Here is a 144,179-nt window from a genome sequence, read left to right on the forward strand (position 1 = left end):
GGAGGATTCTAAGAAATTAAATTTTATTTTGTTTAAGAAATGACAATTCCTGAAGGAAATCAAGACTATCTAAACATTTGAGTTACTGTGAAGAGTTCTATAACAATGATTTTGTTTCCGTTTTGAAGCAGAGTCTAAGTTGCCCAGGCTGGTCTGGAACTCCAGGGCTTACGTGATCCTTCTGCCTCAGTCTTTCTGGTATTCTGACTATTAGGCATAAGCTGCTGCCATGACCAGTTCATGGTATTTGAATAAGATGCTCTTTAACATTTTATTCTATTTAAATAGTAATATTATTAATATTATTATTATCATTACTTTTATTAAATAGTAACTTAAAAATACAGAAATTAACATTTAGTATAGTGAAATTTCAGTTAGTAAATAACATGAAGTTTTCTTGAAGGAAATATGGGAAAACCTACAGTGAGTACTGAGAATAATTGGAGAAATGTAGGGAATATTTGTTATTCCCCAAGGTAATTGGTGTGTATTGGGAGTTGGGGTAAGAGGTGGGGGAGAGAAGAATGCTAGCAAAGGAGTCCCCACCGAGCCATATTTCCAAATGTGGGTGACTTTTCGCATTTTGTTGGTTCCCTGATAAGAGTATGTTAAAGGAAATTGCCCACTGTGACTTTTGCAATTAAAATTGAGATCACCCTGCGAATCTGGAGGCTGAAGCAGGAGGACTGCAAGATTGAAGTCAAAGGAGGCAACTGAGCAAGAGCTAAGTGGTAGTGCTTGCCTAGCATGTGTGAGGTACTGGGTTCGATTCTGAGCACCGCATATAAATAATAAATAAATAAATGTCCTCTGACAACTAAAAAATTATTAAAAAAAAAAAAAAAAAGGCTAGTGGTGTAGTTCAGTGGTAGAGTGCCCCTGGATTCAGTAACCAGTAGTTGTGTGTAACATGTTGTATATAACATTCATAAATAGTATAATTAAAAATACGATTGAGACTGTGAGACATATGGAAAACACTCCAATGTTTCTATCCTCTCTAACCAAAGGTGAATAAAGACTCATTTGTTCCTTCTAAGACTTCGCTCAACCGTGTTCTTTTCTACCCAGGACACTGTGAATATTTACCACAGGTGCACACTAATTATCAACTGAAATGAGAATCACTTGGAATGATTGATTCCAGGTTTGCAAGCAAAAGCCTCTGATGAGTTGTACTTGCTTTTTAAGTATTGTTTTTACTAAACAGTGGTCTTGGTTCAGTGGTGTAAATTTTTGTTTTAGAGGACGGAAAGGGTCTGTAAATAAAAGATGGTATAGGAGGCAAGCGCTAACATATTTTTCCCTTGGCCTGCATAGGTAGAGGGTAGCCCGGCTGGGGCTGGGATCAGAGGAGACACTGGAGGTAGTCCTGCAGCCCAGGGCCATCCTACGGCAGATGGCATCGAGGGCCGGGAGGTGTCACCCCGCCCAGGGAAGGAGCCAGGACGCCAAGCCCCGCAGCAGGAGCTGCAGGCCAGGTCCCGGTGGGCGGAGGGAGCCCGGCGCGCGGCGTCGCGAAGGAGGCGACGGTGGCGGCGCCCACTCCCCCTTGATCCCGCTCCGGGCCGCTCGTCTCCCGCTGCTGGGCGCCGGCGCGCTCGGCTCTTTCCGCCGCTGCCGCTGCCGCGCGCTGCCCCGTGCGCTCCAGCACCTTCGGCAATTTCCGTCGGGCTCTGGCCGCCATTTTCTCGCCGCTTGTGTGGCTCGCTGGCTGCGTGGCTCGGTTCTTGTGAGCGAAGCTTTGTCCGGTTCGGCAATGGACGGGTATGTATTGGGGTCGGTGAAAAGATGTGTGCGAGAGAGGAGTTGGACCGTCCTTCGGCGGGGTCCGGGGTCGGGGAGAAACCCTCGGGCGGCCCCTCCCAGGGCTGGGCTACCGTTACCCAACCCCCGCCCCATCGCACACACCCCTCCCCTTGCTTCCCCCGGCTGGCTCTGGTCGAGAAAATGGGCAGAAAGCGGGCTCCGAGGCAGGGGAGGCATTGGGGCGACGGCGGGGGGGCGGCCCCGGGGAGGGGGGCGGGCACCGGCGTGGCGGCGGGGGATGGGGAGGGAACCCCGGGACGTCGCACCCGCCCCTGCCCCCTCCAGGAGCCATTTCGATCTGTACCCCGGGACCCGAGCCCCGGGGTAGGGGCGCCAGCGGGAGCCAGCGGCGTGGGCAGAGACTGGCCCGAGGCGCGGGGTTGTTGGGGGTTGGAGAGGCACTTGCGGTGGACCTGGCCATCCCTGGCCTCCCGGGCCTCGCCCGCCCTGGCCGGGAGAGATGCCGGTGGCGGGAGCTCCGGGGAAAGCCGAGTCGGAGCCGCTGGGGAAGGGGGGAGGGCGTGCGGCGGAGGGGGAGGGCAGATGTCATACTCCTTTGTTTTCATCCGAGTCTGGTAGCGGGGGCGGGAGGCATTAAAGAAAATGCCTTTTTGTGGGGCCTAAGAACATTCAAGGCTTGGCAAAAGGGCCTAGAAATTAAATCATCCCGAAATCCCGAAGTGTTTGAGGTCGACTCAGTCACATGGGCAGAGGCCAACAGTCATGGCAGAAACAAGAGCAGGTAGTCAACACAGGGCCACCTTTTTAGCTGTTTTGACTAGTTTCTGGAAAAACAAACTACCAAAAGCCAGAACCGTGCTGCATCTTGGAGAACCTAGGAGTGACGATAGAATGCTGAGAGGTGAGAAACAGGCGGGCTTTGGGAAATGATATGGACCACTCTCTCTCTGGTACTAAAGCTCCACATCTGAAATGACTCAGTTTAATTCATTGTTAAAAAGGGGGCACAGTTTAGGGCGAAAATATAGCAGTACACAGACCATTTGGGGCTGTGAAAAACCAGGGTCAATTAGCAGGTACATTTATTAAAATCAGCGACAGTGTCTGAAGAGTCAAAAGTAAAATCTTAATTTATTTTGCTTAAGTGTCTAGAGTTTCAAGTTCTTAAAAATACTAAATGAAAATCATGAGAGTGAACAGATCCTAGAACTTAAATCGTCCAAGAAGTTATTTTAAGGATTATTTTCCAGATGGAACAGATTCAGAGAAGTACAGTATCTCCCCTTCTCCCCCCCCCATGGGAAATTGATGGCAAAACTTGTGCTGGAGTGTATGTTTACAGTTCCTAGATTCTATCTAGTTTACTAAAAAGTTTTAAGTGATAAATTATTAATAATCATAGGACTGGCATTATAGTGTTCTTTGGATTTTTATCTTTTTGCTATTAAAAGTGTTGTTAAAAATACCCTTCGTTTGCTGAAGTATGTCTTATATTTGAAAATTATTTCTAGAGAACCAGGTTAACAATAGCATAAAGAAGTTTCACTGACCATCAGTCTGTTTGTTTTCCATCTATATTGAAAGTGTCTTCAGGAATTACAAATGAACTACTCTGAAAAGTTTGATCATTAGAAGAATAACAAGAGGTTGAAATTGTTATTTTATTTTTTTTTTTTTTTACAGAATTGTCACTGAGGTTGCTGTTGGTGTGAAGGTAGGAGAAGATTGTTTGAAAGTTACGTGAAAAACAGGATTGTTGGATCTACTGTCATTGCAGTTAATGAAGAATTTCAGTTAGCTTTGGAAACTAAGATACAGCTAACAAAACCCAAGCATAAAATAATTTGTAAAGTCTGATTATATGAACAATTGACCACCATAAAGTTGGTTAATCTTAATAAACAACAGCCATATGCATTTCCTGAACTGGCAGCTTGTAAAAATAACGTTTTGAAAAGTAACTGTGGTGTTCAAGGAATTAATGCTTTACATACAATTTGTGAATGCACAATTATATCACAGATCTCTGAAGGAAAACGGGTTTTAAATGGACAACAAGCGATTTTTGACTTAAATCATGTAATTTTGTTTTTCCAAGTAATTTTTACTCTTTTGCCTTACAAAAATATTTTTTTATCAGTAGTAAGGCACACTATAAATGAGTTGTCCTGACCCTTAAAAGGAAAGTTTTTTAGGCAGTTAGCTTTAAATTTTAGTCACATTTAAATTTGTCTTTTAAAGGAAATTGGCCTTCCCCATCTTTTGACTAAAAAAGTTACTCATCCTTTATACTTCAGTACTACTGGTGAGGTCATTTGCTTCTTTCAGTAATTAGACTTTCAGATGCCTTGGGCTTTTTTTGTTTGTTTTTTTTTGTTTCTAAACCTGTAAGGGCATGATCCTTGGCTTTTTATTTTTTTTCCTTTGGTCTTGGGGGTTGAACCCAGGGCCTTGCACATGCTAGTGCTCTTACCACTGAGCTGCACCCCTAGCCTGATCCTTGTCTTTTAACTTTTTATTTTCCCAAGCTTGGCACAACAATGAGATTCCCCCTACCCCTTCAACCACTCCGCTCCCCAGTGTGAGTAGTCTTGGGAAAGCTGTATGTTTAGTCCTTTGAAGCTGTTGATTGTTTTTTGGAATTCTTAGAATTGCATCCATGAAAGTGTGATAATTTTTTAGAATATTTTTGGGAGATGGTCTTGTTTTATAGTACACTATTTATTTGTCCATGCTTTAATATTCATATTATGTAGATTGAGGGAGAAATAATTAACATGCATATTTAATTTTGATAATTTTTTTTCCAAATTGAAATCGTTATGGGATTTAAAATAGGGAATAACTCAAGAGTTCAAAATGTAGTTCTCGGAGTTAATATTCAAATAAATTTCTAATGTAAATTTTGTAAAATAAATGATTCAAGTTTCTTTTGTAAAATAATAAATTGATACAAGTGTGAGTTTTCCATTATTAGTGGAAGAGAAGGAAATTATAGACAAGATATAGAATGAAAAGGCAGAAAAGAGTGAGGCAATTTAGAATAGGATGTCCTTATAATTTTTTGATTATCTCACTTTTTTATATTAGTGACTTGAGGAAACATTGCAAAATGATGTAAAAATAATTAACAATTTAAAAAACATTTTTATATAAAAGTTTGACTAGCTGAAGTTAGTTTTCTAGGATAATGATTTAAGATATTTTACTTTGTCAGACTATGTGCAAGTATTTGTTTTCTTTTTAAAAAAGTTTTTTTAATAAACAAAGTAACAAGTGCATATTTTAAAAAAATCCATAGGGAAACATTTTTCCCTGATTGAGTTCTTTCTTTAGTTAGATAATTATTTTAAAAATTTTTCTGAAATTATCAATTTATATATTACCATGCATGTAGCTATCTTTGTGTACACAAGTGGATTAAAAGTGTGTATTTTTGTACTATATCTTGCTTAAAAAATAACTATTGAGATATAATTTGACATAAACTACCCCATATGTATAGTGTACAGTGCTTTGACATGTATATGTCAAATCAGCACCACAGTCAAGATAATAATCTATTGCTTTGAGAAATACCATCTTGCCCCTTTGTAATTCTCTCTTCCTTTCTTCCCCCAAGTAGCCACTGTTTTGCTGTCAATATAGTTTGAAATTTTTAGACTTAAATAAATGGAATCTTGCAATATGTATTTTTTATGTATGTGGCTATTCCACACAGCATAAATTATTTGGGATTTACTTGTGTATCAATAGTCCATTTTTTTCTGTTGCTTTGTAGCATACTGTATGGCTATATGGCAGTTTATTTAGTTAACCTTTTTTTTTTTTGGGTGGTATTTGGGATTGACCCCAGTGATGCTTTTCCACTAAGTGGCATCCACTACATCTCTAGCCCTTTTGATGATCAGGGTCTTGCTTAGTTGTCTAAGCTGGCCTCAAACTAGGGATCCTCCTGTCTCAGCCTGCTGAGTGACTAGGATTACAGGCATGTGCCTCTGCTATTTATTTAATTTTGAGTGGACATTTGTGGTGTTTAAAGTTCGGGGCTATTATAAATAAAGTTGTAAGCATTCCTGCATGTCTTTGTGATTATATGCTTTTTTCCCCTTGGGGGCCCATGATCAGAATAGCAGGATCATGTGATAGACATATCTTTAACTTTTAAGAAAATGCATACTGTTTTCCACAGTGGTAGTACCATTTTATAGTCTGTCAGTAGGGTATACGATTTCCAGTTTCTCCTCGTCTTTTACAATGCCTGTTAATATCTGTTTTTTGGTAAGAGAGAGTCTAGTGTCTATGAAGTGATAGTTACAGTTTGTATCCCATAGTATTATGTGAACATCTTTTTGTCAGCTGTTATTATCTTTTGTGAAATGTTCATTTAAATCTTTTGCCCAGTTTTTGGAAATTGGATTATTTATTTTTTGAGTTTTGAGAGGTCTTCTTTCTAGATGTAAGTCCTTTATCAGATAATATGGTTTACAAATATTTTCTGCTACTTTTCATTCTCTAAATGATGTATTTTGAAGAGCAGCAGTTACTAATTGATTAACTCCATTCAGCTTATTCTTTTATGGATGGTGTTTTTTTGGTGTCACAAATCTATCTTTCTTTTTTTTGGTATTGTGAATTGAATCCAGAGGCATTTGAACAACTGAGCCACATCCCCGGTTCTTTGTTTTTTGTGACAGTCTTGCTAAGTTGCTTAGTCTTGCTAAGTTACTTAGGGCCTTACTAAGTTGCTGAGGCTGGCTTACTTAAGTGGTGTTTTTTTTTTTTTTTTTTTAATTCTTTATTTACTAATGGATGTTTTATATTTTGGTTTAAAACTGTTAATTTGAGTTAATTTTTTGAATATGGTACAAAGTATGGGTCAAGTTTTTGGATTTAGATGTGTACATCCACATTTTCCGTTGCAATTTGTTGAAAAGACTTCTCCATTGAATTGGCTTTGTAGCTTTGTCAAAAATCAATTATCTATGTATGTGTGATTCTATTTCTGTACCCTGCTCTTTTCCATTGACCCATTTTTGTCTATCCAGATGCCAGAAACATTGCCTTAAAATCACTAGTCTTGAAATCAGGTAGTCTTGGTCCTCCAACTTTGTTCTCTTTGAAAGTTGTTTTGGCTCTTCTGAGTCATAGAAAACATGCTGGGACATTACTGAATTTGAGTTGAAATGTAGAGCAGTTCAGAGAAAATTCACATCTTAAGGTTGAGTCTTTGTACCCTTGAATAAATAAATTTATCTCTTTGTTCACATAAGGTTTTATAATTCAGCATTGTTTTTAGTTTTCAGTTTACAGATTTTCTACATCTTTTGTTCATTCATCCCTAAGTAGTCCATATCTTTTGATGTTATTATAAATGATATTTTTAAAAAACACAACTTACAGGTGTTTGGTGCTGGTGTTTAGATCTACAAATGATTTTTGCACATTGCTCTTGTATTCTACACCCTTGCTAAACTAATTTCATTGATCTGATAGTTTTTTTTTTTTTTTTTTTTTTTTTTTTTTTTGTACATTTTGTTATATATTCCACAGACTGTTTACATTCCAGTGGTTGGTAGACAATTTTCTTCCTTTCCTATCTGGGTTCCCCCCCCCTCCCCCCCCACCCTTTTACCTATGACATCTAGTACAGTTTTTAAAAAAAGCAATGAGAGTGGGCATCGTCATCTTATTCCTCATATTAGAGTGAATGTTCCACATGGTATTCTTTTTTTCTTATTTTCCTTATCCATGAATGTAAAATGTACCAGAGTTAAGGAAGGAATAATAACATGGAAGTGAAGTTATGTGGGCTTCTTTGTGGGGAGATTTTTAAATTACATATTCAATTTATTTACAGGACTTTTCAGGTTACCTATTTTTTTCTTGGGGGAGCTTTGGTAAATTGTCTATACAATTAGTTCATTTCTTCTAAGTTGCATAGAATTGCATAGATTGTTCATAATTTTGCATAGAATTGTATGTTTTATGATTTGAGTATCTTTAGACTGTAGTGATATCAACATTCTCATTTCTGTTACTGATTATTTAATAGACTTATTTTCTTCTCTTATCAGTCATCATAGAAGTTTATTTATTTTATTAATCTCCAAAAGATCAGCTGTTGGTTTCATTTTTTTTTGTTTCGTGTTTTATTGATTTCTGTTTTTTCTGTTTTGTGTTTAGTTTTTGCTGCTTTTTCTGCTTAATATTAACTTTGAAGCTGATGTTATTGACATGGCATCTTTTCTAATGTAGGGGTTTAGTGCTGTATACTTTTTTTTAGGTAGTGCTTTCAAGGCATTCCTCAAAATTTGATATGTATATATTTTTTTCATTCAGTTCAATTTTCTAAGAATTTTTAAATTTCTTTGGTTTATGGCTACTCAGTGTAATCAAATGCTGACTTTTTAGAGGAAGATTTTAAGTACAGTAAAATTGTAGCAGTTCTTTTAGTAAGTTGATTAATCAAAATGTAATTGGATGACTAATGAAGTATACCTGTTTCTTAAAATAAGTTAGGTTTTTTCCAGGTTGGGTTTTACTAGTACTCTGAAAACACTGATTTTAAATCGCTAAACTCACAGTTTAAGCTGTATTATGGCTATTGAATTAACCATCATTGGTTTGCTTAGATACTTGCAATTAAATAATACTAAATATAATTTTTTGATAATAGTTGAATATAATTTTTTTATAATAGGTATGGTTTTTTCAAAATTGTTTTTTTTTAAAATTTTGATTTTTCTTAAAATGCTTCTCTTTAATGCATAATTCTTGCTAATTATTTTTATTAGAATTTCAGTATATGAACATTAATAATGTGTCTACTAAATGACAGCACTGCGTTAGTAACTAGTTATTTAAAAACATTGGAGAGGGCTGGGGATATAGCTCAGTTGGTAGAGTACTTGCCTTGCAAAGTACAAGGCCCTGGGTTCAATCCCCAGCACCGCCAAAAAAAAAAAAAAAAAAAAAAAAATTGGAGACAGAATATACTTTCCTTGAGGTCAGAGACCTTAAGTTTATTCCTCATTTATTTTGCTAGTTAAATAGTCTCTAGAAGAGTCTAGACTTCAATATGAATATAAATCTGTGAGCCATTTATCAATAGAAAGGTAAATACTAATTGTAGCACTACATTTCTTTCATTGGAGATCCAAAAGAGACTCTTTTTTAGGAGGACCTCATCTAGTTGGAGAGATAAATACCCAGTGTTTTAAGTAAGTGCCATACAGCCACAGTAAGAGATTACTTTTGGTTGTCAGTATCAGAGGTTTCATTTATTGTTATGATCTGTACCTTGTAGATAGGATGAAATAGGGGAGGGAGTAGAGCTCAAAACATGTTGCGTCTGTGTGCTGTCAAAATTCAGTCATTGAACGGTGAGTTGAATAATTTGCCTTTGTTTTCTTTTGGGGGGGGCGAATATTAACACAATAAAAATATGGACAAAAGAATACTGATCAACAGACTTTTTTTTTTTTTTTTTGCACAAAATCACACCTAGCTTAAATAACGTAAAGCAAAAAATACAAGATATATTGTTAGGAATAAACATCACACACTGAACATCAGACATCAAGTTTTCTAGTTGCAAAACACACCACCACTTATAAAATATTATTATCAGTAAAACGAAGAGTGTAATCAGGTATTTAGATCCAACTGAATTTCCTGGGAAAATTGAGACCATATTAAATTACATCATCACAAAACTATCTGTGGGTAAATCCGTAAAACGAAAAACCAGTTCTTCGTAACAAAAAGAGGGAGAAGTGGCGAAAGAATTCATAACATTAAAAGATATTGAAGAGACGAACGACCTATCCAGCATATTACTCTTATTAGATTCTGATCCTCTACCCCACTAAAACACTCTAGAAAGATACTATGATTTTTATAAGGAAGTGAGAAATTTTCATGCAAATTTAACATTTGATAATACCAAATATTAAGTTTTGGGAGGTCTTAATGGTATTATAGAGAGAATGCTTATCTTTCAAGAATATCCACTGAAATATGAAACAATATGGATATCTGGAATTTGTCACAGTACTCGGAAAAGAAAATTTGTGGGTGACTCTTAGGACTAATGATAGATACATAATGGTTCCATACCATTGTGCCTAAAATTCACTACAATTATCATAAAAAAAGACTGAAAGAGTGGCTGCTCAAAAAATATCTTGTGATAACTAGTGATATTTACTACTTTAACATAAAAATATTACTTAACCACCTTATTTCCTAATGTAGCATGTCTAAAACCAAGTTAAAAATGCCATTACAGTTTAGCCACACAAATAGACCAACAGTTTTGTCTACTTTAAATTGATCTTGAACTCTTTTATATTCTCGTTAAAAATGCATTGAAAGTTAAGGATGATCTTTTTATATCTTTGGCAGTACATTTTGATATTGAGAATTTTTATTTTTCTGAAGTTCATTATAAAAGCTTTAATATATACAAAATTAGAGGGACTGTTATAATACACATCTTTTTTCTTTCTGTTGGAGAATATTAAAGCAAATCTCAGATCATTTTGTATCATCCCCAGATACTTCAGTACATATCTTTCAGATGTAATTTCTTAAAGGTGACATTGATGCCAGTACTATTCCTGGTAAAATTTAACATAATTTCTTAATATCATCTATTGTCCAACAGTATTCAAAATACTTTTTTCCCACCCTTTTCCTATCAGGAACCAAGGAAAATCAGTATGTTAATTTGGTTAATGTTAAAATCTCTTAATCAGTAAATGACCTTACCTTACTCCTCTTCTCTGGCTTTTTCTTTGTTAGAGAAATTGGATCATCTGGACAATTTCATTTTTTTGAATTCTGATTTCATGTCATATGTTCTTCATATTCTCTGTATTTCCTGTAAATTTATAGTTAGATGAGGCTTGGTCAGATACATTTTTAATTTTTAGCAAGAATATTTCGTAAATGTGCATTATGTAATTCCTGTTGTATTACTGCAGGAGGAACAGAACAGAATGTCTAGTTATCTCTTTGTGATGTTGACATTTATCAGTAGGTTGAGGTTTTGTCAGCTTGAGGCACCCACTGTAGAGTGCTTCCATCATCCTTTTATTTTTTTAAGACAGGGTCTTATGAAGTTGCTTAGGGCCTAAGTTGCTGAGACTGGCCTCAAATTGGAATCCTGCCTTTGCCTCCCAAGCCAGTGGGATTGTAGGCATGTGCCACTGCACCCAGCAATTAATGATCAAATTCTTTTCTCTCCAAATAATAGTTAGAATTCCTCCATTAAAAGCTTTGTCCATGAACTATTGGTCACATTGAAGTGCCTTTTTTATAAGACAAGCAGGATAGATTTTGACTTAAAAAATATTTTTCCTGAAGAGTTGGTACCCCTTTAACGTGTATTTTCCACTCTATTTCAGTGAGTGATCATTCCTTCTAAAATGCTTAAATTATTTCATTTTGGGCCAGGTGGAGCTTATAATACCACTTACTTTGGTACTTGCTTGAAGTAGCATTTTTTGCTTCTGACATTTAATCAGTCATTTCTTTAAAACATCCTGGTTCCTTTGAGTGAAACATGGTCCTTAGAAACCACAATAATGTGGCTGCCAGGGTGCTAATTGCTTTTAGATTGTTACTGCTTCCAGACCCTTTCAGTGAATAGAGAGCATTTTCCCCCCTTTTTAAGCAGCATCAGTATTGCATTAACATTATTGAATATAGTTTTTTGTAATCATTTTTGTCTTTTGAGTATATTCCAGAGAATTTATAGTACAATCATAGAATGTTAAAGTTTATTGAAATAATTCTCTTTGTGGTTCTACCACCATGTGGGTGGTTAGGTTTGTTTCACTTTGGTTTTAATTTTTAGGGATTTTTTTTCCCCCTTTGAACTGAATTTCCAAAATCAAAACTAAAATTACCTATGTTCAGAAAAGTCTAACCAAGCTAGTCTAGTCTAGTCTAGTCTAGTCTACTTTGCTTTTCTTCTCTACTTGTAGATATTTGCTTTAATTAGCCTTTCGTTTATCACTCTTTTGATCAATATAAGCAAATGGAAACTTGTTCCTACCTTCTTCATGTAATAGATAAATGGTAGCATAGTATATACAATAATTTATATTTTGACTTTTTAACTTAAATACATCCTGGAGATCACTCTATGCTATATATTGAAAATTATTCTCTTTTCTTTATACTGCTTCATAGCTTTGTATACTAATAGGCTTTTGGGTGTTTTCCTTCAGTCTTTTAGTATTACAGATTATATTATAGTGAATAGCTTTGTGTATATATACTCATCTAGTATATTTAAAAAAAAAAAAAAAGATCAGTATTTCTTCAGACTAACTCCTAGATGTGAAATTGCTAGGTCAGTATGTAAATACAAATGTAATGTTGCTAGGTATTGCTGAATTCCTTTCAGTATAGAGTTTTGAATTTTATTATTTGGAAAGTATGGGTGGCTATGTCCCATAGCCTGCCCAACAGAATATATTGTTAAAAGTCGGCTAGTTTTTCTGTGAGATGTGAGATGGCACCTAAATGTAGTATTAATTTGGATTTGTCTTACTGTGAGCAAGATGTAACAGATTTTCAATTTAAGCATAATTTCTACTTCCTTTACTGAGAACTGGGCTTATTTCTGTTACCACTTTTCTATATGATAACTGGTCTTGTCATTTCTGTTTTAGATTTTATAAGTCTGCGTTTGAAGTTTAGATTCCTTTTTAATCCAGTTATGTAAAAGTTACTTCAAAATTTCATTAGATTAAACTTGCTGTTTTTGACTAAATATTATGGAATTTACTGAGATATTCATTATATATGATCTGCTTTTGTGATTTTCTTGGACATTTAAATAGAATGAATTACTGCAATATGTGATTTTAAAGGCTGGTATAGCAATATTAGTAGAGTGTTTGGTGTGGTGCACTTAACCTGTAGTCCTAGCAGCTCTGGAGGCTGAGGCAGGAGGATCCCAAGTTCAAAGCCAGCTTCAGTAATTTAGCAAGACCCTCCAGCACTTTAATGTGACCCTGTCTCAAAATAAGCAGGGGAAGACTGGGGGTTTGGCTCCATGGTTAAGCACCCCTGGATTCATCCCTGGTACCCGACCCCCAAAAATATATGTGTATGTGTGTGTGTTAGTAGAGTGTTGTATAGCTGTTGAAAGAGTAAAATTATTTTCATGTGCTGATTCTTTGCTCCGAATTGAGAGAACAATGCTAGTCAGCTTGTCTGATGTGATCCTTTTTTGTGTTTGTCTGAATATTTAAAATGTAAACTTTTGGAGAAACAATTATGTAAAATTTAAGTGTAGTTGATTTTGAAGTGGAGGAAAACTTTCTATTTTTTTAAATTTGAATTTCCTAATATTTGAAAATTTTAAAAATTTAATGTCTTCAGGGGTTACCTGACCAGAAAGATTGTGGTCTGTATTTTCTTCCTGTGTATGTATGTCTATTTTTTAAAATGTAGTACATGTATTTTTAAAAGTTTTATTTGTTAAGTAGAAGAGATGGCCAAAATATGAGACAAAATTCTTTAAAGTTTTGTAGGTCTCATATCTTGGTCAGTGAAGATTGGAAAGAAAAACTACACTTAGGGGTGGCTTTACGTGTGGAGAGGACATGTAGTCTTCCCGGGTTCAGTAAATGTTAAGTCCTTTTTATATATTTAGGGTCTTAAGTTACCCTTTTTCTCATTGTTTTTTTGTGTACTTCATTTATAAAATAATTTGTATGCTATATTAATCTTCCATTCTCATTGTAGTTTGATTAAATTCTTTCACTATATCTGATAGTGGGGTCTTCATAGTTACTAAATTTTGATAAATGTGAGTAACATAATACATGGTTTACTTGAGTGTCTTATTTAAACTTTTTGATTGTTATTCTTTCTTGCTTAGATTTCTTATTGTTTATGTTTTTCATTGAAGTGTCCCAGTTCGGGTGATAAAATATCTTGTCACCCTGTCCTAATTTGTTATTTTCTCCCTAGAATCTTTTATTATCAAGATTTATTTGTGAGACTATTGTTAACACCATGAATATGCCACTAAAAAAAAAAACAAAAAAACAAAAAACCAACTCGAATGTTACCAGTATTGTTGTATATACCCATATGCTCCTTTTTATTCCTCTCCTTACCCTGCCACAGGTATGTACTGCTGTGATTTTTTTTTTTTTTTAACTCTTTCCATTATGGCATGTGTACGTGCACGAGACAGACACACACACAAATATACTTCAGCTTTCTGAATCCATGGGTTCTGCATCCATTCAACCTCAGATTGAAAATATTTGTGAAAAATTGCTTCTGTACTATATGCAGACTTCCTTATTATTTCCTAAACAATGCAGTATAACATCTATTTACATATTTACATTGTATTAGGTATTGTAAGTAATTTAGAGATGGTTTAAAATATGTTGAATATTCCTAGTTTATTTGCAAATATGCCATTTTATACAAGAGACTTGATCATTGCCGTTTTTGATATCCCTTAGGATTCTAAAACCTGTCCCCCCTCATACTGAGGGATTATTGTTTTAGTTTTTTTTTTTTTTTTTAATTTTATGAAAATAAGTACCTATGTAATGTTTTCTATGACTTTTGTCTTAATTCAATAAGGATTTTAATAGCTATATTTTTTTTGCATGTATTTGTATAATACCCATTGCTGGGAGGAACTCTTGGTAAAAATAATTTATCTCTTTTTCTGGATATTTCAGTTGGATGTTTGGGTTAAGGTTTTTTAAGAACAATGTTGCCGTGAAACTTTTTGTATTTTCTAGTTCATTTATATCAGAGTTTTTGACAGTATATATCTAAGGATACATGCTGCTGGGGGTAGAGTACTTGAAACTTTGATATTACTAGATTACTTTCCAGTACATTGTTCCCACTATGCCTCACCAGTAGTGCATAAGTGTTCTTATTGTTTCAAATTGTCAACAGCTCTTGGTTAAGTATTTAATTTCTTGATTTTTGCCACTGTGGTGTTTTACATCTTTGGTCTTTTTATTTTTCTCATTATTAAAGAGGTGTACATGTTTTTCTTTTTTCATTTTGTGGTCATTAGTTTTTCTCATGAAATTCTATGAGATGCTTTTGTATCTGTTGTTTAATAAAATTTGTATTTAATCTTGTATATTTTTAAAAATACATTATGGCTACTGATTATTGGTTTTGTGTATGTTGGTAATATTTTTTCCCAGTTTGTAGCTGACCTTGTCATTTCCTTATACTATATTTTGATGACTAGAGAAGTTACTAATTTTATTAGTATGGTCACAAGTTTCCTTAGCATCCTAAACACAATTATATGATCCTAATTCTTAGACATTTAAAATTTTTTCCTTGTTCCTCTGGATGTCATCTGTGTTGATCAGTTGGAAACTTAAAGCAATATTTGTTGGAAAAAACAAATCGCTTTTCCTCTTTCTCCCCCCCCCCCCCACACACACAACTTTCAACCAGACTTCTGTGACCTCTCTGTCCCCAAATTAAGGAGATTTCTTCCCACCAACAAGCAAGCAGTTAATTCTGTAGCAGCAGACACAACTGGGTGTCCTCTAATTTGATTCTGACACATTTACCTGGAGATAGCTTCATATCCATTAGTTCTAAGGTCAGTCCTCAAGACTTCTCCCAACTTCAACTCCCAGTCACAAGTTGTTTTACAGTGTTTCTGAAGAATAGCTATAAATTGGGGTTCCCACAACCCCTTCCTGAGGTTCAGTTAATTTTATAGCAAGAACTCAGAGAAACACTTTTACTGGTTTATTATAAAGGATTTTTACAAAGGATAGGATGAAGAGATGTGTAAGGCCAATTATGAGAGAAGGGGTGTAGAGAGATTCTGTGCCCTCTCGGGTGTGCCACCCTCCAGGAACCTCCACATATTTAGCTATTTGGAAACTCTATGGACCCTACCTTTGGAGTTTTATGGAGACTTCATAACATAAGCACACAAGTTATATCTTTGACCACTAGTGATCAGTTTAACTAATACCACCTCTTCCCTCCCTGGAGATTATAGGGTGAGACAGAAAGCCCAGCCCTCTAATCCTTCCTTAGTTGTCTTCAGTTATTAACCACCACCACCCCACAAGTTACCAGAGGCTGCCAGCAATTGGTGAATTCATTCACATAAAGATACTACCATTTTGGGGATTCTAAGTATTTTAGGAGTTTGTATGCCAGGAAATGGTGATGAAGCCCAAGTATATATTTCACAATATCACACAATCCTTAATTGCAATTTTTAGGTTTTCTGTTGTTTTTACCATATGGTTTCTTTTCTTTTGTGTATCAAAAATTGAACCAGGGTTGCTTTTTTATTTTTTATTTTGAGACATGGTCTTATTAAGTTGCTTAAGGCCTTGTTAAGTTGCTGAGGCTGGCTTTGAACTTTCGATGCCCCTACCTCATCCTCCCTGGCCACTGGGATTACAGGCATACACCACCACACCTGGCTACCATACAGTTTCTTAATAGAGATTTTTGTGGCTACTTTATGGAGGAATTTATCAGTATTTCCTTTTATGTTTACTTCCTTTCCATCTTAAAGTCTTTACAATACAAAGAGCTTCAAAAGATATATACTAAATTTTTTTTTGAAGATTTTTTTTTTTTTACTTTTTTTTTTTCTTTTTCTGGGTACCAGGGATCGAATTCACAGGCACTTGGCCACTGAGCCATATCCTCAGCCTTATTTTGTATTTTATTTAGAGATGGGTCTCACTGAATTGCTTAGCGCCTTGATTTTGCTGAGACTGGCTTTGAACTCTCAAACCTCCTGCCTCAGCCTCCTGAACCACTGGGATTATAGGTGTTCACCACCGTGCCCGGCTTCTTTTTACATTTGTTACTCCAAAATTATCTTTCCTTTGCATATTGAGTAGGATCCATCCCTCAACCCCCCACCCCACCATAGTTAGGCAATTAACTTAAAATCCAGAGTGCCACCCCTATCCACCCCAGACAACCCCATACATGTTATATATATGTGTGTGTGTTATTTGTGTGTGTGTGTAAGTATATGTATATCTTAGGATAAAGGCTAAGCTACAGAATAGCAGAACATAGCTAAATAGTGGCATAAATAGACAAGTATTTTATTTCTTTCAGGAGAAAAGACCTGGTGTAAGACGAGATAGCAGTCTACTCCATAATGTTAATTCACCAGACCAAGTTTCTTTCATCTTGTTATTTCACTAATCTTGAAGCTTTTGTTTTTGACTGCTTGGTCTGATGATATATTAATTGTGCTGGTTTTTCCCCCCTTTAGTTATTCTCCCTGGAGGTTCCTCTTTGTTATTTTTAATCAGCTTTTGGTTTCATTGATCCTCTTTAGTGTATGATTGTTTTGTGTATTTTTAATAGTTTATGAATTAGTTCTTTCCCAGCCTCTGATAGGTAGCACACTCCTTCTTACCTATTCATTTCCTTGCCCTGTTTGAGACCACAAACACTTACATGGGCATGTACCTTCCTTCTCTGAGAATGTAGTTTGCCTTAGGAACTTGATATTCCTGTCCTTTATCCACATCTTTTTGACATGATTCCCTAGGCAGTCATCTCCAGAAGAGAAAGCTTTTGACCAGATCTCTGTTCTGAATCTTGGCATGACCTGGGGACTCTTACAAGCTTCAGCCTACAGTTCTTAATTTGCCTTCTTGCAGCCTGATAGCTCTTCTACTTGGGAGTGATAGATGAGAGTTGGATTGAGCTATTAAGATGAACAGAAATATCCAGTAACCATGAGAAGAAAAAACAAAATTTTGTCACTGAAATTAATGCCAAATAGTCTCTGATCTTTACCTAGTTTTGTAGTTTTTAAACCTTACTGATTGACCACATAGATTTGATCTTCTGTGTACATTGTCCTAATTGTTTCTGTGGGATGCTATTTTTTTTTCTTTTTTTAAATGGTCATTGATATTACACAGGAGGATTAAATTTATTTGCCAAGACATCTGTGCCAGTCTTAACTTTTATTTTTTAGTTGAATATAAATCAACTGACTTCTTTCTTAGATGAATTAAAATTTTTCAAGAGTACATATTTTTAGTAGAGATTTTGATTCCAAGTTCATTACTAATTTCATTTGTTCTACCAGTCATTTTGGCTATATTCCAAGGTAAACAACTAGACTGAGAAATTTGATGTAAAATTTTCCTTTGGTGTGGTAATGTTAACATTGATTAGTACTGCACAGTACTTTTGGGCATAATGGTAAACCTTTTTACTCAATGGAAAGGCAAATATAAGTACCTTTTTTTATGAAAATATAATTTATAAAAATACTCATTTTTGTAAATTCTCAAAATTGTAAATAATTTGATAGCCTTCTGATTCAGTTATGATACCTATTAAATGTACTGTCTTAACAGCAGGTATGAAATCTTTTAAGGAAGAAAAATGACCACACTATTTTTAAAAAGTGAAGAAGTTCTTGCCATGCTTAAAGATTCATTACAGAAAGGAGGCAAAGAGCATTCTGCATACCTTAAGTTAGAATTAGAAGCTTTCTTTACTCCAGTAGACTTAAGATTTCCTGAACCCATCATCTACAGAATTACTTGTGATTCACTAGGTTGGAAAGTTTTCATTCACAACAGTAAAGAACAATATACTGAAAATTTAAATTTGAATAAGAACTCAAATATGATTTTGAAACAGGGAGAGGGTGTTTTTTGAAAACTAAGGTGATGAAGATATTGAAGACCGTTTAAGGGGTCATGACTTTTGTTTAGGTGAAGAAAGTATTAAGGTTCTCTGTAGAATTTTTTCTTTTTTTTCCTCTTTTTTTTAAAGTATATCTGATCTCACTGGGCACTATGTCAGCATTCCAGTAAGCCCAGTGAGGCCCTAAGCAACTTAGCAAGACCTTGTCTCAAAATTAAAAATAATTTTAAAAAAGGCCTGAGGATTGTGGCTCAGTAGTTAAGCACCCCATGCTCAAGCCCTTGTACCAAAAAAACAAAAACGAAAACAAAAATTTGATCTGAAGTTTTGTTGATTAACGGAAGGATTGATTTTGCTCTGTGTAAGATACTTTCTATGCTTTGCTTATGGTTAACTTGTTTTCATTTATTTGATCCAAGAAAGAAGGCCTCCCCAAAATACATTTATTCTCCTTTATCCATGATTTCACTTTGTGTGGTTTCATTTACCTTCTGTTAACCTCAGTTTGAAAATATTAAATGAATATTTCAGAAATAATTCATCAGTTTTAAATTATGTGCTATTCTGAGCAGTGTTATAAAATCTCATGCTGCTTCATCCTGCCTGGGAACATGAATCATCCTTTTGTCTAGCCTATCCACATTGTATATACTGCTTGCCCATTAGCCCCTTAGTAACCATCTCAAATGACAGATATCAGATGGTCTGTTGTGGTATTACAGTGCTTGGTGGGTTCATGTAACTCTTATTTTACTAAATAATGGTTCCATAGTGCAAGGGTAGTGATGCAAAGGAAGCTTTAGAGCATAAAGCGTATAAGGGCAGACTAACTAGTATCATGTGGCAGTGCTATAGAGCAAATAGGAAAAATGGTAATACATGCAGGGTTCAGTACTGCCTGAGGTTTCAGAAATCCACTGGAGGTCTTGGAACACTCCCCTTTCCCCAAATAAGAGGTATTATAATATGTAGCAGGTTTTAATAATAATATTCCTTTACTATTTAATTGTGGTATTCACCTTTCTGTTACTATGTAACAAATGCCTGAGGTAAATCAACTTAAAAATAAAAGATTTATTTTGGCTCACAGTTTGGAAGTTTCAGTACATGACCATTTGGTCCCCTTGGTTTGGGTCTGTGGTGGTACAGTATATAATAGCAGCAGAACACAGTGGTAGAGGTCCATTCATCTTATGACTGGAAATTGAAAGAGAGGAAGAAAAGAATCTGGGGCCCTGGTATACCCAAAGGAATGCTCAAAATGACCAGAATATCTCTCATTAGGCCCCACCTCCTAAAGATTCAACCACCTCCGAATAGTGCCATAGACTGGGGACCAAGCCTTTACTACAATGGCCTTTTGGGGGATAGTTATTCAAACCATAGCATTAGTTAACAGATATGTGTGGACCTTGTACTTGATCGATACTTGTGAATGTTTTAGTGAACACTCCTGATGGGGGTCAGGCACTCTGCCTGGTAATCACTTATTTGTGTATTATCACATTTAATTCTAAGGGCTCTGATGTAGACGTTGTAAATGAAGAATTTAAGGCTTAGAATGGTTAAATAGAGTTACATAGTTAATAAATGGAACTGAACTCCAGAATTCAGTTCTTAACAATATGTTAAATACTTGTCATGAAAACATAAATATAGGCAACATTTTAAAATTTTTTGGTAATGAACCAGGCTGCATAAAGAGGTATGTTTCATGAAAATATAAAGAAATATAAGCAACATTTTAAAATTTTTATGGTACTATAACCATATTTGATTATAATATATATTTATGCATGTAAAATATGTATTTAATATCAAAAACACCTGGAGATTTTGTGTATTTGGGTTGCTGGTTCCCACCCTCAGAGTTTATTTAGTAGGTCTGGGTTAGACTTGGCATATATACATTGCCAGGAAGCTTCTGAGTCTACTGCTGGTCTTAGGGACTGTACTTTGAAAATTCCTATCATATCCATTTCTGCTTATCTGCTCATCATATCCTATAAACACTAACTATGCCATGACAGATCTTCCATACTTTTATTGAAATTAAAGTTGGTGTAAATATGGTATTAATGTGGCTTGAAACTATATTTTTCTCCTTGTTTTTTTTTTTTTTTTTTTTTTTTTTAATGAGCAATTTGTGGCTAAGTAGAAGGCTTTGAAAACACTTAAGGGACATAACCTAAGTATCTTTTTTAAAAAAAAATTTAAAAATTTTAAAATTTAAATATTCATGTTCTGATATAGCATATGAGTTTAAATACAAATTTGTATAAATTTCAGGGCTAGTTTGATTTTTTTGAACTTTTTAAAATGTTTTGATAAACTGTCTTTTAAACTTTTTTTCATTATGATGGTTGCATTTAACTTCTTTGTGCTGATTATTTAATCAGCCAGAATTAGTTTAATTTTTATTAATACCCTTGTATGTAATACATACATACAAAAACAGTTGAGTTAGCTACTTTATATTCTATTCATGGATGTTTTTATAAATGCAAGGATTTTTCAAAGTAGTTGAAACATCACTGGCAGGTTTGAACCACTGTGCAGTTTCCGAACATAAAAATCTATAACCTTTTCCTTAAAGTATTTAAGGACATGATTCAGTTTCTTTTTAATTTTCACAGAAAGAAATTTCTCATTCCATAGATTTTGCTTTTGTTTTCAGTGTCATTTCAGTCATTGTTGCTTATACCTAAGTATTTTTGGTGTTGATGATGTTCAAAAGAATAGATTCATGAATAGAGGGATGAAGTTAAGTTTTAATTTTCTTAAAGGATTAAAATTTTCTAACGATTGCCAATAATGTACTATTTAACATTTTAAAAATGAATATTTGAAGAATTACAGATAAGTGATATTTTCAGATTCATATTTTAATATTTATAGATGTCTTATGTTAATTTGTTTTTGTTTTTATAGAGAGGATCTGACGAACTACTCTCAGGCAGTGTTCTCAGTAGTCCAAACTCTAATATGAGTGGCATGGTTGTTACAGGTAAGTGTTACTTTCTTAATAGCCTATCATTTGATGTTTTATGGAGTAGAATGTTAAAATTAAAATTTATTCTGTACTTAGTCTTTATTTTGAAATGCTGTGTTAAAACATTTTAAAGGAAATTTTACTTGAGTATGTTCTTTTAATTTTTAAAAACTCTGTTGAAATGTTTTAGAGAAAAGTGTATTAGAGTACTTATGTTCCAAGTCAGAAATTCTGAAGTTGGTGACTTGATAGGCAAGTAACTTTTAAGTGATTGCTTTTTTAAAAATTATGTCTCCCTTTTTTTCCTGTAGTCCTAGAAATTGAACATGAGTCCTTGCACACGCTAGGCAAGCATTCTATCACATAGCCATACCTAAAGTCCTTAACAGATTTATTTATTGTTTTTGACTGCATCATGATTTAATTTTTTTAATTAAAAATTTTTAAATTTACATAGTTATTTAAATATGTACAGTGTGTTAGTTAAATCAGGGTAATTAACATATCTATCACTCTGTTGTATCATTCATCATATTATTGTGTTGAGATCACCTTAAAATTATCAATTATTTATTTATTTACTTATTGAGCTGAAGTCTTGTTATGTTGCCCATGTCAGCCTAGAACACAATAGGCTTAAGTGAGCCTCCCTCCTGCCTTAGCCTCTCAGCTTCCTCAATAACTGGGAGTAAAGACATTTGTCACTGCTCCTGGCTCTTGATTGCTTTTTTTCTTTTTTAATCACAAAACTATTACCTTTCCTCCTTTTCTCTTCCATGTTATAATCTTATGTGCCCCTTTTACATTCTTCTTGCATTTTTATTTTTTGTGTTTGTGTGTCATCTGTTATGAAGTGTTTTTTTCTTCATTCCACAAAGCCTAAAGTCTGAAATGTAAATAAAGACCAAACAATTCATTGTTTTCTTTTTGTGACATTGTACTGTTTTCTTTGCTGTACCAATACTTAATTCTTTGAATTGATTTCCCTTTGGTTGTCTAGTTGGAAATTTAAGATGATTTATTTAATATTTAGAGTTTTTCCTAAATTCTATGTCTGAAATAATATTGTTGATTGTTTTAATGTCTGTCTTGTAAACAAATGTAAATAAATTTCTAGACCTTAGTTTTATGATTGAAAGACCAAATTTTTAATCTGTTTATTGAATTGAATTTACCTTGTATCCCTACATCTCACATTGTATATCTAAAACCAAAGTTCATTTTTTTCTGTATTCCTTCCTAAATGACTTGAAGAATTAATTATATTAGGTAGTAAAATAATCATAAAATATGAAAAATGGTGGAATGAGACAGACATCATTATCCTATGTACATGTATGATTACACGAATGGTATGAATCTACATTGTGCACAACCACAGAAGCGAAAAGATGTACCCCGTTTGTGTACAACGAATCAAAATGCAGTCTATAAAAATAAAAAAAATGCTGTGAAGAAAATTTTAAAAAAAATCATGAAAGACTAGAGGACATTTTAATTTCCTTCAGGTAGCCTGTCTATACATAATACTTTGACATATACATGCCCATTCCTGACAGTTCAGGTAACTAAAAATTATAATGAAATATTGAATCAAATATAGATATGGTGGTATGACACTGAATTTGTCAATACATATTATTACTAATTTTTCTGTGCAGTGATTACAAAGCAGAAACCACAAGGCCATGATTTAGTTAACCAAAGTGTCATGTGCAAATAATTGAAGAAATAGACTCAACTATCTGCAACTCTGCTTTGTCATTTTTTTTTTCACACAATATGTAATACCATTTGAATGTTTTAAAAGTTAATATTCAGGACTCTGAGAGGGTAAGTGATAGCAGCCTTGGCCTCTTTTTTTTCCAGTGGACCCTTCAAACCAAAAACTGTATAACAGAAGAAAACATTTCGGACACCTAGTGTCTGAAATTGATCAGTAAAAGCACAAGATTACTGTCTTGAGTGAAGGGATACTCATGAGGAGAATCTTAAGATCTTTCTCACTTTCTACTTTGGAATGAATACTGCTTTAGCATAGGGAAGTGGAGCCTCAGTAAAGCATAGAGATCTCACTGAAGAGATTGAGATTGAAATTCAAAGGGGATCAAACATCTGAGATTTGTGGGAAAGGGTCCAGAAGAAAAGAAATTGTCAAGAGTTTTTAAGCATTGGGCAGTGGGCAGAATTTGGTGTAGTTCACTTATAATTTTGGACAGTGGCTAGGTTGCATGTGTATGGGTTGAAACTTCACTAAGTCTATCAGAAATTGCCTGCTGTAGGGCTTAGAGCTAAATGGTGATTCTGTAGGTTTGAACAGTGTTCTGAAACATTGGAGTTTTAGAATGCAACACCTTGCAGAGTAACTTAAGCACCCAGTTTAGAATTCAGCAAACCCATGACATTAAAGAATCATATTCTAGGAAGTGCCATTCATCTAAGAAACTTGAAAGTCTAACCTGACAGGATGTGAAGGATTCATCAGTAATTTAGTTGCCTGCCAAAATAAAACAGCACTGTTCATGGAAGACAATGTGATTCAGTCTTACAACTATCATCTGTAATATTAGTAGCATACCATCAAAAAATACAAGTGGTAGCCAGATGCTATGGCACACACCTGTAATCCCAGCAGCTTGGGAGGTTGAGGCAGGAGGATTGCGAGTTCAAAGCCAAAAACAGCAAAAGCCAGGCGCTAAGCAACTCAGTGAGACCCTGTCTAAATAAAACACTAAAAATATGGCTAGGGATGTGGCTTAGTGGTTGAATGCCCCTGAGTTCAATCCCTGGTACCTCCCCCCCCAAAAAAGATACAAGTTGTGAAAAAGCAGAAAAGTAAAACCCATAAACCAGAGAAGAAACATGTAGTAGGAGCAGATTTTTATAATGACCTAGATATTAGAATTAGCAATCAAGGTCTATATTTTCAAACTATAAAGGAAAACTTTGACATAATGAGTGAACAGAGGAATTTGTTGAGAAGTGTGAAGAAAGCATATAGAAAAAGTCTAATGGAAAACTAGAAAATTTGAAAAGAAAAATTTACTGGTTGGGATTAATGGAATGGGGACAAAAGAAGAAAGGTTGGTGAACTTGAATTCAGATGGATATAATTTATTCAGTATTTTTCCAAAGAGGGAAAAATATACCTGTGGACAACCAACCATTCTTAACATATATATGTAATTGGAGTTCCAGAGATGATAGACAAAATAGGGCCAAAAATGTGTATTTTGCATGTATGTGCGTATATGTGTGTTCAGAAAACAGGGCAAAGAAGTGTATTTTATAAAAAGTATATTTTATATGTGTGTGCACAGAAGTAGGATACTTCTAAAATTGTAGAAGAAATATCAACAGTATAGTTCTAAGAAACTCCGTAAACCTCACATGTAGATGAATAGAAGCATACTTAGCTACATAATAGTCAAAATATTGAAAACTAATGATAAAGAGCAAATCCTAAAAACAGCTAGGAAAAAGACATCTAACTGGAAATCAATACCTGTACTAAAAGAAAAGCTGACATCTTCAGACTAAGAAGAATGGCATTGCAGAGCTGCAGGAAGGTAGTGAGGAGTGTTGGTAATGGTAAAAATGTTAGTTAAAAAAAGAAGACGAAACAAAACTCTGTCTCAATTTATTTGTGTTTATGTATATTATATAAGTGAAAACTTTGTAGTTTGGAGCCTATTACGTATAACAAATGTGCATTTGACAACATCCAAAAATAAAGATAAAGGGAATTTTAGTGGTAAACCTTATGTTTTATGAATACAGTATTGACCCTCATAGGAAGATTCCGATGACTTAAGGTTGCATATTAAAATTTCCATGTATTGTCTCTTAAAAATAATAAAAAGTATAGATACTGAAAAGCCAGTAGTGAAAAAATTGGAACATTGACTGCCTGACTTTCAAGAATTACTGTTAAAATTACAGTAATCAAAACATTGTGTTGGTGCAAAGGAAGATGAATAAGGCAATGGAACAAAATCGAGAGAGTGCAGAAGTAAATCATGCAATTATGGACAAATGATTTTTTTATAAAGATGCAAAATCAATTCTGTAGAGAAAATTTAGACTATTTGAATGCTGAAAAAGTTGGGTATAGTCATATGCCTCCCCCCAAAAAAACCAGGATCTGTATCTTCTAGTTCATATAAAAGTTAATTTCAGATGGCCCATGACCTAAAAGTAATACCTAAAATCATAAAACTTATAGATGAGAACATATTGAAGGTGTGACTTTGTGTAAGGAAGAAATTTCTTAGACATGACTCTAAAAGTACTATTTTTTTAATCTATTTAAAAAAAACACACAGTGGTACTTGACATTTTTGTTTTTCAAAAGATACTTAAGAAAAATGAAAAGATAAGTCATCAGGTGGCAGTACCTTTATACATAGCATGTAGTTGATAAAGGACTTACATCCAGAATTTATACTTAAATTCAGAATAAGAAAACCCAGTAACATGACTAACAACCTAATTTAACCAATTGGCCAAAATATTTGCACAGATGGTTTCAGCAAGAAGAGATTTTGAGACATAGCACATGAAAATGATACATGATGTCTTGTTACTCTTTAGGTAAATGTAGATTAAAGCTACAACTAGGTAACATTGCATATCTATCAGAATGACTAAAATTTAAAAAGGACTGACCATATCAAGTGTTGGAAAGAAGGCAGAGGCACTGTGACACTCATAATGTTGATGGAGGAGTTTAAAATTGTAGAACTACTTTGAATAACAATTTGTCCATTTCTTAAAAAGTTAAATAATATGCTTTCTCTGTGATACTCCTGTTTGCTAGGCATTTACCTAAGAAAAATGATAAAGATATGTTAATTTAAAAACTTGTACATGAATGTTCATAGCAGCTTTATTTGTAATAACCCAAAACTGAAACAATCCAAGTGTCCATCACCAGAGAATGGATAGACAGGTTCCAAATTACATTATGAAAAATATGGGATAAAATCATCTTGTGTGATTATATTAATTTGAAACTGGGAAATTTGAACTAAAGCAAATTGGTGTTTGTGAGGAGTATTGAGAATGGGAAAGGGTAGTGGGGAGTAGGGTGGCAAGGGGGCACAAGGAAACTTAGGAATGATGAATATATACACAGTCATATCTTGGTGTCTGTGGGGAGATTAGTTATAGGTCCTCCCTCAACCCACCAGAATTGCTTATATCCTTTTACGTTTAATGTCACAGTATTTGTATATAATCTACACACATCCAGCAGTGTACATTGTCTTGTCTAGATTATTGATAATATCTAACTCATTGCCTATACATTACTGCTTTTGTGTAGATTTGGTGTAATTGTCGGTGCCTAGCAAATACAAGTTTTGCATTTTAGAATTTTCTCAAAATTTTTCACTTTAAATCATAGTTGATTTAATCATCTGATGTGGAATTTTTGATCCAGAGAGCCAACTGTATTCCGTTGTAATGTTATGAATCCATACATGTGTCAAAATTTGTCAAATTCTACACTTTAAATATATACACACATATTAGAATGGCCAACGTTCTGAATATTGACACCACTGGATGCTGGCAATGATTTGGACCAACAGGAATTCTTATTGCTGGTAGAAATGCCAAGTGGAAAATTTAGGAAAAACTATTTGGTGTTCTCTTACAAAACTAAACATACCTTTACCATATAATGTAGAAATTATGCAGTAAATGGATAAAGTATGGTACATTCAGACAGTGGAATCGTATTCAGTGTTAAAAGGAAATAGGCTATCAAGCCATGAAAAGACATGAAGAAAATACACCCATATCTGTGTTTGTCCTTGTTCAATAAGTTTTTGTTAGATTCTATTTTGGAAAATCAAGACACGTTGATTTAAAAACTTTTGTACAGATAATTAGAAAAAAAAAAAAAACAGAGAAACCTTAAGTGCATATTACCTAGCGAAAAGCCAAAATGAAAAGTCTACGTACCATATAATTCTAACTCTTTGACATTCTGGAAAAGGCAGAATTATGGAGACAGTTTAAAAAAGGTAAGTAGTTGTTAAGGTTTGGGGCTTAGGGGGACAGGTGAAGCACAGAACATTTTTAGGACAGTGAAAATGTGATACTTTGATGATGGCATATCATGCATTTGTCCAAAATCAAGAATGTATGGTACTAAGAATGTACTCTAAACTGCACTGTGGGCTTTGTGTAATTATGATGTGTCAATGTGGGTTCATCAGTGGTCAGGAATGCACCACTCTTGTAAAGAATGTATGGTTGTAAAAGGTGTTGCTCTCTTGATTTTGCTGTGAATCGTAAAATTGCTTTAAAAACTAAAGCCTTAAAGTTTACTTTTATGGGTTGCATTACTTCTTTTGAATTCTACTAGTCTAAGCAGTCTAATTAAAAAGCAGAGTTTGTCAGACTGGATTAAGAAACATACCTATTCTGTCTCTACTAGAGACAGGTTGAAATGCAAGGATAGAGGTTTAAAACTAAAATGATGAAAGTTACATTCCTTGCAAATAGCACAGAAAAGTTGTGCTTTTATTAATATGAGACAGTGAAATTCAGGACATGGAGTATTACTAAATATAAATTGCATGTTTCAAACTGCTCAAAGTATCAGTTTATCAAAAATCCAAACATTTCCTAATTTCTATGCTAATAATAATAGAACTGCAGAAACTAGAAAGAAGCTAAGAAATCAGCATTCCTAGTTGCTTATTTTTGAACATTCTTTATAGTGATTGATAACAATTAGATACCTTTGCCCAAATAAAAAAGAGTAGAGAATTTGAACAATGCTTGGTCTCCTTGGATTAACTCACATTTATAAAACTATACACAGTGACTGCAAAATAACTTTTCAGGTATATTCACCATGATAGAACATATATTGGACCATAAGGTAACTCAGTAAATTTCAAATAATTGAAAAGCTTATATAGTTTCTGATTATAATGGCATTAAAAGTACCATATATTTAGAAATTACACAATTCCAAACAATTCATGGATGAAAGAAGATATAAAAACGTTTATTTCTGACTGGATGAAAATGAAAATACATCAGAATTTTTTGGTTGTAACCTAAGAATAGTGTGTAGGTGGGAAATATGTTTTCAAATACCTTTTCTAGAAAAAGTACAGATGAAGTCAAGTTTTGAAGTGTTTTATATTTTTGTGCAACTGAAACCATGTTGGTGAATGAGACTAAAATAATAGATATACAGATTAAATGAGAAGGTGATTTTTGAGGCTTAGGTGCTGAAGTATTTATAATAAGCAGGTAAAGATAGGAAGATTTTAGGACTAATAGTTTGGGAAACTGCAACAATCTTTAGGGTTTTCAGCAAAATGTTCTAAGCAGATATGAAATGAGTTAGGAAAAGTAAGAGAATGAGAAGTGGAAATTGTTAGAGGTGCTATGAGAACAGATTCAGGAAGGAAGAGAAGGTTAATTAACAGTACCTTGGTCACCCATGGGTGTAGTGATTTAACAAAGTACTTAGGGTCTTGGCAGTACCTATTGATGTTGAAACTGAAGGTAAAAGCCAGTGGAAAACAAAGGCCAGTTAGGAAATAAGTGATGGATGGATCAAAGGTGAAGATGTTCATTTTAGGATTTGAAGTAGATAAACACCCTCCCTGAGCATGCATCTTTAAAAGAACTGGGTGATATGTGGAAAATGTTATACTTGAAGATTATTACTTTGTATGTGTAACTTATATGCATAAGTAAAAACATTACTATATTCCTTGTTAATTGAGCATGAAGTCCAATAATCATTTGAATTAGTAACAAGTTTTACATTCCCAAAAAAATATTCTGGGTTCACCAGGAGAATGGAAGAGAAAGGATTGTGCTCAGAAGTCTAAATTATTCTGTTTTTCTTAGGAATCATAGATCTGAAATCCAGAAAGACCTAAATCTTTTTTCTCTTACAGGGTAGTAGATAGCGTAGATTTTTTTCATAAGCTCAGGGTCATTTATTTTCTTTTGCTTTTTTCTTAAGAATTCTCATTTTCCAGTTTCACATTGTTATGGTATCAATTATTTAAAACAAAGACTTTCATAGTACTAGCATATGAATACTTGGTAGCTATCCTCTTGAAACTGTAAACTGAGAGAATATCAGATAGTGTGAAGAATGTTAATGACTACCTGGTAGCTGGCTTGGTCTTTGGGAGAAAAGGAAAGATCTCTTTAGGTTATCATATGTAATGTGAAATTTGTCTTTTGGATTCTTCTGCAGTGTAGTAGTTAGAGCATAGGCTATGGCATCATGCTCTCTGAGCTTTAATACTTTTTCTACTACATCTGTCTTTACCACTTAGTTACTGGTGTTAGTAATTGAGCATTTAACTGGCTTTTACCTATAAATGGGATTAATGGGTCATAATAACAGCAATCTTAAGAGTTGTAAATTGCACAACTTGTGGTTAACTTTTTGAATGTTAATTATTATTGCAAAAGAAAATTGCACCTTTTCTGTATTTTTTCCAAGAACTGAGACTTTTATCTTATTCTTTGTCAGTAGTATCCTACCTTCATGTATTAAGTCATTTTACTGCTGCCCAACATCCTCTGCCAAGAAAATATGCAACACAAATCCAAAGCAATAATTATTCTTATAATAGATTTAGGCAGGTTTTGCATTTTGGGGATTTTATTCTCAAAATCATTTGAAAGGAGAAGCCTTTTTTCCTACGGGAATAATGATAGGTAGTAACTTTGTTGTTGCTCCCCCCACCCCCCGCCACCCCTTGACTTACTCCCAGAGAGAAGAGGACAGACCAAAGCAAGAGGAACTGAAAGTTGCTATTTTGGGTATCCTGAAACCATAATTCATGGGGCTTAGCTTATGAAGTGTTTGTTCTTACTATTCAAACTAGTGAAGAAAAATAAAGTATGTATTTTCTGTGTTTGAGACTATTTGTTGAAGCCTTAGTCCTATATGAGAATATGTATATGTGCCTATTATATGTTTTAAGATGTCTGTATGTTTTGATTCCCTACTTTAACTTTAAACAGACCCAATGATTAATCTTTAGATAAAATACTATAAAATAGAAAGTTTGGGAGCCTGTGTGTGTACAAATTTTCCTCAGTAATGAAAGGAGGTGTGAATAGCTTCCTTTAGTTATTCATATTTCTGGAGTGTAGAAGAGCTAGCAAGCCAAGATTTTCAGAATAATATACTCAGAAAGGAGTGCTCACTACTTTTCTTATACAAAAGGCAACATAGGGTAATTACTAAATACATTGGTTAGCCATTCAAGTATATATGCCCAGGTGAAACTCTTAGTAAAATAATGACGTTTAAGTATAGCTTGACATAAAACAAGTTCACATCTTATCTCCTAGTGATACATTCTGTAAACATAGAATAAAATCATTACCACCATCTTCTCTCAGTCCTCAGAGAAATCACTTTTAGTCATATATCTCTGTTTTCATTGATTTATAGCACTTATTGTTATAAGAAATTATTTGGTTTATGTACCAGTTAGTGCACCTCTCCTACTACAGAAATTGTATTCATCTTATGTATCTGGCCTAAAGCAATGCTAAGCACATCCTGATACTTAGTAAATGTTTAAAGAATCAGTATGTAAATGAATTTTGAAGAAAGAGATCAAGGAATTCTTAGAATTTTATTGATAATTGTTGAATGTACATTTTATTGTTATAGATATTGAATGTTTGGGGGGAGTATGATGAATTACTTAAAATTTTATACAAAGTAGAGTATACATATATGTTTCTGAATGGAGACACTTTCTCAAAAAATAAAAAGGGCCAGGGATGTGGCTAAGTGACCCTGGTTTCAATCCCCAATCCCCAGTACCTGCCACACTGCCAAAAAAAAAAAAAAGGCTGGGGAGGCTGTGTGGGCTGTGTGTCCTTAATTCTAGTTAGAGTCTCAAATGTCAATTATTCTTGAGTGCCTAGAAGATAATTAATGAGGGCTTTGGTATAGTGGATAAAGTGCAAGTCTTTTCAGACAGTTATTCATAAAACCTAGCCTATTTTATCGGCATCTTTAATGAATTTTTACTTTTTGTGAGCTTTGGAATGAAGACAAGTAAATAATTTGTTGATTGAAATACTAGTTTACTTTACAGTTTAGTGACTAAGTTCATGAGTAATTTATAGTATATTGATATTAATAATTGCAAAATATTTAAATAGGTAGATTGTGTAGTGATACTAACAAATTAGGAGAGTGGATAAGCCATAATGTATAGATTGACTACATAATCATTTTTATTGCATTACCTTCTTCCAACCTGTTGTTTAGTAGAACATTTTCCAAGTTGAACAATGTGTAATTTCTCAGGTAAAATTATGAACTCTCTGATTTTTATCAACCCATTTTTTTCAAGTTTTTTGTGCACATTAGTCCCCACTCATGCAGTTTTGCTTTCTATAGCTTTATTACCTGCCATGGGCCTTAGTTGAAAATATTAAACAGAAATTTTTAGAAGTAAAAAATGAGTAGTGTGATGAAATCTCTTGTTCCATTCCCTCAGAATGTGAATCATCCCTTTGTTTAGTGTAACTGCATTATATAAGCTATCCATACCTGACACTAGTAGCCATCTTGGTCCCAAGATTGTCTAGGTATCCCAGTGCTTTTGTTCAACTAATGATTTACTTAACAATGGCCCTAAAGTTCAAACTCTTATTTGTTTGTTATAGTTGTTCTCTTTTATCATTAGTTGTTGTTAATCTCTTAACATGTCTAATTTCTAAATGAAATTTTACTATAATAGTATGCATAGGAAAAAGCATGATATGTCTAGAATTTGGTATTTTCAATGGTTTTAGACCTAACACTGGGGGATCTTGGAATGTATCTCCTCCAGATAAGGGAGCCTGCAATATTTGTGTTGGTCTGCAAAAGGATGGCTAGTTTGAAATAATTGTTTTTCAGTTATTGTATTTTTTTTATGAAATTGCATTTTAATATTTTGGCTAATCACTTTATATATCAGAAACATTACTTAACAGCAATCATAACTTAATTGCTAACTTAATTTTATTAAATAATAATGGATGGATATGATTTTCTCCATTCTATTGAAAGCCCAGTTTTTGAATTTTTAGGAATTGCTCAAGTGTAAACACTGTTTTTAAATATCTTTCAGCCAATGGTAATGATAGTAAGAAATTTAAAGGAGAAGATAAAATGGATGGTGCTCCTTCTCGTGTACTTCATATTCGAAAATTACCTGGAGAAGTGACAGAAACTGAAGTTATTGCTTTAGGCTTACCTTTTGGTAAGGTGACCAACATCCTTATGCTGAAAGGAAAAAACCAGGTATAATTCTTTCAAGGTTTATGAAATGTTAAATAGCAAACTAGTTTACTTAATAGTGACCATACAGTTCAAATTTTTATTTCGGCATATTGTTATAATTTTGTGTGAATTATCACCTAATAAACGGATTAACTTTCTGGAAAAAAAAAAAGTTTGTCTTCCTCTTTTCCTGGTAGTTGTATGTGGGAAACTAATGCTAGATAGCAAAAATGAATGAATCATAGCAGTTTTCAAGTTTTATGTTTCAAATTTACTTTATCACTTTGGTTTTGAGGAGTTGTTAGAATGAGATTGTGGCAAATACAAATGAAGTATTTCTTTTATTTTTTCTTTATGATATCATTAATCAGGGATGCTAGTAGCATCATAACCTTAAGCTTATCCAATGAAAATATTTATCTTGTACTGTTTATCAGAAATTAATTTGAAATTAGTATGTGTAACTTAACTTTAGGACTCAGATATAATAAATATGAAACTTTGCTCTAAAATTTCTAATATACTATTTAGATGACTTTATAAAATTAACATTCTCTTGACTATAGTGTTAATCTAATCTTTAATAATTTGTTTTGTTTTGTTTCTCAAATTTTACTGCTTTTCAAATGACTGAGACCTCGTAACATCTAGATTAGGAGCAATAGAATGTTGATTCTTTAATTTTTAGTTGATGGAAATAGATTCCTGGGCTATGGAAAGTAGAATGCAGCAGCACTGTGTACTCAAAAGCTTTCTTATGTTAGCTTTAATTGTATACTGAAACTTCAATAAGAGACTTCTAATTTTACTTATTAGAGTGTGTAAATTAACATCAAGGTTATATTTTAGATTACACAGATATTTGAATTGTATTCATGATTTGAGTTTAATTCATACTATTAAAATTTTTGCTCTTTAAATTATCAGGCATTTTTGGAACTGGCAACAGAGGAAGCAGCTATTACTATGGTTAATTACTATTCTGCTGTGACACCTCATCTTCGTAACCAACCAATTTATATCCAGTACTCCAATCACAAAGAACTAAAGACAGATAATACATTAAACCAAGTGAGTATGTGTGGGTACATAAATAAAGTGGCCTGAAATTCATAAATAATAGAATATAAAATGTTAACCATTCAGAAGATGTTTCTGTAGGCATTTTCTTTTTATTATTTGTGTTTTTGTACATAATTTTCCTAAATATTAAATATCATTGTGTGGTATTATTTTCATGTTCTAAGTTAGTACTGGATGAATTAATTTTTAAATTCTTCTAAAGGCCTGGTCAAAAGTTTTTTTCTTGTTGCAAGTCAAAATTTTGTATAGATACTATTTATGACAGAAGTACTAGCATAAACTGTATAACACTGGTGCTTGGATTTTAAGTAAAGATGTTCAGTGCCTTTGGTAATTTGATTCTTTATAATAGATCTTCATTTCTTATAAAAAAAAAATTCCTTTTGAAGATGTGTTAATAATTTGCCTGGAATATAAAATCTTAAGAACGAAGAATATTTTGTAAAAATACAATCTAGAAATGTTATCTAAAATTAATGTTAAAAAATAGTATACAATTGTTTTTAGACCTAAATATGTAGGATTGCTGTAGAGACTATCTTTTTTAATATTTTTAAGCCGATGATATCTTTGTGTTTAGGAAAACAAACTATATCTGATTTTTTATTTTATTGAAAATTTAACAGGAAATGATTCCTTATAAATTTCATCACTTTGTAAAAAACGACATGAGATCCCTTTGGTAGTTTTTTGATAAATAAGACTTGTAAAGTTTTTGCCTAAAAGGGCTAATATTTCAGCTGTTTTGTTGGTTTAATTTTCAGAAATAAACTTCCATTCTTTTTGAAGAAGTGTACCTCTGTGTACCTGTAAAAATACCATGAAATACACCAAAAGAATATCTGTTCTTTATTTTGTTAACTTACAGTTTTTGCATTTGTTTTACTATTTTTTTTTTAAATTAACAATTATGTAATGTTTAGGGTGTAATTTGAGATTTGATACATGTATACATTTTAGGATGATCAAATTAGACTACTGTGTTGAGTACTTTTCATTTCTTTGTGGTGAGAACATTTAAAATACATTCTTTTATTAGTTTTGAAAGATAAAATACATTATTACTAACTGCAGCTCCCAAGCTGTACAGTGATCACCAGAACCTGTTCCTTCTGAGACTTTGTATCTTTGGATCAACATCTTCCTATACCATTGGTGTCTCTGGTAGCACTGTTCTCTCTACATTTATGAGTTTGGTTTTTTCAGAGTACATTTAAGTAAAATCGTGTTATATTTTTGTCTCTGTTTATTTTATTTCATTTAGTATTTTCTCTGAAAATGAAATTTGTTATCCCAACGTATTTATTAGTATTTTTGGTAAAGTAATTCATGAACACATTTTCATTTTATTTTGTTTTTGCTGTGCTGGGTATAATATACAGGACCTTGACCTTGCACATGCTATCCAAGCTATCTGTTTACCCCACCAGCCCCACATTCTCATTTTTTAAACAATTCAAAAAGAAAGGAACAAAGAATAAAAATAGGGAGTCTATAGAAGGATGTATGTGGGGGAGAGGGAATTGTAATTTAAAATAGGATGACCACTGAAAGCCTATTGAGAAGGAACATTGGAATAATGAATTTCAAAGGGGTTAAGCAGTAAGCCACTTATTCCAGTCTGAGTTATTTTAGACTGAACAATGAGTACAAAGTTCCTTCTGTTGAGGGGGAGAGGGAAAAAAAATTATTTTTGAAGTCATAGTTTTAATTTTCAAATGTCCTTCAATATTTTTTATATTGTAGTTGGTCACATCCCTTAGTATACTCTGAATTGTCTTGTTCAGTGTTAGCTGTTGTCTTGTTCTCACTCTTCCCTGCCTTTTGTTGTCTGTTCATTTTTCAGAATGCACAGTTAGATTTTGTTACACTTTCATGCTTTTCCCATAGGGTAAAGTAATGAGGAGTCGAACACTAAGCTAGTTCCCCTGTCCCCATACTAAAAAGGTATTTATTCTGAGCTAACAACACTTCCTTTAAAACTTCTGATTCTTTTAAGAGAGGGTTTGTTGTTGTTTTTGTCTTTCAATGGTAGGGGCTATGTCAGAGGAGGGAAGAGGAGTTTAGCTGTGTGTACACTGGCTAGAATTTCCATTAATTCCTTTGTTTTCCTTCCGTTCCCTCCTCCTGCAAACATGTCTAGTTTTAATCTGGTTTCTGTTACTGTCATCCCTGCTTGCTATGTTTTTACTGTGTCTTCTGTTCCTTTTGGTTTCATTCATTTTCTCTTTCAGGAAATTTTATTTTCAGCTAATGATGACCTTTCCTCTCTTCAGTGTTTGTATTTATTTCATTTGCTATTCACTTACAGGAATTAGAGCCTCATAAAAGAAGAAAGACAAAATGAAATGTTTTATCCATAAATTCTCCTACAACCCTTCATTAAATCACCAAATCCTACCAATTCACTATTAATTTTCTACCTACTGTATTTCACTGCATAATCATTGCCAATTTTGTGCCAAATTATTTCTGCAAAGCAGAGTGGAGTGTGACAATTATGTGAAGCTTTTTTTTAATTCTGCCAGTATTACTTCAAAATTATTTATTACTAAACTGTCTTTGCAGGATTAGGGTGCATGGAATATTTGTGAATATATGTTAAAATTGAACAGTCCAACCTCGTGCACATCATTTCTTTGTGGTAGTTTAGCAAACATTTTTCCAATGTGGGGGGAAAAAAAGTTTAACACATTAGTTGTTACTGATTCGTGCATTACAGTGGAAATACTACATTTGAGAAAATTTACTACAGTGTTGCAAAGTATGTACTTAACAAAATTTAATCTCTTGTGTCTGAAGATTTCCTAACACTACTGTATTTTTTCAGTTTTATGTTAATTTTTCACATTTAAAGCTCAGTTTCTTGTAATAATCTGTCATAAGTGTTATAAGTTCTTTTGGATAATCCAGTAGTTTCTTTATTGAGATTTGCTGTATACCTATTTTATGCAATGAATAATGTTAGGTTAAAGTATTATTTTAGAAAACTAAAAATTTCTGTTGAAAACATTCTTGGTCATATAGATTTATCAAACTACATCATGCTCTTTCAAGAATAAATTTATATTGCCTATTTTCACTTCTTTGTTCAACATCAGTGCCAAAAACTGGATACATTTTTGAAATAATACCAGTAGAGTACTTGAATTACAGACAGGCCATAGTACAACATGTAACAAAGTATAAGTGAGAATAATGAGTGTTTTTAAACTACTTTCTTTACATTTTCAGCGTGCACAAGCAGTGCTTCAAGCTGTGACAGCTGTCCAAACAGCAAACACTCCTCTTAGTGGCACCACAGTTAGTGAGAGTGCAGTGACTCCAGCCCAGAGTCCAGTACTTAGAATAATTATTGACAATATGTACTACCCTGTAACACTTGATGTTCTTCACCAAGTAAGTTTAATTTGCATACTTATCTATAAATAGGAGAAATAGTAATAGAGTAGAGAAATAATATTTTGCTTTTAATGTTTTAACAGATATTTTCTAAATTTGGTGCTGTATTGAAGATAATCACTTTTACAAAAAACAACCAGTTTCAAGCTTTGCTCCAGTATGGTGATCCAGTAAATGCTCAACAAGCAAAACTAGTAAGTCTAGAACTTCTTTTGAGATAGTGGTATTTTTTCCATTGATTTTATATATATATATAGAGAGATAGATAGATATAGATATAGATATAGATATATATGATGATGTATCTATATGTAGTTATAAATAGGTATTTGTGATATATATAGATGCATACATATAAAATGTATCGATCCTTACGTAATTTAATAATACACATAGCATTGTAGATGGTAAAAATACTAACATAATTTTAGGGTACCTTAATCATTAGCATAAAAATGTGTATTTTTAAGGATAATCATAACTCATTATCTGTAATACAGACTTGAATTATTTTACATTTTTGTTTTAGGTGGAAAGTTTTGTACTGTTGAGAAAATAGTAGGTGTGTATTGTGCATGCACACCTTTATGAAGATTTTTTGTAGCTTCCAGTGGAAGTTTCAAAGTAATTTTGAGATTGGATGAAATATATCACTATAGGTATAGCTCAATTGCTGTGATAGGTTCTTATTTAAGACTATATCTTAATATGCTTTTAAAGATTTCCTTTTTTAAGAAAGAGTTTCTAAATAGATTCTGCTTTTTTATTCATATCTTTTTTGTCATTTTTATATATGGAGGGGAAGAGATTACTAAAGAAGTAAAATTTGTGTTATCCTGCCATTGAAAACTACCATGCTAGTATATTGTGCTTACAAATAGCCAAATCTTTTTTGTGTGTGTATCTTACTTAATTCTATCGTCTCTTTAAATTCCTGTGCCATATAGTCTCATTATTATTATTCTGCTAATTAAACCATTAAAATACATTATGAAACCATTAAATCTTTATATACCTTTGCCATAGCTCATTTTCTTTCTTTCCCTTACTTTCAGACTAATTATGGTTTCTAGTATTGTAGTGCTTCTTCCAGATCAAGGTTATTTATTTGGAACTCAGGCCATTTTTGACTCTTGTTTCATTGAATTTCCATTTTCAGTATCTCATTTGGGGAGTAAAAAGTAGTTTTAGGTAGCAAAAGTCTGTCCTCCTAATAATAGTATAATTATAATAGTTTCCCAAGTACTGTTATCTCATTTTTTTCAGACCATTATTCTGAGTTTTAAGGAGAATAGTGTGTTTTTCCCCTCTTTTGTTATAAAATGATGCTACAATTTAAAAAGATGAATTCCTTATAATGCACAGTCTGTGAGGTAGACATTTTTTCAGGTCCCTTTCAGACATTTCTTCAAGATGTTGCTACTCAACTGGTTCCCAGGTTATATAAACTCATCTTATTATCCTTTCCTTTTCAGACACAGGTTAACTATTAGCATTCTTTTTTCCCCAAAATAATGTTTTTTGTCATGCACTGACCTCCCAATGCTGGAAATAATTTTGTATACATTGAGTTACCAAAATCAGTGTGACTTGAGGTTTTAGCACTAGGAACAATATAGAAGCCATTGTTTTAACAGCATTTTTGTTTTGCAATCGCAATCTTATTTTAAAATGGTATACACTTTTCTTGATGTGGAATATTTTCTTTGCCCTTTTCTTCTGATCCAGAGAAAAATTATTTAGTAAAGAAACAGGGAAATAGAATTTGATTAGAAGTTATAGTGCATTTGGACTATAATTCTTACAGGAAAAATATATGTATGTCTTGTCTGAAGTAATGTAGTTACATTTAATATTATGATAAAAGAGTGCCTCAGTTATGTTGAGTTTGAGATTTTCATTTAACCAGTCTTCTGTGTGCTGATAAAAAGTGTTACACCACAGGTATTTGTGTATGTTTATCTTTACTCACTTATATCTTCTCTATAAAGATCTAAAATAATAATTAATTCTAAGAGTAGATGAGTATGTTGTTAAATGCATGTTCTATATTCTCATAGTTGAACTCATTTCATGGCACTCAAGAAGATAAAAGGTGTTTATTTTCCAAGCTTCTTTGCCCCATTATTATATAATCTGGACCTCTTAGTAAAACTTTTCATAACTCACTCATCTGCATTCTTCATACCTGCATCAAGGCTGTACTTAAAGAATATATCATATCATATTATCTGATAATTGGTGTCAGTTAAATTCATGAGCATCATTTACAAATAGGCCTTCTGTTCCTGCTTGAAAAATCTATTTCCTTCAATCAGCCTGTTGTTTTTCACAAGGACCAGATCAGATAGAAACTTCTCCTTCCATTGTGTATCTACTCACTCTTGCTTATTTGCAGAAAAGCATCAGATGGAAACTCCATCGATTTTGTTTTTTTCAAGCTCTAATATCTGCACCTATCTTTCTTTTTCAATAAAAGGCGTAGATATTTATTTGCCTAAGATCAGTAAAAAATAGATCCCATCTTCTGCCGCCTCCTAAGATACTTGATGCTATCTGCCATCTCTTCTCTTTTATATTTCTCTCTGTTGGCTTCTTACCAGTAGGTTCAGACATACTCAGATCTCTTCTATTTTAAATTTACCTCAATTTCATATATCTCTCCATCTATAATTCTAGATACCTTTCCATCTATCACCCAGCCTTTCCTCTCCCTTTGATTTATAACCAGACTTCTTAAATAAGCTGTCTTTGCTGTTTATAACTTTAATATCCTCCTTATTTTTCTACTTAGTATAATTTGGTTTCAGCTCTGTTTACCCAAATTAGTCTTCTGAGTGTCACCAGTGATCATTAGAGTACCTAAATCCCTGTAGTATTATTCAGTATTATATGCAGTTAACATTTGACACAGTAGGTCACTGTTTAACATTTTCTTTACTGGTTTCTTTGACACTTCTCACCTGGATTTATCCTCTCTTGGTATTTCTTGTCACATTCTTCTGCCTGGGAAGCCTCATCTACTCTCACAGTTTAGTCTCAGTTATACATAGTATTCACATTATTTATTCTAGCTCAGACCTTTCCTCAGTGACCCCAGACTAAGAATGCAGTAAACCATTGGACACTTTCAAACCAAGTATTATTGAACTTTGGTTTCTGGCATTCCCTATGTCACGGTACAAGATACCAACTTCAGTCTCTTCAGCAAGCCAGAAAACATAGAATTATTCCTCTTTCTTCCAGTCTAGCACCAAAATTGATTCTAGCTCATAAATGTGTATTTGAATCTGATCAGTTGTCTCCAGCTGTCCTGTTACTACCCTTGTCTAAACAGGTATTGGTCAGAGTGCTGATAACTGAGGCTTTTAGGGGCTTGTGCCTAAGAACAAATCAGCATACTTCCAGCTACAGTATGCCAAGTATTAATACTGATATAAATTATGACACAATTTCTTATCTTCATGCAGTATGGCTTGTGCTGCTGGTTCATGAACTTTTTCTTGAGTAGCCCTGGTCTAAGTCATTGTCTCAGAAATCTCTGCTTAATTGGTCTTTTGACTAAACTCACCGCTTTGGCATCTTCCCCTACCCCATTATTTTTCCACAGGGTACTGAGAATATTCCCACTTAAAGTCTTATTTCTTTTATTCTTAGTGCCTTTCAGTGACTGACTTTTGTCCTTTAGGATAAAGTCTAAAGTCATTAACATGACCTATGAGATTATAAACCATTACTTGACTCTCCTATCTCATCTCCCCCTCTTTGGTTCTATTGAACTTTAAATAACTTGCATATGCTGTGTTTTTTCTGATCCATTAGGTTTACAACTTGTCATTCCATTTGCTGATACTGCTTTCTCATCTCCTTTTGCTCATCTTCTGCTTATCTTCCTTTTTTAAGTATCAGTTTAGAAGCCTTATCTCAGAAAGTTCTTATCACCTGGATTAGATCTTTTTTGGAGGGCAGGGGGATACCAGGGAATGAACTCAGGGACACTGGACCACTGAGCCACATCCCCAGCCCTATTTAGTATTTTATTTAGAGATAGGGTCTCACTGAGTTACTTAGCACCTTGCTTTTGCTGAGGCTGACTTTGAACTCACCATCCTCCTGCCTCAACCTGCCTAGCTGCTGGAATTACAGACATGCCACCACCACACCTGGCATGATCTTTATAATTATTTGTTAAATGTCTGTATTTTCTGTCAGGTTATATATTGGAGTGGATACCATATCAACTTTGTTATCTGTTACATTTATCGAACATTGACATTTAGGTTGATAATCAAAAGTCATATAATCCTAATTATCAGAAAATAACTGATATTTACATTTATAAAACAAAATGCCTTAATATCTTTTAGAAAAGTCTTATTGATGTTTTTGGGTATGAAGTGTAAGCAGATAGCCTTTCCCTTGGCTTTATATTTTATTTATTTTTTGTGGTAATGGGGATTAAACCCAGGGGCACTACTACTGAGCCCTTGGATCTTGGTAAGATGCTGAGGACCTTGTGAATTTGTGATTCTCCTGCCTTAGCCTCCTGAATTGCTGAGATAACGTGTGTACCACCACATCTAGCTTCCTTGTCTAAAAAATGTAGCTTTTATGTTTTTGAGGAATAAAATTAATACATGAAAATACTGCAGTTTTTTAAAATAGACATGATGTAATCTCCTTTCACCTGACTTAAAAAAATTTTTTTTATGTGGCTAAATTACAATACACATGATTAGAAAACAGCTCGCTCTTTTTTGTTTTTGTTATGAGAAACAGCTTTTCATGAGTATTACTAATCTCTTTCATTTAGGATTATCTCTAATAGTGTCTTTTGGAAGTTTTTGCATATGGTCATTTTAGCATACTTCTGGATTCTTTTTTAACTATTCCTTTTGGGAGGTTATACATTATCAGTTACTATAAAAATAAAGTGAAATATTTGCAAAAACAAGAGTGTATCATTTATTTAAAATTTTTTCGAGTGACCTAATGTATCTTTTCTTACTTTTTTAGGCAAACATTCTCTTTCACATCTACTTAATTCTACTTACCCTTTTTGCATTCACTCTTTATGTATTCCACATTCATATTAATGAAAGATTTATTATGAAATCCATGATTTAGAATATTTTAGGAAAATCCTGCATGATCTTTTAGTGTAGAGTTTTATGTTGGTAAATAAAAGGTCTTAAATATTTTATCAGTGTTACAAGCTTAATATTATGTTCTTGATTTTGATGTTTTTTCCTGACTTGCTAAAAAGTAGTTAGTAAGATAGTTAAAGAATTTGGAACTTAAGGTTTCCCTAAGCATTTGTTAAATCTGTTCCCCAAGAATTATCTTCATAAAAATAAGTTATATAAATAAATAGTAAACATTGAAACAGAAATATTTTTGAGACGGTTCATATTTTTAATCTACACGCAGTGTTTCATTGTGCTGTTTTAACTGCATTGTTTCTTTACGTTTCTTGCATTTTGATGATCGTGTTTTAATTATAAATTTTAAATTCACTATGACATTTTTTTTCCTAGTTGTTTCTGTTTTCAGTCAAAGCTGTGATTAAGAGTTGGCATATTTGAAATATTTTATTGCAGAGTATGTTGCTTTTACTATCAAAAACTTTGTGTTAGCAAGATCACTGAATTCCCTTTTGCTGAACCATAGGACTTATATGTGTGCTTCTATTTTTTCTTGGGTGTTGTAGATACATGAGCTTGAAGTGTGCTTGCATATGTATATTTTTAACTTGATTTTTCTCCCTACTATGATCACCTTACTTCATCTAGCTACTGAAAATTCCTGGATTCTTGTTTAAATGTATCCTTATTTTCCTCTGTTGCAGACAGTTTTAATTTAGTTCTTGTTTGCTTTTTCCTCCAACTCTTATACCTTAGGTATAATTGTGTAATTTTCACCTACATAAAGATTTTTCTAAAAGTTAAAAAGGAAAATGTCAAAAGTTTCTAGAAGACTTTCTAACAGTTGGAAAAATCATTGTTGCTAATTTAATAGTTTACTTCTATATTGCTTAGAAATAGCTCTCAAAAGACTTTGAATTTATTAATTTTTTGTCAGTACTTTAATTTTAGCATTAACCTAGGTGACTCAAAGCTAGGTCTTATAAAGTATCATTTTCTCTTTGATATTATTGAAATAGTAACCTGAGAGTAATTTTGTTATTTATTTTTTATTATTTATATCTTGTATACATTCTATTATTTTGTTCATATTTTCTCTATGTGAATACTACATGAGTAAATGAATACCCATTTTCAATGGTTTGTTTGCCTTTACAGCAGGGTATTGGATTAATTTATATTATAATGACTGGTAAAGTTGACACTTGGCTTCTACTTTTATGTGATGGTAGGTACCTTACTTAACCCAAATGGAATTCAAGTCCCAATGTGTACGAAGTCCCTTTAAGATGAATTTTTACCAGTGGTTTATAATGGATGAATTTCTGTTGAATTAGTTTTTAGGTTTTTAACTTGGTAAATATAATTGTATAAAAACTCAGTTTTGTGTATTGAGGAAAAAAATTTTTTTCAGAGAATGAGACTATTTGAATGAATTACAAGATTTGTGTAAGCAACTATAGAGGTTTATTCTTTCAGTAATTATGACATGTTTGTTCTAATGAAAAATTTCTATTTAAAGAAAATAGTGCTTGGTGGAAATACATTTTCAGTGAGAACAGTACAGTATGATGTTTGAAATTTGCATCCTTTTCCCTGTTTTTGCTAATTTCCATTCCTTATTAAAGATCACTGATGTATTTTATTCGCTTTTTCAGGCCCTAGATGGTCAGAATATTTATAATGCTTGCTGTACCCTAAGGATTGATTTTTCCAAACTTGTGAATTTGAATGTAAAATACAACAATGATAAAAGTAGGGATTATACTCGACCTGATCTTCCATCTGGAGATGGGCAGCCTGCATTGGACCCAGCTATTGCTGCAGCGTTTGCCAAGGAGACATCCCTTTTAGGTATGATTTTTATTGTCTCTTCCACTTTCTCCCATTTTGTTAAATGGAACAGTGCCTGTTAAACTCCAGTAAGTATAATGACTCCTTTGTTTTGGACTTTCATAAATTATGTCAGGTTTCATGACCTTTTGTTTTTAGGTGAGAAGGCATATGAATGCTGTTAGAAAAAAATTAAACTATTCTTCTTAAGTTTAATTAATATTATATTTGTTTGTTCCTTTCACCACCTTCTCTTCTCTCCCATGTCACTCTCCCAAAACAAAAGTTCTGTTAAAAAAAAATCATAGTTTTTAATAAAGTGTTTATGCTTCAAATTTGATGTCATATTTTCTGTGTCTAAGTCTAGGCAGAGTCCTTTGTTCCTAGTCTTTAGGGCAACATCTGACTGTTTTAATTTAGTGCTACATGGAAACAGTGATGTGTTAACAAACAAAGCATGTAACCGGAGTATGTGTAGATTTTTTGAAGCATTATTTTACCCTCTTTTCAAAAATGATGTAAACTGGAAATTTTCTATAAAACATATTTTGCTATTTGCATTTTCTCTTATCATTTACCCTTTACCTTGTCTATAATGGATTTGAGCCATCTAATACAGTATAAAAATATGCAACTGACAGTTGATGGGGTCAAAAGAAAAATAAGGCAAAATGTTATTTTGTAAAATGAACATACTGATTTATAGCTTACATGGAATTTTAGCTTAATTTTGTGTGTTTGGAAAATTGTTTTGGTGTTTTGTAACATCTTTAAATCACTGTTGTTTTCCATATGAAATCCAAGATTGATGGTTGACAAACTAGCTCTTGAGTTTAGTTTATGTCCATCATTTTAAAAAGTGTTAATGAAGTGATTCTTGGAAATATATATTTGCTATGGAGATGTAATATTAATGCTATTCATTCGTAAGTATATATCTATAAACGTTACATATGTGGAATGAGAAACTAGAATGTGCAATTGAGCTGTTGATATTTGAAAGTAATTCTGATGACTTCAAATAAAACTTACCCTTTAATATTCTGATATGTCTTGCATAGGCCATAGTATTTATCATGACTGTAATAGAAACTAGGTTGCTAACATTCCTTCCATACAGAATCTCTCTTGCTATGTGGGCCTACTTGAATTGAAGCCTCAATTCCTTCAGTTTGGCTTGCAAGTTAATGTCATTGACTATATTGTAGTATGTAGTTTTTAAAGACAAAGTCAAGATTGTGACATGATAATAAATGATACATGATCCATGCTTTTAGTTCTTACTGTTGCTGAACTCTAATTTGTATTAATTTATAGAAGAAAATAGAATCAACATTTACTTTGTGAGTAAATAGATTAGGCATTCTGCCAGGCGCTTGGCATATATGTTATTGAATCCTTAAAATAGTCAAATAAAGTAGATGTTAGCAGTAAGGTTTTGTGGTTTCTGAAAAGTTTAAAAATTCATGTGCAACTCATTAAAGAAACAATTTAAGGATAAAATACCAAGAAACTCATCTAGCATCAAACATGAACCATAGTAATCACTTCTTTGGACTCTTAAGAATCTATGTGTTTCTCATTCGGTTATGCTTGGATGTGTTTGCATTCCGAGTAGAATCATATTTAGAAGCTACCTGATTGTTCTGCTAGGGAATTCATCACTGTTTTCTTCCTGTGATCTTGGGAGGCTTGGGTGAAATTTTTAAAGATGTAATAAATCCTAAAACAAAACAAAACCCTTGCACAATTAACTTGTTTTACTTTATACTTCTCTTCAATTTTTTTAATTACAATTTTGCATTAAGCACACGTAAATGTCTCAGGTTTTTTGTTTTGCACACAGTGCCTTTGATCAAACACAGGTCCACCTTATGCATGTTAGGCAGACTACCATTGAGATAAGTTGTTTTGTTCTTTTTTTGTTGCTGTTGTTACTGTTGTTTTGGTTTTTTTCCTTTTTTAGTGTGGAACGCATGGCCTCAAATATTGTAGGCAGGTGCTCTGCACTGAGCTACATTGCCAGCCTCATTGCTTAGTTCTTAATAAGTTTGGCTGGTGCTGGGGTTGTAACTCAGTGGTAGAGCGCCTGCCTTGCATGTGAGGCACTGGGTTTGACCCTCAACACCACATAAAAATAAACAAACAAAAAAAAATAAAGGTATTGTGTCCAACTACAACTAAAAATATTTAAAAATTAAAATAAAAAAAGAAATTTATCTATTGTCTTCTTCCAGTTCTATGTTGAATTTTTTTTTAATAGCATATTTTGTTTCAGCATTTCTGCATGATAAGGAAAAGGAAAACATTTTGTGGTGAAAAGGTGGTGAATTCACCTTTCCTAAATACCTTAATCTTTTACCTGTTTTAATGGTTTTGTATCTTTTTATACCTGAATTTTTATTTTAAGCATTCTAAATTACTTTGAAAGTAGGTGAATTGGACCTTAAAAATCAAATAACATATTCTTTAGTATTCATTATAAGAGATAACCACTCATTTTGATATTTTCTGTGAAAATACATTTTTATAGAAAATTAAAGTCATACTGTAATTGTAATTTTTTTTTTTTAGAAATTGTAATTTTAATTAGAACTTTTTAAAAATAATAATTATATACCTGCACATTACGGTATTGAATATATCATACCTTTGAAAGATGTTTCATCTACTTTTGTGCATCTTATTAAAACAACCTATACATGATTTTTTTTACCCTTCAAATTATTTCCTTAGGTTGGATTTTTAGAATAAGAATTATTGAGTCAAAGAAACTGTTAAAATCTATTGATGATATTGGAAAGTTCTTCCCAGAGGGACAGTATTAATTTAAGCTAACATGAATGGTGTATAAGGCTGGTTATTCTACTTCCATAAGATATTAATTTGATACAAAAGTATCTGTTTAATATGTTAGGAACTAGTTTGCTTCTTTTTTAATTGGCTGAGGCTCAAACCCAGGACGGCCTCATATATGCTAGGCAAGCACTGTATCATTGAGCTATACCCCCAGCTCTAGTTTGCAAATTTTAGATACTTACTTTATATTTATAATTGTTGAATTAAGTTGTCTGGATTCTTTCTATTGGGATATGTAGTTATTACAAAGTACTTATTAAGGATTTATGTTCATTATTTGGTATCTCTTTAATTCATCTCAATAGAAAATTATTCATTTGCAGGGCACAAATATAAAGTGATACTATTATTAAATATTTAGAATCATATTCACTTTATTTCGTGTGTGTGTTGTATGTGTGTATACGTCTGTGTGTCTATTCGTCTAGCCACTTGACTATATTTCTTTACCTTCAAATCAGTATTACAAATTTTAAACAATTATTTCTTAAAACCTGGTTTGCTTTTTTTCTTTAGCGCTGGGATCACAGTGCCTCAGAAAATGTCATTTATCCAGACTGGAGACAGTGCTTTATAATTAGTTAGAAATCTGACATCTAAATGCATAATCACAAATCTGGCAGTCTATTAGTCATTCACATGTTCTATTTCAAAGACTAAGGTGGTCAAAAATCCTTGAGATTATAAATTAAGACATCGTAATAATGGTCATTTTGTCATGTTAAAAAGTGTAGTTAATTTATTAAGGGGTAGATCACTTTTAGAAGAATTGCTGGAAGTAATTTTTCTTGATCTTGTTGTCTGTATTTAAAAATTAGGATAGATAATGCATCAAAAGAACACTTCCTTTAGAGTTTTTTTAATGCACTTTAAATAAAATAATAACCTTTATTATCATATAGTCTTAAAGGTAAAGAATACTTTTTGTTGGCAGTCTGATGACAATTTTTAACAGTCATAAACTTTTTTTTTAATGAAAGTAAATAGCCCTTAATTAGTGTTAACCAAACTTTTGCTACACATTCTGATGACAATTTTTAACAGTCATAAACCTTTTTTTTAATGAAAGTAAATAGCCCTTAATTAGTGTTAACCAAACTTTTGCTACACATTGAAATCACCAGGCCCTGCCCCACCCAGACTCAGAATTACTGGGAGTGATTGGTCCAGGATATTAATATTATTTTTAAGATCCCAAAATTGTTTACTATGTAATGAGGGTTATAAATTACTGCTGTAGAAAAAAAGTTTTCTTTTTTTTTTAGATGCTTAATTTTAGCTTTTCAGTAAAGTTGTTAGTGGTGACTTTAGAAAAAGACATTCTTTCTATCCATTGGGCAATATTAATCTATTCCTGTCATTTAAATCTGTCTTGGTACAGTGCTGCGAATATAGTGTTACTTCACTGTTAAGCTGAGTTTACTGTGTTTTCTATGTATGATGCATAAGATTTGCAAACAAATTTATTTTTAAATGATTTTTGAAAGTTTTCTGTTACTTTGAAATGTACTGTCCCCATAGTAATATTATAAAACTTTTTAATTAATGATTTCACCATATACTAATAAAATAAATCCAAATACCCATCATTTTGGTATAGTAGTGCTCACACCTTTTTTCTATTGTTATTTAAAGCTAATTTTGATACCATGACATATCATCTCAAATATTACTATAGTATCTCTAAAATAATTTCATTTTCTTACCAAGTCATATGATCATCACATTTAACCAAATTGACAAATGACTTCTTAATATTACCAAATACCCACCCCATAAGTCTTCTATTTCCAACTCAGATCCATTGATTTAATGAAGTAACAGTTATTGTTCTAGAAAGTTCCACAATTTAAAGGTCTGTTTCTCTGTAGTACGTTAATTTGTTTCTGTATGCTGCAGTGTGTAAACTGGAAGTTAGCTCCAAAAGCTAGATTACATTCAGATTCCTGTTGTTTTTTTTTTTTTTTAAGTAAAAATATAAGTGTTTGTGATATGTCATTTTTTCTCAGTAAGAGGCATATAACATCTGGTTACCCCACTTTTAGTGATTTTAGTGATGTTTTAAGATTGGTTGTGGTACTGGGTGTGGTGGTACAGCCCTATAATCCCAGCTACTCAGGAGGCTGGGTCAGGAGGATCCCAGGTTCAAAGCCTGCCTCAGCATCCTAGCGAGACCCTGTCTCAAAATTGAAAAAAAAAATAAGTAAAAAGAGCTGGGGATGTGTATGTAGATCAGTGGTTAAAGTGTCCATGGGTTCAGTCCGCCATTCAAAAAAAAGGTTGTGGTTTGCAGTGGCGACATTGGTCTCTCCATTTTATTTTCTACTGATGGTTTCTGCCTTCATTTATTATACTGAAAAGAAGATATGAAGATTTCCCCCCCTAATATATGTGTTCTGTCTAGATAATTGAAAATACAAAATGGAACTTTCCTTTATGAGCGAGACTTGTTTACCTAAACAACAGTTTGTGCAAAACAGTTAAATTCTTAAATTTATATGCTAATTTCAAGTGGAAGAAGTTGTGCCCAACTTTGATTTCTGGTTAAATAGTTAAATCAGTTTATGATGGGTACAGCATTGGTCCTTTTCCATGTCTGCTTTAAATTTTAGAAACTTGTTCACAGGTTCTGGTAGCCCCAGAGTGGATGAGATGGTGACCTTAGCCAAAAAGTGAACAGTTTTATTATTTTAAAATTTTATTTATTATTTAATGTAATTATTTTCTATCTCAGCTGCCCAAAAATGAAAGAGAAGAGAATAAAGGACTAAACAAAGTTAATTGAAATTTAGACAAGTTTCTCTCAAAGCGAAATTTATTCCCATATAATAAAAATCTAGGAATTGTAATATTTTCTTAGCAAACACCAATAGGTCATTTCTTACAGCTAAATATGAGAAGAAAATAGCCTCCAGTATGACTGAATTGTTCAGTAAAAGGGTTAACATCCTTTAGATGTTCTTTTTTTCATGTATACATGTATGTGTGTAATCTGCATATTTTGAATATGAATCTACAAGATATAGAGAAAAACGCCTTTTGTTGAACATTGCTGTATATTTGCTTTTATATTCTCTCACAGTGAAGTAATGAGAGGAAAAACTACAATGCAAGACAAATTAGAAATTAGCATTGTAGCATTTAGGTAATAGTACCCATGTATGTTTTTGAAATACATAATGCCTATGTATTTTCATTTTGTATGTGTATTTTAATGAGATTCATTATTGTCTCATATTATTTAATAAATTTGAGTCTGTGCAGAGTTTCACTATCCTTCAAAGATGCTGTTGACTGAATTTTTTTTACTGAACAGAAGAAATTTCTTAAAACTAGAGCTGAGAACAATATAATGAGTAAACACAATGGCTTAGTTTAATAAAGACCATTAAGGGCTAGAGTTTTTGAATAGCTTCAGAGCTTAGAAAAAATGGAACTATTGTTTGGTATTTTCATAAATTAGTTAAGGCTGCTTTCAGTTTATTGTAATGTAGGCAATTAAGTACTTTCCTAAAGAGAAACCCCAGTAGAAAGAGTTATGAAGATACATATATACCAGTTTCTAAGAAGTAGGGTCCTTGAGTACTTTGGAAGTATGGACTGTGGCCATACTGTTTATGATATAAACAGTAGAAGATAAAGTTATTATATCAATTTAACCTATTTATTGATCATATTCTCAATAAAATGTCATTACTGTAGGACAAAAGTGTTATTCATAAGTCACCTTTTGAGTATCCCAGGTAGAATTTTGAATAAAGTTCTTAATGACCAGTCTTTCTGTCTGTGTCTGTCTTCTCTCTCTTTTCTTTCTTTTCCTTCCTCTTTCTTTTTTTTTCTTAATTTTTGAGGTTCTCAGATTCTTTTCTCATTTTATTTGTAGATGATTTTTATGTATACAATACATGATTTTTATGTATTTTATGTGGTGCTGAGGGTCAAATCCAGTGTCTCACATGTGCTAGGCAAGTGCTCTACCCCTGAGCCACAACTCCAGCCCTTAATGGTCTTTCTTAAACTAAGCCATTGTGTTTACTCATTATATTGTTCTCAGCTCTAGTTTTAAGAAATTTCTTCTGTTTATTAATTTTGTATCTACCATTCTTTACCTTGCCCAAGACAGTCTGTGAGATATTTGAAAACCTTTTCTTATATTCATCCTACACTTAGTATTTTTGAGACCAAATACTTTGAATTCTGTGATAATCAACTCTAGCCTTTGGATATAGAAGATAAGTTTAAGTACAATCAGATTGTAGATTTTTATTTTGAAGAAATTTGTTTTTAAGGGTTGACCGTTATATATGAGATGGCTACATCAAAGAAAAAAATTTTAAAGAAGTAACTTTACTTCTTTACTGCTATTTCTGAATTTAGTAGAAGAAAAACTATGTGTTTATGACCATAGTATAAAATGGGCCTCTAGCCAAAGAGGTAAAAATTATGCATGAGATTTTCACCATCAGCTCCCAAGAAATTATTAGATACATATAGGACATTTTAGATTATATTCTTGATTTTTTTTTCCCCAAAATTTTCCTGTCTTTTTTGTTTCCAATCTCCTATTTTATTTCCCTTGTTGGTCTTGTTTTTAATTTAGGAGTGGCATCTCCCCCATCCCCCTGCCCCGTAAACCTGCCCTTCCTATTTTCCCCACTTGTTCAGATTTTCTGATGTCCTTCTTAAGTAACTGCCATGTATATTTCATATTTCTAGAAGGATTCTGCTTCTCCTTGTTGGTATTCTGGCTGATTCATTCATTACACTATTGGAACACTTCTAGGCACTGCAGGGATACAGAATAATATTTCTGTTTTCAAAACTTTCATTCTGGTGAAAGCATCAAATAAGAATAGTGGAGGCAAACTGAAATAATACGTAAGATAAGTATGGTATTAGAACATAACGAGTGTTTTTTTCTTCAAAAGAAATTGAGGGTTTTATGGGTTAGAAACGCATCAAATCTAACAGGTTGTAGATCATATTTTGGGAGTGGCCAAAGTTATGAGTGACACATGGGGTAATTGGAAAAACGTGAAAGGCAGTAATACTAGAAAAAACTCTATGAGACAGGATCTTCGAAATGATGTTATCCAAGGAGTAGGAGTTTTATACTGAAATTATTAGTCTCTTTTAGGATCAAATGATGAGAGCTTCAGAGTATCTCATGATAAATTGGTACCAAGTCTTAGGTATTTGACCTTCATCATATTATCAAAGAAGTGACTGACCAAAAAATTGGTTAAGAACCTTTGCTGTGAATGATAACGGTTTTTAACAATTGAGTAAAACTGATCCGGTGTTTTAATGCACCAACTGTGACTTCAGGCTGTTGGTTGAAAATGGAGATGAGGAATAGTAGATAGGAGCCTATTGGTCAAAGAAAGATATAATTGTGAATCTAAAGTAGAAGCAGAAATGAGAAAATAATGTAGCAATAAATATGGGCAACATTAAATGTAAAAGTAACACTATGTGGCATATTGATATGATTATTTATGAAAATCAAATGTAGAGAACTCTGCCAGACCATATGAAATTTAGTCTAGGATTTAAGAGTTCTGTGGGGTTATGAATTTAGAGATCATAGGTATGATATTGAAGGATCAAACAAATAGGATTAAAATTAGAAATGACTTTAATCCAGTAATTATAAGATTATTGACAAGAGTGCATCTCAGATTACAAGAGAACGAGGCTATAAATATGATTTTAAAAGTACCTGGTACTGTTTGAAGAAATATGCCACAGAAAGGAAGGAGAAATGGATTGGTAATTTAGGAGTTAAGTGTTACCCAAGGGGAAGTGTTTGCAGTGAGATTGTGTGCATAATGATGGGCTTCAATTCCAGCTTTCCTGAGTTCAAAATCTGATTTGGCTTCATTATCTCAGCTTTCACGTTTGTAATAGATAGGATCATAATCCCTTTCATCTAAGACTATTGTGAGAATTAAATGTGATAAATATTTAAAGAATTTTGCACAGTGCTTGGCTTGTAATGATGCTTGTTACATATTAACCAGTATTTGTTTCTGAAGCTAACTTAAATCCTAGAATTGATTGTAGTGTATTGGATCAAAAGTATAGTAGAAATTTTGAGGATTACAAAATATGAGTTACTCTTAAGGACCATTGTGAGTCTTAGAGGGATTTTTATTTTATCATGTTCATATAGAAAAAGTTGCCTTCTTTGATGATGGTAGAATAGCAGTTCTGAAAGTAATATTGGGTGATAAAATTAATGAATAAAGCATCCTTTTTTTTCCCTTTGGGGAAAGGTTTAGGGAGGTAAAATCAATTTTGAGGGGGTTATTGAAGTTTTTTTATTATGACCAGTTTTATTGTATTTTGAATTATAAAGCAAGCTTGTGATGCAAAATATAGTTACTAATGATAGACAAAAAGAGTGGATTCCAGAAAACAAAATAGGTATTGATGGGAAGGTTAGTGGAAAATGAGGAAGGGATTGTTTCAAAATTGTCATTTTCAAAAAATAACTTTTTATTTTCAGCAAATGAAATAATGTGCTGTAAGAACCAGTTTTTTTCCATCCAGGACCCCATACTTAAAGCTTTGGAGTTCTACCACCAGTGCTCATCTGTACAGTTGTAATAAAGATGATTAACTACCAGATGTCTTGAACAGGGAAGTGAAGAAAGATTAAAAGAAGTTATGTAATTAACTTTGGATGGAAGTTTTAGAATGGCAAATGCAAAGATAAAAAAAATTCTGCATCTTTAAAAATCATACTCAGACTTATAGTTAAAAGTTGTTTAAAGAAACATAACTAAATATAGGATCCTAGAACAACAAGAAAAATATTAAGTGTAAAGTAAGAAAATGTGAATGAAGTGTGAACTTAATATTATTTATATATTGGTTGATTAATTGCATCAACTGTTCCATGCTAATCTATGATGTTAATGGGAAAATTATGTGCTCAGGTTCTGTAGAAACTTCATAATGAGTTTAATTTTCCTATAAATTTAAAACTTTCAAATAAAAAGTTTATTAGAAATCAAAATCTATAAATGGTTTGAAATAAATTAGTAAAAATAGTTTAATTCTTCAGTTGAAATATGCAAAGTTAGGGGTGCTTATGTGTTTCAGTGAACTATGACTGTGTGTCTATCATCAGTTTTGAGTGGAGAAGGGTTAGTAAAGATACAACATCAGAACTAACATGAAAAGTTTATGAAATTTTTATGTCATTCAAAATGTCTGGGTGGCCCAGCTAATGAAGATCATTTTATATGGAAAAGATCCCTGTGGTATTTTCTTTTTCTTAAGCATATGGCAATTTACAAAGAAGCTCTTTTACATTATTTTATCCTTATAGCAGTCCTGGGAGTAGAACAGACATTTTGATCTCTCATTATCAATATATGTAAATAGTGGTTTTTCCAGCATAACTGCTGCCTCAATGATGGTTTGGATATGATTTGTCTTTCAAGGGTTTGTGTGTTAGAAATGTCCCCAGTGAGGGAATGTTAAGAGGCCAGATAGAGATTACTGTAGGTTGTTTTGTCAGTGAGGGAATTGATGTAGTTCTTATGGAACTCTGGTTCTTAAGAGAACAAAGTGAGACTGGCTACTACTCCCCAGTCTCTGACTTCTGGCTTCATTAGTATCTTGCCATGTAATGTCTCCCTCTTGCATGCACTCTCATCTTGATGCCATTCACCATATTATAACACAACCAAGGGGACTGTCCCCAGAAACCAGACAGAATGGGGTGTGCCTGATCTGGGACTTTCAACTTCCAAAACAGCTAAACAGACCTTTTTTCACTGCATGTACCTAGCTTCAGGTATTTGATTATAGTAACAGAAAATGAACTAATACTGAGCTACAAATGTAAGTCATTGCAATTACGATTTTTATAACTAAACATAATCCATTGGGAACCGGCCTGTGTGTGTGGCATGTACACACACATGCATGTGTATCTTGTTTTATATGACTTTGACAAAGTGAAAATGGCAAAATTATCTTACAGTTAGAAGTTAACATTTACATGAAAAATATAATGCAGAATTCTTTAAAGAATGTATTATGATAAAAATAGTACCTCATGAAATATCTTGTAGGTTTTTGTGTCCCCACCCTAAGTACTCTGGATTGAACCCAGGAGTGCTCTACCACTGGGTGATCTCCAGCACATTTTAAAAATGTTTTGAGACCAGGACTCACTAAGTTGACAATGATGGCCTTGAACCTAATTGCTGGGATTACTTACTGGTTAGTTTTTTTTTTTTTTTTTTTTTTTTTTGATTGCAGCAAACAACATTTAGATTAAACATACATATATTTTTTTCTGATTAGCAAAGAAATTTTTCAGGGAAGAGTATATTGAGGAAATTTTTGAAGTTTATCCTCAGAGGCTTTAAAAGTCCAGTAAAATTTTAAACTATGCTAGTGATTTAGAACTTTGTAAAGGTAGTGTATCTTTTCTTCTAAGTTGTCAGCTCAGAGAAGGAAATAATGAAGAAAAAAACACTACTGGCATTAAGAGCAGATGGTGGTGGTGATGGGGAAACCAGATAGTAACTGCCCCTTGTCTCTTAAGCACTTTAGAACCATATTACAGGCTGTTTGAAATTATAGACAGATCCTTTGACTTAATAGATCACCTTACGTAGTAGCATAGTGGGCCAGAATGGTAATAAAGAAAAAGTGGGGTACTGCGAATTAGCATTTGTAACAACAGTGGGAGTGTCACCGCTTAATTCCACTTTTTGGTAAGATTTTTATTACCTCCTTATTAGAGGGAAGTAAATTGTATCAGTTTTGAATCCCAGCTTTCTTTATTGGATAGTTGCCAGTCTTTTGGGTAAAGAACATTATCATTTATTAGAATACAGCTCTTCTGCAATTTTTTCCTTTTGGCAAGAATGGTTTTTTTTATTTATTATTTTTTTTAAAGCGTCTCCCACACTAAAAGAAGGCGTTCTTACTTACCATGTTCATTTTAATTATTAATTATTTTAATCCCATTGATCTATTTCTCATAAGACCTGATGTTCTAAATAATCCTGTGCCACCAGATTATCTCCATGTAAAACCCGTATCACAAGACAAAAACATATTTAAGAAGTTATTCCTTAAATATTAAGTGTTTTAAATTAAGTTTTGTACCATATTTGAATTTTTTTGGTAATTCTCATTAGATTATTTAATATGATATTTATTATTGATATGATAGAAATGTGTCAGTTTTTGCTGGGTGCAGTGGTGCACACCTGTATTCCCAGCAGTTCAGGAAGCTGAGGCAGGAGGATCACAAGTTCAGAGCCAGCCCCAGCAATATTGAAGTGCTAAGCAACTCAGTGAAACCCTGTCTCTACAAAAAATACTAAATAGGGCTGGGGATGTGACTCAGTGGTGAAGTGTCCCTGAGTTCAATCCCCAGTACCAAAAAAAAAAAAGAAATTTAACAGTTTTTCACAAAAAGGAAGTATTAACCTGTGGCTGGTATAGTTAGATGGCATTGAATTTTATTAGAATTTTATATGTTTTGTGTATTTGTAATTTTTTTTAAAAAGTCAACAGGGAAAAATGAGTAATAGGTGACTTAGAACAGTAAATTTTGCAAGTACCAGTAACGTGTCATTTAAGTACTTACTGTAGCATTTTTTAAATGTCATATATTACAGCATTTTCTTTTCTTTGAAGTGAGTTAAATTCATTTTTACAATTGTTAGTATTTTTTTTTAGGACTCCTTATATCCAAAACCACTATAACAAGTATACCAGTATTTATAAAATGTTCTCTCAGTCCCTGATATTTTCTATAGGGTCCACAAAGTCAAAAGTATTTTCATAATACAAAATGTATTTGGCATTTTTTACTTATTTTCTAGCTCATGGTGGAATATTCTGTATTACTCTGAAGGTCAATAGAATGTGTGGTTGTGTGTTCTTGTGTTTTTAAAAAAAGTTCTTGGTTTTAATTTTTAATTGATATTATGATATATGTTAGTAGATATAACCCAAATAAACAAAAGTTCTTTGTAATCCTCAGTAATTTTTAAGAGTATAGAAGGGTTCCGGCAAAGAAGTTTGAAAACTTCTTCACTGTGGGCTACAAAGTTCAAAACAATTACAGTGAATAAACAGAAGGAGATAAGAGTGTTTTACATAAACAGGAAATGATAAGAGTCAACATTTTGAGAAAATTCTAGGAATTCAGAAATTATTTTAATTTTGGTACCTGTCTAATTAATTCTTCAGTTAATTTTTTCCGGGTTAATAGAACCCCGTGAGTCATATCTTGTCTGTTCAAAATGAAGTAGGTTTTTGGATTTTTTATTGTGGGACAGTATTGTTAAAAAAGAATTTGAGTTTTGATACTGATTTTTTTTTTTTTTTTTGCATGCCATGTATTGCAGTTGGTGATTTTGTTTTTTTGTTTTTTTTGCTATTGACTTTGGATCTCATAAAGACCATAGAATTTAACAGAATTTAAATTACTTTTTTATTGTAAGAGGTAGCCAATTAAAGGCAGGAAAACAAAGAAATTATTTGAAAATATAATGACTACATCTGGAATTTCCACTACTATTAAATAATTGTGTTGTCAACTTAAGTTGAATGCTGTGTGCAATTGGCCAGAGCTGTCTGAAGTTCCAAAATAGTGTTTAAAAAAAGTGTAGTGAGGTCCCTTTCCAAGAGAATGCAAGAAAAAGATTAATGAGCATGAGTGCTTACCTAAGAATTAGAAATGTATCTTTGTATGTGACTTGGCAGAAAGTGAAAATATTCATTGTTAAGTGGAATTCTGAAATTGAATGATAACCATAGAATTTAATATGAAAAATAGTAATATAGTACAAGTAGTTAAAAGAATCCTCATTCATGGATCCAGAAGACTGATGTGTATTAGTAAACATTAGACATGAGAATTTTCTATTTTTATTGTTTTTCCACTGTCCAAATCTCAACTTTATTTTTAATATAAAAATGTGAATTTTCTATGTTAAGATCCTTATTTCTGAGAATTACTTTAAAAATAAAATAGGTGAGTAGATGAAACCAGATTGTCCCTAAACTTGGGTGATGGTACATAGGGATTCATTATTCTAGTCTCTTCATTTGATTATGTTGGAAATTTTCCAAAACAGAAAGAAAATTGAAAAGAAGAAAACTGAGAAAGGAAGGAAAGTGAGTTCTAAAAATGCTATGGGCAAAAACTGTAAAATATAGTGATCTAGAGCAAGAGTATAATTAAGAAACATTCCACTTATAGAGTACTTAGAAAGGAGGGATAAAGGTGAAATGAAGAGGTGACTGGAAAGAAAAATTTTGTCAGAAACTTATTTAACAATTGTGAATCTCAAAGAACCGCCAGTTAAAGGTCATTACTAGTTTCTGTAAAATGACTGATAGAGTAAGATCTCTGAACTAAAGGTAACAGCAGATCCTTATGAAATGCACAAGAAGTCTGGAAAGAGAAGAAGGAAAAAAAGGTGAACTAATGGAACCACAGTGCTAAGGTCCAGTTCCACCCAGGTATGTCATGAGGTTAACATCATTTAATTGTCCCTAATTATTATTTGGAAGTAAAAAAGAACATAGTTAATTTCTTTTGTAAATCTGATACATAAGAATGTAAGGGTGAAAGTATTCTGCAAAGGGTGCTTAAGGGAATTCTTAAAAAGTCAGAGGGGATGACTTTTTTAAAAGTACAACAGTTAGACCGAAAACTAGGACAGTAGAAATTAGGAAATAATAAAACAGATTGGAAACAAAGTCTTAATAGAGTGAAAATTGTTCTTTCTACTGGGAGAGCCGTGTTTGAGAAACTTATGTTTATTATAACTACTTGAGTGTGAAATGAAGACAGGTTTGCTAAGATTTTCTTTAAGTAGTTTGATGAATTAAAAGTTTAGGTTAATATTTGTCTCTAAAAACTGAAGAATTTACTGCATTTGTATCGTAAGTGGTAACTGATTTCGGATGTATGTTTATGGAGGCAGTAACTCTTGTAGAAAATGCTATATTGAAAGCAGTATTTTTTATATTGACTTCTCACTTAAACAGGGAAGTGAATTTTTCAAGTCTTTGACTTGAAAATACATTCTTCATGCTTTGTTTGCTTTTCCATAGGACGGTGGAGTGTTGTATATTTAATTTTTTAACAGTACAGGTATGTACCCTAGTTCTAATCATTAATGAGGATGTTGAAATCAGTTACTTTACTACATACCGTCACACCATTTTTCTAAACATGATGAAAATTAACTTTCAGGAACCTTTTGGAATGGTCAGCTGCCATAAGCCATGCAGCCATCGTTAAATTGGTTTTTGTAAACGACTTGTGTGTGTTTCGTAAAATATGCTTTATTTTAAAATTAGGGCTTCCTGTTGCAGCTGTTCCAGGAGCTCTGAGTCCTTTGGCCATTCCAAATGCTGCTGCAGCAGCTGCTGCAGCTGCTGCTGGCCGAGTGGGTATGCCTGGAGTCTCAGCTGGTGGCAATACAGTCCTGTTGGTTAGCAATTTAAATGAAGAGGTTAGTAAAATAATTTTCTAATGTTTATTCTTTAACTCCATTTCATTTGTGAAAGTTTTTCATGTTTATTTCATTTTGCACTTGCCTTTCTTTTTATGTACATTCATTAGCCAAAGTATTTTCTGTGTTTCTATTTCTGGATAAAACCTATGTATTTGTTTAGGTAATACTTATTTCCTTAGATAGTCATATCTCTTTATATATGTATATATTTTTAACCTAACTACCTATTTTTCCTAAGAAAAATATGGTGAAGTACTGTAGTTTGGCTTTTTATCTTTTTGTTGTTCTCAAATGCAAATATGATCTAATTTGCAAATTTAACTGTAAAACAATTTTGCTCTTTGCCTTTTCTAATTATTTGCTTGTTCATTTCATGCTTATGTGTCATTGCATTTTTTTTGAATCTTATTTTATGTGAACTACTCTAATACATTTTTCTTTAAAGGTTCTTCCAAAGATCTTGACGAGGCACTCTTCCAGTCTTTCTTAGTAATTTTTTCTTTGCAGTTATTAGTCATTGTCTTCTAAAAATATTTTCAACTTTTATCCCCCACCCCTTTCTTGTTAAATAAAATTGCTGTTATTTTCTGTAGTTGTACATTTTATGTCTGGTATATTTTATTTTGATTGCTATGAAAGCTGGTATGAAATGTGGGGAACTTAGTGTTATCAGTTTATGATGTCTAATTTGAATACGTTTGCATTTTTAATTGGCCTCTATTAATATGAACATTAAGCTTATTTTATCATTTAATACTATTATCATTCACAGTTCTGCATGCTAAAATGTTTGAATCAGAGTACTTTTGTTTTTATTTTAAGACCTTTGCCTGCATTTCATAACCAGCCATGCTTATGCAGTTAAAGTTCAAAGTTTTAAATTCCTATGCATGCTTTCCTTCCCTATGTTGAGATGAAATGCTGTAATTTACTCTTTGATATAGATGTACTTTACCCATATTTGTCTTGGATGACTACATTTTACTCAGTTTTTCTTGTACAGTACATAAACCAACCATTTTCTGACCAAATTCCTGCATTTCCTATGTACTGACCTATATTTTATTTTTTTTTTGTTCCCCAATTCCTTATTTTTTTCTTCTGCATTGCTGTTTCCCTTCCCCATTTCATCCTTTTCCCTGTGTGTTCACCTTCCCTTTCCTTGTCTTTTCCCAAATGCCCATTCCCTTCCCTGTCTTATCCTTTATTTTCCTTGTCCTTGTCTTCATTCCCTGTCTCCATTCCCTATGTTCATGCTTCTGTGCTTGAACAAATGTTCCTCGGACCAACTTGCCCCAATTAACCGCCTTGAACCATGATCCATGACCACCTCACCATTCTGCGGGAACCACCCTTCGTTATGGATGATCTGTTCATCTCCGCTCTTCCTCGACTCTTCTCTCTTCTTGTCTTACGCTGCTTGCTCTTCTCTCCTTCTAAAGATGGTTACGCCCCAAAGTCTGTTTACCCTCTTCGGTATGTTATTGTTAGCACTATACTTTTATTATTGATTTGATTTTTGTTTCACCTTAATTCTTATTTGTAGCTAGCACTTTGGCTTAAAGTTGAATAGTAAATCTTTTGCTATTTTTCTTTGCTATTTAAAACTCTCCATAGACACAAAATTTGTTTTAATGCATGCTGATTTATTTTGCATGGTCTTTAATTTAATATCATTCACATAGCTTTGAGGGTTTATCAAAAATTATTCTTTTCAAAATTCACTGTTCAAAATCTTGATCTTCTTTATTCATTTGTGAGAATGATGAGATTGAATGAGTGATCATGTTGATGTCTGAATGTTTCATTGATATGTCAGAAAGATTAGTTGTTAGCTGCCTTGCATGTAAAATTAATTCCATTTTTGGATTACCTCTCTGTGACTTCAAAAAAGGTGTTTATGGAGATGTGCAGCGCGTGAAGATTTTGTACAATAAGAAAGACAGTGCTCTAATACAGATGGCTGATGGAAACCAATCACAGCTTGGTAAGATTAATCTACATATATATATATGTATATTCAATTCCGAATTAAAACATTTAGTTTTGCAAATATGTGAGTAAAAATAAATCCCTTTACATCAATAAGAAATCACCCTTATTTTTTTTAGATGACCAGGGCTTAGCATGATATTTTAATTTTCATATTTCAGTGTGATTAGTTGTATATGATGAGTACATTTGTATTTTTCTGTTTTCTTCCTATTATTTCTCAACCAATTCTGTTGGGAAAATATTTTAGCACCAAAATTGCAAGAATTATTTAACATAAGAATTACCATTTTTCCACTCTCTTGATGTGATGCTGAGGATTGAACCAGACCCTTGCACATTGTAGACAACTATTCTTCTACTGAGCTACATCCTCAGCCCGAGTTGGGATTTTTATATTGATAGTCCTTCTTAGTGGTTTTTGTTTCTGGCTATACTGTGTATTGGAAGATGTATTTGGCTAAACTTAGTATTGGAAAATGTCTTTTATATACCAAATTCTTACAAAATGAAAAACCTATGTCAGTGGTTAATCCCTTTGGGAATATTAAATTGTGCTTTAGTCAAGTTGCATGTATATCATTGCTTAGATAAATATTTTAATTTAAATTTTATTTTATTGGATTTCATACACAAATCACATAAATTTTGGAATATAACCACATACTCGTGATTGACTATAAATATCACCAAGTTCTTAGTTTATAATTTGATTCATTGCATTTCAAGGACATTGCTGCCTTAGACTGGTTGTGTTCACATTGTTAATTCTGAAATTTACTATTTTGGATGTAAGGGATAGTGTTTTTGCTGTTATTTATGTGACATTTGTGGGTAAATATACTAGACCAGTTTCAGCCATTAGAATAAGAGAAAAGTTTAAATTTCAAACAGTTATGTTTGAACTTAGTTTTTCTTGGCAGTGGTCTTGATATTTCAGATAAGATGTAAAACTATCCATCTGACTCTCCAGTTTTAAAATCACAATATCTATCCTAAAGGAAAGATACATAAAAGAGCTGATTATTTCATAGGTGTTTAGTATGTTGTTTCCTCCTCCTCAACTTGTGTGTACTTCTGTATTCTGGTGAGGGTAGTATTACCATTTTTTTCATATACACTGTAAGTAGCATTTGACAGTGCTTCATCATCAGCATAGGATTCTCAAATATTTTGTTTTTTTTTTTTTAAATCACTGTTTGAAGTATGGGTGGCATTAAATTCACTTACATAAAGAATGCTGAATCATGATTGAGACTTACCTGAGGGAGAATTTAAACAAATACAATTTTTTTTTGTTCTATGTATAGATTTTAATTTTTATCATACTTACATTGATCTGCTTGGACTACAGAACAAAATATGATGCTTTGTGGTTTAATCAACAAATTCATTTCCTCATGAATTTTAAATCCTGTATCTGAGTTTCAGATCAGTTTGCTAGCAGACTTGGAGTTTGAAGACTCTCTTGGCTTAATAGTGCTCTTTGCCTGTGTCTTTACATGGACTTTTCATTGTGTAAGCATAGTGAAAGTTCTCTTCCTCTTGTAAGGACACCAGTCCTATTGTATTAGAGCCTCACCATGATGACCTCATTTAACCTTCATTACTTCCTTAAAGGTACTGCCTTTACAGATTGTCATTGGAGATTAGGGCTTCAACATATGAATTTGGCAAATGAACATTTCAGTCCATTCCAATACTTACATATGTAAATTATTTATCCCCAACTTGATAAGATATTGTTACTAAAGTTTGACTTATAATTTTTGGACTTTATGTATTGGTAAATAATTTCTTATTCACATTGCTGCTAGGGTAGATCTTACTTTCTTGAGGTATATGACAAACACACTCAAATTCCAAACAAAAATAGGGTGTGCCCAAAGAAGGGAATAATTAAAGATTAGAAATTAGTAGTTGAAAGAAAAACAAAGCCATAAGTCTTTGAAAAGACTAGTAAAATAGACAAATGTCTGTAAAAATTAAAAACAAAAAATGAGAGCAACGATACACATTTTACTTTGAATTATAAAGGGGAGAATTATTAACAAGCTCTTGTTTATACCTATAAATTTGTCTTTTAAATTAGTATTCCCTAACATCCTCTTCAGAGTTGCAGTGGAAAGGTAAAAAATTATATTCAGGCAAAAATGCCATTCTCTAAAACACATTATTTTATCCATTTATGCTGTATTTTTTGTAGGTGGACTTCAGTTCTCATTGTTAAAAACAAAGAGAGTAGAGATTCTGTTCCAATTTCATATTTTTGCACATTGCCTTTGCCTCTGCTGTTCATACAGTGTGGTTATAGTTAGACCTTTAATTTGAATAAAAAATAAAAACAACTTTTCTAGTATCAGACCAATTAATTTCTTTTAAAAATAACCCATCAACTATGTTAAGTAGTCATATTGTTACAGAGTTGGGGCCTTTCAGGAAACTGAGGCAGCACGAAGATGATCTCCTTTTAAATCTCTATTCAAATCAGAAAGCTTTCAGACATGTTGCTCAGAATAATAGGCATGAGTTTATTGAAGGGATAGGAAAAGGGAAGGGAGGGGACACTCACGGGAGAGAGTGGGTCCTCTCAGAAGAGGACAGCATACCTCTCCTGTCTTCCAGTTTTTTGGGGATCCCAGAATGGTTTCTACAGGGTCCGGCTCAGGTCCACCTTACAGTCTGAAGGAGAAAATAAGTAATTGCAGTAAATTGTGATGATCTTTAAAAAAGGTACAGGGTACTACCTACTATCTGGGGAATATCTAGTGAGTTTCTGAATCTCTTCAAAGGATGAAGAAAAGACCTTTCTGGAAAAGTGACTTTGAAGAATGAGTAGACTTAAAGGGATAGTAAAAAGTATAGGAAATTGTTACAGAATAAAACAGCATGTATACAAGAATAAAGGTGAGAAAAACTAGCACTTAGTGTCAGGATATATATTTTCTGTATCTGTAGCATAAAGTGCAAGGAGTACAATACTAAGGTATACCATAAGTTATGTAATGGTTGTGATGGTGTCTTCCTACTTTATCCCAGCATCACCATAGTTACTGGTATTGCATATATTCAATAAATATCTATTCACAGAGGCTGGAAGATATATAAGAGTCAGTCTGGGAAAAATAGAAGTTGTGTTAAAGAATGAGTTTATACTTTGTTCCTAAGGGTTTTAGACTGATAATGCTCGGATCACATTTTTAATTTGTGAAGGTCATTTAGCTGCCATATGTATAAATGAATTGGAGAAAAGTAGAGAGCTATCCAACAGGAAAGCAAAATAGGAGACCAAGTTATCCAGATTTTTTTTTTTTTTAATGTCAGTATAAAGTGGAAAAATGGATAGAACATGAATTTGAGATAATTAGAACAAAGGATATCACAGCAGCCAGGCATGGTGGCACATGCCTGTAATCCTGGCAGTTCAGGCAACTGAGGTAGGAGGATGGAAAGTTCAAAGCCAGCCTTAGCAATTAAGGAGGCCTTAAGCAACTTAGTGAGACCCTGTCTCAAAAAATAAAAAGGGCTGGAGATGCGGTTCAGTGGTTAAGTCCTCTGGTTCAGTCCCTGGTCCAAAAAAAAAAAAAAAAGAAAAAGAACTTAGTAAAGTACTTAGTAATTAGGATAGCAGAAGGAATAAAAAAGTTAAGAAAGACTACTAAATTTATTTCTTAGGAGGCTAAAAAGGTAATTCATCAGCAGGATGCCGGTGGGTAGTGGGGATCAAACCCAGTGAGTGACACTTTACCACTGAGATATATATCCTTAATCCTTTTTGTTTGTTCGATGGTGGTGGGTTTATTTGTTTTGTTTTGCTGGCGTTTTTTTGTTTTGTTTTGCTTTTGTTTGTTTGTTTTTTGGAGATAGGGTTTTACTAAGTTGCCAAGGCTGACCTTGAACTAATAATCCTTCCTGCTTCAGGCTCCTGGGTCCCTGGGATTACAGGCTGTACCAATACTTCCAGCAAATATCAGCAGGATTCTTGAGAAAGATAAATATTCGTAATCTTGACATTTGTTCTATGAAAGAAACTTGTTTTTTTGCCACATGCCTTATCTAGTAGAGATTAAAATGGAATTTAAGTCTTAATCACCTAGTGGCTATGGTAAATTCATGTTTATTTTAAAACAATAAGATAATTTATTTAGAGTTGTAAATTATTATTTTAAAGTTAGAATTATTTTTATTTTGAACTTTGAAATTGTTTTTTAATAGGAATATTTTCTTTTTTAGCCATGAATCATCTTAATGGACAGAAAATGTATGGGAAAATTATTCGTGTTACTCTCTCTAAACATCAGACTGTACAACTACCTCGAGAGGGACTTGATGATCAAGGGCTAACAAAAGATTTTGGTAATTCCCCACTGCATCGTTTCAAGAAACCTGGATCCAAAAATTTTCAGAATATATTTCCTCCTTCTGCAACCCTTCACCTTTCTAATATCCCGTAAGTATTTAAGCCAGAGTTTATTAAGGATGTAAATTTTGTTTTAATAAAATATAAAATTTATTATTAATCTTTACTCTTTTTTTTTTCCCCAATTTTCCTAGTCCTTCAGTAGCAGAAGAGGATCTGCGAACACTGTTTGCTAACACTGGGGGCACTGTGAAAGCATTTAAATTTTTTCAGTAAGCAAGCTTTCTTGTCTTTGATTTAGTGACTTAATAGAAGTAAAAATTTTGTTCAAGTAGTTTTTAGTCTCCTTTTAGAACATTTTTATCTCTAATGGGCAGAATTTAAATATTTAAATCCTTCTGGCTTTTTATGAAGTATCTAATTTCATAATTTCGTTTCAGAAGAGATCACAAAATGGCTCTTCTTCAGATGGCAACGGTGGAAGAAGCTATTCAGGCCTTGATTGATCTTCATAATTATAACCTTGGTGAAAATCATCATCTGAGAGTGTCTTTCTCCAAGTCAACAATTTAAGAAAGGGGAGATGAAGATTGGGGGTGAATCACATTGTTCAGTGTCATCACCTATTGACTGTTCAGAAAAGTGGGGACCAGAGTTTGATTTTTTTTGTTTGTTTGTTTTTTTGTTTTTAGTTTTGGGTTTTTTTTTTTTTTTTCATGCTGTTATCATTCCTTGGTTATAAAATGAAATGGCATATGTAAAGGCAGAGTTATTAACTGCTACATTTCATCTGTTCTATAGGGAAGCCATTTTTATTGTCTGTTTAAGATTTTAGTTTAATTTTGCTTTATTTTTTCAACTTAGTTGACATACGTGCCTTAAAAAGGAAAACTAGTGTTGCTATTGTGCATTTACTAGAAAAAAGGAATTGGTTGTCTAGGGCACATTGTTATATGGGAATTAAAATATGTTTAGGCAGGGGTGTGTAAAAAGGTTAAGTTTTTGTTTCTCCTGCTTGGAACTTATTTTGAATTATTGGCTTATCACATTTCTTTCTATTTAATCAAATAAGATACTTGATATTGAATGAATAAAGCAGCATTTTTAGTTTTTACTACTTTAGGCTTTATTGCTTTTTAAAAAAACATTGGCCTTTTTTATCACAATTCTGGTCTAGATTCAGTTATGAATGTAGGCATTAGTTAAAATTAACAAGATGCAGAGTATTAATTTCTTAAGACAACAAAGTGATTTCTGTAAGTTTGAGCCCTATGTGGAAAGCATTGTGGAATCTTAACCTTTTTGTACACACTCTTGTGGGACGTATCATATAAATGTCAGCACTAAGTAATGTCTTGTTTGTGGCTGAATATTTTTCGTAGATGTTTTTGAAGTTGACATGACTTACGTGCATTTAAATATATATTGCCATCCTTAGTTTGTAATTAAGATTTGGAATATGGTTGTGGATTTCTGAGCATGTGCAGACTGGTCTAGCTAGTTCAGGAACTGGTGCATGTATTTTTCAAAGACAAAGAAAGTGTACTGCGAAAATTTGCAGGAAGATTAATTTTGTGGCAGTTTTTTAAAACTGACAACCAGGTGGGACCAAAGTTTATGTGCCTTTAGTCTTAATTTACCTTGCATTGTAATATTGAGTTTTAATAAATCTTCAAAATATTTTGTATTTAGGAATAGATCTGACTTTAATAAAAACATGGCTCAGAATCTACAGGTCAAATTTATTTGAACAGTTCTTGTCAATCTGAATTGTTGATTCTGTTAAATGACCAATACTTTTTGAAATTGATGTACTTAGTTTCAAGATTCATAGATTCTGTTATCTATGTAGACAGAATGGTCATGTATATTTTCTATTAGTTGAGTTTTTACATCTTTAGAAATGTAAAATTCAGTATAGTTTGAAAGCGGCACAATTAAAAATTAATTTTCTAACAAAGTTGGGAGGTTTGATGGTTGTTTAATTTCATTTTGTGTGTACTCTGCTTACCTCTGTAGCATGCTCAATAAACACTTCTGTAGCTCTGTATTCACCTTTTCTGTCTTTCTCTGCTGCCTTTTCTCTCTTTTCTTCTTTGTTTTCACTCCACTGTGCTTCTGAATTCATGTTTATTCTCTGCCAGGGTGGGAAAGGAGTAATAATAATACAATTCTATGGCTTTAAACCATAAATAAATCTAGATGCTGTGAAAATATACCAGCTGTTTTTTTTTTTTGTTTTGTTTTGTTTTGTTTTTTAAATGTAAAAGATGGTAACTACTTTTCAGGAGGACACAGATTAAACATTTCCCACCCTGATTATAATCTACTGCTTTAAAGACATAACTTCTATTGTAGCTTGTTAATTCTTTCTATCTCTTTTGTTGTTGTTGTTGTTGTTTTTCCAGATTTATGCACTAAGTAGATCTTTTGGATTTGCCATGCTCTCTCGCTGCAGTTTCATCTTTCATCTTCTGTGTCTGCTAAAGATTTCCAACTAATCTTAGAATAGCTTGTGATTTTTAACAAAAAGTATTTGACAAAGAGTGATACATTCAGGTATTTTAAAATGTGCAATTTACATTGAATAAGTGAAGATGTTAGTTACTTGCACTTTTTATTCAGCTACAATTAGGGTGCTATTTTCAAAACTTTTTTGGTCACTTTATAAACAGGTATATTGGTGTGAAATAATTTTGGAATTATACATTTTTATTAGGTTTATTCTTATATCTCAAAATCATGCAAATTTTATACATTAGGATGATAAAAAATGAAGGAACATGAGATATGTTTAAATATATTATACTTAATAATTCAAGTTGCCCCCAAGAAAGACTATATAGTAAGTAAAAATAGTTTTGCTTATATTAGAGTCAACAATTTGTGGGTGATTTGGAAGCTAGATGATCTCCCTTTTTCTTAAAATAGCACTCTAGCAATATCATATATGTCTTAAGTCTGTCAAAAAATCAATGCCATATACAATTAATGAATAGTATTTAAAGCTTAAGTGGAGAGTTTTTCTCAATATTGTGTTGTGGTTACAATACCTTAAAGTAGGTGTTATCCTTTTTCAGTTAGTTCCTCGTGGATAGAATTGGAGAAATAAAGTCCTCAGCTTTGTGTGGGACCTGAGGTTACTCTAGTTGCTGAGCTGGGAAGAGTTCCAGTGTCTCCTTGATAGGGGTTGGCAGGAAAACAAAGTTTCTCCCACCTCAGAACCTGGCAGATTTCACAATCTCATACGCTCCCATACAACCTTAGTTTCAAAGCCCACATCAGTGAAGTGGGAATTTCAACATTCTAGAATACTTTCAGTTGAGTACGTTAAATTATATTACCCTAGACCTTGGCATATAACAAATTACATAATGTTAGGTAAAAGTACTATATGCTTTGTTGTTAGGACTGAAAAAGGACTGCTCAGTCCTTTTGTGAACTAGCTGACTTTGAAGTATTCTTAGTATCAAGCTGCTTTGTTAATAGAGTTTTTAGAAGTGTTTTGAAGCACCTACTTAAGTAATAGAGTCATATAGTTTATATTTAATATTGGGAACCTGTTTCAGCATTTGAAAACAACCATGAATGGAAAACCCTTGCTTAACTAGGAATGGTAACAAACCATCCTATGAGTTACCCTAGGAATGATACACTAACACTTGAGGCATTTTAGCTTAAAGATTTATAGATAGTAAAAGTTATGGTAATTAGCTTAATTTGTTGATGTAGTTCTAGTTGTATCTTGTAGTTTACAGGGAAAGGACAGATCACTTTTCTAAACCTCAGTTTCTGTATTTGTAAACTGCTCTATTATGAGGCCCAGGTAGGGTAAGTGCATGGGTGCTATTTAAATGAAAAAGTTATGTCAGAGTGGCCTGCCAGATTTGCCCAAAGGTAAGCTTAGTTATCCACAATAACTAGTATATCTCTTCTTGTTATAATGAAACATTTATTAAATGTTTTTAAATTATTTAAATGTTACTCTGGTAAAGCAAAAAGATACAGGATACAGTTTTGTAGTACATTTCAAGGCCAAATGAAGAGAGTTCTTGGACTTAGCCTTATATTTCTTTTTGAAATATTTGATAGATCAATAATAAAATGTGAGTTCAATCAATTATAGATTCCATGTAAAAATGAGATATGTTTAAGCCTTTAAAATTTCTGAAATTTGAAGACTTTCAAGACTTAGAGAAAACATTTTTATATGTAGCTGAGGACTTCAAACAAGAATTCCTGGCTACTTTATATTAAAAAGCTGAAATCTGAAAACATGTTGCTTTCATTCAGTTGCAGAGAATATAGGTGTTTGATGAAATTGTGTATATGTACGTTCATATTTTAGCTAAATATTTTCTAAACAGTTGATAAGAATTTAGGAAAATTTTAAACAATTTTAGAATATATTCACTAGTTATAAATATCTTTATAAAAGTTATTTATTATTCTGAATATATTCCCCTTAAGTTATCCTTTTTAGTTTCAAATTTTGCTAGTGTAAATTTTGAAGCTAAGAGTATCAGTCATGAAGTCTTCACATACATAGAAACATTTTTAAAAAGTCATAATGAACACCCATACACTTAACACTCACCTATTTCACCATCTAACATTTCCATATTTTAAATGCAATGTTTATGTATGACTTAAACATTTCAGATTGAATCAAAATTCTATATTCACCTTTTCCTGATCTTGGTTCCTACCTCATTCCTGCCTTGGAGGTAATTGCTTGAATTTAGTGTTCTTCTGTTCAGTGATTGCTTTTCAAGGGGAAATTTGACCTATACTTACAGTCTAAATTTATTTAACAAAAATACTGCAAGTACTGTAATACTTAGACTGTTAAGTACAGTATTTTGTTGTCTTATTTTATAATTTGTTAAGGTTAGGATGTGTAGATAACTGATAGTCCCCTTATCAAACCTCATGATGTAACTGATTTTTTAAGGAAGTTTTAAGATCTTTTTCAATAAATATTGAGTCTCAAGGTTCTCTTAAAAATAAAAATGTATGAAGTAAATAAGGAGTTAGTATTTTAAAAGCTGGAGTTATGTGTGAGTTCCTTAAATACAATCTTACTCTTTCTGACTTTACATAGCCTCCCTTCTAACAACTTTTTGCCTTCAGCCCTTTCCTTTCTCTCTCCCTAACTCCCATTTCAGTGGACAGAATGAGCATTTGGCATCGGTTTTCATCCCCTTAACCTGGTGTTAGTGTTGTGGAGGATTTTGGGGTCAAAGATATTTATTTTTTATGAGAGATTTCAATTATACAAAAAACAGCCTCAGTTACAGCAGCATTCTGATTTCCTCCACCCACTTATCCTATTTAGTATTTATCGCGGACATTTTATCATCAAACTTTGTGGCATTTTTTTCTCCATAATGTTTTATTCTTGACCATAGTCTCTATTCTAATAATATATGGACTAGTCTAATTTGCTAATATTGTATTACTTCAAATCCTAGAACCTTACTACTCAAAAAGCAATAATTGCACCAGGAGCAATTAGTATTACCTGGGAACTTATTAGAAACTCAATCTCAGGCATCATCTCTGATCTACATTATAACAGGATTGACGAGGGGTTATTTGGATGCAAAAGTTTCTCTTAAACTTCTTGGCACTGCTTCTTGCACTGTAGTAGAATGTATTGTAAGTCTGCCCCCCCCCCAAAAAAAAAATTGTTATATTTCATAGGTAATTCTAAGTTACTTAAAGATATGTGTTAACACTAAGGAACAATTGTGGAAAAAGAATTCCAGATAACCTTGTTTTAGTCAGTTTTAAAGAAAGAGTTCTAGTGAGGTGTAAGGAATAATTATAGAAAAAGGACTCTAAGTATCTAGTTATTAATCTATTTTAATCAAACAATTCTAAGGTCAAATGAATAGTTTTACATATACTGACATATTGACATAATTAGGATATTGGACCCTGGGTTTCCAGTCTTAAATTGTACTGTTGAAAATAAACAGAGACCTGCTATTAGTATATATAAATTGAATCCAATATAATGTACACATTGGTAGGCTAAATAGCTAATAATTGAAATGAGTGTTTTTGTGGTTTTGTGTGTGGGTTTTTGGGTTTTTTTGTTTTGTGTGTTTTGTGTTGTTTTTTTTTTTTTATATTAAACATCAAATTTAGCCTAACAGGAAAGGAATTTCCATGTGAATTGACTTTTAAATGACTGCAAATTAATGCTCTTAAACTCTGATTCATTTATTATATTGTGTAGTATAATAAGATAACCCTTGGGGTCATTTTAGTGAATAGTTTTTCTTTCCACTTAACATTTCTTCAATGCCATCCCTACTCCAATTGGGTAGTGCCATCTTAGAATTGAAATGACTAGCTTTACAGAATGATGACTGATCATCTCTCTCTGAGATATTTTGCAATAAATATAGATTTAGCTATGCAATAGTATGCTTTCAGGGGCCATTCCCAATACCTTCAGCATAGTCTTAAAACGTTCTTGGGGCTAGCAGTCTTCTCTATTATCATGTTCTGCTTACCATCTCCATTGCTATGTCTACATTTGGTTGCTGCTTTAGCCATCCATTTTATGCTTTGTATTTCTTGATATTTTCTCATCATTCTTCTCTTTGCAACTAAGTTTCATGCTCTTGTGACTTAACCAGTTTTATTATACCTTTTTATTTCTGGTTAATGAATTGAGAAATCATTGTACATAATATGTATGTAATAATCAGGTGCTTTACTATATTTTTGTCTGGTTCAGCTTAAAATCCTTTTCCTCTTTTTTTTTTTTTAAAAACCTTGTTTTGCTTTTTTATTTTAATCTCTGGGATTGTCACAGTTCAGAAGACTCCAGAAACTTGAAGCATTCATGTATTTTATTACTAGTATACTCAATTTTAATGGAAGGAAATTGGTCAAACAATAGAAGTTGAAGAAAAATCTCTAAGAAGACACAGAATTCTAAAAGGTGGTTTTAATTCACATAGTCATAATTCCTAGAAATTAGTTGCAGGGAGATCATACTAACATTGCTGTACTTTTCCTCATCCCTTCCCTAAGTCTGGAATTTTCTAATGTAAAATGTTACAATAAAGTATGTAACATTTTCTGGAAAAAGCATAGGCATTGACATTAGACCAGACGGAAACTTAAACCTTAAATTTTTCTACTAAGTAGCTCTGAGACCTTTATGAGCCTTTTCTCATCCACAAAGTGGAGAGATACCCACTTTGTATGTTTACATATGAAGGTTATGTAAAGTATAGTTCTGTTCTATGGGGAATTTTTTCCCTGCTTGGGGATGGGGAATTTTTGGCATTTTATTTATGAATGTATGTTTTTCCTCTAACCACTAAACTGGGCCTGTTTCAGATCTTCAAGACATTTATTAGACACGGTGTGTGCTTTGTAGGAAATACAAAGATAACTAGGATTATAGTACAGTTTTCTGTAACACTTTGAAAATGTGAATTTGTTCCAACTTACTAGGGAACAATTAAGCCTAATGTGAACTTCATACCTACTTATGATTTCTAAATTAGAAGCTGTAGATAAAAATGAAACCGGACCCAGTTGTACTGGGCTATGTAGAAATATACAGAGTACACCTATGTGCACTTCAGTTCTGTCAGCTCCTTCAGTTCTCCATGTGTTGACAACATTCATCCACATCTAGTGTTACCAAATTTCCATCTACTACTTTTCATAGTAACTCAAGCAGCAACCCTTCTGTCACCCTCCTCAGGCAAATCAGGTCTTTTTAAAAATAATGGGTCATATTTAGAAAATTATATATTCCTTAACCATATAACATGAAAAGCTATGTTTTGTTTTCTTTTGTGTGTATTACAAAGATTTTGAGTTCTGTGCCCTAACTTGACCATTTTTATCCCTTAAGTTCTGTGTTCTTTATTATGCGATTTTGCATAGTGTGGCAAATGACTTGAGTTATAGTAAAACTGACATTCTACATTCAAGGAGCTCCTACTATAATTCACATTAAGACAGGAAATGATGAAATAATGCAGCATTGGACTTCAGAAAACAGGAATTGAAGTTGGGCATAATACCATTTGCTAATCATGATAGCTTGCCCAAGGCCCTTAAATTATCTGAGCCCAAAATGTTCTCATTTGTAAATTGGAGCTGATGGTAGTTCATGTCTGTATAATAAGAGTTATTCTTACTTCCAAACAAGACAGTTTCTGCAAACACTTTGCAAAATATCATTGTAGAAATAAAGTTTGGAAATGCCTATAGTGGCACAAAAAACACTTTTTGGACCAATTTTAAGATGAGATGATTATAACATTTTTTGAGTGAACAGACTTTTTTAACCTGGAAGTCCCCTCATGCTTCGGAATTCTGTACCACAGTGAGTAACAGTGTACATATTAATTTCGTTGTGACTTTCCATTTTTGTTGAGAGCAACTGAGTCCTAATTATTTTTGTATGTTTATAAAATTAACTGCAAGAGAGCATCAGAAGAGGAAGATCTTAGTTCTGAAGGTTGTATGTCAGTGTAAAACATTTAGTATTATGAAATGGCCCCTAAAAAGGATTTCTCCCAACTAGAAACATAAAAAACATAGTTTTAATAAAAAATCTTAAACTTTATTTACTAACATCAATGTTTAACCTCTTTAAGAATATTCCTTTTATTCAGCAAATAGTACCCACTATGTTCTAGCCTCGATACTGGGGGTAAAACAGTCACTAAGACAATTTCTTCCTGTGATGGGATTTTCGATTCAGTAAACAATCACATAGTTTCGTACATTTTGTGGAAGAAACTACTAGATACTATTATTATAGTATGTCCATTTGCAAGTAGGAAAGGATTCTTGGGAGTCATTTACATAAGCGTTATCTGGGCTTAATGGAAGAGCAAGGGACATAAATTGTAGACTGAACAGTTGGTATGGAAAAACAGAACACCAGATTTAAGATGGCATCCTGGAGAAATCAAAGTTTCAGAATGGCTAACTCATAAATTATTAGACAAGAAATGAATAGAGGAATAGCTCTGAATAGAAAGAAGTCAGGTTATAGGTCATGCTGAGAAGTTTTAGTATTCTAAGGACAGCAAATACCCAGTAGGAGTTTTAAACACAATTTTTGGTAAATTGGATTTAGAAGAATGGACAGGGATTGAAGAGAACAGTGGTGAATTTGTCATGTTCATTAAAGTATTCTTTTTGATTGGGTTTTTATATATGTTTTTCTAACTAAATTGTAAACCATTCTAAGAACTGCATGCAAGACTGGGTATTAAATTATTTTAAAATATACAAAATTAAGGCTTCCAAAAGAATCTTGTAGAAACCCATTAAAAGGAAGATCATTACTTGATAAGGCTTCATTATTAATCCCCAGGAGTTTAAGTCCCAGAACCAAGCTTTTCTCTGATAAGCAATAGACAAAGCCATGGAGCACATGTGTATGTTTTTGGATTGTCTTTATGGTAATTTAAAAACCATATTGGTTTTAAATATAGTTTATATATATTGGTTTAAAAAACACCAATATGTCAGATTACAAAGCAGAGATTACAAATTACAATCAAAGATTTAAGATGAAATTTCTAAATTATGTAAGCTGCTATTTTGAAAGCTATTTTAGGCTTGCAAATTCTGAGAACAAGTAATATAGAAATTTTGAATCTGAAATAATTTGGGTCAAAAGAATTAAAAAATGAGTGAAAACTCCTTTGTAAAAAATGTTTTACAACCTTAAAAAGTTTGAAATCTTGCAGTAAGATTAAATATTACTTGTAAAAGTACATGTTAACAATAATAAATCAAGTAGAATTGTACATGCAATATATTTGAGTTCATGTTCACACAAATCCATTTAAGTTTTGAAAATTAAATGCTGTGCCTCTCACTTTGCTATTACTGGACTTAACCATTTTGTACATAAAAGTCACAGGTAATTGAATTTAATGGAAATTATTTGAAATAAAATAGACAACATGTCTGTGGGAATATTGAACTTAAATATAATAGATAAATAGAATTTCCAAAAACATTCCTGTGAGCATTTGCCTTTTTGTGATCACTGAATCCCTATAATTAACCTAGAACTCTAGAGGTTCCTTAGCAATATTATACTCCCTCTCAAGTATTTTTCTCTCTTTGTTTTATTAATCATTCAATCTTGACATGATGTATGGAGTTGATATCTAGGTCAAATCCCAGTTCAAGGGTTCCAAAAGATTCAAATTTTGACATTTCAAATGAATTGTTACAGTAGATAACAATTTATTAGTTTGGTTTGATCAAGCCAAACGACTCTCATTTATTTATTCCATATTTGTTGCATAAATCCCAGACCATATTAATTTACACATAGCTCTAATAAATGCAAAGTAAATGGCAAAAAATTGTTCTATTTGCCATCTCACCATTTCCACTGAATTCTAAATCTGAGCACAAATTATACGTAGTAATACACTAGTACATGGCGGGTTTTCAATGTTCAAAAGTAGATTGTTGTGTAAGTAGTCAGATATTATTTAATGTAATGATAGGAAGTAATTCAGGTGATAAGAGTAGCGAAGTCAAAATGTGGAACAGTTTCTGTAAGAACACAAGCATGGTTCTTTATGCTTGTAACAATCAGCTTTTAATACGTTGGGATCTGGAATCATAAAGACTTAAAAAAATTATAAAGACCCAATAGCTGTTTGTCTTTTGTTGAAATTTTGAGGTTCAGTGTGAGATGCTAAAAAAAATACTGTTCAATTACTATGATGAAGACACAACTAAAATCATTTATGTATCTGCCCAGGGAGGTGATCTGGCTTTGTTAAATTTGTAGTACAAGAATACTGCAGAAGAGTTTAAAATACTAATACACTGTATCAACCTAGCCCACAGACTTTTAATAATACCTTATATCTCCATATGTATGCATGATTTTCTTTCAACACATTTTTTATCCTGTCTCATTGCCATGCCTACCCTACATTCAGAGTCAAGTGATGAGAAAAATAAAGTTAGGCTCACTTTCTAGTATGTATGGGTTGCTATTGACAAAAATTGGGTAGCCACATCCAAATCTTGGCCCTGACTTGTGCCTATAAGGGCTGTGTTTGTATATGAAATAAGTATAATCTCTTGCTTCAGCCAGGCTGCTTTCTAAAATACATGCGTTTTTTCTTGGAGTTAGAATTTTATTTCGCTACTCTTTTCTTCTTCTAGCTCTAATGTCTTTCCAGCATCATTATTAAATGTCCTCTCTCTAGTCACCTCTGATATCTAAAGAAAATATGCTTTCCTGTCTGTACTCTTGATTATTTATTCAAAATAGATCTTTTATTACTGATTTCAGATTGCCAGGAATGCATTTGTATTTAGGGCCTAAGTTTATGGTTCTTTCAATTGTAGCCCCTGGGCCAACATTAGATTTACCTCAGAATTTGGTGTAAGTGCATATTCTCAGGACTCATCATCTGCTGAATTAGAAATAGGAGGGGTGAGCCCCAACCACCTAGATGACTGATAGACACTGAAGTTTGAGACCCAGTAGCCTGAAAACTAGGACACTGATTACCCCCACGCCTGTACCCATGTCGCAGGCCTCTTGAGTCCTCACTGTTTGTATTGAATTCAATGTAGTAAGGTCTCAGTCCAGAGTTTCGTAAAATACACTGGCCTTCGTTTCCATGGGGAACATATTCTTGCTACTAACTTCAGTATCTACAAATCAAACCTTTCATTCCCCTCGGGCTTTAGCATTGATAGATAATATTAATGGATAATAATAGCTAATATTTAGGAATAGCTATGCAAGATCTACATGAAGTACTTTATACAATTTCCAAAGTCACAGAATCTGTTAAGTGAGCTAGAATTTTACCTTAGGTTCTAGAGACAGACTGTGCTCTTGGTATCACTGTGTAGGCTAAGTGCATTCATCACTGTTCAGTGTCATTTCCTCAAGTCATTTATCATTTGTCTCATGATCACCTCCATACTTTTATGTGCTCTTTTCTGAATCAACTTCCCATTCTCACTCTCTCCCTGACCTTTGTACCAGGCCTATGGCACCCTCACTCCTAACTCCATAAAAAAGTTTTCTGTATCCTTAGGGTTCATAGTGTCCTTCTCACCTTGGGGTCTTAACTGAAACCTGCTGCTGCTTTTACATGCGTTGCACAGAGGCCAGAAAGTAGTACATACTCTTCTCAGTGGCTGCTTCTCAGGAACTTCTATTTTGAAATAAAAACTACCACTTCAATGAAATATTTGCCTCTACGCATTTTCAGCTCTTCAGTCTAGCAGCCTTCCTGCTCATTCTTTCCTGTTCATGGAAGACTTTTGCACTTGATGTTTTTTTCATTATCATCTATGTCTTGATGTCCTGATTAATTTCTTATTGTGTATGTGGTTTCTGTATTTATGGACTATGCTGTCCTTAGAGTTTCTTATTCTAAACTCAAGGGATCTGGACCTCTACTACTCTTGAAACACTTTCCCATAGCAATGCATGGGCTTTGTGTTTTCCAGAACTGCTTCACTGCTGAAAATTTGAACTCCAACAAACATCTTGGGATTTTTGTCTCCACCCCCCACCACCACCACCTTTCACTGCATCTCCAGTAGCTAAAACAGTTAATTTGGCACATAGTAAATGCTTATTAAATAACTATTGAATTTATAAATTAAACTTTTTAATTTCTCAATCCCGGTATATCTGGTCTTTGAGAAAAGCTTATTTCCTTTGACACTTGGTTCTTCTACAAATTCTTGGGCCAGGATTGGTCATCTGAAGTGCACTCCTACTAAAATAATTTTTCTTGTATCTGTGTATACTGTGCTCACCCAATAAATCCAAACTCAGAACAGTATCAAAATCTGTATTCTTTGCTTGAATTGCTAAGTATAGTTGAATAAAATATTGTATCCTTGCAGATTAGCTCAACTCATCTGAGACCTGAGCAACATCTTTTAATCATTTTGAGAATCAAGTTCAATTCCCTTCTCCCATTTTCCTTTGCCAACACAGTTTTCAACTTTATCACTAGCAAATACTCAGATCACTGAACATAACTTTTTGTACACGTTTGTCTCTCTGCCTATAATATACTTCCCTCTTTCCTAACCTGCTGATTTGTATTTATCCCTAGGGCTGACTTGTGTTACTGGAATCCTTCCCTGATTTGTATCTGCTAATAAACACTTTTCTGTATCACTGCACTTGCCAAATTTGTTCAAGCAAAAATTGCAAAAATGATCCACAACAGAGTCCAGCAAAGCAAGCATAAAACAATCATATTGCCATAGTTAGAACTGAGAGGCTAATTAATGCCATCAGAAAGGAAGTAGCATTTGACTAAAGTAGTCATGTACCAATAGACGTGAAAAGGTACAGTAAAAGATGTGTGCAGAGGTGCAGAATAATGACAGCATTTTGTTTAGTGCATATGAATAGTTCAACATGGCAGGTGAGAAGCGGCAAAAAATAAAACAAATTGGTAGGTTGTGTCTATCAGACTGAAGATTTTAGTCTTACATAAGGTCTTTTTGTGATCAGATTAAGATGGATTACAGTGAAGAGATCCCAGAGTAACTGAGATCAGTTGGAGAAATTCTTGAAAAGTGCAGGAGAAAGATACTACTATGAGCTCAGGAAGTACAGTTGGAGAGAATTAGAGGGATAGTTCATAGATGGGTTGGGGGTTTGAGTAAATGAAAGAATGTGAAGGAAAAGGAAGCTGGCTAGAGGTTTAAGCTATTAATGTGCTAGGAAAAAATTAGAAAAAGCGTTTTTATGGGATGGTATGAGTCAATGAGGTACACATCAGTTTAAAATATTGTTGAAACATCACGTGTTGTGAAAGCATTTATGAATTAGAGAGATGCGGGTGGAGATTATACTTGGGGAGTATTTTGGCCATATCATATAGAGAATTGTTAGTAGAAATGGATAAGATTATCGAGATTGTTGTTTTTACTTTTTTCACATTCTGTCCATCTTCTCTGTTCCAGTAGACTGTTCCTTGAGGAGTGGAAACCTGGAAAAGGAGTGGAAAAGCCCAGTAGCAGAAGATGATACTTTAAATACCAATGAATATTTGCTGAAAAAATTTCCCCACTCTTTGCTTTTTTTTTTTTTTTATGTTTAAAGCACTTTTCTTTCTTTGCTCATGCACACTCTCTGTTCAACTCAGCTCAGAAAGTAATTTAGAAAGTAATTTGTGGCAAGGTGCATAATATAATGAAATTCTACCACAGGGAAAAAATCTGAATGCTCTGTGGAACTTACTTTAGAACTCTAGACAGTTTCTTTTCACCTTAGAGACTTTTCAAGAACATTTAAAAAAGCCTCTTTTTCTCTCTCTCTTTTTGAAAAGTGATGTTGACAATGTAACTTCTATTGTTCTGCTTTGAAGTTGAATATATGCTAATCAGAAAGGCTGCAACATACCCATGCCTGGAATCTGTATGGTTTTCACCACATGTATGGAAAAGGCCTTAGAATATCACTGCTTATTCTGTAATGACATAAATTACAGATATACTATTATAGAGAAATTTAAAAATTCTATGTCTACATATATACTCTATCTTGATGGACTGAATATTTGTAGATACTTTTAAAATTTTGATTCCTTTTTATCTAACATTTTTTCTTAATAATTTCCTCCATCTGGCTTAGTGAGTCCCCCTACGCCCACCCTTCTTTTTTGTCTTTCTACACACTCTCCTTGTTCCATTAACATCTCAGAGTTAAATAAGCAATTTTCTAAGATGTCCTTGTCAGGGGATGTTATGGAAATTATTTGAATATCATTGCTAAGCCAGGTGAGCCATTTAAAAATGTAAATAATTTGCAATACCATGAATCTAACTGATGAAGAGCAACTTTAATGCTGATTGATTTATTAGAATCTTTTCCTGATTAGTAATTGCTACAAAATCTCTTCTCTGTGGTTCAGTTTATCATTTTAGTGCCAGTTCTTAATATAAGGCAGTGTAACCATCAAATCTGTACCTAATAAGCATTCATGTCATTAGTTACTCTCTATTTTTCTGGCCAGTAGTAGAAGGCCAGTAACAGTACATTTCTTATAGTTATTGACTGCTCATACTCCATACTGGGTTGATAGTATTAATGATCTGATTTATAAATATTTAAGTCTTTATACTGGTCCTACTCAGCCCTGTGTTTTCCCCAAGGTGTTCTATTTTTAAGTATATATTATGGCAACAAAACAACATTCAAGTCATGAACTTTCAGGTTTTCACAGTCTTTACAATTACTTTAAAGGAAAAGATATAATCAGGACCTTGAAGCATTTTGAACTTGAGCTTTGCTCAAAATTCACAAACATGAATAAGAAGCACTGTCTTAAAGTTGTCTTATTGCTGTAATGAAGCTGCTAGAAATTTCATTTATTTTCAAGTTAAATCTCAGGAAACCTGTTTTATCATAGGAAATCAGTCCGTCCTAAAATACTGCTTTGACTCTGGAGTTCAAATTTATTCATATAACTCCTGAGATATGTCTATCAGTCAATCACAGAAATTTTATTGCCTATCATTTATTTTTTAATATAAGTTTTAATTTAGCACTCTCTGAGGATAAGTACTCTAGGTATTGCTACTTTTATCACATGTATATCTTCCTTCTTTTAACTATGGTACATCAGGAATTTTGCCATACTTTACATATCATGGATTTTGGTTGTGTTGTGATAGTAGGATTTAAGTAGTATACATATTCACTCTAAAATCTCTGATAATTGCTGAATTTCAGTCTTCTATTTAACAGAGATAGGAGATACAATATGTGCTATTTAAGAATATTTTCACTTTGGAAATAAGAATGACCATGAAGTCATTTTGGCAGCTATGTTTTACTGATGCCAACTAATACTTGCTATAGCCCCCCCAAAATGTGAGGACAAATCATTTATCAGTACAATTTCAGAAAAACTAAAAAAATTTTTTATCTAGGAAAAATATCTTTCCATCTGTCTTTCCATTTCCATAGAAAATGCTGTACCTGAAAAAAAAAATGTTGACCACAAATTGTGCTTTTAATTGTAAAGTAATTGGAGATTTGATCCCTAGAAAGAAAAAGCACTAAAAAGATTCAGTAAGTGGAAGAAAAAACTAAAGTGTAGTTAGAAAAACATTGATCTTGACTAGCTGGGTTTCTAAAAGAGTCTCTTCCTCTAACTGAGACTCAGCACCAGTGCTTTTATCCTGAAGTTCATGGTTGGCCTGGAAGATCTCTATAGGACTTAAAAAATGCAACACCTATGATTTAAGATCATCATAGGCTTATAATATGTTGAATATAAAATGTTTATGGAGAGCCCCTTGGAACACTACTATGGTTGTTTTGGATGGATGAGATCCTTTAAAGAATATGGCAGGTTGGATCCAAATGACAAGCCTCTCCAAAACTTAACATTAATGTCAATTGTTTGGTAATATGTGTGCCTCATGCATGCTGTTAAACACTCTACCACTGAGCTACAGCCCCAGCCCTGAAATACCCTTTTTTATTAAGCATGGATACACACATGCACAATCCTAAAATATTTGCACACATGTAGTTCCACTCAGTAGATGATCCTGGGATACCTCCTCCCCTTTTCCCACCCAATTAAAATAAAAACTATCAATTCAATGTTCTCTACCAACACAACTGTCAATCTCTCTGCTGCTTCAGAAAATGAGCCAATTCTATCCTATTTAATTTTCCTAAAATTATCATACATGTGAAACAGACACCTTTGATCTTTGCTGATTTTGAACAGTGCTGGAGATGGAAAACAGGAACCCAGGGTCTCATATGCTCTAGGCAAATGCTCTACCATTTAACTATACCCTAAGCCCCTTCTTCAATTTCATATTCCCTTCTCAATACAATTTAATCTCATCTTCCCTTTTTATTCAAGCTGCTTACCTATACTCAATAATATTTCATAGGCCATATTCTTTTTCAGTCAACTGCAGTCTGACTTCTGCCACCACATTTCACAGAAACTGCTCTTACCAAATTAAAATCTTCTAATTGCTAAATTTGCTATATGAGTGATTTACATATATCCCTGCATGTTTCCCTCTAACATCCTATTATGTGTATATTATTCTCCTAGTATTGGTGATGAAGAACTCTACTTCCTAGTAACCCCTCAAATCCCAGAAGTTATCCTGGTGGAATCTGCATCTGTCATGTGCTGATTCTTGAGTTAATCACTATGGCCGGGACATAGACCTTCACAGATGGGTAAGTTTGGGTTATGTGCCTAATTGAACCAATCAGAGGAGCTAGAGGAATCTGATGTAGGGTTGGTCAAGACTGCTTCCTTTCTCTACCCCTGTAGGCCAAAGAACATGAACTAAGGAGAAAGGTGCATCCACAAAGGAAATCCTTTCCACCCATCTTTATATCTGTTATGATTTTTTTCTATCAAAAAGCTATTTTATGCCTCCTTTATGTTAACCGATCTTCTGTAAAAATAATTTTCCTTAATTTCCTAAATGTATTAAACTCAAACTATGTCTTAGGTAATACATTAAGTCCTATAGGTACAATATGTAATATTGATACACAATCCCTTACTATAAAAAAGTATACAACTATGATCTTCAATATTTTTTGCTTATATACTTCCCAAAAGAATTTTGAAAAGCATGTACTTCTTAGTATAATTAAACTAGCATCTAAAATTTCTCTAAAATTTCTCATTAGCATTTGGAATCATCATAAATCATCATAAATGATTCCAATATATCAAGAATAAAATCATTGGTATTCACCCTCTTTGTTGTGTTTCCTTGAGGACTTTTCCCTTTCTGTGGAATAGAAGCAGCACCCATCTGGATTCAGATTATCCCAACATGGTCCAAAATTCCACATTTGTAATATAAGTTTTATCTTTAATAAGAATACACAATAATAAGAAAATGCAAAATTTTTATGGGTCTATACAATCTCTACTAATTATTAAAAGCTTCATCTACATAATTTAGTAATATGGGACTTTCAAACGTCCAGCAATAGAGCATAGTAAGGTGGAATATGTGGGAGAGATATGCCTTAATTAGTGAAGGGGAAGAGGTCCATTGTGAACCTAGGCAGTCCTCAAGAAGACTAGATTTTAAAAGAATGCTATGGGAGCCAAAGGTCTGGAGGCTGATTCCCTTAAGACTATCCATGTACTTTTCCTCTGGACTATCTTGGCACACCCTGAATATTCATGGTCAAGCCCAAATTGATTGGTGGAAAGATCTTACATTTTAAAATCTTTAAGAAGGCAAAGGGAATAGTGTGTTGCAAAGGAATCTATGGCTAATCAAGGGAAGAGTTGTGATTATCATTGTCTGAGAAAGGGAAGATGGCATCACAATTGCCTATTTATGAACTTTCCAGTGGATCCATGTTCAGCAATGTTAGGAGCTTCTTGTTCCTGAAATACTTCCTCTTTCCTTTAGATACCATTATTAACATGCCCTGTTTCTTTGCTTATCATTTTACTCTTTCATATGACAATTAATATGATAGCATAAGGTTAGTCTACATGTGCTTCAGAAATCTTGCATAATTTGCGCATAAAAGGCTGTTAGAATTGGAGCCTCTTTTGGCAGTGATGGTTTCATTTGGTATAGCCTTTGATCTAGACTTTCACATAGATATATGTACAGAGATTTTTTTTTTTTTGCATCCTAGATTTTAATAGCAAAAACTTAAGTATCCTTCAACAAGAAACTGATTCAATTGTGGCACATATCATAACATGATAGAATACTATGTAGCTGTTAAAAAGGACATGGGTTTGCCTAAAACGGTCTTTGTACCCCTAGATAATAGCAGCAAGCAGGCTTTTGGCTCTCCAAATCACCTTTCAATGCTTTCAATATAAGTTTTTCAGAAAAAAAGGGCTTCTTTTTTTTTATTAGTTCTAATTAGATATACATGATAGCACAATGTGTTTCAATTCATTGTACATGAATGGAGCACAACTTTTCATTTCTCTGGTTATATGCTATGCAGAGTCACACCATTCATGTAATCTTACATGTAGAGTAATAATCTGTCTCATTCCATCATCTTTCCCATCCCATACCCCGTCCCCAAAGAGCATCTTTTGTACTGAGACATTGGAATTTCAGGATGTGTCTTCTTCAACAGCCTAGCATTGCTCTTAATGAATACCCATTGCACTATCCATGTAGCATTTCCATACCATGGTTCCCTTTTTGCTTATAAGCCTTTAAACACTCTCTCCTATTACACAGACTCCTGTTAAAACTGGTGGCTTTGCCACTCCATTTATTTCCTGAGTCCCACACATGCAAGAAAGTGTCCTACCCTCTGACATTAAGTTAAAGTCCTAAATTAATTTCCTATAGAAAATTGCAATGGGACTTTTAGTATACCAATCTATTTCAACAGTTGTTCTTCAAATATTCTTCAATGGAAACCAAGATGTGCTTGTCTGGCAGGGCTATACATTCTTTAAAATTTTCTCCAATCTTCTTTTGGGCTTGAGGAGTTTTCATTAAATCAAAAAATAATCATGACTTCACAAAATTCTCAGTCTTAGTACTTTTTGATTAAGAGAGTACAGAGTAAAGAAAAACTAGGATTTCAAGTGGATCTTCTATTTTTATCAAACATGCATAAAAACTAAAACCATTTCAGTATAGACTCAGCTAGTGCTTGTATGCTCTCAGCCTGCAGATCCTTTGCAGTGACCATCAGGACTCAGTAGGGCACATAGTGGGAACAAGTGATTTCTCGGTGGATTCAAGACAAATGAGCAATAAAATTTTGGTTACTACCAAAAAAGAGCATATTATTTATATTTTCTATATCTTATTCCAGAGAGACTTAAAGTCAATGTACAAGTAATAGTGGAGAAAAATAAAACCTAAGATGAGGACAAATTGGGAGAAGAATAAAAGGCCACGTTGTCCATTTATATATTTCCATCTCTAGCTCCTCTCGTTTTTGGAGTTATTTCTTCTCTAGTTGTCTCATCAATTGTTTCAGTTTAGTGTTGTTTTTTTTTTTTTTTTTTTACTTTTGCTCCTGTCATCCCTCTGAAATCCATAGATTTCATTACCTCTTTCTAAATTTCTCATTCTCAGCTTTCTCTTCTTACCACATCCCCAGCCACTCCAAGGGCTCTGTAACATTTGTTTGGGAACATACTCCCACTTGAGTATTTTTTCCTTTCCTTTTTCTTTTGGTCTGAGCCCTTTCACCTATTTGCTTGGATCTCTCTCTCCTGTTATGAGCTACTTTTGGATAGGGGCCTAGATAAGGAAGCACACCGAAAATCATAAAATATTCTACAAATGCAAGGTTGGTTCTTTACCCCAGTCACTTACAGGGAAGGCACTGTGGTGACCATTTCCGTGTGGGAGCTATTCTCTGGAATATATAACATTAAACTCACACGACAGCTCTAGGCACACGCTCACTTATTTTTTGTTGTGCACGTTTGAGAACTCAGTAATTTACACCAGGTCCAACCACACTGTTTATTTTATTGAGCTATTGGTCTGCCACTGTCGTTCCCAGTCTTTTGAGAGGAACGAGCAGAGGCTTCAGGTGGTATCATCTCAACTTGCCTACTGGCCTTGCTTCTTCTGTACCACCCCCAGAACAAGTCAGAGTTGTCTTCTGTTGAAGCTCACACGTAACTTCTTCTTCAGTTTGAATGGTGGGAAACCTACCTGTTGGCCCTGACTTTATTGAATGAATGAGAGAAAGGCCTGCTCCGTGTTGCTTCTTTCTCAGTTTTTGTGGAAGTTATCAGAATCAAAATAGACTCATTTTAGACTCATTTATACCAAACCATAATAAAATGGAATCAGGGGTCATGGGGGGATGTCCTCATGCATATTGCCTGATAACAAACTATTGCAAAACATTCTGCCACAACCATAACCTTGAAGTTAAGGCCACCTCTATGAGGACCTCTTCCCAGGAGTAGCCGGCCCTAACTGCAGCTTTGCATGTAAACCTCCACCTGCTGTCAGGGTGTCTTCTGTGAAGAGCAATAGCCAGTGCAAATGTCACTGCCTGTGATAAGCTTCTGAACCAATTTTGTTTCAAAACAACCTGCATACATTTCTTCTTTTTGCCTTTAAAAGTTTCCCTTTGCCTCAACCTCCCCAGAGTTGCCTATGATCTGTGATAGCACACGCAGTCTAGCTTATAATCCCTGATGTATTACCTGATAAACTCATTTCCTTCAATGGCCACTCTCTCTGTTTGGCACATCTGTCTCATGGAAGGCAGAGACCCTGAGGGACTTCTGCTGCACAGTACACTCCCCAATTCCCCTCTAACAGCCTGCCTGCCCTCTGTTCCCCTTTACCCCTGGAGCCATATTATAATAAATGTCAATAATATCTTGAAATGCTGGCTGATATTTTCCCTGGAATATTCTTTTGTTATATCTTTATCTTTTTCCAGTTGAATGAATGAGGCATATTTTCCTCAATAAAAATAGATAAAAGAGTTACATTTTTTTCTTTTCTTTTCTTTTTTTTTTTTTTTTTTGGTATTGAGGTTTGAACTTAGGACCTCACATATGCTAAGCTAATGCTCTAACACTGAGTTACATCTCCAACTCTTTCTTAAATATTTTCCTTTGAGAAAGGGTTTTGCTAAGTTACCCAGGCTGCCCTGGAACTTGTGGTCCTCCTATGTCAGCTGCATACACCACTGCACCTGGTCATTCTTGTCATCTCAAAAACTGGAGTACAAGGATGAAATAATACTTTCGGAAGAAAAATCTTTTTGGTCAAAGCTAGTTGTATTTTGTTTGTTTTTGGTTTTATCCTTAAGATTTTATCCAGGGAAAGAGAAATGGTTAATGAAAAAGTAAAACAAAAGCATGTTGGAACGACTGAGAAGGAGTTATATATCCTGCCCACGAAAGTGGGTGGAGTCTTGAGGAGAAGTGCTCAATCCTAGGTAAATCTGTGGATCTGAGCTGTCAAACACTGGCTGGTCTACGGACCAGCTGCCTGCTTCTGTAAATATGTGCTCATTCATTTACATATTGTCCATAGCTGCTTTAGACTATCATGTGAGAGTTGAACAGTTACAACAGAGACCTAAGGACTTGTATAGAGCTTTACAGAAACATTTGCCAACCCAATGACCAGGGCATTGGCAAATTCTAGTTTCCCCAGCCTAATGTGGTATGACAGATGAAATGGCTACTGTGCTTAGGTAGATGTACTTGAAAGAATAACAGTCAGATGATTTCTACTCCATTCAGTGGGGCCAAATGGTGGAGAAAAGCCTAGGACAGCATGTGTGGCATGGAAGCAGCAGAATGATGACTATAAAGGAAAATCCAAAAATGCCATGGGTGCTTGGAGGAGCTAGCATAGATAAGACTAAAGGAATAATCCATTAGCATCAGTTGTGATCCAGTGGCCAATGACCCAAACAGATGACTAATGTCATAGCAGTCACTAGTCTGACCTAAGAACCTACAGCAGAGATGAGGTGCTTCCTACTTTCCATACCAGGACATAAACAGCCTTCAGTGAACATCAGGAGGGGAGAGTAGAGACCCTATATCCATTCATTTGTTCATTCATCTACTTAACAAAAATTCCTAGAGAATGTTATCTTCCTTGAATTGATTTAGGAATGGGAGGCACAAAATTAAACAAAAAACTTTTTGCATAATTATTTTCACTATTAAAGACAGTGTAAGAAGTTCAAAGAATGTTAAATTTCCATAAGGAAACATGTCAATAAATCAAAGGTAAATTTCTAAAACGTACTGCAATAAAGGAGGATTCCATTTTGAACAGTGATTTCCCAGAAAAGAGAAGTCAAAAGTAAAATGTTATATGATTTGGGGGTTTGAACTTGGGTGGCATGTGTAAGAGATCTTCCAAAGCCAGGGACTGAATGCAGTTGAACCAAGATAGTGATATAACCTTTCAGGATTGGCGAATACAGAGAAGGTCTTGTGAGTCTTGTTAAGTCAGCTGGTTGTTGAGTGAACTCTTTGTCCAGGTGAACAGGTGATTATCTCTGATTTTTTTTTTTTTTTTTTAATCAGTGCTGGGGATTGAATCCAGAGCCTTATGCTTGAGAGGCAAGCACTCTGCCAACCGAGCCATATCCCTAGCTACTCTGATAAATTTTTCTCAGGGGATTTCTAAGAGAAAACTGTTATTTATTGGTTTACAACTTTGCCTTTTCTTCACAAAGTTTTTCTGAAACCAACGGTTTGTGCTGATGTAGGAGGTCTATTATCACCTAAGTCATATTAGTACATGTGCTCTCGGTTCTCAATGAAGTCCTCGAGCAGCTCTCATTCTAGTGATGAAAGTCAGACAATAAACAGATTGTACCTTTATCTAGATATCTAAATCTGTATCTACCTACCTGCCTACCTATCATCATTTCAGTAAGTGCTATGCAGGAAAAAAAATAATAAAGAAGAACAAGGAGGAGAGATTGGGGTAGAGTAGGGTGCTATTTTCTGTAAAGTGATATGGGGCCTTCACGGATAAGGGAACATTGGAGCAGCATCCCAAAGGCAGTGTGAGAGAGTAACAAAGACTATGACAGAAATCGCCTGAGAGTATGCCCACCACTTTAAATGTAAGGTCTCAATAATTAGTTCAGAGAAAAATGAAATTAGATTTCTTTCTCACCTGAGTCTAAAATTTGTACCAAATAGGCACCCAGCATTGTTCTCTTTTCTTGGCCCTTCCTGCTCTTCTCCTGCCATGCTGTGTCAACTGTTGACCTTTTTCAGGGACATATTACATCTTCCCCCAGGTCTGCTGCAGGGAAAGCAGCTTTGGGTTTGCAGATCTCTAAGTTTCTCTTCCACATATCACCATGCTTCACTTTCCTCATCCACTTGCTGAACTTTCTAGAGGCTCCGCTGCCTAGAAAACACTCTTCTCCTCAGTGCCCCAGAACATCCTGCCCTGTGCTCACCACTATGGAAGCTGGGAAAGTCAGGCACTTGAGAGAAGTTTTGCTAAAGAGAAAACTGAGGCACCGATTGTGAAAGGATTTCTCCATCATACAGCATGAAGGCTGTGAAATGTATCTGAGCTTTCCTGACACCTTGCCCTGATCTGCTAAATGAAGTAGAGTCTTCAAGCCCTGTATGGAACATGCCATCTGGCTCTGAAAGCTGCTTATTAAGGTTTTGCATTGTGTGGCAGATCTCAGACTCTTAGGTCTGGACTTTTAGTCTAAAATAATTATGTGTTACATGTAACCCTCTGCAGTTTGGAATGCCTTTCTAAACTCATGTACAGTTTACATAAAACTCTCTGAGGTATTCTAAGTAATGATGATAATGATGATGATGATGGTGGTGGTGGCAACTAACTTTTAGTGGATCACTGTGGCTCTCTATCAGTCCAAGAGATTTACATGTATTATCATTTCACCCTCCCCAATCCCCTGTGATTACCATTCCTGCTTTACTGGTTAGGAGACTCAGCCAAGATGGGCCTGGTGGAATGTGCCTATAATTCCATGGCTCAGGTTTAAAGCAGGAGGAGTACAAGTTCCTCAGCACCTCATAGAACCCACTTTATTAAGCTGTTTACTTCATAAAACCTCTCTTGTAAGTAGCACTTTTGAACCAAACTCAAAATGGAATCCAGAGAAGTGACTTTGTTTAACCTGAAGAAGAGAAAGATGGGCTGAGAATAAGGGAAACTTTTTAAAGTTGGTGTAAGAAAATCCAAATTCTGCAGTCTGACCCTGCCCACCTTCCCATAGCCTGTGGCAATGGGTCCTTGGTCCTAAAAATCACTGCCTCCACTGCCTTACACAAGCTCAACGTAAAGGCTGGAAGTCCCTTGAAAAAAAGACCAGTCTCCATGCAGCATTGTCAAAATATTTTAAAACTCCATTCTCATACCCTAAACATGAGCCCTCATGCTCCCCTTGAGGACTGCTTGCTCTATGACACTTAGAATATTTATTTTCTGCAGTTTTTCTTTTCCTGACTTGTAAATGGTTTGCAGCTAGACATTAAAGCAAAAAAGCCAGGGTGGATATATTTAATGGATTCATCTGGGCATTAGCTACAGCTTAAAATAAACAGCTGCTCAGTGAATGACTTTATATTTAGAATATTCTGGTTTATTCTTTTAAATATTCTGTTGCTCACCCTGGTCTCTACGAGTACACATACTTATTATGTAGCACCCCAGCAGCTAAAACACAGTGAATGCAAAGTATTGAGATTAATTTTGGTACACAGTTCCACATGTTTTCCTGTTCTCTCTCTGCTGAGTTCTTCAGCTTACGGGTAGAAGTACTGTATCTGTTCCATTTTCCTCTTCAAAGAATAATTTTAGACAGTTGATCTGTTAGTCAACTTTTGTTCACTTTGACAAAATACCTAAGATAATCAACTCTTAAAGAGGGCAAGTTATTTTTGGCTCATGGCTTCAGTGGTTTCAGTCCATGATCAGCTGGCTCTGTTACTTTGGGTCACAGGTAAGGCAGAGCACCATGGTTGGGGATGCATGGTGAAGCAAAGATGCTCACCTCGTGGTGACCAGGAAGCAAAAAAGAGAAACACAGCAAGGGGCCAAGGTCACAACACCTCCTTCAAGGACATGCCTCCAATGCCCCCAGTGACCTGACTTCCTTCTACTAGGCCCTACCTCTTAAAGATTCCACCATCTCTCATTAGCACCATGGACTCACATCCAAATCTTTAACATGTAGGCCACTTCCAAGCCAAAGCAGTTGGTGATTATCTTTGTAACTTTATTATTTGTCTTTTACAGGTGAAGAAACTGAGGCAGAACAGTCAGGAAGTTAAGACATTTGCTAAAAGTGCAGGAGGGTGTTTTCAACTGAGATTAAGATGATGCCAAATCTTTGTTTATTTTTTGTGCCATGTTCTCCTTCTCCATGAAAAATACATGCCATTTAAATATTTACATTTTGCTAATAGTAGAAGAAATAATGCCAGCAAATGAAGCACCCATAAGATGATTAAAACACTTGCCTTGGCCTCCCCAGTAAATCTATTAGCATTTTCCTATTGACCCTCAGATACCTGTGATCTGTCTTCATGGACTACTCATCCCATGACTGGCAGGGAGTGGATGCTTATCTGAGAGCAGCCAGAAATGGCAGCATGACACTTAAAAGGTTTTGTCATCAAAAACAATCACTCTCTGGTAGTGAGGAGTGAACCAGGGCTACTCAGCTCCTGTTGTTCCCTGCTTCTACTATTTCTTGAACAAAGGGTTGCCTCTGCTCCCTCTTTCATTAGATTAATTCCTACAGCTACAGCCCCCAGGTCCTGTAGCTACGACCCAGGTGAGCTTGTGTATGACTGTGTGTTTCTCCCCAATCCAGCAAGTTCTTTCTCTGCCAAATTGGAGTCTTTCACTAATCACAGAGGCAGGCTGAGAACACTCAGTTTCCTGTCCAGGAATTGTTCCCCAGCCCTTTCCTTTGTATTCTGCAGGTTAACATTGGTCTTTCTGCTGCTCTCACTGGCAAGGGAGCCACAGGGACACTTCCTTTTTGCATTAAGGCAATTCTTGTGAACATTGTGGATGAGGTTCCTTTATTGGTTAGTCTTTCCCCCAACTCTGGACTTGCTCACTCTTAATTTTATTTCTTACTGTCTATTCTTTCTTTCTTATGTAATTTCTTTTTCTTTTTTCTCTCCCTCCTTTTTTTTTTTTTTTTTTTTTTTTAATAGAGAAGGTGGGACTTGGTGGACCAACCAAACTCCAGATGGGAGAGAGAAGATTCCACATGTTTATTACGTAGGTTTCAACATCAAAGGAAAGAAAGTTACTTTAAAACAGATCCGAGGTCAAAAGTTTGAAAAGCCCAATTACAGTCATCAGCTTGCTCCCACAATTCTTCACCCCCACGTGGCTGGCATTTGAACCTTAGGTCATGAACTGATAAATTCTGTGAGCTGAACTGTACTGAATCCCCTTTCAACAGGGTATTACAAGCAATTAAGCAATCTCCATCAGCACCTTTCCACCAAGAATTCTCAAAAGGCCATTGCCTCTGCCTTGGGACTGTTCAAAGAAACAGGTAATTCATTCACCACTCTAGATATTTATGGCTGAGTAATATTCCATTGTGTATATGTACCACACAAGCACAAGAAGTAAAATCAAGAATCAGTTAATGGGGAGACTTCCACACCAGGGAGGCAGGCCCAGACACTCAGGTCCAGCTCAGCGCTGCCAGGCAAGACGTCCACTCCAGAGAAGCAGGCCCAGAGAACCAGACCCAGCCCAGTACTGCCAGGCAAGACTTCCACACCAGGGAGGCAGGCCAAGAGACCCAGACTCAGACCAGCTGGGTCCCAGCCTGCAGTCTAGTACATGGTTGACCATCTGTCAGTACATGGAGGTGCCTCTGCCCACTAGCAGGGATTATACACCACTTGGAGGCCACCATCCCTAGAGGGGCAGCATCCTTTTTGGGGCACTGCATTATCAGTTCCTCCAAGACAACAGGCTACTAAAGACTAGGAGGTGAGTTATTGGAAACCTAGAGGGACACTATAAGTCTACAGGGGGGAAACTGCAATACCTCAGATTTGTACTCCTAGAAGGGAAGATACATGAGCAGTATGAGAAAACAGGGAAGAAAGTGCCACAAACAAACCTAGATGCTACATCAATAAAATAAAAAAAAGCATGGCAGAAGAAATGTCCTAAAGGGAGATCAGAATGTACATAATTAAAATGATCAGAGAAGCAAATGACAAGATAAGAGAGCAAATGCAGGCATTGAATTATCACAGCAATCAATAGTTAAAAGAGCAAATGCAGGAAGCAAAGGATCATTTAAATGGAGAGAGAGATTTTGAAAAAAAAAAAACAGAAATCCTTGAAATGTAGGAAACAATAAACCAAATTAAAAAGTCCATAGAAAGCATAACCAATAGGATAGAACAACTGGAAGAGAGAACCTCAGACATTGAAGACAAAATATTTAATCTTGAAAACAAACTTGAGCAAACAGAGAAGATCGTAAGAAATCATGAATGGAATCTCCAAGAAATATGGGACATCAGGAAAAGACCAAATTTAAGAATTATTGGGATTGAGGAAGGTACAGAGAAACAAACCAAAGGAATGAACAAACTATTAAATGAAATAATGTCAGAAAATTTCCCAAATCTGAAGAATGAAATGGAAAAGCAAATACAAGAGGCTTATAGGACACCAAATGTACAAAATTATAACAGACGCACACCAAGGCACATTATAATGAAAATACCTAACATACAAAATAAAGATAGAATTTTAAAGGTTATGAGAGAAAAAAAATCAAATTCCATTAAGGGGGAAACCAATACAGATAGCAGCAGATTTCTCAATCTAGACCCTAAAAGCTAGAATGGCCTGGAACAGCATTTTTCATGCTCTGAAAGAAAATGGATGCCAACCAAGAATCTTATACCCAGCCAAACTAACCTTCAGATTTGATGATGAAATAAAATCCTGTGATAAACAAAAGCTAAAAGAATTTACAAATAGAAAGCCAAAACTACAGAACATTCTCAGCAAAATATTCCACGAGGAAGAAATGAAAAACAACGATGTAAGTCAGCAAAGGGAGGAAATACCCTAAAGGAATAGCCAAATAAAGGAGAAACCAAGTCAAGTTAAAAACCAAAAATAAGCCAAAATGGCAAGGAATACAAATCATATCTCAATAATACCCCGAATGTTAATGGCCTTAACTCAGCAATCAAAACACATGGACTGGAAGTTTGGATTAAAAAGAAACACCCAACAATATGCTGCCTTCAAGAGACCCATCTCATAGAAAAAGATACCCACAGAGTAAAGGTGAAAGAATGGGAAAAAACATACCATGCACATGGACTCAGTAAAAAATCGGGGGTATCCATCCTCATATCACATAAAGCAGACTTCAAGGCAAAATTAGTATTAAGGGATAAAGAAGGACATTTCATACTGCTTAAGGGAAGCATGAATCAGCAAGACATAACAATCATAAATATTTATGCCCCAAACAATGGTTCACCCATGTACGTCAAACAAATCCTTCTCAATTCCAAGAACCAAATAGACCGCAACACAATAATTATGGGTGACTTTAACACACCTCTCTCACCACTGGACAGATCTTCCAAACAAAATGTGAACAAAGAAATCATAGATCTCAACACAATCAATAATTTAGACTTAACATACATATATAGAATATTCCATACATCAATGAGTGAATACACTTTATTCTCAGCAGCACATGGGTCCTTTGCTAAAATAGAACACATGTTATGCCACAAAGCTACTCTAAGCAAATACAAAAAGACAGAGATACTGCCTTGTATTCTATCAGATCATAATGGAATGAAATTAGAAATTAATGACAAAATAAAAAACAAAAACTACTCCAACACCTGGAGATAAAATCATGTGCTATTGAATGATGTATGGATAACAGAAGACATCAGGCGGGAAATAAAAAAATTCTCAGAGGTAAATGAGAACAAAGATACAACATAACAAAATCTCTGGGACACTATGAAAGCAGTACTATGAGGAAAATGAATTTCATGGAGTTCATTCAATAAAAGAAGAAAAAGTCAACAAATAAATGACCTAACACTACAGCTCAAAGCTATAGAAAAAGAACAGATCAACACCAAAAGTAGTAGAAGACAGGAAATAGTTAAAATCAGAGCTGAAATCAATGAAATTGAAACAAAAGAAGCAATCAAAAAATTGACAAAAGGTTGGTTCTTTGAAAAAAAATAAAATTGATCAACCCTTAGCCACACTAACAAAGAAAATGAGAGAGAAAATTCAGATTACTAAAATTCGGGATGAAAGGAAATATCACAACAGATACTATTGAAATACAAAACATAATCAGAAGCTAGTTTGAAAATCTATACTCAAAAAAAATAGAAAATCTTGAAGACATCAACAGGTTTCTAGAGTCATATGATCCACCCAAACTGAATGAGGAGGACATATTCAATTTAAATAGATCAGTTTCAAGCAATGAAATAGGAGTCATCAAAAGCCTACCAACAAAGAAAAGTCCAACTCCAGATGGATTCTCAGCCCAGTTTTACAAGTCCTTCAAAGAAGAGCTCATTCCAATACTCCTCAAACTATTCCATGAAATAGAAGAGGAAGGAACCCTCCAAAACTCATTCTATGAAGCCAATATCACCCTGATACCTAAACCAGACAGAGACACATCAAGGAAAGAAAATTTCAGACCCATGTCCTCAGTGAACATAGACGCAAAAATTCTTAACAAAATTTTAGCAAATCGCATACAAAAACATATTTAAAAGATAGTGCACCATGATCAAGTGGGTTTTATGCCAGAGATGCAAGGTTGGTTCAACATCTAGAAATCAATAAATGTAATTCATCATATCAACAGACTTAAAGAATTACATGATTATTTCAATAGATGCAGAAAAAGCATTTGATAAAATATAGCACCCCTTCATGCTCAAAACACTAGAGAAAATAGCGATAGTAGGAACATTTCTCAACATTGTAAAGGCCATCTATGCTAAGCCCACGGCCAACATCATTCTAAATGGAGAAAAACTGAAAGCATTCCCCCTAAAAACTGGAACAAGTCAGGGATGCCCTCTTCCACCACTTCTATTCAACATTGTCCTTGAAACTCTAGCCAGAGCAATTAGACAGACCAAAAAAAAAAAAAAAAATTAAAGGGATACGATTAGGAAAAGAAGAACTCAAACTATCCCTGTTTTCCGATGACATGATTCTATAGAAGAGCCTAAAAATTCCACCAGAAAACTTCTAGAACTCATAAATGAATTCAGTAAATTTGCAGGATATAAAATCAATGCTCATAAATCTGATGCATTTTTATTCATAAGTGATGAATCCTCTGAAAGAGAATTACCCTATTCATAATAGCCTAAAATATATATATATATAATACTTGGGAGTCAAACTAACAAAAGAGGTGAAAGCTCTACAATGAGAACTACTGAACACTAAAGAAAGAAATTAAAGAAAACCTTAGAAGATGGAAAGATCTCCCAAGTTCTTGGATAGGCAGAACTAATATTGTCAAAATAGCCATACTACCAAAAGTGCTATACAAATTCAATGCAATTCCAATTAAAATCCCAATGATGTACCTCATAGAAACAGAGCAAGAAATCATGAAATTCATTTGGAAGAATAAGAGACCCAGAATTGCTAAAGCAACCCTTAGCAGGAAGAGTGGAACAGGGGGTATCACAATACCAGAACTTCACCTATACTACAGAGCAATAGTAACAAAAATGGCATGGTATTGGCACCAAAATAGATAGGAAGATCAATGGTACAGAATAGAAAACACAGAGACAAAACCACATAAATATAGTCACCTCATACTACACAAAGGAGCCAAAAACATAAAATGGAGAAAAGATAGCTTCTTCAACAAATGGTGCTGAAAAAACTGGAAATCCATATACAATAAAATGAAATTAAACCCCTATCTCTCACCCTGCACAAAACTCAACTCAAAATGGGTCAAGGACCTTGGAGTCAGACCAAAGACCCTGCACCTTATAGAAGAAAAAGTAGGTCCAGATCTTCAACATGTCAGCTTAGGACCAGACTTCCTCAACAGGACTCCCATAGCCCAAGAAATAAAAGCAAGAATCAATAACTGGGATAGATTCAAACTAAAAAGCTTTCTCTCAGCAAAGGAAACTATCAGCAATGCGAAGAAAGAGCCTACAGAGTGGGAGAAAATCTTTGCCACACATACTTCAGATAGAACACTAATCTCCAGGATCTATAAAGAACTCAAAAAACTTTACACCAGAATGAGAGAATAATTGGGGAACTTTAGAATATGTAGAAGAAAATGAGAGGGAGGGGGATATGAAAAATGGTGGTTTGAAACAACCATCATTGCCCTATGTACATGCACAATTACACGAATGGTATGAATCTGCATTGTGCACAACCATAGAAACGAAATTATGTACCCCATTTGTGTACAATGAATCAAAATGCAGTCTGTAAAAAATTAAAAGCCAAATAAAAATAATAATATTAAAAAAAAGAATACAAATAATTCAATCAACAAATGGGCTAAGGAAATGAGCAGACACTTCACAGAAGATCTACAAGCAATCAACAGATATATGAAAAAATGTTCAACATCTCTAGTAATAAGAGAAATGCAAATCAAAACTACTCTAAGATTCCATCTCACCCCAACTAGAATGGTGTTTATCAAGAATACAAGCAACAACAGGTGTTGGTGAGGATGTGGGGAAAAAGGCACACTCATACATTGCTGATGGGGTTGCAATTTAGTGCAGCCACTCAGGAAAGCAGTATGGAGATTTCATAGAAAACATGGAATGGAACCACCATTTGACCTAGCTCCTATACCCAAAGGACTTAAAATCAGCATACTACAGTGATGCAGCAACATCCATGTTCATAGCTGCTCAATTCACATTAGCTAGATTATGGAACCCTCCTGGATGCCCTTTAATTGATGAATGGATAAAGAAACTAGACTATTACTCAACCATAAAGAAGAAAAATTATGGCATTTGCAGGCTAATGGATGCAGTTGGAAATATCATGCTAAGTGAGATAAGACAATCCCAAAAATCCAAAGGCTGAATGGTCTCTCTGATAAATGAATGATGATACATAATGGGGGATGGGAGGGAGGCAAGAATGGAGAAAGGATGAATTGTATAGCAAAAAAAGAGGTGCTAGAGGGGTGGAAGGAAAAATAATAGAATAAGACAAACATCATTATCCTATATACATGTATGATTACACAAATGGTATGACTCTACTTCGTGTACAACCAGAGAAACAAGTTGTACCCCATTTATTTTCATTGAATCAAAATAAATTATTAAAAAAAAAAAACAAATGGGATGATATCAAACTAAAAAGGTTTTTAACATCAAAAGAAACAATCAAGAAAATGACAAGAGACAGAATGGGTTAAAATCTTTGCCACCTGCAACTCAAATAGAGCATTAATCTCTAGGATACATAGAGAACTCAAAAACCTTAATGCCAAAACCCACAAATAACCCAATCAGTAAATGGGCAAAGGAACTGAACAGATACTTCAATGAAAAAGAAAATGATCAGTCACCAAATATATGAAAAAATGTTCAACATCCCTAGCAATTAGAGAAGCATAAATTAAAACTACACTGAGATTTCATCTCACTCCACTCAGACTGGCAATTTTCAAGAATACAAGTAACAATAAATGTTGGTGATGATGTGGGGAAAAAGGTACACTCACACATTGCTGGTGAGACTGCAAGTTGGTGCAACCACTATGGAAAACAGTATGAGATTCCTCAGAAAATTTGGACTGTAACCACCATTTGACCCAGTTGTCCCACTCCTCAGAATATACTCAAAGGATTGAAAATCAGCATATTGTAATGACACAGTTTTTCCTTCTTTCTTTCTAGTCCCCTGTTTGTGACTTGGTCACTACCACTGAAAATTTAGGTCTGTGTTTAGGAGATAGATGGCTCCTAGTTTGCATGCCAGAAATTGACTTAAAGCCTAGCTTTCTAGTATCTCCTAAGGTCACAGACTTTTGTCACTAAAAGAAGGGGGGGGACTTTTCTACCAGAAAAGAATTTGGTTACAGGCTTTGGTTTATTTACAGGAAAAAGAATCCCCAAACTAGAAACACCTCATTTATTGTGTCTGAAAATATTCTTATGAGTGCCGGGACTACAAAGCCATGATGCCTGTCCTCTAGGAATTCGTGAGATAATGGAGGAGACAGAGGTCATCTGTGTTCATCAGGTGAGATAAGTACCCTGACCGGTGTGCACCTGTGGAGCAACAAAATTAAGCTGTAAGCCTCATGGAGGAAGTGATGCCAAAGTTTAGTCGTGACAGGTAGAGAGTAACTGTAGGTAACACAATACTTGGGAGGTTGTTAGCACTGTGCGTAAGGAGAAGGAATTTACAGATCTGCAATACACTGGCTTACGGTTACAGAGTTGGTAGTGAAAGAGATGACAAAGTTAGGAACAGCTGTCAGATTTCTCTTTGGAGTGTCTGACTAGATGGAAGGGCTAGTCATTGAGATGGGAATGCAGGAATGGATGAGGTTTGTCAGAGAGGAAATGGGCTTGTTTGTGGACATGTTGCCTTTGAGGTACTTGCCTGTCATCCAAGTGAAGATGACATTCTACTTGCCTGTGTGTTTCACTGGCCTGTCTGAACACTCAAGGCAGTGGATGCATCATCAGGCCCCAGCAGGGTGATTTCCAATTATCAAGGGATCTTGGCCTTTTCTGAGCTGCAGAGAACTTTTCCAAGTTTTTCATGGACTCTTGGAAATGGAAGTACCCTTAGAGAACAATGACTGGTCCTATTTGAATATTCTCATCTAGACTTAAAAGCAAGCTTTGGATACCATTAGAAGAAACAAGTGCTACATTTGGCTGCTGTAAGAAGGACAAAAGAGGCTGCCCTGCCACAGAATGCAATGGATTATGGGGCTCTTTTCTGCACTCATTCTAAGTCTAATTTGTTCATAGATGAATAAGAATCTAGAAGGTGCATACTCACCAAATCAGATTGAAAATCAATAACTTTATCTGAGAAAGACACCCTTCTCTCCCTCAGAACTCAGAGTCAGAAATCCTAATGACTTAGAATGTATCTGTTCCTTTACATCCTTCTGACAAGGCCTGGGAGAACGGGAATTAGAATTGAATGGCAGCTACAATATCTCTTGATATGTCCCCCTCACCACACTCAATTCTATAAAATAGAAAAGTTCAGCCAGCTGCAGTGAGCATACCTCCATTTCCAACTACCCAGGAGGCTGAGGCAGGAAGATGGCAAGTTGGAGGCCAGCCTCAGCAACTTAGTGAGAACCAGTCTCAAATAAAACATAAAAATGATCTTGGGAATGTAGCTCAGTGTAAATTTCCCTGGGTTCAATCCCCAATACTGAAAATAAAAATTAAAAAATCAACATTTATTGGGTTTTCTGCACCAAACACTGCCAACTACTGAATCAGAAACAGAAAGAGAAATAAGGTCAGGGATAGCTTAAGGTTCATTTTGGGTCTTAAATTTTGATAATGATCATTTAAGGGAAAAGAAATATTGCCAAACTCCAGTCCATGATCCAAATCACACCATTAAGGCCTGAGAGAGGGGGACATGCAAGATTGCTGGTGGATGCACTGCAGTCCAGGTTGCTCTCAGAACTTGTGCTAATGTTAATTAGTGAGATTTTAGTAAATGAGAAGTTCTCAAATGGGACCCCCAAACTGAAGGCAATGGTCCTAGTTAAAAAAAAAAAAAAGAGAGAAAGAGAAACTTACATCCGAACTACAAACAGTGAGCTTAATGACAATGCAGGGCGATGTTCTAGACTGGATTTGCTGTAATAAGAAAATTTACAAACACTTAGTAAAGGAAGCACGATGAACTGAATCAACTTGCTAATGAAGAGAGAATCACGCCAGACTTGCCCCACTTCCCTTTCCAAACGGCCACCACCCCCACACGTCTTGAAAACATGGTTGACATTGTGTATCCAAAGTATTTGGGGATACCACATGTGATTTTAGAGCCACAAGTTCAAAGATATTGCCAGAACATTAAAAATTCTCAGAACATAGGCTTTTAGCCTGCACTTTAGGTGTAATTAAATTCCCATGTATTTACAATGTCCTCGTGCCCAATGAACTGAAAGCCATGGGGCAGCCCAGGAGGCTGTTAGGGAGAACCAGTGGTTACATTTTAGTTATTTATTCACTTTATCTCATGCTATACTTGCTCTCAACTCTTCAACCTTTCCATTAATCTGTTAGCCTGTCTCCAGACTGTTTGCTTTAAGTTGCTTTTCTCAGGCCCTGGGACTTGATTAAGGAAAATATCTATGCAATTCATCAAAGCCCAAGGAAAACCCTAGCAGTCTTCTAGTTTCAAGTGTAATGTGACCTTTTGCTTTGCCCCTGTATTTATTAACTAGGTCAAGTAGTGGACATGGGCCCCTAAGGGTCTCTGTTTGACCTTGATTTGAGCCTGAATGCCTGGAGAAAACCAGCATGGACTCAGAGTGCAGCCTGTCTCTTATTTTGCTGACACTAGATCAATGGCTTTCCAATCTTTGCTGCCGTGACTCACATTGCAGATGGCCCTACATGTGCACCACACTCTCATGGATATACCTGCCTACAGGGTGCAGCAAGGATCAAATTGGATGCTGATTATGTGCAATTCTTTACTTTGTCACTTAAAAGAACATTCTGACCGAGCTGTGAGTAAAATTCATGCTATTACAGTGATGTAATCTTGAGTCTGGCCTAATGTTTATGAAAAATCCATCTGTCCCTCTATCTTGGTGTTTATGAAAGATGACAAGTTACTTACAGTGTCTCATGACTGATTGTCTAGCACCAGTGGGTTGTGACTCTAGTACCAAGAACTGGATGCAGCCCATGGCTTAACACTTCGACACAAATTACTCTATTGGGGAAAAATACAGTTTGGAGGACCTTTTTCTTGTAAGTGAGCAGGTTCCAGGCAGGTCAGTCTTTGTTTTTCATATTTTAGCTAATTGTTCCTTAGGTTAGAACAACGATGACAACAACAAAATGTAAAAAGAATCCTCCATTGATAAACTTTTCCTCCTTTAAGTGTATAATGTCTTGGTTCTTTTTTCCTTCTCATCAAAATCTGCACTTATGAAAAGGCCTCGCATCAATCATTAATACCATAGTATAAATTTAAGTCAACACATTTTGTATTTCCATGAGATGTATGTTGTTTCTGTTTTGGGGGTCCTATTTCAAGTGTGAAGTTTGAAGCATTTCTATCCATAGATGCAATTTTATGTACCTGCCCTAAAACCAGCTTGACTCTGAAATCCATTGGTAAGATGAGTTACCATTTTCTGAAGTCTGAAAAAAGGCAGTTGAAAAAGAGGCAATGTTGATTCATAGCTTCCTCTGCTGGGCACCTGCAAAGCTTAGGGCTGACATCAGTCATTCCTCTCCACTACCATGACTGGCCATTCACAAAGGGCCCATTTCACTAAAACTTAAAAATTGCCTTTTTTTTCTTAAATAGAAAAAGTAGTTGGAAATAGACTTTCAGATAAGACTACTGAACATTGGATAATAAAGCCTAATGTCAAAGCAGAAGGCAGAAAAGACAATCATGTCTTCATATAAACCATAACCCAGAGATAGTAGAAAGATATGTCCTCAGTAATTCTTTTATAATTATGTCTACAACCTTTCTGAGTTAGTTACGTACATGTACTAGGCAACTAATCAAGGTTTTAGGTTATTTTTTTATTAAAAATTAGGGTTCAATACTGGAAAAAAGTCCCAAACAACTAGTCTAAGTGCTTAGGCATTTAAGTTCAATTTAAAACAACCGTATCCCTGATTAGGTATTTGCTACATTTTAATTTTTGTACTTTAAAAAGTCAAACTAAGGACAATAATTGCCAGTTAGCCCATTTGTCTCATCATCCCAGATGTGGAACACTTATAAAAACTTAAATATGGTGTAAACTATAAAAGCATAATTATATAATAATAAGAATATAATTATATAATAGTGTTAATATTCATTAATATAATGATATACATAAACTCTAGATTATGATTTCCAGTTTGTCTTAATGCACCTGTGTCAGTTTCATTGAAACAGTCACAGAATTGAAAACTTGGGACTTATTGTGTCAAAATGAAAGATTCTAAAAAAAATGCCACAAATATTTGCAAAGAGACAGATACACAGGGAATTCGAGGAACTGAGTGCCAAAATTTCCTTCTGGTGTGTTCCTCACGCCGCAGTCTTATATTACTTTTCAAAGTCAGGTTAACATAAATTAGGGATCATTTTCCTGCCAGGGTTTCTAAACTACAAAATTCTCCCCTCTCTTCATTGCGGTTTCTGAGCATCTGTGCTACACTTCAGTGTCTTGATTATGAGGAACCAAAAAGAGACTGCAAGTGTGGTCCCTGTTCTCCATTTCACTGTGAGCTTCCCAAAGCACAAGTTCACTCACTGTCCTTGCTAACTGGCACTGCTACCAAAAGTGCCTTAGACTGAGTGACTTCTGCCATAGACCCTTACTCCTCATTGTTCCAGGGGCTGGAGCAAGCTCAGGGTCTGGCATGGTAGGGGTCTGGAGAGGGTCATTTCCCAAGGCAGATGACAGCCTCCTTCCTCATCCCGATGTGGCAGAGGATGCTCTGGTGCCTCTTTCTCTTCTTATGAAGGCACAGATTCCCTCAAGCGGGCCTCACCTTCACCACCACACGTAACCCAATTCCTTACCAGAGGCCCCACCTTCTCACACCACCACATTACAGGGTAGGCCTTCAACGTATGAATTGGGAGTGGGGGACAGATATTCAGTCCATAACAAGTTGATTACTTAAAAGCTCTTTAAAGCGCTCCTACCTGAGTCAGAAATCTTTCACACACTACTCCCTGCCTGTCTCCCATTGCGCACCCCTGACCTGCAGGCTGATTCTCACTCCACTTCATATGTGACCTGTGCTTTCTGATGATGTTTTCATATCAAGTCCATCTGCCGAGTTCCTTCCTTAACCTCCGTACTGCTTGGACCACAGCCTAGGTAGTCTTCTCTCCTCTCCCACATATACCCTGTGGCTTTCCCTCATTCAGTCAACTAGGACATTTGTTCTCTGTTTATTGTTTCAGAGAAAACAGAAAGCAGAAGACAAAGAAGTCCATCCCTGATTTTTGATTTTTAAAATCCTTAGGCCCTCTGGGAAAGACGGATCATAGATGCGAGAAAGTAATAAAACATAAAAGCAGCCTTTCTCCTATCACAGACAGAAGCACTGGAGATGAATTCACTCTGCCCCACAACTGGTGTAGGAAAGGAGGAGTGGGAGGAGAGGGGAGGCTGAGAGAGCAGTGTAGGAGATGGGGCAGGGAGAGGCCTGGCATCCTCCACCTGCAAAACATAGCCTCAGTGAGGGGACAGCTGTGGGACCCATCTAAGCTGAGGGCCTTGGAGCTCTGAGCTAGAGTAGGGGCTGGAGCATGGCACAGTAATGTCAAGAAGCAAAGTGGCATAGGACGATAGCACTGTGGTTTTTCAATGTGCAGCAGCAGAAAGAAAGTTGGGAAGGAATTTGCAGGTTTTGATCTGGCCTTTTGCTGGATATGAGGTATGACTGGATGTGAACTGTGTGGGCCAGCCTGAGGAGTAGAGGGATGATGAATGTGATTGTAGATGATCACCCCACCACCCCAGCTGCTACATGCACAACACCTAAACCCTACGGCAGCCCCAGAATGTGTGTGCATTCCAAACAGACTGAGGTAGAGCCTACCATTTGGCAGAATGGGCACACAAGAGAGAAATTAAGTTGAATTTTAGAAAATAAAATTTAACATTTTGCACATCAGAATTTGAAGATTCAAACACCATAATTGTTTATGTCTCACCTTAGACATCATTGTTATGAACTTTCCGAGGTTCCTACTCCTGGGACAGTTAGGGACTCCCTCTTTTTAAAAAATGGGGGAAAAAACCTGCATAAGGTAGATATAAGGATTAATAATAGAATGTTTATAAAAGATTCAGCACAGTGCCTGACTCACAGACACCTCTTGATAACTTGTGGGTTTTATTTCAATTTATCTTGTTCACCTTTGTTTACATGGTGCCTGGCACAAAGCAGACACTCATATATGATCACTGAATCGAACCCTGATCTGTGATCTAGTTAATAGAAAAGACTGGCACTTGTAAAATATGAATATTTATGAATTATGCGGCACTCTATATTTTGTAGATGTAATCTATCAAAGCAATAACAGTACAGGAAAGAGGAAGGAATATTATTTTTGTTATTAGTCCAGCTTCCTATAATCCAAACAGAAGGGAAAAAGAACATTTGCTTAGCAAAGAAATCAGGTGTCCTTTTCCAGTACATAAGATTAATTATCTGCCATCTCCTGGACCACTACACATTTTGTCCCTGATTCCAGCTTAAGGAAAGGTGGTGCATATGTATAACTTTCACTCCGTCCACATATAGATCAAATGACCCAAAAAAATTCTTTACAGGATTTGGTTAAATTTGAGAATAATGAGGCCAGTGGGAAGTGCAGGGCTGCCTTGCAGTGGGACATGCCCGAGGTTGTGACAAGATGACAGGAAGCAAAACTTGTCTTTCTACAGGAGAAAGAAAAGGGAAGACTGAGGATTGCAGAAGGAGGAGGCAGCAAGCAGCACCCCTCCTGGCTGAGTCCCAGGGCACCCCACCTTCAAGGCCCTCCTTGGAGTATCAGGTCACAGTGTGGATATTCCACCTCTGGGTGGCCTGTGGCTGTGACTACTTGGCAGCATTAAGGAAGATGGCACCAGCATCACTAATCAGATATCTGGTAGTGTCTTTATCTGCATGAGGTAGAAAATTAATTGGAGAACAGACCTACCATGAAGGCGTGAGACAACCAGGAGGGCGACTTGATATGTGCCACGCTTGGCTGGAAAAAAAAGAAATTCTGTAAATTAATTGCCAGATAAAAGTGAAATGAAGTGTTCTGTTGGATCCAGCAGGCCCAGGCCTTCCCTTTCCTTTCTACCCTCCCTGCCCCCTCCACCTCCTTCTCCTCCCTCTTTTTTCTCTCTATACCCATATCCATTCATCAGTGGAACAGTCTTGGGGCAGCCCCAGGGGAGAGAACTTTTTTCCAAGTGAGACATAAAAGTTCCAAACCTTCAAAGAGGATCCAGAAGGAAACAGAAATTATTTTTAAAGAAGTCCTACCTCCAGAAAAATGGAATGGAGGGACTCTTGATGAGGCTTTGGTGTTAGCACAGGTTTGGTGTGTGTAGAGGGCTGGTATCTGTCGTCTTCCACTGAGGTCAGAACTGGTATTAACAGTCAAACTGGAGTGGGGTTGGGAGCACAGCATTAGGGACAATGCCTTAGGTTTATTGTGAGGTGCTGAGACCTAGGGAGCGCAGATATATAGATTCAGTTTAACTGGCTTAATGGGTGTAATATCATAAAGACATTAGATTAAACCAAGGTTTCTTCTCCTGTGGTTATTGACGTTTTGCACTGGGGGACAGTCCTGGGCAGTGAAGGATGTTTTGCAGCACTCCTGTTTTCTACTTACTAGATGCAGTTTGCACTCTCTTAAGTTGCAATATCCAAAAAATGTTTCCAGATGTTGCCCAGTGTTCCCTGGGAGGCACATCTCTTCCTGACTGAGAACTGCTGCATTAGAAGGTAGACTAGCTGGATGCTCAGAATGATCCTGAGATTTCAGTATAAAGTAGAGAAGACAGTGAGTTGATGATGATTCCAGGAAGATCCAAGTTTCTGAGTAGAGGGAACTGAAGTCAAGAAACTCCTTGACTTCTCTGGGTGTAACTGGCACACAGATAGCATTCATTTGGGAATATGTTTCCATCTAAAGCAATCCTTTAAAAAGCCTAAGGAAAAGAGTGTGCAGTGTGAAAGAGGTGGATATCAAAGGAGGAATAAAGTTAGAAATAAGAGCCGTTTTACTTCTGTTGTCTAAAATTGTAAATCGATTCATAGAGATTAAAAATGACATTTTGATTACAAACTACACCAAATGCCCCCATGGCAGGGAAGAATGAAGCTGATGAAGTGACACCAAAGCATCACCCAACCACAGCCCGTCAGTTTTATCTACCCAGCCACTGGTCCAGGACCAGAACTCTGCTTCCCACTGGAGGAAATTAGTTAGCTGCTCCTCTTTGAAGTCCAGATACACAGGGGAAGAGCATTTGAACTGGGTCTGAATATTAAAACAGTGTGAAATATACCTGAGATAAAGTAGTGATCTGAGATAGGTGAACGCATCTGGGGAGCAAGACATACTTAAGCCTTCATCTGTAAGTAAATTCCATAACAGGTTGTGTGAGAAAAAAGTACAGATGTTGGGTGACAAAAGCAGAAACCTCGAACACATGAAGCAGTGGATAAAACAGCCTTCGACTCTTAACTAATGGTGTTAGCTCCTATAATACCTGCATTTGAGAGGTTAAAAAAGTTTGGATGCTGTATTCCCCTTTGCCCTTTTCCACCCAGGTGCTTACAATAATCCTGATGCTTTTCTATTTTTCCCAGGGAACTTGACCCTGATCACACACAACTCACTGAGAGATTAGAAGAGTATTGTCCAGAGAATAATGGGAGCTGTGGATAAACCAGGATGACTTACAAAAAGGATACAAAGACTGGTTATCGTGGGCAAACTATAGGACTGGGATGTGGGTCGCCTGCTCCATCAGTCCACCACACCATCCAAGCCTTTTCACCTTGAAAAGGTTAACACGATATTGACCAAATTTGCAAATAGCACAAAGCTTGCAGGTAGGGGAGATAAAGAGGATGACATATAACAAACCCAGAAGGCTAGAGATAATTCAGGGCACTGGTGAACAAAAGTGAGATGAGGTTTAATATAAAGACATGCAAGATAATATATGCACCTGAGAGAAAATAACTCTCAGCACAGATTCAAATTATGGGGCTATTACTCAGGAAAGCTGTCATGCTGAGTGAGATTTGGGGAGGATGGCGGATAACAAATTGAATAGGAGTTCATAGTGCAATGCCACAGCAGAAGGGCAGTGCTGTTTTGAGATAGATAGACAATATAAAGTGATCTTTGAAAATACAAGAGAGAATGGAGTGTTGCTTTACACTATGTTGGTAACATCTCACCTTGAACTCCCTGGTGCCCTGACTTTAACAAAGATGTAATAAGATGGAAGATTTAGCAAAGATAGTCATTTGAATGCTATTCAACATGATGCACAGGTCTCCCTAGGAGAAGGAGAATTGTCTTCTCATGCCAAGCAGGCACACATTTATAAGAGTTTTTTTGTGTGTGTGATAAGGTCTTCCTGATATTACATTTTCTTTTTGATTTTCAGGAAGGGGAAAATAATTATTAGGCAGGAACTAAAAAGAAGACAGAAGGAAACAACCATATACATTCTTTTAGGCAGCTAAAAAAAAAATAGAGCTTTGTTTTATATGTTCACAGCAATAATTATTAGGTCCTGCCTGCTAAAATCTTTGACTATTAGAAACAAAATGACAAAATTATTATACAAGACAAATGTAACAAGAGCAATGTTAGTTTACAGAGAATATAAACTGTAATGTTTCAAAGGAGAGCTCTTGTCCTGTGAGCCAGGTAGGGGGTTTTGCAGAGTTCCCTCCCATTCATACTGCAGAAGGATCAGTAAGATGGAACTGGGCAAATGACACCAAGGGAGGAACTGGAACCCAAGAGGCTGGTGATAGGGTGTGGCATGGTAGTACCTGGACTAGCTATGGGAGCATGGGGATTGGAAAGGATCAAAATAATAAGAGGGTTTGGGTGAAGGAAAAATCAGCAGTACTTGGAAGATCAAGGCTTTGGGATCAGACATACTGAATGATAATCTAGACTCTAGTACGTTGTAGATATATTCATGTAATTTATTTAATGTTTCCAAAAGTGAGACTATGTTAATCAGTTAAGAAACTACTTTGCAAGATTACTATGAGAATCAAAAATAATATGTGTGAAGCACTTAGACGTTAAAACCCACAGAATGGTCACAATAGGTGTTTACAATTTTAGTCACTGTTTAGTTGTTGAAGCCATAGGGGGAAAAGAATAAAAGACTATGAGGCTTTGTTCCTGGAGTGGCCTTTGGTAGTATTTTTAGAAATACAGAAGATGGAGGAGGAGTTATTAGCTTGGCAAGATGCTTGAACTGAATTTTACCCATGTTGAGTTTGAAGAGAAGATAAAACACCCTGGCTTTTAACTTTGCCAGAAATTGCCTCTTCAGATTTTTTTGTTTGTTTGTTTCTGAATATGGTGAGAGTAGAGTCCTATAATAGTACAGGTTGATAAAAATTCTGAACATGGTGTTCAGCACTTAGAGAAATAACAAAGTGTTAGTATTTCTATAGAGTAGATTTTGAACATTTTGATGAGTCCAGGTGAAGTTGAAGAATAATTCTGGGCTAAGAACTCTTGACTCAGTGGAACACATATATTATTTTAAAAACACATGTGTATCTAGCTAAAGTTATAGGAATCATTTGTGCTCAAATTCTAATTCACATGTAATGTCACATGAATAATTGGCATTATGATTTGGATCTAGAAATGTCCCCTAAAAAGCTCATGCTTTGAAAGCATGGTCTCTAATGCACAAAGGTTCAGGGGTGGGGATTTGGGGCAATGATGAAAGCTCTAACTTCACCAATAATAATTTAGTGACATAATAATCTGAATGAACTACTGGCTGGTAACTAAGCAGGTGGGATGTGGCTTGAAGAAATAGAATCTCTGTCCTCTTCCTCATTCTCTCTCTCTGCCCATGATAAACAAAAATAAAAAAAAGAATTTATAACCACATAGCCTGTAATTCAGAATATTCTCAGCAAAAAATATTCAATGAAGATAAAAAGAAAAATAAACAAGTGAAAACCCAATGAAGGAACTATACTAAAGGAATAGTCAATCAAAGGAGAAACTTATTCAAATTAAAAACTAGAAATAAACCAAAATTACTGGCTGCCGTGAGCTTGAAACCAGAATTGGGGACAGGCAATTAGTGTAGAAATAGGGGATCAGGTCAAATCGAGGAAATGGAGGCCATGAAAGCCATCTGCCTCTGGAAGTTGGAGACTGCCCCTGGAAGAATGGAATGTCAAGGATCTCTGGAGCCCATTGATTACCAAATTTACCTGCCCTTATTAAGGACTGCAGGGAAGGAGCTGCTGATTAATGCCCCCTGGGCCCTTGCCTGGCTGAATCATGTTGGCCCTCCCCCTGCCCATTCGCTCCTCACTTTATGCATCTCACCTGCAAAACTAGGCCTAGTCACATAAGCAGGAAGGAGAGATAAGGGGGGAGAGAACTGGAGAACAAGAGACCTCAGCCTCTAAAGACGTAGGGCGTGCTCACTTCTGCGGATTCTAGAATATCAGCCATGGCCCCCTTCTCCCCATCGGGAGAAGTCTGTATTATTACTACTTTTAAATAAAACCTGCTTAATATGCTTGCCTTGGCATGCTTCTCTAGTGTTCAAGCTTTGACATTAGAGGGAGCAGAACGGTAATCAGCGGTATCAAGCTGAGCTTTCCTCCAACACGCCCTTCTGCCACAATGTTCTACCTCACCTCAAACCTAGAGCAATGGAGCTAGATGACCATGGACTGAAACTCTGAGCCCAAAATAAACTTTTCCTCCTCTAAGTTGTTCTTGTCAGGTATTTATATCACATCAATAGAAAACTAACACAATTGGTGATTTTTTTCCCATGAAAATCAAGAGTATGGTTAGTGGTTAAGACTCCATAGGAGAAAATCCAGATAAATAAATGGACAAAACAATAAATTAACAATAATAAAAATACAGATATGGCTAGAATATTTGCTGTGGGTCTATAGCACCTTGCACTAGAAATGATATTAACTTTACCTTCTATATCTATAAAATACTACCATTTCCATTTACCCATGGCCATAGAACAAAATATGAATCTCTGGTTAAAACAGTCACTGTATGATGCTTCTTTGCACACTTATTTATTCTGTTTTGTCTTTATTCAAAAGACATTTTTACTTCTGTCATTCAAACAACAAATCACTTCTTAAACTTAAAATGATGTATTAAAATTTAAAATACAATTAGCATCATAATGGCTGAAGTGTGTCTAATTTTACTGATGATAACTTGCTAACAGGGAGAGAAAGGTTAATATTAATGGTTACAATCATCTTTCCAATCATCTAAATTTATTTTCAAACTCTTAGCATGCTAGAGCAGAGGTCAGCAAACGTGTTGTATAAAAGACCAGATATGAGGTATTTTGGGTTTTGTGGATCCACAAAGTCTAGGCTATCATATAAGTACTTATAGGGAGAGAAAACATATGTCCACAAACAAATAAGACTAACTAATTTATAGGGCTGTTGTAAAAATTAAATGAGTTATTAAATACAAAGGTTTAGAAGAATGTATGACATGCTATAAAACACTCAAAATAAATGTTATTCTTTTTATTTATTATTTTATTTTTAAACTTTGGGGGCGTATACTGGGAATTGAGCCCAGAGGCACTTTACATTCCTGCCCTTTTTTTTCTAGTTGTAGATAGACACAATACCTTTGTTTTATTTTTATTTATTTTTATATGGTGCTGAGGATCGAATCCAGTGCCTTACACGTGCGAGGCAAGTGCTCTACCACTGAGCCACGGCCCCAGCTTCACATCCCTGCCCTTTTTATATTTTATTTTCAGATAGGATCTCTAAGTTACTTAGGGCCTCACCCAGTTCCTGAAGCTGGCATGAACCTTGTGATCCTCCTGCCTCAGTCTCTTCAGCCATTGGTATTAGGCATTTGATTTTAAAATAACATATAATCAGTTCATTTATCCATTTGATTGGATTATTTGATTACTTTTTTTTTTAGTGTTTTATATATTCTGGATAATAATTATATAAAAATGTTCAATATCTTTTGTATCAAGAAAATGGAAATTAAAACTACATTGAGATTCCATCTCACCCCAGTTTAGAATGGTTATGTTAAAGAATACAAATAACAAATGATGGTGAAGATATAGGAAAGTGGGAACCCTATACACTGTGGGAATGTAAATTAGTATGATCACTATGGAAATAATAATGGAGGTTTGTCAAAAAAACTAAAATTAAACCACCTTTATGATCCAACTTGTACCACTCCTTGGTATATAGTCAAAGGAGTTCAAGGCAGCATACTATAGAGCTACCTGCATGCCTGTGTTCACTGCAGCACATTTCATAATAGCCAAGTTATGGAAATAGCCTAGGTGCCCATCAACAGTTGACTAGGTAGTGATAATATACACAGTGGAGTTTTATTGAGTCCTAAATAAGAACAAAATCATGTCACTGGCAGGAAAACAGATCAAACTTGAGATCATTATATTAAACAAAATAAGCCAGACTCAGAAGGCAAGTATCATGTTTTCTCTCATATATGGAAAATAGATTAAAGAAGAAGGAGGAGGAGGAAAAGGAGGAAGAGAAGAAGGAGAAGAAAGAAACGGGGAGGAGGAGGAGGAGGAGGAAGAAGAAAGTAGAAGGTAGACTGTTAGATAAGAGAAAGAGGACCAGGGGAAGGGTATAGGAAGGTAATGGAGGGTGGAAGTTATTAAAATATGTTGCATGTATGTATGAATATGCTACAATGAAACCCATTATTCTGTATAATTAATATGCACTAAAAATCCTATAATTATTAAGACTGTCCTGAGCTCATGGTTGGTACATAAAGGGAATAATGGTGTGATTTGGATCATGGACTGGAGTTTGGCAATATTTCTTTTCCCTTAAATGATCATTATCAAAATTTAAGACCCAAAATGAACCTTAAGCTATCCCTGACCTTTTTTTTTTCCTTCCATTTTTGGGATCAAACCCAGGGCCTTGTGCTTGCAAGGCAAGCACTCTACCAACTGAGCTGTCTCCCCAGCCCTATCCCTGACCTTTGAAAACTATCTTATTCATGGCACAAAGACACTAAGACCTAGTGGTTAATTGACTTACCCTCATCATATCACTTGTTAGTAATAAGTCCTATATTAAAACTCAAGTTTCTGGGACTTCCTACAATTGAAACAGCATGATGGGAGTTGACCTAGATCAGAATTGATGAATTCAGATATTTAAATCTTGCTGAGCTTTTAAAAAGAGACCCACTATTCCAACCTCCTGCCCAAGTTATAGAGGTTGTGAGGAGTTAAGAAATACTTCTGAAGAATATGAGAGTCCAGGGAAAAGGTAGAATTTGCCTTATATACCTCTTTCTGCTCTAGGATTCAAACTCTCATGGGATCTATATTAATTATCTAGGACTGCTGAAACCAAGTACCATTGATTGGGTGACTTGAACCACAGTAATTTATTTCCTTACAATTTTGGAGGCTACAAGTCCAAGATAAAGGTGTCAAGAGGTTTGATTCTTCTGAGACCTTTCTCTCTGGCCATCTTCTCCCTTTATCTTCATATGTTTTTTTCCTGTGTACACATCCATCCTAATCTCTTCTTATAAATATACCAGACATACTGAATTCAGGGCCACTTGAGTAACCTCATTTCAACTGAATTATTTCTTTAAAGGCACTATGTTCAAATGATCACATTCTGAAGTACTGAGTGTCAGGACCTCAACATGTGAATTTTGGGAAACATAATTCAGCTTGTAATAGCATCCCAGTTTGATACTTTAGAAAATTATGTATTGCCAACCCAACTCTATAAGATTCACAGTGGACATAGGAAGGGGATTGGGATAAGATGGATGGCAAAGAACTCAAATAATCTTTCCCCTTTCAGAATTGGAAGTAAGGTGAGCTTTCATGGTCAAGTCTCCCAGATACCCCATGAATCTTAATTTCCTCATTCATGAAACAAAAATTCTAACCTGACTCACAGAGATGAAGTAGTAGTGAATGGATGTTTGCTAAGTATCTTGGAATCCCAGAGGAAAGTAATTCCATCTGCCCAAAGCATTCAGGTTATATGCTGCAGTTCTAAGTTAGACTTTTAACCAACTAATATTTCACAGGGATAGCATAATTACCTAATGAAGCCCTCTTGAATGTTAATTGAAGAGACATAGTGAAATGCATCCACAAGATTTATTTTGTCCAAAATATTCCTGACTTTTCTACACAATGTAAGTTAGAGAATATTAGGCCTTCGGCACTTCACTCAAGGTCACCTTGCCCTTTCACAGACATTTAAATTAGTGCATGACTTATAGTACAGTACTTATAGAAGTTTCTGAGCATTTCTGATTAGAAATATAGACAAGAATAACTGTTTCTAAGAAAAGCATCAAAGGTAAAATTTATCTATTACTCTGTACTTCTCTTTTAATGAGAAACCCTTATTTTTGGTACAGCACAATTATTTTCCTTTGAGATACACAGGAGAGATATCTTATAGATGAGGAAACTGACAGAGAGGTTTGATAATTTGCCCCGAGTCACAGTTATAAGTAATGGAGTCAAGCCTAGTGTCCAAGTGAGTACAACTCTATTTAATATTCATTATAGCTTACTGTTTTCTCTGTCAGAATCCCTTTCACTATAGGAGCCTAGTGACCTGAAGTGAAAAGAGTTTTGGACAACATACTTTGCATACTAACTAGCCAGTCCCTTTTTGTCTTCAAGTACAAATAAAATGAACTGATTTAGCCCCTTCCCACTGTGGCAGCTGGATGGTTGACAGTAGCAATGGGGCCAATGGTGCAGAAGAGAGATGGTTCTCTTTATAGAGAAAGGGAAAACAGTTTCAAAGAATCCACCAAAGCTTTCCTTTGGACTTACTTGCTGTAATTAGCTCAGAGGCCCATTCCTGAACCAGTCATGGGGATGGGGTTAAGCTGAGTCAGTCAGGCCCAGTCTCTGAGTTGAGGTTAATTCCTAATGGGCACTCATGTTGTTGTTCTGCAGAGAAGTGGTGAAATAAAAGATTAGGACATGGACTGCAATTCTACTCCCTCCCTAGTGACAGAGAGCACAAGCTCTTAATCTTTTCACATTCCTTTCATCACATTGGAATGTACTATATCTGCATTCTAGTTTTCTCTAGAGTCTGTGATTTGAAAGGACAGTAAGTGCTAATTCATTACCTGTTAGGTGGACCAATTCCTTTGCCAGAACTCCTCCCAGTGAAGAGAATTCCTTAGCCCAACCAAAAAGTTGGGGGGCAAACACCAGGACAGCCTGGCCCAAAGGCCATTCCCATGGGGAGAGTCTTTTCAAGCACACCACCTCTGTGGGGAGTTATCAGGGCCACCGAAGAGAAAACAAAGGGAGACAGAGATGCTCATGATTTTATTATAATTCTTAAGAGATACAACTTTTTGAGTTTTTAAAGGCTAATACTTGCTCTTTTAGATAATTTTTTGTGGGGGGGGGGCACAAGGGATTGAAATCAGGGGCACTTGACCACTGAGCCACAACCCCAGCCCTACTTAGTCTTTTATTTAGAGACAGAATCTCTCTGAGTTACTTAGCACCTTGCTTTTGCTGAGGCTGGCTTTGAACTCAAGATCCTCCTGCCTCAGCCTCCCCAGCTACAGGGATTACAGGTGTGTGCCACCGCACCTGGCTTCTTTTAGCTAATTTTGTTTTTAAAACTTTTTAAAGTTTGTAAGGCAAATATCTGTACTTCTTTGGAAGTGCAAATAGATAATGTGCTCTTTATTTAAAAGGACAAGAAATTTGTATCACTGGATCATTAAGACAAACTACAAAATGATGCCTGGTACAGTGTCCTTGGCATTAATTATAGCTAAATGAGAAAAAAAAAAAAAAAAAAAACCTGGATAAAGAAAATTGAAAGTGGAAACATGTTTTGAAAATAAACTTAGGTATCTCTTGGAAGGATCATTTACAAAAAGTTATTTATTTATGTTGGTGCTGTGAACTAAATCCAGGAACCCTCACCAACTAAGCTTTTTTTAATTATTATTTTGAGACAGGGTCTCACTAAATTGCCAAGGCTAGCCTCAAACGTACAATCTTCCTGCCTCAGCCTCCTGAGTTGCTGGGAATGCAGATGTGAGCCACCAAGCCTGGCACAAAGCTATTTTTAGACTTAGTGATAGAATGTCTTTTTTTTAATTATCAAAATTCAGAGAATAATTATTTAATAGAGTTATGATAGCTAATATTTAGTAATTTATCAGATACCAAATAATAGCTAGTATTTACTGAGTATTTTTAAATAACTACACATAAACTTAATTAATTCTAATTATAATTCTCTCTGCTTCTTCACATTACAAATGAGGAAAGTGGAATCAGGGGAATCACATTATAGTAACAAGACCAAAACTCAAAAACTCTGGTTCAAAGAGTTGCTCTTATCCACAGTGCTACATCATGTTTGCAGTTTGTAGGCTCTTTCCACAAGTATTTCAAAGATTTTCTTCATTCAACAATCCTTACCTCAGTAGTTCATTCTCCTGAGCATGTCCTCATATTTTCTCCCTTCATCTCATAATTTGTACTTCCTACTTATTAAAAAAAGCCAACACTTGAATCACATTCAACAGTTTACTAAACATGTTTATAATATTTTAATACAAAGTGGATTTCATTCATATCCCCATTTTGCAGAGAATAAACTGAGGTTCTGGGAGGTAAACACTTTCAGGTCCAAAGTCTTTCAACTATGAGGAGGGACAGACGAGACAACTCATTATTTTCCTTTTCGGTCATGTGATAGTGACTTTACTTCAGCCACAGAGCATATTCTTCAATAGAGAAAGTTGTCCTCTGGGCTCTCATTGTTGAAAGGTATGAAATAGAGCTAATGTCACAATCAAAGGAAATTATAACTGCAAGGTGGTTCATGGTGTCCCTGGTTTTTACACTCTTCTCGTGTGAGCTCTAGGTTGGCTTCAGGCACCCCCAGGAGCTAGGAGGAATGGACAAGCTGGAGAGACTTGGAGTTTTACCATCATCCAGGGGAGACCCTCCTTCATCTCTTTATACATTACTCTCTACATTATTTTAGATAACAGTACTCTTCAGCTTAAAAGCCATTGCTAAAACTACCAAGCAAAAGGAAAGCAAATGAAAAACCACTATTTTCTTCCAGACCTCAAACAGGGTAAATAATTTTCCCCAAATCACACAGCTCATAGAAGCATAGGACCCGTAAAGCCATAACCCAGTTCTCCCAAGTCCCATCCCAGGGCTCTTTCTACCACACCATGATAAATGCTACCTTCCTGAAGAAAAAAGTCATTTAAAAGCCCATTACAGAAATGACAAACTGGGAGCCAGAAACAAAATCTTAAGAAAAAAAAGTAGGCCAAGTGCTGTATTGAGGTCTGAGAAGGCCATTTTAGTCTACTCAGGCACTGATTCAATTTTTCATTTTGGCATGATTTGAGCTTTCTTCTTTCTCATGTCCAGGTACAACTCTTTTTCAAGAAACTCACTGTGGACAATTATCTACTTGGGGAAATAAATGAGACTCTTTTTAATGGTGCTCCTTGTCCTGCTATGCAGAAAGATAAATAAGAGTTTATCCCCAAACAACTTACCAAAGACATGAAAAATACACGTTAGCATTCACATAGCCCTGGGTAAATGAAAAATAAAACATACACACAATAAGTATGGGAAATACAAATGATCAAATGTTTAAAAAAATAATGGAATAAAATACATAATTTACTAGAGTATCCAGGTAATGGAAAGAGTATCAAAGTATCATTTTTTTTACTCAATTGAAACAACCAAAAAGTGATTATTTTAGCCCTCACAAAAATCTTTAAATGTAATATTACTCCCCCTTAAAAATAACTGTAATATCCTTAATGTAGATTATTTGATAATTTAGAATATTACAGTGCTTTCTGATGATCATTCTGAATATGAGTTCTTACCGAATTAGATAAGGCAAAGAAAGGAGAAGAAAAATGGATTTAATGATGTTTAGTACAAAAGGCTTTTTTATTTTAAAAATTCTCAAAATTTTCTCTTTAAAAAGTTCAATTATTTCCATGTCTGTCACTGAATAACTGGTACTTGAATAACAATTACCCCCCATTCCTGCGACTGACTCCAAAGTGAAAGGCTAGGAAAACTGGACAAAATCTATTGAGCACACTAGGTCAGACATTGGTTAACCCATAGAGTAGGACCCCCCCAAAAAAAGAAAAACAAATGAGCTTATCCCTATAATTGTTCTAATGTTTTGCCTAGAGGCGCTTTCCAAATTGGCAAAAAGAAGGTGAACCTAAAGTTGTCACTGAATTAGCATTTTTTTAAATTCTGAAAATGGTAAATATTTGCGAAAACAAAAACAACTTTTTGTTATTTTATTTCTTCAAAGGCCAGGGTTCAGGGAAGCTGAAGCAGTTAGAATTTGGGAACAGAGTACCAGTAAGGAAAAAGTCACCCAGAGTAAGAGTTACAGAAATGTGCATAGAAATCTATGTCTTTGAATAGTAAGCAGAATGTGCATATGATGATATTGCACTAGATGAGGCAAAGAGCTACAGGTTGTATAACACAAATAATCCTCAGACTTCAAGCAGGGCTGGAGAATATTCAGTCTCCCACTAGTTTGTAGAGAGGTCTCTTTAAATACCTCAATGATCAGTCATCAATAGCAGGGCTAACTCAGATCAGGAGTAATTGCTGTTTTAGACCTGCCACAACAGAACTTCAGGAGCTTCAAAATGATAAATCTGAATCGCCTATTAAACATTATTAATTGAACACTTAAAAAAAATCAAGACATTTAACAAAGTAACATTTGTGGTGTCCAGCATCTAATCAAAACTTAACTTTCACAAGAAGAACAGAAAATTATGACACATAATCAGAAGAAAAATCAGTGGATTGAAACAGATTCATAAGTGACAAAGATGTTGCAATCGGTAAACAAAGATTTAAAAATATCTACTATTAGTAGCCTCACAGAATTAAAGGAAAATGTGAACATAATGAGATGAGAGGTTTTAAAATAGGAAATTCTAGAGCTGAAAAACAGATTTGTCTCTGTTGAAAAATTGATTGGATGAGCTTACTGGAAACTTAGGCATCGTAGGAGAAAAGATCAGTGAAAATAATAATATAGAGAGAAACTCTGCAAACTCAAGCACAGAGAGGGGAAATATACTGAAAAATTTTGTACACAGTCCTGTGATTTCTGAGACAATGCCAAGATATCTAATATACATGAAGTGTAATCCCAGAAAGAAGTGAAATATGCAGATAAAAGTAAATAAATGACCTTGGAGTTTATAAATATGATAAAACTAAATTCGCAGATCTAAGAAGCTTCAATAAATCTTAAGCAAGATAAAGAGGAGCACACATCGAGACATTATGATGAGATTCCTGAAGATTAGTAATAAAACATGTTCTTAATGTATATTATACAACAGGACAAAGAATCCATATTTCAATAATGGCTCTTGACTTTTCAGTAGGAAGAAGGTAAATAGGAAGACAATGGAACAGTATAATTGAAGTTCTGAAAGAAAAACCTGGCCTAGAATTCTTATAGTAAAAATACCCCTCAAAAATGAAGGTGAAAAAAATTTGAGATAAACAAAATCTGCAAGAATTTAATTAATTATGAACTGACCTGAACTGAAAGGTGATTTTCAAGTGGAAGGAAAAATGATATAAGATGACAACTTGGATATATGAAAAGGAATGGAGAATTCTAGAAATGGTGGGTATTTGAGAAAGCAAAAGTGACTTGTGTTGTTTTGTTTGTTTTTTAATTTAAAAATAATTGACTAAGAGCAAAACTAATGTTTAGTGGGATTGATAGCATATGTAAAAGGAAAATGTGTAACAATAGCATAAAGATCTAGAATGTTCATATATTGCAAGGTTTCAACCTTGCTGTAACTTTGGAAATTAGTTTGGCAATGCCTTATAATATTAAACAAACACTTCCCATATGACTGAAATTCTGCTCCTCATTGATTATCCACAAAAATTGAAAATGTGTGCCTCAGAAAGACTTTAACACAAATGTTCATGCTGGTCACACATTGGAACACACCAATGGTACATCAACTGATGAAAGTTTTAAAAGTTGTGTTAAATACTACTTAGGGTAAAGAAATGAACTACTGATACATGAAACAATGTAAGTGAATTTCCAAAACATTATATTTAGTATAATAAGCAGACCCAAAAGAGTAAATTCCCTAAGTTCAATTTTATGAGATATTGGGACAGACAAAACTAATCAACATTGACGGAAAGTAGATCAGAGTTGAATCAGGTCAGAGTTTGTAGAAAATTAAAAGGGGGCACGGAAGAACTTGAAGTGATGGAAATATTGTGTTTCTTGGCTGTTGAGGTGGTTAAAGGGTTTATACATTTGTCAAAAGTTACCAAATTTAGGTAAAATAAATTCTTTCTACAACATGGAAGTTATGACCAACAAAGTTTACTAAAGAAGACTAATAAATAAAGCAGTAGAAAAATTGGTTCTTTTTAGTGCATAATTTTCTTTAGACCAAGTTTATATTATAAAACAGTTGATACAGAAATTTTACATTTAGGTTAAATGAAAAACTCTCTTTAGTATTCTTGCCTTTTTCACTAATGGAGTTGATATCTAAAGTGACTAATTTTGATGTGGTTGTATACTTCCTGTTTATTCCATGATGTATGATTTTCTGATTTGTACAGGAATTTTAAAAATTAGTTAAAAAAAAAAGTTAGAAAATAAATTTAATCATTCCATTTCCCCTTTTTGGTGACACTAATTTCATTCATTCATTCATTCATTTATTCATTCACTGTTTGATCTTTTGAATGAGACAGTGCAACATAATCTTTGGAGCAGCAGAATTGAGCTCTTATGCTATTTAGTTATTAGTTGCATGATCCTGAGAACCTTAATCTTTTTTATATATATATATTTTTTTTTTTTTTTGGGGGGGGGGTTATGTACTATGCAATCAATAAACAGAAGAATTAATGAGCCATTAACAGAAAGGCACGCTCCCTGCCTCCAAGAGGCTTACCCCTGGGGGAGCAATAGGTGAATGAACACTAACATACCTTGGTCAGTGGCGGGATTGGGGAACAGGTGTGGACAATGGAGATCCAGGGCCATTTTGGTGTATTGACACTGTGTAGAGAAGGTGTCAGAGAAGTTCATATTTGGACTCAGAGTTGAAGGAGGAGGAATTCACCTAGTCGACAAGCAAGCAGCAGCCATTGTAGGTAAAAGAGAACCAAGTGAAGATGTAACAGGGCTTAAGAAATGTGGTATTTTCATATCATAGGGGCATAGGATGTTAGGGCTGTGGGTGGAACCAGTGGGAGAGGAAGCAGGACAAGTGAACCCTTACTACATCAGGGAAGGCACTGCAACCTGTTTGAAGGTTCTAGGGGATTGGGTGCTCATTTATGAAAGTTTTACCTGTAAATATTAATAGGCAGGAATCAACAATGCTTGCCAACAAACCAGGATAGTTTTCCTTTGTGAAAATCTAATAGTGCCAGTGAAGAATATTGGATATGTAGTTTAAAGTTCTTAAAAACTGCAGTTAATTTTTGTAAATCATTTTAAATGATGTTACTATTTTATCAATCTATCTACTTTGTCTTTCAATATGTGATTTTTGTGAATTTTCTCTATCATTACACAAGTGATTCCATTTGCAACTTTATTGAGAGTAAGTTCAACAATTTTGAAGTGATGGTTGATGAAAAATATAATTTCATAAATTAAAATGTAATTTATATAAAATCATATGTACTTAATAAAGTTGAATTCATATTTAAGGTGGCGTTGAAGCATTATCTTCCTCCTACTTTGTTCCCTAAACATTTTGAAACTCGGTGGACCATACACACTCAAATTAAGCCCACTGAATTTGATGTCTCAAATGAAAAATAGGCTCAAAATTCTGTTTTATTCTATCTTTGCGTGGGGGGGGGGGGCAGGGGAGGGAGATGCTAGGGATTGAACCCAGAGCCTAGTGCAAGCTAGGCAAGCAGTACACCACTGAGCAATATCCCCAATCCTCAAAACTTGGTTTTAAAATAAAGTTCAGTGATTATAACTATATCTAGCTATATCTAGAAACGAATGATGTTTATCAATGAACATTCAGGTCAGGAAATAACACGATGTATTTCAAACAGTAAAGGGGTATGATATAGAAAATTAGGAATAAAATGGTTGAAAAGATTGAAGAAGTGAGAGTCAGGAAGTGACAACCAAAGGGTTTAGGAATATATCCCCAAAGTTGTAATCCACAAGTCATGGAGCTGCTGCTGCCCCAAACCCCAGAACTGCAAACAGTGTGGCTTCCATGACTGCCACCATAGCCATGTAGAGCCAGAGACCAAGGAGTACTGCAAAGTTGGGTGCCAGCTCCACACAGCCTGATGGTCATTACCAGCTAAAAGGAAGGCGCTCTCTAATTCTATCCCACCTTCCAGACCTCAGAGAGGGCTTCCAGTTGGCAGATATTAATTTATATTTATAACTCTAGTACAAGAATATGGGAGAAATGAAGACTGTAGTTTTCTTTCCCTTAGGGGAAGTTCATGAAAGGGCAAGAGTGCTGAGCACTACTTGATCATAGCCAGCACATCCTTTGGTCTTGGAATTTTGTTTCCTTCAAGAAAATGTGATAACTTCAATATTAGAACACACTATAAAGAAGCATGGTGTTGGAGGTCAATGTCCTATAAAGTGAACTAGAAAGTAATCTCTCTATTAAAGTGTGTGAGCACCTTGAGGACAGGATTAATATCTGATTGATCTTTGTATTTTCAGTGTGGCTAGTACTTGATGTATGATGAATGCTCAATAAAAGTTTATTGATTAAGTGAATTGAAGGAGATACATTATTCCAACATGGCTGACAGGGCCACTCGTATCCAGTGATATTAAAATTTTGGCTAAATTAAAAACATTGTTTTCATTCTTTCTCCAACTCCCCTATGTAAAACATACACAAACACACACACCCCTTTGGAGAGTTACTGATATCATGCTACATTACATCCTAAGTATGATATATTGAGCATGAACAAATTTCAGCTATCACATTCAGGAAATTGGACTCTGACATAGCACTATTATCTAATATCTAGTCCATATTCTGATTTTTCCCTTCTGTTGAGAAATCTAGGATCTAGTCAAGAATCCCATATTGTACGTAGCTATCATTTCTCTTTAGTCTCTTTTATTCTGTAGGTCTCCCAATCATTGTTTAATTATGTTATGTATTTATCTCTCTTTATCTGTTCTTCCATTTTTCATAACATGGACATTTATTTGAGTCCAGTCCAGTTGTTCAGCAGAATGTCCTTCAGTTTGCATTGTTCTGTCAGTTTATGTTTTATGCTTTGATTAGGAGCACTGTTTGAGTGTTGCTGTGTCCTCAGTGCCTGACATAAAGAGTTACTGGATAACAGTTTATCCCACTAACAGTAATGTTATGTTTGATTGCTTTATTTATTATTAATACATTTATTTTGAGACTTGTATGGTGTACTTTCCTTGTGCCGAATGTCTCCTGGCATCTAGATACTTTATATGTACAAAAGGCATAAATTTTTACCTATGTTAGGAAGTGTTAAAAAAAAACAAAACTTCGGACAAAATAAATTTGGGAGTTTATTTAAGCAAAGAACTCACAATCAGAAGAGGTTCAGACAGCTCAGCTCTTCTCTAGTGGCACTAAAAGGGAGCTTTTATATGCTGAACAGAAAAGCAAAGTAATCACCTGATTGACTTCAGCTAGTCATTTGTCTTATTTGGGCATAGTGTGATGGGACATCCCTATATGACCAATTGCATGGTTGATTGACCTTCACTGGTTGACACTGGATACAAAATTAATCGCTTATAAGGAATGCCCCTAAATAAAGTGTTCTGGGTATGTAAGCATCCCAGGCTAATGGCTTTCCTGCTTATTATACTTTAACAAACATCAATCAAAAAGTTTCCTTTTCAGCTATTCTCTCTAGGAAGTTTGTCATCCACGGATTGTACTATGGTAACTATCATGAACTCAACAGAGAGGATTGAGTAAAGCAGACAACACTTCCTCTGAGTATGAAAATTCCTGGCGATGCCTGGAAAGCCATCTCTGTGAACAGATTTGAGTAAAGTTATGCTCTTCTGGAAGTTTGTTTCTTTATCATGGATCCTGCTTCCTGCCTCACTATGTAAAGGAAAGTGGTGAAAACTTAAGGGACGCATCAAATGCAATTCTAAAAGGGAAATTTACAGTGATAAACACCTACAATTAAGATCAAAGAATGACCCCAAATAAACAACTTCACATCTCATGGAAATAGAAAAAATGAAAACTAAGCTCAAAGTTAGCAGAAGAAACAATATAATAAAAATCAAAGCAGAGATAGAGACTAAAAGAAAAAACAAAAAACAAAAAAAAAATCAACAAAACTAAGAACTGCATTTTGGAAAAGACAAAATTAATAAAGCTTTAGCTAGACCAACTGAGGGAAAAAAGAATACAAATAAATATTATTAATAATACAACTGATTCCATAGAAATACAAAGAATCATAAGATATTACAGTGAACAATTCTACATGAAGATTGTGGTAATCATTTCACAATATATACCTGTATTAAATCATCACCTTGTACACCAATTTTTATCTATCAATTATGCTTCAACATAGTTGGATTGGTGGGGGGAGTTCAGTTTTTGATTTTTGTAGATGACATAGAAATCTTAGGCTTTCCATCTCAGTACTTGTGTGCTTGAGCTTCCTTATCTGTAACATGGAGGTAATATGTACTTTTCTCATAATCATGAAGATTAAGTTAGATGGTGTCTTTAAAGCACCAAGAGTACTCTAACCATTCTCAGTGTCAAGCATGTGGATACCAAGTGTTCAGTAACAATTTTATTACCCTGATCACCTTTCATTTAGATTAGATTTCACAAGATGTGGGCATTTCAAACTTGGATCATTCGGTCTTCTCTTTATTTGAAGATGCTTTTAAGGACAGTAAACATCAGAAAATTCCATGAGTTTTAGGGAAGCAGAATCTGACTGTTCATGGGAAAAATTAGCATGCTTTAGAATTTGACAATTTTAGGTACACTAGTTACCAATCATGTATTTGGGTATGTTATTTAATGCTCAGCCTCAGTTTCTAAATGCTACGGTTTGCAGGGTTGTTAGGAAGATTTGAACCAATGCATTAGGAGATAAAGAGGAAGGACAACTTTTAGGATTCTGGTTTTTTTGTTTTTTGTTTTTTTTCTTCATAGGATATATTATTCAGCTTTTTCCCTGCTGCAATAAATACCTGGTCAAAACAACTTAGAGGAGGAAAGATTTATTTTTGTTCATGGTTTCGGAAGTTTCAGTCTGTGTTTGACTGGCTCCATAGATAGGCCTGAGAAAGTCGGGCATGGCAGAATGGGGTAGAGGAAGAAAGCTGTCAGCTCAGAGCAGTTGAGGAAGAGGTGGCAGGGAGCCCCAAATGGGTGGGGGGAGAAAGAAAGGGAGAGAGAGAGAGGGAGGAAGGGGACCAGGGACAAGACATAGTCCCCAAGGGAACTTCCCCAGTGATCTATATCCTCTAAACAAACCCCACCTGTCAACAGTTTCCTCTGCTTCCCAATAGTCCATATAGCTATCAGTTCATTAACCCACTGATAAGGTCAGAGCCCTCATGACTCAATCAGCTGCTAAAAGCCTCCCCTCTGAACATTGCTTCACTGAGGACCAGCCTTCAACATACAAGTCTTTGGGGGACACTCTATATACAAACCATAACAATGTAATGATAGAACTTCAGACTTCCAAGCTTCCTGATTCTTCCTCACCCTTTAGACTTCCAAATCTCCAGACTTTGGAAGAAGATTATACAGGGCTGCTCCGTATCACCCTCCCAGTGCCAGCCCTGCACCAGTTTAGGAAAGACAAACTGATTTAGACAGAATAGTGCCCAACTGATCTTGATGAACCACTAGATCTCCTATGGAATTAATGCCTTCTCTCAACATTTTTCAATTGGAAGAGAGTCTGCTAAAATATATTACTATTCTCAGTGGATAAAGATTAATTCAGGTAGTACTTATAAGAAGCATTCAAGAAGAAAATAAGATTTAAAACTCGTTTCTCTGATTTTCTGGGCTGTGGTTAGCTCCTAGTGGTTCAGTGATCTGAGAATATATATACCCATATATATATTCATACACATCTTCATCCTCACACATCCATCCAAGTTCTTATTTTGTGACCATTAATTATATTTCATTTCTGAATATTTGAATAATAGGACTTCTAGATGTTCAGGAGTCTTTGTATATAAAAAATTATATAGAATCAGGTCCCTAATAAAATCTCTCTGAATTTTAAAGGAGTTTTTGATATAAGTGTGTCATGTAAGTATTTTAAGCATTTGTGTATTACAAAAGAATATACGACACATTAAATGTAAGAATGAGTCATGGGACATGACCACTCTCCTCAAAGTGCTTTTAATTAGCTAAAAAGAGGAAGCAAAGAAAGGCATGTGGAATGACAACTGGACCAGAGCCTTTGGAAGAAACCTTAGGTATTTGCTACATTTCATCACCTGGCTGCCCCATATGCACGTAACTTTTCTCCATATAGCCAATTCCAAAGATGCCTCATCTGATTCTTATGAGTACATAATTTATACATGACATTAAAAGTTTCAGTTGATAAACTGGACTATATTAATATTAAAAGTTTCACTGTGAAAGATGGTGTTAAGAGAAATGGGAGAACTGGTCACAGACTGGGAGAACGTATGTGCTAAAGACACATCTGATAAAGGACAATTATCCAAAATATCCAAAACCTTATAGAATTCAACAATAAGTAAACAACCAATCTAATTAAAAAATAAACACCTCACCCAAGAAGATATACAGATGACAAATAAGCATATGAAAAGACAGTTCACATCATATGTCATCAGGGAAATGCAAATTAAAACAGTAATGAGATTTTACAACACACCTGGTAGAATGGCCAAAATCCAAAGCACTGACAATATCAAGAGCTGGTGAGGATATGGGACAACAGGAATTCTCATTCGTTGTTGGTGGGAATGTGGAATGGTACAGCCACTTGGAAGTCAGCTCGCCATTTCTTACCAAAGTAAGCACTCCTCCCATAAGATTCAGCAATCATACTCCTGGGTATTTACAGAAAAAGAGTAGAAAACATATCCACTGAAACACCTGCACACATATGTTTATAGCAGGTATTTTAAAATTTAAACCTATCAATTTGTCCTCCCATGGATAGATCTAGAAATAAAATGTTGTACTTCCAGATAATCAAATATTATTCAGAACTGAAAGGAAATGAACTACCAAGTCATGAGAAGACATGGAGGAACACTAAATGCATGTAACTAAATGAAATATGTCACTCTGAAAGGTCTATATTCTAAGATTCCAATGATATGACATTCTGGAAAAGGTTAAACTATGGAGATATTAAAAATATCAGTGTTGATCAGGGGTGGATGTGAGGGGAAGAGGGAAGTGTTACAATAAAAGTGGCAGCCATGTTAAAATAAAACAAAACATGATACACATAGGAGAAAAAACTGGCTACAAACATACACATGGACATACCACACAAACTTAACCCAGGCAATATTCAATAGTAGAAGAAATACAAGTCAATCAAAACAAAAATTCTCACTTACTAAAGGCAATAAATGTAAGGAAACTGCAGATCATCACCATATATTGATCATATTCTTCATTCTCTGAATAGGACAGTGAAATACTAAGAAGTAAAATGGAAGGAAGCGATTTGCTAGATCCCTTCTTGGCATTAGAATACCTTCTTTGGCCAGGAACTGACTCCCTGCCCAGACTGACTGGATAATTTTCTCTTGAACAGTATTGTCTACAGAGCCCTCTTATTAGAGCACTAGGGATAATTTTTCAGTGTGTATGTATGTGTCTGAATTCTTGTAGTAGTTCAGTTCCTGGTAGTGCCAATATTCATTGCATTTTGTCCTTGTGTTAGCTTGGGTGACACTCCCAGTCAGTTTCAATCAATCATCAGTCACTACTCTCAAGGCTTAGGGTTTTTCCCGATGCTTCAATCCCCTTCAAACCTCTCCTTTCATTTTAGAAACTCCATTTAATTTGTTAAAAGCCAATTCAAGAGATCTCTGCCTCTCAAGCCATCCTCCCCAAACCCTGTTTACCAAGCTAATTTGTTTGCCTATTTTAAGGATCAAGCCCATTTGCACAGGATTAATCTCTGCTATTTGGGACCTGTTCATCCACAATGCATGTTGTTCTGTGCTTAATGGTCCTTGTCTCAGGGATGAAGAAAAATGGATTGAGAAGAAGCAGATGGAGCTTTCTCTTGCCTAATCTGCCTCTGTCATATTACTAGTCAGTGCATGGAAAATTCCAGATCTAAAGGTAGAACAAGGCGGTAGATGATTACTACAGATCTTCCATTTTTTCTTTCCTGCTCACTGGACACACTGGGTAGAAGGTGAAGAAAAGTTTAATTTGGCTCTTTTGAATTTGAGTCTGTGAGTGAAATGTTTTGAAGACAGGTTGAAATGAGCTAGAGTAGACATAGGACACTTGGCCTGGAGAGTAGTTTTGGAATCTATACTGAACAGTTTTATGCTGGAAATGCTGAGTACACGTAAGCTCAGCGAGGAAGTAAAGTGATAGTGATGAAGAATGTTGGAGAATGAAATAAAGCAAGTCAGTCAGTGTGTATTATCCATGCTAAGATGCAACAAAACATGGGTTTTAATTTTTATAATCATGATAATTACCATTTCCATTCAAAAGAGGAAGAGGTGCCAGCAGTGGTGTCACTCGCCTGTAATCCCAGCGGCTCGGGAGGCTGAGGCAGGAGGATGGTGAGTTCGAAGCCACCTTCAGCAAAAGCTAGGCACTAAGCAACTCAGTGAGACCCTGTCTCTAAATAAAATACAAAATAGGGCTGGGGATGTGGCTCAGTGGTTGGGTGACCCTGAGTTCAATTCCCAGTACTCAGAAAAAAGGAAGAGGTTACACGGACTATTTATAGAGAAGAAGGAGGTTAAAGAAAACTGAAAAAAAAAAAAAAAAAAAAAAAAACAAGAAAGAGGTGGTTTCCTTTAGAAAGTCTCAAGTGCTTTAGAAAGTTGGTGATCCTGATGGACCAGTAGTCATGGGATTTGGTAAACAGGAGAGGTCTTTGTCAAGAAGGTAGGGACAAGAGGCCAATTAGAGGAAGTCACAATGAGAAAGAAGGTCAGGAATGGAAGTGTTTGTTTAGATTGTTGTCCTACAAAGGAGAAGGTACTCCTGATTCTTAAGTAGAAAGGACATTAAAATGTAATGGGAAAAAAATTTATAAACTAGGGGAAATGAATATGCTTCAAGTTGGAAGGGAAGGAAAAGAAATGGATGGAACTTGTGATAAGGAAGATGGAATTGCTGGAGGGTGGTGACAGCGGGAGGTGATCTTACAGAGGAAAGAGGAAGTCCTGTGAGGAATCTCTCAAGGATTGTTCTTTGTCGATTGTCAGCAGACATGATGTGGAGCCTGCTGTAGCATGCAAGGGCTTGCTTTGCTCTCTTTCACTTTTTCCTAGCTGATATACTTTCTCTAAGTCTATAGGTTTTTTTGCTCCTTTCACTATCAGTTGAAACTTTCCATCTTGCTTTGGCATTCTATGCCATTCCTTTTGCCTCCTCACATCACAGTGTGGATTACCTGTGCTTCACCACCTGGCATTGTGACACACACATGTAAGTGGGACAGAGCCATTGTGGAAACCATGTTGCACACCACAAATACTGCAGGAATGGACTCCTATTCAACTCCCGCATACACAGAAAGACAGTTCTTTTCATAGCTGACCATGGTCTTCATGATGAAGGACTCCCAAAATATAAGTGGATCAAAGGAAAAACCATATTTTTTTAAGCTAAGGATTTTTAAAACAAGATTATTTTTCTGAATTGCACTATCATGTGAAGTGGTTTTTCACTTGGATTCAATAGATTTCACAAAATCAACTTCAAATTTAATTATTGCCCTCCCTCATCTCCAGTATCAAAGGCTGTGACAGGAGCTGAAATTTTGCTTTAAAAATACAGAATTTGCAATTAAAACAGTTATAGAGATTATCAGAGGAGAATCTACTTTGACGAACCTCTCTGATTTTTTTTTGTTTTTTTTGCATATATTGTGGTCATAGGGAATTCAAACTTGGTTCAAGTACCTTTCCAATTAGAATTAGAATTGAACAAAAACACTGGTCAATAGATTTTTTGTCTCCTTGGGGCCATGAGAAGTCTGCAACAGGAATTTCATTTTGGGAAAGTAGTGCAAGGAATTTATTTGGAAAAAAAGAATTAATCATAGCAATTATGATAATTTGATCTAGGAAAAAGACAGTCTTTCAAATAAGCTTTTTACTTAATTCCCCAAACCCAGTCTTCTTTTGTTTAAGACCCATAGGGATGTTTTGATGCAGTTTGTTATTTTCTTCTTGTTGCTTCATGACTTTGTGATATTTATGTCAGTGCCAATGACCAGAGAGAATTCATTCGCTCTATTCTTTCTCACATTCTGGATTGATTCATACAAATTGAGGCAGCATGTAGAAAAGGTTTCATTAATTTTAGACAGGTCATGGATTGAAGAAACATATGGGGTGTTAATTGAAAATACTCAGTTGTATGCTGTCTCCTTCTTAATTTCCCAGGCTAAAAGCTTGCTGGATCATTCTCTTTTGTCACATAATACATGTGTTGTGTGTGTGTGTGTGTGTGTGTGTGTGTGTGTGTGTGTTTAAATTAGCTCTGGGTTACTGCATAGTTGAAACATATTGCACTATCTTAAGCCAAATAATTATAAAGTGACTGTGTAAATGTTTCATTTCTCTGCTACAATTTTCTCTGGGTTATTTAGTTTGAAAATTCTGGGGGTAATATAGCTAATGGAATGTCATAGTGTGTTTCACAAATCTCTTGTACAATTTCGTGAGGAAAGATGTCTGCAATTCTGCAATTCTCCATTTTATAGAACTGTGTCCTATATTCCTCAGATATAAGGTTTAAAATATAGCACTTCTTGACCAAATGGCAGTTGTATCCACAGACCTAGGACCTAATAAATCATTTGAAAAGACGAGAGCATATAAGGTAACTTTAAAGATATTTATGTAATGGGTTATGAATGCAGGTTCTTAAAATTGTTTTATTTTACTTATTAGTCTCTAAAGGCTTCTCAGTGGGTATATCATATATTTCCAAGAAAATAGAAATTCTGACAAACTGTGTGATGATATAGACTGTAAAATGTACAGTGACCACTAGGTTTGCTCATTATTCATCTTCTGAAAGTAAATAATTGAAACTGCTACATATTCAGTGAAGCTTGGATTGAATTAAATCCCTCAGGAAGTCAAGAACTAGGGTACCTGAAGTCTTCTCTTTGCATTCCAGTTTGTGGAACTGAAATTTTTCAACCAAATAGAAGGTACTACTTCTTAGAAACCTGATAGAACTCTCTCAGTCTGCAGAACATTCAACCCTTTCAGGGAAGTGGACTCCAGAGAGGACGTTCTTCTGCCATCTCCTCTGCCAGTGCAGGTCCCCAGAAAAGTACCTGCCTCTGTCTCATCTGTCCACCTTCCGTCCTTTCCCTCACCTGCCCTGTGTCCTCTTCTCTGGATCTCTTCCATACTTTGTTCGTATTAGTGGAAGCAATTCTATTTTCTCATTTGCCCCTAAGCTTCTGCTTTATATCTAGGTCTCTACTAAAACTTTCTCTAAGGCAAGGGGAACTCAAAGGGTGGCCTGTGTTCCTATTTTGTTTATGTGGCTTCTACTTGGCTTTTAAATGAAAACAGCCCTTTTTAAAAAAAAAAAAATATTTGTTCTTTTTAGTTATATGTGACTGTAGAATGTATTTTGACATATACATAAATGGAGTATAACTTCCCTTTTTTTTGATTGTACATGATATGGAGTTAGTGGTCATGTGTTTGTATATGAACATACAAATGTTATACAAATGAATGGATAAAGAAAATGTGGTATATATACAGAATGGATTATTACTCAGCCATAAAGAAGAATGAAATTATGGCATTTACCAGTAAATGAATGGAACTGGAGACTCTCACAATAAGTGAAATAAGCCAATCCCCCCAAATCAAAGGTCAAATGTTCTCTCTGTTATGCGGGTGCTGACTCACAGTTGTGGGGTAGGGGGAGTGGAGGTTCACTGGATTGGACAGGGTGGGGAGTGAGGGGAAGTGAAGGAGGTTGGGAATGGGAGCGATAGTAGAACAAACTGGACATAACTTTCCTATTGTATGATTTAATTGTTAAAATAATACATGCTAGTGATAAAAACACATATACAAATTAGAAAAATGAAATTTGTGACATAAAAAATACAAAATCAAAATTGAGAGAAAGTAAAATTCATGAGTACTGTTAACATTTTGATAAAATTTTTATATATCACTAGGTACATGTGTGTGAACACATATTTGCTTTATATAACTGGGATTATGTTAGTGGGTTACTTGTTTTCTTCACTCAAGAGTACGTGATAGACACCTTTCTCTCAGTAAATATAACTCTATGATGGTCCCTCAGTTTTTGGGGGATTGCTTCCAAGATCTGTGGTTACTATAATCTTCAGACACTACAGTCCCTTATATAAGATAGCATAGTGTTTGCATATACCCTGTGTACATCCTCTCAAATACTTTGAATCTTCTGATAATACCTTATACAATGTAACTGCTATGTAAATAGATGTTATACTGTATTGTTTATGGAATAATAATAAGAAAAAAGTCTGTATATGTTCAGAGAGATAGACACAACTTTTTTCCTTAGTATTTTTGATTCACAGTTGGTTGACAGTAAAGATGTGGAAATGGAATGTGTGATACAGAGGGCTGACTATAACTACTTTTTTCTTGTTTTTGCTGTACTGGCAATTGAATCCAGGGCTGCTTTACCATTGAGCAACATCCCCAGTCCATTTATTTTTTATTTCAAGATAAAGTTTGTTAAGTTGTCCAGGCCGACATCAAACTGTAAACCTCCTATCTCAGCCTCCTGAGTAGCTGTGATTTTTTTTTTTATTTCTGCTTAGGATTCAAGAGCACTGACATCCCATATTTTATTTAACTGAGTAAGAGTAAGATTGTTTCCAGTGTCCTCTCTTGTAAATGAGCTGTAAGACATACTCTGTGTAGTCAACTGTGTTCACCTGTATGACCATTTCTACAAAACACATTTCCACAGAGGGAATTGTCATGGAAAAGGGAGTGCTTAGGAGAACATTATGTTTGTGTGTATAAGAAAAGACATGTAATTAGTGTTCATTCAAGTAAATTATTTGTTTGTCACTCACAAAAAAAAAAAAAAAGTCTGGAGGCTGAAATTCAGGTCTGGAGTGGATATTCCAGGAACCAGATTAATATCTTCCTTCCTGTTCCATCATTGTACTGCACCTTTCTTCCTTGCAGTCACAGAAGGGCTGCTTCACCTTTGGGCATTGTAGTCCCACTTCAGATAGGAAAACAGTGGTAGGAGGTAACAAGGAGAAGAAGAAGCATTTTCGATACTAGAAAAATAAAACTCTCAGAAATCCCCTATAGATTTCTGTTTATGAATCATGGACTAGAATTGTCTTACAAGGCAAGACAGAAAGGGAGAGTGGATTTCTTTTTGTCTCAGCATATTACCACCCTAAACAAACAAACAAACAAACAAAACACACAAACACTGGGGGTTCTTTTAGATAAGAAGAATGGATACTGGTAGGTAGTCGTCAATATCTATTAAAAAAGGCTTGCATGTTAACTATTTTTGACAGTCAATTGTCTTCCCAAAAGAGTGTTTCAGTTCACCTTGCTCATGTTCTAGAGCGAGTGTCTACTATGTTTGAGAGGGTAGGAGTAAGCATAGAGTTCTCTACTGGCTTTTATTCTACTCAGGAAGAAACATTTGCTTCCTTTCCACTAAAAACAATCAATTATGAACGGACACAGTGGTAGGTCTGTTATCATGTTGAGTAGAATTTTCTTCTTAAACTTTTGGTTATTTGCACCTAAAATAATGCACTATAGTCTCTTGCTTCTAAATATCAGTATCCTTGGTGCAAACTCCAGGAGAAGCCTAAAGTGGAGTCAAGACAGAATGCAGATGGCACAGGCTGCTAGAAAATGACTTCCTGTGCACATGGTGGAAAGTTGAAGGTAGGAGAAAATACATAGAGACACTTGAAAAGTGTTCCTTGGATTAGCATAGTTGCCCTTTTCACTAATGCTAAACACTGTTTTTCAAATCTCATTTATTTCCACCTAGAGGCTAAGAAGATGGTGGATTAAAGTGAAGGTATATTTTCCAGTTGCCCTATGGCTTAATTGAAGTGGAGCAAGTACTGCTTCTCAACAAGGTATTGAAGCTAAATGAAACCAACAATATAGGGCTTATTACAAAATAGATAACTGCACACCAAAGGAAAACTCATGAAAGAGGAAGAGGAATCCATCTCAACAAATGTGTAACTCCAAGACCTGAAAATGTGAGAAAACAGGCAAATAACTCTCCCCTATCCAAATTTATAATCCACCAACAAAGAAACCCATAGATATGGAAGTGGATGAAATTCGAGAGAAAGCCACCAATTGATAATTAAACTGTTAAATGAGCTAAAAGAAGATTTATGAAATATATTTAATGAGCAAATAAAGGAGGTGAAAGACCATTTCAATAAATAGAGATTCTGAAAAGAAATCAATCAGAACTTCTGGAAGATGAGACACAATGAATCAAATAAAAAATCCTCTTGAAAGTATCACCAACAGATTATATTACTTGAAAATAGAACTTCAGACCTTGAAGACAGAACTTCAGGCCTCAAAGACAGGGTATATGATCTTACTCAGTATGCAATGAAGGAAAAGAAAATGAAAGCTCATGATCGGAACATACAAGAACTCTGGGACAACATCAAAAAAGCAAACTTAAGAATCATTGGTATAGAAGAGAGCATGGATAAAAATGCTAATGGCATTAAAAACATTTTCCAGACCTTAGAAATTAGGTAGACATCCACATACAGGATAAGATTTAAAAAAAAAAAAAACTCTCCAAGTCATATCAAAATCAAATGCCTAACATAGGGAATAAGGAAAGAATATTAAAAACTGTAGAACAAAATGTCAGGTAACATTTAGAGGGAAATCAATAAGGCTTGCTTCTGACTTCTCAGCTCAGACTCTAAAATTAAAGAGGGCCTGGAATGAGATGTTCCAAGCTCTGAAAGAAAAAATTGTCAGTCAAGTTTGTTATACTCATAAAGTTATCTTTAAGAATTGAAGAAGAAATAAAAACTGTCCACAATAAGGATAAACTAAAAGAATGTATAAAAACTAAGCCAGTACTACAAAAAATACTTAAAGGTATACTATGCAGAAGAACTCAAAAACAAACCCCAAAACTCTCAAGTGGATGATGCTCTCTAGGAAACCAATAAAATAAATAAAAATTAAGACCAAATTAAATATAGAAAAAAACCAGAATAATAGGAAATAACAAAAATTATCCACAGAAATGCTGAATATATATTATTTTTGACTCTTCAATTAAAAAACAAAGATTGGCAGAATGGGTTAAAAAATAAGATTCAGCTATATGCTGTTTGTAAGAGACTCATAAGCAAAGACATTCACAGGCTGAAAGTAAAAGGATGGAAAAAGATATTTCATGCAAATCAATTCTGAAAACAAGCAGGAGTAGCTATTCTTATATCTGACAAAGCATATTTCAAGGAAAAATTAATCAGAAGAGGTAAAGAAGGAGACTATAGAACAATTCATCAAGAAGATAAAATAATAACAAATATTTGTGCCTTCAAATGTCGGTGTACCTAATTACATCAAACAAACACTTCTTGACATTATATCACAGGCAGATTGTAATACAATAATACTGGGAGATTTGAATACACCAATTTGAATACACCCACTCACCAATAGGCAGGTCAGCCAAACATAAGATCATTTCTTTCCACCCATTGAAGAGGCTTACATACATCATCTATTTGTTTATATCATATTTCTGTTTGCATGTAACAGAATAAGTTTACATAATATAAAATATAAATAAAGAATGACACAATAATCACCTGTAACAACTTTAATTTTTAAATAAATATATAAATGTATTTATTTAAATATATGTATAAATATATGTACACACATATGTATACAAATATAGAATCACATTGTGCAGTTAATTTTGATTTTGTGCTTTGCATTAATAAGAATTTTCCCCAGGTATTAATTATACTTTGAAAACATGATTTTAATGTTTTCATCATATTACATTGTTATATAACTCATTAATTATTTTCCTCTTGTTTTTTAGTTTTCCTTCCCAACTGTTTTCACATTGTTTAAAATCCAATATTAAGCATCATTAAATTGTAAAAGCCATTGTTTTAGTCAGATTTTTTGCTGCTGAGACTAAAGGACCTGATAGGAACAACTGTAAACAAGGAAAGGTTTATTTGGGGGCTCACGGTTTTAGAGGTCTTAGTCCATAGAAGGCTGGCTTCATTCCTGAGATCTATAGGTGAGGCTGATGTTCAGAAGAGGGTGGCAGAGGGAAGCAGCTCACATGGTGATCAGGAAGCAAAGGGAATTCTCCACTTTACAGTTATGTATATATGCCCCAAAGCCACACCCCCAAAACCCAGCTCCTCCAGCCATATCCTACCACTTCAGTTACCATTGTTAATCCCGTTGGGGGATTAATTCACTGATTGAGTTAAGACTCTCACAACATAATCATTTCTCCACTGACCTTCTTACATTGTCTCACATGTGAACTTTTGGGGGACACCTCATATCCGAATCATCAGAGCCATTTTGCGTATGAATTGTGTCAAAAAGTAGAAAATATTTTGAAATTCTATGTGGATATAATTATAAAATCTTACATTTACACAGAGAGATTGCCAAATCTTCCAGAAATTTTGTGCCAATGTACTTTTTTACTGGTAATGCAAGTTCCTCTCTTTTGCACTTTTGGACTCAAACATATCAGTTTTAAAACTTTGCCTACTTTGATGGCTTGCCATTTAAAATTTGAAATTCTACTTGTCAACCAATGAGTAGGACTTTTATCTTTTCTTTTTTCTTTCTTTTTTTTTTTCTATCGTGTGAGATTTATTGACAGTACCTCTACTTGCTTTGCAAATGTATTGACTCATAGTACAGGTTCATTAAATAATTATACACATATCTGTATGTTCACACACATGTGTGTGCATATGTGTAATATCTGATGGATTGAAATTTACATATATATGTATATATATACACACATATATATATAGATTTATTCACATTTAAGTTTTTGAATTGGCCGCATGATATTCTTGTACTTGATTGTTTTAAACCCATAATATTTGTTATACTTTTAGGTTGTTTAAAGTTTTTCCAAATAGAAATGTGAAACATGTCTTGGAATCTAGTGTCAATTAATTCCTACCTCTTTTTACTCAGAGGTTCAACCCTTGGGACATTAACTGGTAGATTGTACATATGTGAACACTGAACAGGTTCCTGCAACTTCTTAAGCAAAGTCATTAGCCCAGGAACCCTGGGAAGGATGCCAGAGCATGCAGCATAGGTCTAGATCATGTTCTATCAAAATAGCTCTTCTTTGAAACTGCTCAGGGTCTACACAGAAAAAGTCACTGAGCAGACTGGAGAAAGGTATTGCCAATGATAAGAGGATATGGAGTAATGGGTAAGAGGGGCCTATTGAGGATGTATCAGCCTCTCTGGAAATGTTTTAAAAAGCAGATAAATCTAAGATAAAGAATAGTTGCTTTCAATTAGATTTAGCATTGCCCTATTTTCTAATAAAATTGAAACAACCAATATTGCTCAGAAGTTTACTGATGTTCTGAGATTTTTCATTTCCTGATACTGCATGAATTAGGGAATCAACATCACATCTACTAAGCTCCCCTGGTGTGAACCTGTGACCCACAGAATATTTCCAACTAATACAACCGGAGGCCTTCATTGTATTTCCGATGTGAAATACAATCCATGAATGGATAGAAGTGACACATGACTCTGTGCAACGCAATCAAGCCGAAGCCTGGCTGGTAAAAAGTGAGGACACTGAGCCCTTGAGAAAGAAAAGTAGGAACAGCAGAAATCCCATTGGAGGCTGCAGGCTCACTTCAGAGGTCTACTGCTTTATCTCAATCATAAATTAACTCATAAGAAGAGAGGGTTGCTTTAAATCTGGAGTTTGGACCTGTATGGTTCACCAAAATCTTACATTGAAATCACAGTCCTCAGTACAATAAGGTTCAGAGGTAGAACTTTAAGACAGTGATCAGATCATGAGGGCTCTGACCTCATCAATGGATTAATCCATCTGATGGACTAACACTGATAATTGAGTGGACTCCTGAGAGGTGGGACATAGTTGATAAGAGGAGGTCACTAGGGGAAAGACTTGGAAGGGTTTATCTCTTCCTGACGCCTTTCTCCCTTTCTCTCTCTGGTTCTTGGCTGTCGTGAGCTGAGCAGTTTTCCTCCATTACACTCTTCTGTCACGATGTTCTGCCTCACCTTGGGCCCAGAGCAATAGACACAGTTGACCAAGGATTGAAGCTTCTGAAACTGTGAGCCAAAGTAAGTCTTTCCTTCTTTAAGTTGTTTTTTTCTGTATTTGTCCCAGTGATGCAAAACTGATTAGCACAGGACCCATGCAAGGAGACAGATTACTTAGTGTAAATGAACTATTGAATGCTTTGTATCCTGTATGATAGTGAGCTGTAGACATCAGCTATTTCTGATTTGCTGTGATAGCCAATAGTATAATTGTGCCCCCAATTCAATTTAATGGCTGTAACTATTGTGCTGAATTGACCAAAGGACTGATAAAATTTCATAGTATTGTAAACCTACATTAATATATGTGTTGTAAAGGTAACTTAAAAAGACTTTTTTTTTTTTTTATCTTGAGCTTATTTTAGACGTAGAGAAAACTTGCATAAAAGGTAGTAGAAAGAGTAGCTGTATATTTATTTTCCCACTTTCTCTAATTTTTTTATTTGTTCTTTTTAGTTATATGTGACAGTTGAATATATTTTGGCAAATTATACATACATAGAGTATAACTTATTCTAAGTAGGATCCTATTCTTGTGGTTGTGCATGATGCAGAGTTACCCTGGTCATGTACTTAAATACAAGTCTAGGAAAATTATGTCCAATTAATTCTGCTGTCCTTCTTATTCCCCTCCCTCTCCCTTCCCTTTGTTCTCCTTTGTCTAACCCAGTGGACTTCTGTTCTTTCCTTCCCCACCCTCCTTTGTTTTGGTTTAGATTGGCTTATTTCACTTAGCATGATATTCTCCACTCCCCCTAAATTAACACCTTAAACAACTATCACCCAGGCATCAAAACTAGGAAATTGTAATGGCTCAGTACTATTAACTAAACTTCATGCTTTTTTTTAACTTCACCAATTTTTTAATATTTGTCTATTTTTTTTTTTCTGTTCCAGTATCCTATCCAAGACTTCACAATGTCCATGGTTGATATAAACTTGTACCTTTTGACAAGAATAGCAAAGAAATGATGTTGTGTCCTTTGGAGTATAAAGAGGTGATTTTGATATTCTCTGTCTAGATATAACATGTAAAGTTCTTACTCATAGAAATATCCAATTAAGTAGTGAATAGATAATCATGGCTCAGGATGTTATATTTAGATTCTTGCTTTGGATATGAACTGAGGTAGACAACTTCTAAAATGTTTTTCTTTTTATTATAGTCTGTGCTTTCATCTTACCCATCTGTCATAAATGTTTATTGAGAACCTACTATAGGCCTGGCACTAGAACATAGAAAATTGTATTTTTTAAAATAAATATTCCAGGAGATATGTGTATATATGTGTGGGTAGGGGAGTAAATATAGAGTGAAATAATAAGTGTGCTAATTGAAGAATACCCAAATTTAGTGGAGCACTGAGGAAAATTCAGGGTTAGGAAAATCACCATGCAAATCTTCTATTTCTAGAACTATTGTCTCTGGAAGCAACAGGCTTTGCTTAGAGTTTTCATGAGGCCAAACCCTCTATGTGAAGGTAGAGAGCTATCTTTTCATTTGTGCCAAGTGTGTATACCTGAGTGTGTTAGAGGAGGAGATAGTTATGAATCTGCTCAAGTTTTCAATTCAACCTTACTGCTGAAAACATGGATGCTTCAAGTCCTGTTTTGACTGATATATCTAATGGCTCCTGATTTGAATCCAAAGGGAAGAATGATATGTAATTGGAATCCTTAAACTCTAATTCCTTGACCTTCAGCACAGGCTTTGCCAAGGCAGAGCTCTTTGGACTAGGCTTTGAAGGTAAAACAGAGAATGTTAAATAAAGGAGGAAGTAATATACACATTTCAGCATAGGGGTACTGGAGTATTTCAAAGTATGCAATCATAACATTTTTCTTATTTTCCTGGGGTTTGTAACAAACTTTTAATTAAACAATGAAGTAGTAGATGGAGAAACAAATATCACATTTCTCAGTGATATATGCCAAGATGGAGAACATAGTTTAGTTGTAGGCCAGGGCACCAATTTCTACAATTATTGTATACTTATCCTCATGATCATTGGCAGTGATGAACTGGAACAAGTCTCCTAACATGGGGTATATGTGAATATACAACTAGTGTGATATGTGTGTGTGTGTGTGTGTGTGTGTGTGTGTGTGTGTGTGCACGCGCAAACACATGGTGAGAAATAATAATAATATTAATAAATAATAATTTAATATTATCATTGCAATGTGACTGTAAAGGAAGATTGAAAAAGACTTAGCTCTCTGGTAAAGGGACACACTCTGTCTGTGTCCTGTGTTAAATCACTCTGGTTTTTTGTAATGGATGCATTGATAGGAGGGGAGCCAGAAGGCAGGTGGTCAGGTCAATGAATCTAGGAATGAAATGATGAGCTTATGAATAAAGACAGTAGGAGTGAAGGTGGAACAGAGAGAATAGATTCAAGACTACTATTCAGTAGAATACAGGTTTGCTTGGTGAACAGACGGATATGGAACTGTGGGAGAGGAAGAAGGCTAGAAAGTCAACACCATGCTACTAGGATCCAAAAAAGGGAGTAGGGCAGCAGAAGATGCTGTGGAGACAGGACACTGACACTTTTGTGGCTCTTAGTGTGTACCCAAATGTACTGAAAATTTTTCATGATTTTGGAGGCTGGAGACAAAAAAAATAATTTTTTCTGTTTTTCTCTCAAATTCGGAAACAGTTGAAGGGTTGGACCCAAGAGCTTAGCACATGGAGATCACAACCTCTGACCAGGTTGGCTTGCTCATATTTCTCATTCATCAGATAGATTTATTGACTGGCACAGATAGACAAATGTAGGCACTTATCACAGAGCTGGGAGCAGATCAGAAATAAATCCTTTCTTTAGGAAGAGAAAGAGAAAGCATCCACTGGACATTAATCTAAGCAGCCTCATTTCCGTCTTTTGAATTCACTGCTCAGAAGGTCTCTCCTCCTCTTTTGGGAAGAAAAGAGTGGAGAAATGGTGTAATGTTCCTCATTTTCCTTTTTCATTCTACAAAAAAGGCATTGAAATTAATTCATATCTATGGAAACAAAACCGAGGCACAGAAAAAGTTAAATAATTTGTTAAAATCATGCAGATATTCAGCAACGGAAGTGAGATTCAAATCCAGGTTTGTTTGACTTGAATGGCATAATTTCCTTTGTATTCCACGTTTCTTTAAGGAGTGAGTTGAGAAATGTTGAATTTTAGGTATCAACAAGGACATCCAGGTGGAGGTGTACAGTGGAAATACATACCTGGTGGCCAGGAGGGATTTTGAGCTGGGCTTATGAATTTAGAAAGCAGAGGAAGTTATTTGCATATTGGAACTGTTGGACAAGGTAAAATTCTATCAAAAGTGTAATAGGATAAGGAGGAATGCATGAAGGAAAGCTTTGCAGAAAGGGAAATGCCTGGAATAATCAACGGAGTTAGGAGTTGGTTGCAACTTGTGTGTGCTTGTGTAATTTTACTGGAAAGGTTCTTCTTGGAATCTATGACACATTTTCAAAGAAAAATCACTCTTTTCATAATTTTATTAACCTCCTACCATAGTAGCCAATTCTGTTCTGTAACTGCCATGTTCTCTCTGCTTGATATCAGAATCGATCTTGAGTTTAGATTGACAATTAAACTCAGAAGACACTGCAGGCTTCACTCAGCACTGCTTATTTAGTTTTAAGAAAAGCAACAGGATACAAGGGAGGAGCAAAGTATACAAAAGATACAAAGGCATAGGCTCTGAAGTCACTCTGCCCTTGGGATGCAATAAAAGTGAGTAGGTGTAGACAACCTCAGCCAGGGAAGTCATCAGTTGTGAGTCCTTTAAGCTTTTATGACTAGCTGGTCAGATTTCTGAGCATTATGATTCTAGCTTCTATTTTCTGGTGTGGCAAATCCTTACCACTAAAAGTTATTCATTATTTGGTGAACAGTATTGACAAAAGGTATAGGTTCTTGGTCTGGCACACAGTCCTTAGCTGGACTCACGTTTATCTTGGATCTGGTGTAAGTATCCTTTTATTAGTGTTGCAGGAAGAGTCACAAGATTAAATCCCCAGACATTTGCTAAGACTGAAGGGAAGAGCACAGAACCAGCTGTTAAACTTCATTCCAGCAAAGAGGAAACAAAAATCAAGTGAAATCTCAACACATTTATTGATCAACTGTTTCACCTATTTTATTTCATAAAATAATGCTTAAAACAGTAGAATGATCAACGATCAATTACAAGAGAGAAAAAAAAATGGGCCACCGCAAAACAAAACAAAATTAAAAATCTTGATCTGATTTAAGAAGAAAGTAGAAATAATTAATTAAACATCTGGAGGCCAGATATAGTCTCAGATATAGGTTGAACAAAGGTCTCAAAGTCTCCCATGATGCTTTTGTACTTCATTAGTGTGTTTTCTCTCTCTTTTTCTCCCTCTACTTTCACATTCCTTGGCTTTATAATTAGGCCTAACATAAAAGTTCTATAAATTTAGGTCTGAGTTTCTTTATTGTACAAATTCAATGGAAAAAAACTTGTGTCTGTCTCCCAAAATTCTTCTTCTGGCTCTTTGGCTATGACTGTGGCACCCATTTTTGAATCATCATCACCACAGAGTAGTTCGTTGAATAGTCTAAGCTTGTAGTTGAAAGTTGTGTCTCGCCCAGAGTGTCAGGTCTGAGAATGGGAATCCAGTGCTGCCCCAGAGGGAATGTAAACTACTGTTATTGGAAGAATGGTCAGTAGATGCTGAATGTCAAAGAGAGTTGGGTGGGGATAAAAGAAAAAGTCCTCTGTTTTTAGGATTCATTCTTATTTGACTCATAAGAGCTTAAAACAATTTCAAAATTAAAAAGAAAATTTGTTTGCTCTCATACATGGGAAGTCCAGAGATACAGCTGCCTTCATTTAAAGCAGCAGCAAGGGGCCCAGATGATGTTGGCCTGACTTTCACTTGAATTTTCCATTTCTTC

General features: G+C 34.9%; 1 protein-coding gene across 5 annotated transcripts; it reads left to right on the forward strand.

The window, feature by feature from the left end:
* Positions 1-1,542: 1,542 nt before the first annotated feature.
* Positions 1,543-71,617, forward strand: PTBP2 (polypyrimidine tract binding protein 2). Of its 5 annotated transcripts, none has more exons than XM_079105480.1 (14): positions 1,543-1,770; positions 3,457-3,487; positions 21,397-21,472; positions 32,602-32,774; positions 33,681-33,824; positions 37,071-37,235; positions 37,322-37,432; positions 44,041-44,236; positions 59,432-59,586; positions 61,032-61,065; positions 61,484-61,576; positions 65,815-66,031; positions 66,136-66,213; positions 66,382-71,617. In XM_079105480.1, the coding sequence occupies exons 1-14, from the start codon at positions 1,763-1,765 to the stop codon at positions 66,512-66,514; spliced, it is 1,614 nt and encodes a 537-aa protein (XP_078961606.1). In that variant the 5' UTR covers positions 1,543-1,762; the 3' UTR covers positions 66,515-71,617. The 5 variants fall into 5 exon arrangements, with proteins under 5 accessions (XP_078961606.1, XP_078961607.1, XP_078961609.1 ...); XM_079105481.1 differs by having other exon boundaries at positions 66,385-71,617; XM_079105483.1 differs by having other exon boundaries at positions 1,545-1,770; positions 59,447-59,586; positions 66,385-71,617.
* The last annotated feature ends 72,562 nt before the right edge of the window (positions 71,618-144,179 follow it).

The sequence above is a fragment of the Sciurus vulgaris genome (genome assembly GCF_902686455.1).
Source record: "Sciurus vulgaris genome assembly, chromosome: 1".
Taxonomy (NCBI): domain Eukaryota; kingdom Metazoa; phylum Chordata; class Mammalia; order Rodentia; family Sciuridae; genus Sciurus; species Sciurus vulgaris.

What these genes read in the sequence shown, in the direction of transcription:
- PTBP2 (XM_079105480.1), top strand. An exon ending in GAGTGGCATGGTTGTTACAG is followed by an intron (nt 21,473 to 32,601) that starts GTAAGTGTTACT and finishes AATATCTTTCAG; the next exon opens with CCAATGGTAATGATAGTAAG. An exon ending in TGCTGAAAGGAAAAAACCAG is followed by an intron (nt 32,775 to 33,680) that starts GTATAATTCTTT and finishes TTAAATTATCAG; the next exon opens with GCATTTTTGGAACTGGCAAC.